Source organism: Gorilla gorilla, chromosome 11, assembly GCF_029281585.2.
Source record: "Gorilla gorilla gorilla isolate KB3781 chromosome 11, NHGRI_mGorGor1-v2.1_pri, whole genome shotgun sequence".
Lineage (NCBI taxonomy): Eukaryota > Metazoa > Chordata > Mammalia > Primates > Hominidae > Gorilla > Gorilla gorilla.
Window position 1 is genome coordinate 20413867 of NC_073235.2, and position 144179 is coordinate 20558045.

Consider the following 144179-nt stretch of genomic DNA (forward strand, 5'->3'; position numbering starts at 1 on the left):
GGGTTTTGGCTTGATGTGGCTCCACACCCTAAAGGGCAGGCTGGTTTGTTGGGTTGGACCCGTTTTGGCCCAACTGGACCTTTCTGCTTTCTCCCTGAGTGACATGTGTTACTCCCCCTACATTTCATTGGTTAAAGCAACATCAAAACTTCATCTGTTGGACACACTTTCTTTTGAGGTGAGCTGGAGCATTGCTATATTCTGGTGGCTGTGGCATATTTGGTTTGTCCAGGGCCATGACAGGGTCTTTAGGCCAGTGTTGTGCCGGGGCCTGGCCACCTGGCATGTGGCTGAGGTAAAAACAAGCATCAATTCCTTCTTGCATTTATTTACCCTGTACAATTATTGAGTACCTATCATGTGCTGGGTGTTGAGTGAGGCACTATAGATGTAGGTAGGAGCAGAGGACTGTCCCTGCCCTCCAGGACAGTCTAATTGGAGAGACAGTCAATAAATAAGTAAACAGGTAACTGAGATCATCACAGACCGTGATAAGTGCTATGGGTAAAATAAACAGGGTGATGATATTGAGGAACTGGGGACTGCCATTTTGAGTAGGGAGATTGGAGACCATTTCTCCAAAGAGAAAGATACATGAGTGGAGACTTCAAGGTTGAGAATCAGTCAGTCATGCAGAGGGCTGGGGAGAGCACCCCAGGGAGACAGAAAAATGGTTATAAAGGTTCAGAGAGGAGGTTTGTGCCTGGAGTTGGTGAGATTAAGAAGGAAGGATGATGTCAGTCTGAGAGTAAGCGGGGCCAGACCAGTGGGTATTTGGAGGTCTTGTGAAGGAGTTTGGGTTTTATTTTCAGAGCAATTAAAATCAGTGGAAGATTCTCGAGCCAAGGATCCATGGTTAGCTTGTAAAAGGACCCTCTGGTTACTGTGTGGCAACCAGATTGAGTCCCATCTTCTCAACCTTGTTGGTACCGGGCACAAGTCTCAGCCAGTGACTTGCTTTACTCCTCTAGGCAAATTGAGATGACCAGGTGATTTTCAACTCCTCACTTCCCCTGTGTGAGACGGGGGTGCTCTGAGAATCTCCAGCCCTCCCAGGAATAAGTGGAGCTTCAGGAGCTAGTGGGAGAAAGAAGACCAACGTAGAAGGCACGAGTCCTTGGCATGTGTCCCAGTCTTGCTGTCAGGCTGTGTGGCTAAAGGAGACTCACTGCAGTGCCACCCAGCCTCTACCGCTTCCTTTACAAAATGGACACGCTGGCAGGCGGGTCACTTCTTGAGCACCAGGGGTTCTTCTACTGAAAGTATTATAATGTCCATTGCATTGATGGAAACACTGAGACCCTGAGTACACCAAGGAGCAGTTTGGGGCCAGACTGCCCACCTCCTCAGCTGATGACATTCCAGACACACCAGACTCTGGGCACCCTGTCTCTCTCTTGGAGCCCACAGCCTAAGTCCTCCGGGGATAGAATGACAAAGGCTCCTTTGGCCGTTAACCCAACAATTTTGAAGGGTGTATCATTTAAGATAATTTCAGCCAAAAGTAAAACATTCCCCAACTAACAGTGGCTTAAACTATTAGGACATTATTACCTCAATAAGAATAACTCGGCCGGGCGCGGTGGCTCACGCCTGTAATCCCAGCACTTTGGGAGGCCGAGGCGGGTGGATCACGAGGTCAGGAGATCGAGACCATCCTAGCTAACACGGTGAAACCCCGTCTCCACTAAAAATACTAAAAATTAGCCAGGCATGGTGGCGGGCGCCTGTAGTCCCAGCTACTCGGGAGGCTGAGGCAGGAGAATGGCGTGAACCCAGGAGGCGGAGCTTGCAGTGAGCCGAGATCGCGCCACTGCACTCCAGCCTGGGCGACAGAGCGAGACTCCGTCTCAAAAAAAAAAAAAAAAAAAAAAAAAAAAGAATAACTCGGCAGGCAGGGTTGTTAATACAGCAGCTCAGTGACAGCTGTGGGTCTGTTTCTCTGTGATTCTCTTCAATTCCTCCTCACGGTCACAAAATGGCTGCTGAAACTCCAACCATAGCAAACTTTCATTAATTCATTCAACCAATATTTAATAAGTGCTACTGTGTGTCAAACACTTTTCTAGGTCCTGGGGACACATTAGTGAATAAAACTGACAAAAATCCCTGCCCTCAGGGGCTTCTGTTCTGGGGATTGGGTGAGCCAATGAACAAAATAAATAAGAAAACTACATGGTATATGATATAGTTTGAATATCTATCTCCACCCAAATCTCATGTTGAATTGTAATCCCCAGTATGCGAGGTGGTGTTTGGTGGGAGGTGTTTGGATCATGGAGGCAGACCCCTCATGAATGGCTTGGGCCACCCCCTTGGTGATGAATGAGCTCTCACTCTGAGTTTGCACAAGATCTGGTTGTTGAAAAGTGTGTGGCACCTCCCTGCTCTCTGTCTTGCTCCCACTCCAGCCGTGGGATGCACCTGCTCCCCATTTGCCTTCTGCCATGTTTGGAAGCTTTCTGAGGCCACTGTACTTCCTGTACAGCCTGCAGAACCATGAGCCAATTAAGCCTCTTTTCCTATGAACTACCCAGCCTCAGGTATTTCTTGACAGCAGTGCGAGAAGGACCTAACACAGTATGTTAGTGGTGTATGCTATGAAGAGTAATAAAAAAGGGAAAAGGAGGAGGAGAAGAATGGTAAGGATTTGTTTTAATGTGGCAAGGAAAGGTCTCACTGCAAAGCTGACACCTGAGCAAAGACCTGGACTATGTGAAAGAGAAGCCAGTGAAGACCTGGAGGGAAAGCCTAGGAGACAGCAAGTGCAAAGGCCCTGAGGCAAGAGTGCTTGGCATGTTCTAGAAAAGCAAAGGGGCCAGGGTGGCTGGGGGGTGTGATGGAGGAGGAATGTTGTAGAAAGTGAAATGAAGGGGGCCACAGGTCCTTGAAAGGAATGACAGCTTGCCAAAGCACCAGGGGAAAGAAGCCCTCCCCTAAAGCCACCCTTTTGTTTAACAGAGAGGATTTCCCAACAGTCTAGCCCACCCCAAAACTTTTCCTTGAATTTCACTGACATTTCACCAGGTCACGTGGCCACCCCTAACTACCCACTGACATGATGCATTCCCAGGGTCTGGGCACACCTCCCCCAAGCATATGCTCAACTCAGCGGCAGTCTGTCAGCAAGAACAAAGGCAGAGTGACTGCTGGATACACAAGCAAGAGTGTCAGCCACTCAGAAAGTTCTCGTTCAAGCAGTTTGCCCCTTGACATCAGTGGCAGAGCTTGGCTTCAGACCCCTGGCTCCTCTGACAGGTTATTAATCACAGTCAGGGCATGGGGAAGGAGTAGGGTCTGCCTGGGCCATGGGGGCTTCTCTGAAGCTGCTTCGATCTCAGGTCTCTGGTACATAAAAAGGTCTTTCCAATTAGAAAAAGAAGGTTTCTCCAATCAAAAAAGAAAATAGTACACAACTTTTAACTATGGAAATGTTCACTCATATTCAAAGTGGGGAGAATGGTGCGATAACCCTTATGTATCTGTCTCCCGTAATATCTTCAGCTTTATCAATACATGGACCCAAACAGGCCAATCCTGTTTCATCTATACCACCATCCACTCCCCCACCAAGGGTTGAAGTGCTAATAGGGACCCCAGTTCCTTTGAAGGCCTCTCTGTTCTGAAGACCCAGCTGGGGAAAGGGGCATGGAGAATTGCAAAAGTCACCCAGCCCTACCCAAAGCCATTCTAAACCCGGAGCAGCCATGCCTCTGCAGTGTCACTTGCCCATAGCCGGCTGAAGGACACCAAAGCTTCTCCTGAATCATCCTAGCGTCAGCTCAGAAGCTACGGATGTTCACAAAATCATCTATAATTGGAGCACTTGGCCCATTAGGAATTTGGATGGACCAGAGTACAAGTCCTCAGCACTGCTCAGAAAAAGTAAACACGAGCAATGCAAGATTTGACTTCTGTGCAGTTAATTTAAACTCCGCTCTGAATATAAATCAGCTACCTTAGTTCCGATCCACTCAGTCCTATCCCAAGGCCCACGCTGAATGATAAACACTGGCTGCTGCTGGAAAGGGAGAAATCGTGAAAGGCAGAATGAACTGTTTCCTTCAGCCCAAGTGAAGTTCCTGGACAAGCGAAGGACACTGCTCCTTTTGAAGAAAGCCTTCTTGGTGACATTCGGAAGACCTTCCTCTGGGTGGAAGGGTCTGCTTATTGGAGGTGGAAAGCTAGCTAGCCTTAAGATTTTGAGGACCTGGCAGTGCCTCCGGGTGGAAGGGAAAACCACCCAAAGAGTCCCCATAAAAGTTTCTAGGGAATGACGCCATTATAAGCCTCGTCTTAAAGGCCTGGGATCTTGTGTTTAAAGGCTATAATTAGAACAAGTAGGAGGGCGCAGAGTAAGCTATTCTGGCTTCGGGCTGCCTGATGTGGCTCCCTTGAATATCAGAGGTGGTGGCTAAGCCGATGGAGCACAGGGGGAAGGGAGGAGTGAGTGGGATGCAGCTCCACCTCCCTCCTAACTGCTAAAGGAATGTAGAGGTCGCAGTTGGGTCTGTCCAAGAGGGGCCCTAGAGGAATACACCCATTCCAACTTCTCCCACTGAGCAAAAGCTGTCTCGAAGGCCATCAGGACAGAAGTGCCATGTTCCTGAGTGAAGATGGAGTTAATGCCTATGAGAAAGATCAGTCATGGCTGGTGAGAGCCCAAACCTTTCCTCCAATAGACTCTCCTGGACCCCAAGACTCCCATATCAGAGCTTCACTTCTGAGTCTAGACTTTAAAAATGCTGATATGCAGATCTATAACCTAGATGAATAGGCCCAGGTTCCGTTGTTCATTCAGTAAACATTATGACCTCCAGTTCCAGGTCACACAGTATGCTAGGTGCTAGTGGTACAAAGCTGAAAAAATATGGACACTTCTCTCAAGTGTCAGCATATAATTTTCAAAAAGTTAGAAACATAAATTTTCTTACCAATATAGGGTGAATGTGTGCCAAAGATTTTACTCAACTTTTGCATTAAATAATGAGAGACCAGTAATATGGTAAAATTGGTTCCAAGAGCACTTCATGACTTAGAATGATATAGTCCATCAGGAAAAAGTATGAAAGAGAGAGAGAGGAGGAGGGAAGGAAGGAAGGAAAGAAGGAAGGAAGGAAGGAAGGAAGGAAGGAAGGAAGGAAAGAAAGAAAGAAAGAAGGAAGATTGTTAGGCTAGATCAAAACTGGTTAATGTCCTACAGGGCAATAACAGCATAATATTTGAGGTTATCTTTTTTTTTTTTTGCCAGACAGAAATCTGCAGCTAAACATGTCATTTCCCAGTGCCTAGGTGCTAATCAAATAGCATATACCATAGTCAAGCACAAGTACATTCTCCCTGAGAATTAAAAACGGTTTGTTAAACAATGCCCTAGTAAAACATTGAAGGACCTACTGTACTTCCTGTCTAGTTACAAGATTTCAAAACTTTTTTCTTGACACAAGAAATGTAGAATAACATGACAATCAACCCTCCAGATGAGACTAGGATTCAGGTCAATGGATAGAGACAGAGGAGAAAATATGGGCCTTTGAGCCGGGAAACCTGGGTATGAGTCCTGTCACCCAGGTGTTGTGTGGCTTTGGGCAACTCATATTACCTCCTAAGCCATAGATTCTTTCTCTGCTCATTGAGAATGTTGAACTGCGTAGGCTCTGGTCCCCGCTTTGGCCCTAATATTTTCTGAATTACAATGGATTATGAAACAAGGCCATCAGGCAAGTCCTTCTGTCTGTAGTGGCAGAGCAGAGGAAAAGTGCCATGGTAGGTCTTCAGATAACTGAAGAAGAGAGGGAAGGGGAGGAAGAGGGTGCACAAGAGCATCAAATGCAAAGACAGCGTACCAAAGACAGACAAAAGGATTTCCATCCAAGCTCTACCCTTCTCCCAGCCTCTTCTCCCAATCAGTAGTCTGGGATGTTGCAAAGAGTCAGGACAGGCTAGGTCATGCTGCAGTAACAAATTGATACTGAAATCTCAACTGCCGAACACAACCAAAGTTTATTTCTTCCTTGTGGAATTCTAGTGGGCAGCTGTCCCATGTGATGACTAAGAAATTCGTACTTTTTCTACCCTATATATATACTATCTTTGTGTGTAGCTTCCTGAGTCACTGTAGCAGAGCAAGAGAGAGCACAGAGCACCCACACCTGCTTTTAACTACATGTAACTTGTACTCATGGGGCATTGGCTAAAACTAGTCACACGGTTCCAACTAAATCAAGGGGGCTGAGAAGTAAATCTTCCATGGATCTAGGAAGAAGAGAAGAAGCAGATATTTGAGCCCTGATCTGGAAAGAATCTAGCTCCTATAAAGGCTGAGGATCTTTTGAGAACTCCAAGACACCATCTTCCAGTCTCTGACTCTGGAACATCTGCTGGAATAAGGAAAAGTTCAGCCAGACACCTGGATACTCTGTGCAGCCAATCCGCAACCAGAGGCCTCCAAGCCTGGGGCCATGTCTACACAGCTCATGGAGAGGAGGCCTGGTTCATCTGAGTTATTACACCATGTAGACAGCCACTTTGAGTCCTCAGGAAGCCAAAGCAGGGCTCTTAATTTCCCAGTGATCTGTGGCCTGAGGTTTCTGCATAGATCATTGCCAAAGTCCAGTTCCTCGTGTTATAGAAGAAAGAATGTTCTTCTCAAAAGGAAAATCGTTTTTATTTGCTCCTGTGTATCATCCTCTGATTGTCCCTTGTTTATAACCTTGATTGTTTCAGAATCTAGATTCTTGTCTCTAGCAAGATTACAAGTTCCTCGAGTAGGAACAATGTTGTTAGTTGTTCTAACAACAACAAATGCTGAGGATGGTGCTATTCATTGACTCATGCATGTATGATCAGAGCACCACAGGGCTGATGTCTGGATATAGATTAGTGACCAGGATGATTATGTATCACGGGTGCTAGTCAAGGATGCTGGTCAGAGATGTAAGAAGGGGCTTTCCTAAACAGGCTGGACCCATGAGAGTCTCTGACCCTTCCCTAACCACCAGCCTTCACTATTAACTATTTCTCTTTCAGTCTCTTTCTCTTTCAACTTGTTCCACATAATATTTGAGGTTTCATACAGATACACAGAAAATTGAACATTAAAAAACTGACAGAATGAGAATATCAGATTATCATTCTAAAAGGAACTCCCGGTCAGCATCACAAAAATTATTAACATTGCACTTGTGGCAGAGCATCTAGGACTGTCCCTAGTTCCTGGTGCCTCTGGTGGCCTCGCCTTTGCTCAGGGCACCAAACAGAACATGTGGGAGGTGGGATCCAGTGGAAGTGGCACAGGATGCCCAGGTGTACAGGGCACATGATGAAGGTGCCACCACAATGTTCCTGGGCATGGAAACCAAAGCCACTCTCAGGGAATAGAAGAATATGTGCCCTTCTGAATGGAAGTAGATTTAAAAGGCACCCTCCTTCTTCCAAGCTCTGTCACCATATTCAGTGGCACATCACATCATGATGGGATTTGTAGCTTGAAGCCAGCGATGCCACCAAATTGCCGTGTGACCTTAGTAAGTTATATCACCTCACTGAATCCCAGCTTTTTCATCTGTAAAATGGGGATAAGACCAGTTGTCTTGCAGGGTTTTGTAAAGAATTCCTGTCACTCTCTGAGTGACATGCCTGATTTTCCTCCTCAGTCTGGAAACTGCAAAGTGTTATTGAACTGAACCTGGGTCTGCTCACCCAGCACAGCAAAGCCAAACACTGACACTGAGATTTGCAGGGAGAGAAAGAAAGCATTTATTGCAGGGCACCAAGCAAGGGAAATTCAACAGCTAACACTTAAGACCTGAGCCTCTTGATGGGTTACAAAAAAGGGCTTTCAAGGGCAGGGATACATTTCAGAAAGCAGAAGTTACAGGCAAAATCATAAATCAATACATGTAAGTTATTGGTTTGGCCCAAAAAGGTGAGCTATCTTTCTTTCTTTTCTTTCTTTCTTTCTTTCTTTCTTTCTTCTTTCCTTCTTTCTGTTCTTTCTTTCTTTCTTTCTTTCTTTCTTTCTTTCTTTCTTTCTTTCTTTCTTTCTTTCTTTCTTTCTTTCTTTTCTGAGATGGAGTCTCTCTCTGTCACCCAGGCTTGACTGCAGTGGCACAATCTTGGCTCACTGCAACCTCTGCCTCCCAGGTTCAAGTGATTCTCCCGCCTCAGCCTCCTGAGTAGCTGGGACTACAGGCCCTCACTGCCACGCCTGGCTAATTTTTGTATTTTTAATAGAGACAGGGTTTCACCATGTTGGCCAGGGTGGTCTCGAACTCCTGACCTCAGGTGATCCGCCCACCTCAGCCTCCCAAAGTGCTGGGATTACAGGCGTGAGCCAGCACACCCGGCCCGGAATATCTTCAAGTAGGGCTTATAGGTCATGAGTAAATTCAGAGATTCATTGAATTGCAGTTGGTTAAGGGAGCAAGAGTTTATCTGAAAGCTTGGGGTCAGTAGAAAGGAATGTTAAGGCTTGGCCTTAACATAGGTTAGTTAGGATAAAGAAACCCATAAATTATCATGTGCTATGCCAGAGTCAGGTCATGCAAGCAAGCTGCAATAAACTGGACCAGAGTGACCAGCTTAGCAAGATTGATGGCCTGTAGGCTTGACTCTCTCTGTGTCTCTCAGGAAGAAATTTAGAACAAAAAACAGTGGTCAGAGTTCAGTCCTCAGCTCCCCCTTATCTGATGTCTGTGTGACAGCAGTTGGCAATTTTCATCTAGTGGGAGTCCTGGTTTCTGAAAGAAAACTCAAGAACATATGCTAAGGTGTTATCTTTTCGTTTCTATGGGGAAGCAAATATCTCATGACTCAGGCTTACTTGGGTGGCTATTGTTTAAGCTACTACCACTCTCTTCTTTCTTATTGTGTTGTTCATTTTCTTCTCAAGGCTAGCTAGATGCCTGGAATTTCCCTTGAAGGGACTCAATATGTTTTCTTTATTTCCGTGCATGAGGGGTAGGGTGGGGAGAATGGCAGGTGCCTAAGAGGGGTCCCTGCTTCTTCTTAAAAGGATTGTAGCTATGCATTGCCCACAGGACTGGGCTGTCCCATGAGCAGAGTGAAAGTCATTTCCCCATACTGGTCAGGGAGCTTTCTAAGGGAAGTGGTGACATTTTGAGATTTCCAAACAATAAGTAGCTACTGTTATATTTATCATTGTTGCAATCATCTTGTTTCCATCTGAGGGAAAAGCCAGGAGGAAGCTGAATAGGGGAAGTTCTGGGGCTCTTGGAACATTTGTTGTGCATGCAACAATTCCCAACCGGTAGTGTTTGTCCCTGCCTCCCTAAGTCCCAGGACATGTCTGATGCATTCCCATGAGACTTACAGGAGATGATTAATCTGTGATTGCTGATGTAGGGCTCAGGAATTTGGGTCTTGACTCTCCCTTCTGGGAACTGAGACACTCCCTCAGAGATCTAGAAATAGTGACGACATGATTTATCATCAAAACAGGGTCACTCTTGAGAGTAAAAGAGGACACTATTAATCATCACACTGGAACAACAGGCACAATGACAGGCATAAACTGGGACTGTCTTTTCTACAAAGCATGTGAACTCTACTTCTTAGGGCCACCTCTTCAGCCGTCTCTCAGCTCCCGTTCAGCTCATCTCCCATTTTCTTCAACACAAGTTTGCTAAAGTCTGGGGAGGAGCTGAACAGTGGTCAGAGGGGCAGGACTCAATAAGGCCATCCCTAAGGCCCTTATGGGCACAATCAGGAAGCCCTCAGATCCTGCACCTGCTGGGGAAAGTGTATTCCCAGCCTTTGCAGAACCCCTAGTCTGATAGGAGAGCCACGGGCCTTAACCTTGGTGAGTGCCTAGTCCGACGGGAGCAATGCAGACCCTTCTCTTGGGGAGCTCACATGGTACTGTGAGCGTGCCTGGACATTCTCACATCCTCAATCCCTTAAGCCTTTTTTCTGGGGAATAACCACTGCCATCAGTTTCTTGTGTCTCTTGTGTGAGCAGGCAATGCAAATTAGACATTTATTTTTTGTATCATCTGCTGCAGTGTGATCAGCTGCTGGCCCAGAGCACCTGCACTGGTATCCACTGAGATGTGACTGGTCCCACAAAGTGCTGGCACCCTCTGTCGTTGACCTCAGACATTGCAAAGGCTTTCAGAATCAAGATTCTGCCCTCGGTGGCCTTTTATTCTAAGTCCAAGCCTCTCCTAGTGCTTCAGTCTAGTCCCCTGGTGCATTCATAGCTCCTTGGTGCCCCAGAACTCCCAGTGCCTTTGCCACATCATATTGAGATATGCCCTCAGGTCCACCTGCCTCTCCTATGTGGCTCCCTTTTGCTGCTTAACCAGGTGAGCCATGACATTGAGCTGAAGGCTCATCTCTCCCTAGTAGTTTCCTGGAAAAGCAGCACAAGAGTCCCTGGCTGGTCCAATTTCCCACATTCCTGTCTTGGTACACCGCAAGGGGAGTGCACCTCTGAACACTCACTCTGCTCAACCACTCCCTCCTTCCAGCACCTCCTGACTGGCTGCTCCTTTAGCACTAGGAAGGGCCACCCCTTAGTCGATCACTTTATGTCATTTTATTGTCAATAACTCTGTGGTCTGCCCTCCAAACTTTGGTTCTTGAAATATGAAAATCTAGCTTTGGGAGTTGTGAGATGCACCCACTTTCTACTTCTGGAAATGTTGAGCTTTCAAGAGTGTATGCTCATTCTGAACCTTATAAGGTCCAGAAATCAAAACGGAAAAAGACTTCCCTGTTCTAAGCCAATTCAACCTTCCCCCACCCTGATGTGACAGCAAGCACTTTGCACAAGCCCAAGGCTTCCGGACTAGACTTGATGGCCCAGGGTCAGGGAAAGAAAATGGAAAAAAAGAGAGAGAATTAGAAAGACAGAAATTACATGGGGTGATACTTCAAAAACATTACTGGGTTATAATAAGGCTCCGTTGTATGAGTGGGTCATAATTTATTTAACTGGCTTCCTATTAAGAAACATTCAATGTTTTTCTAGTGTTTTCCTTACAAATTCTGCCTCCATGAACATCCTTGACCACATCTATAAGAATACCTATGAAATAAATGCTTAGAAGAGGACTCACTGAACCAAAAGACAGCTATATTCACAGATATGGCCAAATTGTTCTTCAAAGGAGGAGATGATTTACATTCCCATCAATTTTGCATGAGAATGCCTATTCTCCTGATACTTTTGCCAGTAATATTTTTTCAAGCTTTTAAAATTTTTTCCAATCTGACAGATTAAAAAAAATGAAACACTAACTTGCATTATCGCTTGTTTATAACCCACTTCCGATACTTAGACTCCCTGTTTATGTGCTTTGTCCGTTCTCCTTGTAGTATTTTCATTTGTTTGTGGACTCTTTACATATTAAGAACATCAGCCCTTTGTGAAATGTGTTTTAACCGTTTTTTTGTCTTACCCTCTTTTTTTTTTAGATAGAGTCTCGCTCTGTCACCCAGGCTGGAGTGCAGTGGTGTGATCTCGGCTCACTGCAACCTCCACCTCCTGGGTTCAAGCAATTTTCTGTCTCAGCCTCCCTAGTAGCTGGGATGACAGGCGCCTGCCACCACACCCAGCTAATTTTTGTATTTTTAGTAGAGACGGGGTTTCACCATCTTGGCCAGGCTGGTCTTGAACTCCTGACCTCGTGATCCACCCGCCTCGGCCTCCCAAAGTGCTGGGATTACAGGCGTGAGCCACCGCGCCTGGCGTCTTATCCTCTTAAATTAAAACTTTGTTTACCGTATGTTCTCCCCATACAGCTATCTCTCATGTAGTCAAACTGATAACTTCTATGTTTTGGTGTTGCTTGGAAAATTCTTCCCCATTCCAGAATGCAAAAAATAAACTAAAACATACCACCTTTCCTTCAGGTATTTGCCACTTTTTATTTTAATGCTATATATCTGATTCATCAGCATTTACTTTTTTGGTAAGGAATTCCTAACCAGTTGTCCCAACATAATTTATTAAATAATCTATCTTTTCTGGTTTAAAGCCTACCTTATTCTACACCTTGAATTTTAATGTTTATTTTCATATTTGTGGACTCTCTCTTCTCTTCCATTGCTGTTACTTAGTCATAGGTAGATAAGAGAAAACTCAGTTACGGTACCTTTATAGTACTTTATAATATCTGGTAAGATAGTTCCCCCTCCATAACTTTTCATTTTCATTTTCAGGGCTATTCTTGCCTTCATAAATTTCAGAAAAAAATTGTATCTAATTTTCTCCTCTCAAAAAAATTCTGTTAGTGTTTTTATTGAACTTGCATTCAATTTATAGATTCATTTAGGGACAATTGATGTTGTTATAACATTGAATATCATTATCGAAGACATTCATTCATGTCTTTTAAAAATATACTTCAGTAGAATTTACAAGTTGTTTTTTTTCACATGGAGTCTTAAGATTTTGTTCGTTTGTTTTTAGAGGCAGAGTCCCACTCTGTCACCTAGGCTGGAGGGCAGTGGTGCAATCACAGCTCACCGTAGACTCAAACTCCTGGAATCAAGTGATGCCCCCACCTTAGCTTCCCAAGTAGCTGGGATTACTGGTGCAAGCCATCATGCCCAGCTAATTTTAAAAAATTATTTGCTAGAAATGGGCTCTCACTATGTTGCTCAAGCTGGCCTTGAACTACTGACCGCAAACGATCCTCCCACCTTGGCCGCCCAAAGTGCTGAGATTACAGGCATGAGCCACCATGTTGGACTGAGTCTTAACATTTTTTGGTTACATTTATTTCCAGGTATTTCATCTCTTTGCAGTCTTAATGAGGTATTTTCTTATGTGTATTATCTATCCTAATTGATAGTTGTTTCTATAAAGAAAGCTACAGTTGCATATTAATTTTGCTACCAGCCATCTTACAGGATTTTCTTTATGTTTTTGTTATTATTTCAGTTGATTCTTTCGAGCTTTCCAGGTAAGTAATTACAAATCTGCAAATAAAGGTAATTTCTATAAAATTGTTAATCATTTTACATATATCACTAAAATCATCCCCTTCTCTGCCCCTAAATGCACCTGAAATAGCCATTGAGATGGCTTTCTCAACATCCCTTCACTCTTCCCTCAAATGACCCTTCAGCGTCCCCACCTTGCCTGCATTGTCCATGTGCTTTGGGAAAAGCTGCTTTCCCTTGCTTCTGGCAGGGAGGCATGTGGCTCACACCTACAGTAACCATGACAATCCCTCTACCACCCCTGGCCACAGATAAACACTCAGAGTTGGACACGTGGTCCAAGTTGGAGTGTGATGGGGGCTTCTGGATACGAGCCCATCACTCTTCTAGGCAGTGAGGAGGCATTAGCAACCTTCAACTCCCAAAAGAACCCAAATCAGGATATAGCTGGCAGCAGAAAGATTGAACAATTGGTGGCATCATTGAGCTACTGAACTAAACCAACCCTGTAGGCCATCCTCACTTTGAACTTACAACTAATGCACCAATGGCTCCCCTATTGTGTAAGCCAATTTAAGATAGGTGTTCTGATACTTGCAACTGAACACACTGTAGTCCACACACCACTATCAAAAGTTAGTCAAGCTCAGTGACCTTAAAGATTGCCTGGGTCTTAGGTCAGAATCCCTAGAAAGGGCCTCAGACTTCTCAATTTCTCCAAATGGATCATAGACCTTAATTGAAAGTCTAAAGCTATAAAACTTCTAGAAGAAACCGTAGAAGAAAATCTTTGTGACCTTGGGTTAGTCAAAGAATTTAAAAATAGAACCCCAAAAGCACGACACATAAAAAAATAAATAAATAAATTGAATTTCAAAAATAAGAACATGCTCATCAAAAGCCTCTCGTAAGAGAGTGAAAATACAAATCATAAACTGAAAGAAAATATTTGGACATCACATAGCTGATAAAGGACTTGTGTCTGTGGTATATAAACAACTCTCAAAACTAAGTAATAAAAAAGCGAAAACTCAATGTAGAATGAGAAAAATATGTGAACACTTTGCCAAATTGCAAATACTGCAATGTCTTGATTAGCTTTAAAATGAGTCTTAAAGTCAGTAAATGTAAGTCCTCCAACTTGGTCCTTCAAGTTTATTTTGGCTACTCTAGGCCCTTGACTTTTCCATATAAATTTAAGAATTTGCTTATCAGTTTTGTTTGAGATTGCAATGAATCTACAAATCAGTTTGAGGAGAAATAACATCTTAACTATGTTGAGTTTTCTGATCCATGATGATGGTATACCTCTCTGCTTACTTAGGTCTTATTTAATTTCTTTCAAAAATGTTTTACTGATTTTTACCTATAGGCTTTCTACATCTCTTCTCAGACTTATCCCTAAGTATTTCATACTTATGATACTACTGCGCATTGTATAATTTTAAATAATTTTAGTGATTGCTTATTACTAGCATATAGAAAATTGAGTTTTCTATATTCTCTTGTATTCTGTGCCCCTGCTAAACTTACTCTTTAGTTCTAGAAACATTTGTGTAGATTCCATTGAACTTTCTATGTAGATGATTATGTTGCTTGTGAATAAAGACAGCATCATTTTTTTCTTTCCAACTGAGATTCTTTTGTTTATTTATTTATTTTTGCCTTATAATAGGAGAAAAGCATTCAGTCTTTCATCATTAAATATAATACTTAATTTAAGAACTTTTATAATACCTTTTATCAGGTTAAAAAATTCCTTTCTGTTACAGATTTGTTGAGAGCCTTTATCAGTAATTGATGTTGGATTATGTCGCATGTTTTTTGTTGCATCTGAGACAACCATATAGTTTTTCCTTTAAATTTTTTTCTCTTTTAACAATCTCAAGAGAATGAAAAAACAAATCAAGGGCCAGACACAGTGGTGCATGGCTGTAATACCAGCCCTTTGGGATGCTGAGGCTGATGGATCACTTGAGACCAAGAGTTCAAGACCAGCGTGGGCAACATGACAAAACCCTGTCTCTACTAAAAATTAGCTGGATGTGGTGATGTGCCCCTGTAATGCCAGCTACTCAGGAGGCTGAGATGGGAGAATCACAAGACTCCGTCTCACAAAAGAAAAAAAAAAAAAAGCAAGCCAAGTCTGAGAGAAAAATCTTTGCAAACTGTATATCTGATAAGGGACTTGTAGTAATAAAATACAAGTAACTATACATAAATAAATAAATATTATTAGTCATTAAGAAAATGCAAACTAAAGCTATAAAGAAATAACATGCATACCTAACAGAATGGCTCAGATTTTTAAAAGTCACCATGAGACATGTGTTGGCAAAAATGTGTAGGAACTGGAGCTTTCATACACTACCAATTGGAATGTAAAATGGTACAATTATTTGGAAAAACAGTTTGGCAATTTTTTGAAAAGTTGACCATAAACCTACCATATGATATTCACTCCTAGGTATTTACCCAAGAGAAAAGCAAATAATGTTCATACAAAGGCTTGTACACATGTTCTTTCAAAACAGCTTTATTTGTAATAGCCAAAAACTGAAAACAACCCAAATTCCATTAACAGGTGAATAGAAAAACAATTTGTGGTATATCCATAGAATGAAATACTACTAAGTAATAAAAAGAAAGGGCTATTGATACAAGCAACGAGATGAATATGTCTCAAAATAATTATGCTGAGTGAAAGAAGCCTGACAAACTGACTACATACTATATGATTACATTTATATAAACCCTAGAAAATACAAACTAATCTGTAATAATAGAAAGCAGATGAGTGGTTACTTGGGGATGGGGTCAGGATGGAGACACTACAAAGGGGCCCAGGGAAACTTTTCCGGGTAATGGGTATCTTGATTGTGGTGATTATATCACAGGTGTATACATATGTCAAAACATCTCAAACTGTATACTTTAAATATATGCAGTCAATTGTATGTCAATCATACCTCAATGAAGTTGCCTTAAACCTTTATTTAGTATTTTTAAGGTAATATAAGCACATGATACAAAAATTCAAGCAGTATAGAAAATTATTTGATTGAAAACTTCAGGAGGGAGTTCTCCAAGAAAAGTGGAATTATTAGAGTACTGAATATGTCTGATGATTTGAAAACTAATATTTGTTAATTAAACATTTTATGGGACATTTGGAAAAACTTAAGGATGAATTCATAGAAAATGAAAACAATGTGGAAAACAGCCAAGTATTAATTTAAAAAAACAAAAATCATACCAGAAAGGAAAGACAATTGTGGTAGATGACTTGGCTCAGCTGTGTGTGTGTGTGTGTATATATATATAGTCATGAAGATTTAAGCACTACCTATAAATTTACAAATCATTTGCTAAGTGTTGGGAGAGCAGGAGTGGGAGAAATAAGAGATGGCAGTAGAAGAAAGCTATGCCTCATCTTCCATAACAAGAAGTCATGCTTGTAATGGAAGATTCTGTTCTAAAACAGGTAAATCAAAAATAGCAGCATAAACCTACATAAAAGAAAGAGGTAATGAACCAAAAGAAACAGAAGAGTTTGGAAATGACTGCCTCTGGGGAGGGAGAGTAAGGCAGCAGATGCCTCCTTTTTAGATATCAGTATCTTATCAATTTTTCTGTTGTAATCTACATGCATATACAGGCTGAAAATCCCTAATCCCAAAACTCCAAATCCAAAATGCTCCAAAATCCAAAACTTTTGAAAACTGACATAACGCAAGTGGAAAATTCCACACCTGACCTCATGTGTCAGGTTACAGTGAAAATGCAGGCACACAACACACAGTTTAAGTGGCATTCCCAAGGGAAGAAAGACCTCTCAGCCCCCTTCAGCTGCGATGTAACTTTTCCATGCCTGCCTAAATTCCCTGACACAAGCACATCAACAAAGGAAAATAAAATGGCACTGCAGGCCGGACGCACCAAAGCAGGTTCCCACAAAGCCCCACGCGGGGCCAAGACCTGTGTGCATTACTCTTGTGTTTTTTTCATTCATCTCTGCTCTGTGGTGTAAAGATAATTGTGGTGTTGAAAACCACACAGATACCCCTATGGGTAACCCTGTGATAAGAATAAGAGGAAGTATTTATATTTATCTGTAACACAGAAAATCAAGCTGTTGGAGAACTTGGACGGCAGTGTAAGTGTGAAATGTCTTACAGAAGAGTATGACGTTGGGATGGCCACCATATGTGACCCGAAGAAACAGAAGGATAAACTGCTGAAGCTCTACAGTGATCAACAGAAGTTAATGAAACATTGAAAAACACTGCATAAAGCTAAAAAGGAAGATCTTGATCATGTATTGAACGACTGGATTCATCAGCATCACAGTGAACACGTGCCTCTGAAAGGTATGCTGATCATAAAAGAGCAAAGATCTATCACAATGAACTGCAAATTGAAGGGAGCTGTGAATATTCAACAGGCTGGTTTCAGAAATCTAAGAAAAGACATGGCATTAATTTTAAAGTTTGTGGTGACAAAGCATCTGCTGATCACAAAGCAGGAGAGAAATTCATTGATGAGTTTGCCAAGGTTAAGGTCATCCCTGATGAAACTCTGATGTCAGAAGAAATCTATTATATATTGCTGATAAAACACCAATGTGTCGGCATTACTGCCCCAGAAAGACTGACTACAGCTGATGAGACAATCCCTGTAGGAATTAAGGATGCCAAGGGCAGAACTGTGCTGGAATGTGCAAATGCAGCAGGCTTGCATAAGTGTAAAGTAGCTGTCATAGAAAAATCTTGTGTACTCACTGTTTTCAAGGGGTGACTTTCTTACCATTTCATTACTATGTTAACAAAAAGGCATGCATCACTAGGGACATCTTTTCCAATTGTTTTCACAACATTTTGTACCAGCGGCTGGTGCTCACTGCAGGAAAACTGGATTGGATGATGACTGCAAGATTTTGTTATACCTTGACAACTGTTCTGCTTGTCCGCTAGTTGAAATTCTCATCAAAAATAATGTTCATGTAATATACTTTCCCCCAAATGTGACTTCATTAATTCAGCCATGTGACCAGGATATCCTTGGGAAAATAAAGAGTAAATATAAAAACACATTCTTGAACAGCATCCCAGCAGCAGCGAACAGAAGTGTGGGTGTGGAAGGTTTTCAAAAGAAGTTTAGCATGAAAGATGCCATATATGCTGTTGCCAATGCTTGGAACACAGTGACTAAAGACATAGTTGTGCCTGCCTGGCACAACCTCTGGCCTGTGACTGTGTTCAGCGATGATGATGAACAAGGCAGTGACTTTGAAGGAGTCTGTAAGTCAAGCGAGAATGAAATGATGTTTGATCTCGTATGTGCAGATATATACCTTCAGAGTCTGTCAGTAAGCTGGAAGAAGTGGATATCAAAGAAGTGTTTGACATCAACAAAGAGTCTCCAGTTGTTCATTCATTGACCTATGGTGAAGTGCCAAAATGGTTCTGAATCAAGGGGATCGTGATAATATTGATGATGAAGATGATGTTAATACTGCAGAAAAAGTGCCTATAGATGATGTGGTGAAAATATGTGATGGGCTTACTGAAAGGCTAGGGCAGTGTAACAGAACAAAAATCATGTCTGTGGCAGAGCAGGAGCATCACCATCTTGGACAAGCACTTCCATTTTAAAGTTCACCTTGATCAAAAACTGCCTAAATCCAAAGGGCATCAGCCTGATGGCTAAGGTCAGCATGATCATAAACCACAAATGACATCTCCAACCAGAAACATTCCAAAACCATAAAGTAAACCCCTTCCCAACCAGAGACATGCCAGCCCCAAGATAACCTCACCTCTGGCCAGAGAGATGTCAGCCCAAGATAACCTCCCCTCTGACCGAAGACATTCCAACCCTGCCATAAACTTCTCCCCCACATGGAAACATTCCAAGCCTGTAATAAGCTCTCTCACCCTAAAACCAATAAATGCTATTAGTCTGTAAGAGAGAGTGCTCCTGACCGAAATCAGCCAGAGGCCCCTCGCAGGTTTACTCTCCAAAATAAGCCTATCTTTGACTGTTGAGCCACTTTTCATGTTTCTTTCCTCTTTAACTCTTACAGTCTGTTTATAAAATCGAAGACAGACTTCTAAGACAAAAACCATTGCTAATGAGGCAGATGACTCTGGAGGAAACATTTTAAAAAGCCATCTAGCAGAATGCCTCTTCATCCCTCAAGGACCCACTTCCTGGCCGCTCAACTGTTTCTGATATTTTCCTCACCTAAAGAGTAAAATACACTGTACAGTAATCTTTCCATTGAAGCACAGCATTGTAAATGGAGACTGAAAACCTGCCATTGTTTGTTGTGGCTGTTGTTTTACAGCTGATCCAGGTATCTGGTGATGCTGTTGTGCTGCCTAGTTACCATGAACACATTATTTTTTCACTCTATTAATGATGTAAGTTTTTTTACTCTTAAATACTTATGTGTGAGTAGTGTTGGAAAAGGATTGCTTATCCACAGCATACAAATTCAGTCAGGATGATGGTGATGCCAAACAACCACAGGTTGTCCACATGGGTGGCTGAGATAGTGGCAGCTGTGCTTTCTGATGTGCACAAACTTCATTTCATGAACAAAATTATTAAAACGATTGTATACAATTATCTTAATGCTATGTGTATACAGAGTATACAAAATATAAATGAATTTCTTGTTTAGACTTGGGTCCCCTCCCCAAGATATCTCATTACCTATATACAAATATTCCAAAATCCAAAACTATCTGAAACTGTCTGAAATCTGAGACACTTTTGGTCTCAACCGTTTCAGGCAAGGGATACCCAACTTGTATTATGCTATTCTAGGAAGCAGTATTGTGCAGTGGTTATGAGCCTGAGCGCCTGAGCTCAAATCCCTACTCTGTTCCTTAAAGCTATAAGACCGTGGACAAGTTACCTAACTTCTCTGCACCCAGATTTCCTCATCTGCAAAATGGAGATAACAATGGTACCAATTTTGTAGTGTTATCATGAGGATTAAATACTTTCTTAAATTTATTTTTTTAGAGACAGGGTCTCACTCTGTTGCCCAGACTGGAGTGCAGTGGCATGATAATAGCTCACTGTAGTCTTGAGACTCCTGGGCTTGAGAAATCCTCCTGCCTCAGCCTCCTGAGTAGCTGGGATTACAGGTGGGCACCATTGTGCCCCAATAGTGTTTTAAAAAGAGTTTTGTAGAGACAGCCTCTCACTTTGTTGTCCAGGTTGGTCTCAAACTCCTGGCTTCAAGTGATCCTCCCTCCTTGACTTCCCAAAATGCTGGGATAACAGGCATGAGCCACCATACCTGGCCTAAATACATTAAAATTCATAAAAAGCTCAGGACAGGGCAAGGGTGATATAAATATAAGAATTACAATTCTTATAATAAAGTGATAATAAAATTGATCTAAGAAAAGACATTCTTCCCACCTTTATCTCAAAGGCAGCTACTGCTGAAATTCTGGTGTACTATTCTATTTTTTAAAAAAATTATAAATAACCCATCATATAGGTGTACATAAGTATATACTTTTTAACTTGCATCACCAGAATCATATTATCTATTTGTTCCACTCCTCTGTTTTCTCCATAATAATAACTCTTGAAATTCTTTCCAAACTTACTTAATCAGATCTACCATATTCTTGTTAATGTCTTCATAACATTCCAGAATGTATTGATTGTGTTCCCTACTGAAGATCATTCAAGTTAATTCCAGGTTTTTGCTATGGCAAATAATACTGCAATGTATTCTGATCACAGTGAATTCTGTGAGTATCTCCTTAGGGCAATTCAGGCTGGGGAAGTGCTGAGTGCACAGCCTCTTGCAGAGGAAGAACAAGGACCTCAAGCCAGGGAAACAATGTATATATTTAAAAAAAGAATACGTCAAAGATATGTGCTGCATAATTCACAAGTTTCCTATGGGCTCACCAGCTCCTTAGCACTTTGTGTTTGTTACAGTTGGTGGCATCAGTTATATTGCTTCAGAGAAAACTCGTCCCATATACAAACCACTTAAAAACATTTGGCACCTCTTCAGTGCCCGGGTAACTCCAGCATTCAGTATGATACAGTGAACACACTGGACTCTGCAGCCAGTTGGGGCTGGTTGTGTGACCTTGGACAGGTGGCTTTTAATGGCTCCTGTGTCTCAGTTTCTGCATTCGTAGAAAGGATGAAAAAAATGATATTTACATTAAAGAGGATTGTTGTGGAGAAAGAACCTCTTTAAATGCCTAACTAAGCCTGGCCTGGAGTAGGCACTAAAATGTTAACTGTTCACCTCTCCTTCCTGGGGAAGTGATTCTATCCCATTTGCCATTTTGGAAGTGAGTCTATAGAAATACAGTCACTTCAGCTCCCTCCACCCAGCTCTTAAAAACTGCATCAGGACTTTGCTTCTGTTCTTATTTGTAACCAGTTTGCACAATCACCATTAGTTAACTTCTTTCTGTGATCAGAAATGACACAGGAAGATAGATAATAATAGACTGGGAATTTTGTAGACTAATAATATCACTCTTTGCATTTATGTTTTAGATCATTTTACTGCAGTCAGCTCTTAGAATTGTGAACCCCCAGATGCAAGTCTCATCTAGAAGAAAGGACAAAGAATCAGTCCAAAGGATGGAAAGAATCAAGCTGTGTTGCTTATTGCACATCTTTCAATCAAAAATGGTTAAAATGTGGAGAGAGGCAGAGATTACCTTTGAATGGCTAGAAATGCCCTTAGGTGTACACAATTTCCCAGCAGGGGCAGGGAAGTGAGGAGGTACAGCCTCCACCAAAGCCCTTAGCCCTAAGGGTCTCTTCTCTGCCAAAATTTAACCAATTTATAGTCTAAGTTCCCTATTAAAATGTGCAGTTCTTGGGAAGATGAATACCCAGGGTTAGTAGCAGCTGCTGGCAGCTAGGGGCTGAGGTTAAGAACCTTGAAGAATGAATCTCAGGTGCACTTGGCCATAAACTTCCTCAGAGCATTCACAGCATAACTTTTTGTGCTGGACAAAAACAAATCACAGGTTCCACAGAGCCTTTCTGGAGCGCTATTCTTTGAGATCTCATCTAACAGAGTCAACAAGAGAATAAAAGGGCCTTTGGCCTGCCCTTTCCTCCTCTTTCCTTCCACTTATTTCTAGGGGACATACACAAACCCTGGTGCAGCTGGAATGCTGCCTGGGAGCTGCTCCTTGGCACCTGGCTATTTCCCAATCATGCCTTGACTTCAGTCTTCGTTGAAATGGAGTTGAGGAGATGGTAATGTGTAGTTCCTGCTCTTGAGGAGCTCACAGTTTAGGAAGGAGGCTAATAAACACAAGCACTGCTGAGTTACTGTGCTATGCATGAATCTCCATGCAGAATATACCTTGAAAAGGCAGGTAGGGAGTGTGGGGGTCAGCTCCACTTGGCAGTAGGTTTTATGGAGAGGGATACCTTTAGACTGAGTGACAGGCATTCACCAGATGAGATGCAGAAATGGGAAAGTGTCTTCAAGCTGAAGGAGCAGCCATGGTAACCTGTAGTAATTTCAGGATGACAGGAGAAATATGGGTTGGGTGGAGAAGAGGGTGGTGCTGACAAGCACAAAGGCCATTATTTGCCAAGCTAAGGAATTTGGACCTTTTTATTCCCCAAAACTCTAATCACCTGGGCCTCCTGAGGGCCTGAATTGCTGATCACATCTCTTTGCTCTCTGTGTCAGTCTGCAGTATACTCTAAGCAACAGAAATGGATAAATGGCTGATTTAAGCTGAGAAGGAAATTCCTGGAAGACTGTTGGGATCTCATAGATTTACTGGTAAGACCACACCAAATGAGGCTCCGGACAAGGTCAGGGACAAGGATAACAGTTCACAGCCGAAATCATGCCACAGAACCCATCCAGTGAGGACCCATCTGCTGCTGTGGCTACCTCTGCTGCCTATGCAGGAGGAGTGGGTAGGACCTGAGCCATTTTCTAGTTGCTGCCCCTTCCCTGGTGTGCAGCAATCCGTCTTCTTTAAAGGAATGTGGTGGCATGTCTGGTTGGCCACATGCCCATGCCTGTCTGCAAGTGAGGCTGAAAACTCAAGCAATTCAACCCTTCGGCCTCTTTAGTAGAATAGGGTTTCTGCTTCCCATTAACTCTCCAAAGGCAGGGAAGACTCCAAACATTGAAACGGTGCTCAAAAACAGGTTAGTCATAAAGAAACAAGCATAAAACTGCCTTATCCAGGGTCTTTGGCACATTCTTGACTTGACACCAAGTCATGAGCTGCCTCTGAGTCCTTTCTTTTTTTTTTATTTTATTATTATACTTTAAGTTTTAGGGTACATGTGCACAACGTGCAGGTTTGTTACATATGTACACATGTGCCATGTTGGTGTGCTGCACCCATTAACTTGTCATTTAGCATTAGGTATATCTCCTAATGCTATCCCTCCCCCCTCCCCCCACCCCACAACAGCCCCTGGTGTGTGATGTTCCCCTTCCTGTGTCCATGTGTTCTCATTGTTCAATTCCCACCTATGAGTGAGAACATGCGCTGTTTGGTTTTTTGTCCTTGCGATAGTTTGCTTAGAATGATGGTTTCCAGCTTCATCCATGTCCCTACAAAGGACATGAACTCATCCTTCTTTATGGCTGCATAGTATTCCACGGTGTATATGTGCCACATTTTCTTAATCCAGTCTATCATTGTTGGACGTTTGGCTTGGTTCCAAGTCTTTGCTATTGTGAATAATGCCGCGATAAACATACGTGTGCATGTGTCTTTATAGCAACATGATTTATAATCCTTTGGGTATATACCCAGTAATGGGATTGCTGGATCAAATGGTATTTCTAGTTCTAGATCCCTAAGGAATCGCCACACTGACTTCCACAGTGGTTGAACTAGTTTACAGTCCCACCAACAGTGTAAAAGTGTTCCTATTTCTCCACATCCTCTCCAGCACCTGTTGTTTCCTGACTTTTTAATGATCGCCGTTCTAACTGGTGTGAGATGGTATCTCATTGTCTGAGTCCTTTCTTAAGGGATCTTTGAGAGGGAGACCCTCTACTCATCACCATGAATGGCCCAAGCAATTCATGAGGGATCTCCCCCCATGAACCAAACACCTCCCACCAGACCCCATCTCCAGCACTGGGAACTACAATTCAACATGTGATATCCAAACTGTATCAGAGACAATGTGACACCAGAAATACATTTGGACCTGCATAGCCAGCTGTCCACCATGATGCAGCAATCATCAATCATCTAGCTACTCATCTGTCAGTTACACCAACCTGCTACTCACCACTCTCCTTCCTCTCAAAGCCCTCTAGGTGCTCTCTGGATCTCCATGAGATTGTAAATGGATCATTCTTCACCCTACACTTCCAATTCACATAACCATTTACCCCTCCTCATGTCAGAGCCTCACTGCTAGCAGTGTTCAGAAATGAAAGTCAGAAACAGAAGAGAAACCTAAGCAATTCTTCCTGACCCAGGTCCTCTTTCACAAGGACCTACTTCCATCTTTTAGGTTCAGATTACTCCATTTATCTTTGGGGTTCCCAGGGGGTCATATGACACTGAACAGCTAGTGAATGAACCCTGATTCTCTCCAAAGGCAGTGTCCCTCTGAACCCAGACTTCTTGGAGACAGTGGGCAGGAACAGGTTTGAGGTTGGAGAAAAGGCAAAATACACACCCATCCTCCAGATTTACTGGGTGTAAAGTTCTGCTATTTAGCAAGGAATGGTACTAGGCCATTTTGGCCAATCTGACTTACATTTTGTTTGTGTGTGATAAAACATGCCAAACATAGTATTTATCATTTTAACCATTTATAAGTGTACATATGTTTTGGCTCTTTCTTGCTCCTTCTCTGGCCTTGTGATGTGCCTCCTCCCCCTTTGCCTTCTACCATGAGTAAAATCTCCCTGTGGCCTCCCCAGAAACTGAACAGGCACTGGCATCATGCTTGCACAGCCTGCTGAAACTGGAAGATATGAAATTAGCCGGGAATGACACATTTGATTCTTCCTGTGCAAAGAATAGGTTCTGGACCTGAAGAGAAAGACAGTGTGCCCGATTTCATAATAATTAGGTGGAGATACAAGACTAATGTTGAATACAATAGTGGACAGCAAAGAAAAAGTTTCAGCATGCAGGGATTTTATATTAAGGGGAGAAGAGATAGATAAATAAACAGAGCAAATTTGGACACAGAGACAGACATGCACAAAGGGAAGAGAGTGTGAAGACATGCTGGGAGAAGGTGACCATGTGACTGGAGTGTGCATCTACAAGCCAAGGACTGCCAGTCAATCACCAGAAGCTAGAAAAGTCAAGGAAAGATTCTCTTTTAAAGCCTTCAAAGAGAGCATGACTCTGCCAATACCTTGATTTTTGACTTATAGTCTCCAGAGCTGTGAAAGAATAAATTTGTGTTGTTTTAAGCAAACAACAACAACAACAAAACAAAACAAAATAAAACAAGTGTAAGTTTTGGTATGCTGTGTTTTCATTTTCATTCATCTTTAAATATTTTCTAATTTCCCTTGTGATGTTTTTCTTTGACCCACTGGCTGTTTAAGCGTGTGCTGTTTATTTTCACATGTTCGTGAATTTTCCAATTTTTCTTCTGCTATCGATTTCTGACTTCATCTTGTTATGGGTGGAGAAGATACTTTGTATGATACCAATCTTTTAAAATCTGTCGAGACTTGTTTTGTGGCCTAACAGGGTGTATCCTGGAGAAGGTTACTTGTGCCCTTGAGAAGAATGTGTATTGTATTGTTGAATGTAGTTTCTGTACATGTCTGTTGGGTCTAGTTGGCTTATTGTGTCTTTCAAGTCCCCTGTTTCCTTACTTATCTTCCGTCTGACTAATCTATCCATTATTGAAAATGTGGTATCGAAGTATCAATTTCCCCCTTCAATTCTATCAGTTTTGGCTTCGTATATTTCGAGAGTCCTTTATTAGGTTGATTTGTGTTGCTATAACAAAATACCTGAGACTGGTGATTTATAAACAGTAGAAATTAATTTTTTCACAGTTCTGGAGCCTGAGAAGCCCAAGATCAAGGTGCCAGCAAGTTTGGTTTTGTGGTGAGGGCTGCTCTCTGCTTCCAAGATGGCACCTTGTTGCTGTATCCTCCTGAGGGGCGAAATGCTGTGTGCTCACATGGCAGATGGTGGAAGGGCAAGAAAGTGGTACACTGCATGAAGAGAACATTTTTTATGGACTTTAATCACATTCACAAGCGGAGGAGCCCTTATGACCTAATCACATTCCCCATTAATTTCAACACCTGAATTTTGGAGGGGATACATTCAAACCATAGCAGTCTGTAAATCTTTATAATGGTTATATCTTCTTTCTGTATTGAGTCTTTTATTAACATATAATGTTCTTTTCTGTCTCTTGTGACCTTTTAGGGTTAAAGTCTATATTTTTCTAATATTAGTATAGCCACATCACCTCTCTTTTTGGTTACTATTTACATGGAATAATTTTTTCTATCCTTTCACTTTCAACCTACTTGTGTCTTTGAATCTAAAGTGAGTCTCATAGTTGGATCATGGTAGGTTTTTTAAAAATCCATTTTTCTCTCTTTTGATTGGAGGATTTAATTCATTTATATTTAAAGTAATTACTGATAAGAAGGGACTTACTTCTGCCATTTTGCTATTTGTTTTCCATATGACCTCTAGTTTTACATTCCTCATTTCCTCCATTACTGCCTTCTTTGTGTTTAGTTGATTTTTTTTGTAGTGAAACTTTTTGATTCCTGTGATGATTAGTTTTGAATGTCGACTTGACTGAATTAAGGAATACCTAGAGAACTAGTAAAGTATACTTTCTGGTGTGTCTATAAAGCCATTTCCAGAGGATATTTGTGTTCAAGTTGGTGGAATGAGTGAAAAAGATCCTCCCCAATGTGGGCAGGTACCATTCAAATGGCTTGGGGCCCGGATGAAACAAAAAGGCAGAAGAAGGGAGCATTCTTCTCTGTCTTCTGGGCTATAATGCTCCTCTTTTCCTGCCTCTGGACATCAGAACTCTAGGCTTTCTGGCCTTAGGACCCCAGGACTTACACCAGCAGCCCTTTGAGTTCTCAGGGCTTTGCCCTAAGACCAAGAGTCACATCATCAGCTTTCCTGGTTCTGAGGCTTTCAGACTTGGACTGGGCCAATCTCTGGAATATCAAGGGAGCATATGGGACTTCCTCAGCCTCCATAATTGTATGAGCAAATTCTCCTAATAAATCTCCTCTCTTGTATATCTCCTGTTGGTTATGCCTCTCTGGAGAAACATGATGAATATGATTCCCTTGTCATTTTCTTTGGAAGGGACACATTCAAACCATAGCAGTCTGTAAATCTTTATAATTGTTATATCTTCTTGCTGTATTAAACCTCTTATTAATATATTATGCTCTCTGCCTCTTATAACCTTTTTGGGTTTAAAGTCTATTTTTACTTTAAAATGCATATTCTTTTTAATGAATTCAATCATTATTTTCTATTGTGTGAATTCAATAGATGTTTTCTTTGTTCTCACTTCAGGGATTACACTGAATACACTAAAGTTGTAAAGTCTAATTTGAATTTATACCAACTTAAGTTCAGTAACATATAAAAACTTTGCTTTTATAGTGCCCAGTCTTCTCTTTCTGTTATTAATGTCACAGATTAAGTCTTTATAAATTGTGTGCCCAATAATGTAGATTAATAATTCATTTTTATGCATTTGTCTTTCAATCACAGAGAAAATTTAAAATGTAGTTATGGACCAAAATTACAGTAATACTAACTTTTATAATAGCCCCTGTATTTACCTTTACTGGAGATCCTTATTTCTTCATGTGGCTTCTACTTACTGTCTAGTTTTCTTTCATTTCACCCTGAAGGTACTCACTTAAGGATTTCTTGCAGGGAAGGTCTAGTGGTAACAAACTCATCTTTTGTTTATCTGAGAATATTGTAATTTCGCACTTATTTTTAAGAACAGTTTTGCTGAATATTGAATTCTCAGTTGATAGGTTTTTTTTTCTTTAAGCACTTTGAATATATCAACTCACTGACTTCTGGCCTTCTAGATTGCTGATGAGAAATCAGCTGAAAACTTTTTTTTAGAGATGGGTTTTGTTATGTTGCCTAGGCTGTACTTGAACTCCTGGGCTCAAGTCATTTTCCTGCTTCAGCCTCTTGAATAGCTGGGACTACAGGTGCACACCACCATGCCTGGCCTGCTGAAATCTCATTGAGAACCCTTCTATGTAATTAGTCACTTCTCTCTTGCTGCTTTTAAGATTCTCTCCTTGTCTTTTGATTATAATGTGCATCACTGTGTGTCTTTTTGAGTCTACCCTACTTCTTTGTTTATCAAGCTTCTTGGATTTGTAAATTGATGTCTTTCATCAAATTTGGAGCATTATCAGGCATTAATTCTTCAAATATTATTTCTGCCCTTTCCTCTCTTTTCTCCTTCTGAGATTACCACAATATGTAAGTTCTTCTGTTTGATGATGCCCCACAGATCCCTTAGGCTATGTTCACTTTTCCTTGTTTTTTTTTCTTTCTGTTCCTCACTCAGTAATCTCAATGGTTGTATCTTCAAGTTTGCTGGTTCTTTCTTCAGCTTGATCAAACCTGCTTTTGAACCCCTCTAATGTATTTTTTTTTTCATTTCAGTGATTATATTTTTCAGCTCCAGAATTTCTTTTTGGCCCTCTTTTATACTTTCTACCTCTTCATTGATATTCTCATTTTATCTATGCATTGTTTTCCTGTCTTTGTTCATGTCTTCCTTCAGTTTTTTGAGCATCTTTAAGACAGTCATTTTAAAGTCTTTATCTAGTAAGTCCAATATTTGGGCTCCTTCAAGTATGTTTTCCATTTATTTATTTTGCTCCTTTGAATGAATCATACTTTCTATGTCTTGTTATTTTGTTGTTGTTGAGAGATGGACATTTGAATCTTACAACATGGTAACTCTGGAAATTGGGTTTTCTCCCTTCCTCAAAGTTTGTGTTGCTTTTGTTTTTTTTTTTTTTTTTTTGCATTTTGGTGGGATGTTTCTGTCTTGAGAATCAGTTTAAATAAAAACTTAAGGTCTTTTAGGTTTTTTCTGAGTCTACCTGTTTCCCTGGGAATGCACAATGGCTTTATAAATTTCTTCACATGCATGTTTTTGGTGTCCAAAACAACAGGTACTGCTTTTTTAAGTATCCTGGAATCTGTTCAATTTTTGGTGTCCAAAACAACAGGCACTGTTTTTTCAAGTCTCCTGGAAGCTGTTCAGTTGATGGGGTTTAAAACAATGACAAACAGCCCCCACGCCTGCCCCATCAGTGATCAGAAACAGCAATCCATAGTCAGAACACAGAACCCTAATATTTGGAGGACAAGGTCCTTATTGCCCACTCTAGCTCCAGTAAGCCATACAAGAAACATAGGTTGCTGTCCCTACAGCTGCCTGCTGCCAGCTGGGGATTTGAGATGGGTAGTCATAACTGTACTGATGGCTGAAATAAATAAAAAAAATAGCTAAAATTTGCCAGCCAAACTGTTCCCTGGAAGATGCAAACATTAAAATAAACTCCAGAGTTCCAAAATAGTCACTTCAGACTGTTTCTAACAGTATAATTGTTGTCTAGGTGGAGAGACAGATTCTTGCTGCTTCTTACTCCACCATTTTCCGTGTCATCACTCCTGACATATATTAAAAGGATCCCTCTGGCTGCTGTATTGGATATGGACTGTATAGTAGCAAGGACAGAAGTATGCATACCAATTAGAAAGTTACTGAATTAATCCAGGTGGGCGATCATGGTTACTTGTACCAGAGTGGTATCAGGGAGTTGGTGAGAAATTTCAAATTGTGAATATATTTGGAAAGTAAAGCCAATGGATTTCCTAACACATTGAATGTTGGGAGAAAGAGAGTGAGAGAGATAAAGGAGATCAAGGTTGACATCAAAATTTCTGAGTAAAACAACTGGAGGGATGAAATTCCCATTAACTAAGATTGAGGAAAAATCAGGAGTTTTGTTTTGGTATATAGTTTGAAATGCCTATGCAACATATGTGTAAAAATTGAAATCTGAAGTTCAAGAGAGAAGTTTAATCCAGAAGTAGAAATTTGAAAATCATGGAATTTAAAACCATGAGACTAGATAACATCACCTAGAAAGTATGTATGAATGGAAAAGATGACAAAGGCTAGAACCCTGGGGCACTGCAACATTAAGAGGTAAGTAAAAGAGAAGGGATGAGCAGAATGAACCAAGAGTGACCAGTAAGATAGGAACACTATCAAGAAACTGTTATGTCTTTTTTTTTTTTTTTCTGAGACAGAGTTTCACTCTTGTTGCCCAAGCTGCAGTGCAATGGCATGATCTTGGCTCACTGCAACCTCCACCTCTGGGGTTCAAGTGATTCTCCTGACTCAGCCTCCTGTGTAGCTGGGATTACAGGCATGCACCACCACTCCTGGCTGATTTTGTATTTTTAGTAGAGATGGGGTTTCTCTATGTTGGTCAGGCTGGTCTCGAACACCCAACCTCAGGTGATCTGCCAACCTCAGCTTCCCAAAGTGCTGGCATTACAGGCGTGAGCCACTGTGCCCAGCCGAGAAACTGTTATGTCTTAAAGGAAAATGTAGAGATTATTTCCTGGAGGAGAGAGTGAGCAACCCTAAGAAATGCTTCTGACAAGTAAAATGAAAACTTGACTTTGACCATAGGATGTCACCATGCAGAGTTCATTGGTCATATTAACATGAGTAGTTTGGTTGAGTGATGGAAATGAAAACTCCACTGGAGTTGATCTAAAAGAGCATGGGAGGAGAGAAATTGAAGACAGTGGGTATAGACGATTCTTTTGAGAAAGTTTACTTGAATAGAGAGCAAGAAATTAGGTAGTAAGTTGTAGGAAAGTGTGTCAAGAGTAGGAGTTTTAGAATGTGAGAAATAGTATCTATGTTCAGCAATTGGAAATACTTCAGTAGAGACTAGAATCAATATTGTAGAGGAGATTGAAGGAAGAATTGCTACTGAGAAGAAGTTCATGAATAGAAGAGAGGGGATGGAAGTAGTGCACAGGTTGAAGTACTGGCTCCTGATAGGAACTTAGAAAGTTCATCTGTGTCAGAGAGAGGCAGGCAGAAGCCTTAGTGCAGATACTGGTGATGGTGGAGGTGCAGAGAATTTTCTTTCTGGTTGTTTGGATTTCCTCAGTGAAAGTGAGGTGAGAGCAAAGACAAGATTAAAGAGAAGACAGGTATGAAAGATTTACTTGGGAGAGTGAGTTGAATAAAGACTATTGTGCTATTGCCAGACAGGATTAAGGTTTATTTGCAGTTCACGTCACAAAATTAAAGTAAGACCATCAACATGGCCACATCGTTTTCTCCAGTTACACTCAGCTGCACTGAGAGTTGGATCTAACCATGGTTGTGGGTTTTGTCAAATGAGGACAATGAAGCAAAAAAGGGATAAGGGAGTTAAGGATGTGTGCAAGTGGGTGAGTAACCATAAATTTAAGCTGGTTAAGGGGAAAAGAGGACATGAAGTAGATGATGGGCAGTGGCAGAGTAGCAGAATAATAGATAAGAGGTCCTAGAGTCAAAAGATTGTTGGAGTTAGTGCTAAAGAAATGAGCTGGAAAGATAGGAGGCATGGCCAGAAAGAGGAATGAATAAACAATTAGGAAGGAGTTACAGCTACTAAAAATGACAAGATAGGGCACAACCCTTGAGTACATGACTAAGGGAGGGTGAATTGCAAGCTCATTGGTAAGGGCAAGGTTCTGTTTTCTTTTCTTACTAGCACAGAGCTTGGAACATAGTAGGCACTCATTATATATCCGTAGAATGAATGAATAAGGAATGACTACCACCTCCCCAGCAGCTCTAATTGAATTCCTGGCTCCTCTATTCCACCCATTTGCTCTCAATCCAGGATTAGAGAGGCAAAATGGTTTCAGGTCAATGCAAATTAGCACTGGTGATCCTTGGTACAACTGTGAAACCTGTAAAGTTTTTATTAGTGGCTCTTGCTTTTCTTTCCATGCATTTATAGCACTCTCCTGTGCAGAGCTTCTAGGGCCTGGGTGCTCCCACTCTCTCCTGTGCCCCTATTTCCTCCAATCCCCCAAACCTGCTCTGGAAAAGAATAATATTGCTCATTTACACTTCAGTGTATGTCTCTGTTTCCTCTCCTAGAGGGGGTGTATGTTTACATCTCATTTCTGATTGAGGGAATATAAGGTTTGGTCCCCTGTGAAAACATTGCAGGTGTCAGGAAGGCAGGGCATGGTGTCTGGGGTCAGGAGAACTTGTGTTCCTGAAATCAGACCAGGAAAGCTGCTGCTTTTCCAGCCTCTGCCCTTTATGGTCCCTGAATTGGGAGTGCTGAGTCAGTGGAAGAGTCTCATAAGAGACCAGTTTGCTTCTCTTTTCTTTCCTCTGTACTCACAGTGGAGTTTGCAGTCCGGATTCTGCAATCCCAGTGTTCCCAGAGCCAAGCTGGGTCTGACTACGTTTTCTCAAGGCCCAATAACGAGAAGCAGACAAACTGGGAAAGAAGGGAATTTATTGCTGTAACCGGATTCAGGGAGAAGGCCAGAGATAATTCCACCAGACGAACCCAAAGTGTTACCATTTTCTTAGTGCTCATATAGTTGGGGTTATGTGCCTACATGCAGTATCACATTCACTTAAGTCTATTGGTAACTAATTTTGTTTCAGCTATAAGGTCAGAGGCAAAAAATGCTTGCTAAGTCCAACGAAAAGGGCCCCAGTACCTTCAAGGCCTGTCTACTGTGGTACCGGAGTGATTATTTCTATGTTATCTCCTTTACAGCTTGGTCCAGAGAGCTGCCTTAGGCTCTCCAATGAATCTATTCAAACACCTGCCTCTGTTACCTTTATTCATCTAAAATTTTGTCAACCTGAGACGAAGTGCTGGCACTAGGAATGTAAGACTGTCTCTATTATTTTGTTTGCTCTAGGTTAGGGACAAGACTATGCAAGGCTCCTACTGACCATGTTTCATTTCCAGCTTTGATGTCTGGGCATTATTTCCCTAGGCTTAACTATTTGCTCAATGTTAAGGCAGCTCTGTGGAAATTTGTCTGTGTAACTAGGGTGCTATGCAGGCCTGTCTGTGTGACGGTCATGCCTGCCTGTCTGTGTGGTTGTCAGGGAGAATTGACCTGCCACACTAGCATGTGTAAGGATCCTCATCAGGCAAGAAAGGGTGTGGGCGGCCAGTCCACACCTGTCACTGGGAGGCTGGCGCTGTCACCTCATTCCAATAGCTCTCAAAAGACAAACCTCTGTGAGTTGGGCCAAGGTTCAACAACAGTAATTCCTTTTTGTCCTTTAACTTCTGTTTTAATTAACTTTATTGAGGCATGATTTACATGCCATAAAATGCACATACTTCAAGTGTAAAGTTTAGTGACTTTTGTAACTAACACCCCAAAGAAGATACAGAAAACTTTCATCTCCTTAGAAGTTTCCTTTGTGCTCCACTGTGGTAGAGTCCCCCTTACTCCCACCCCAGGACCCAATGGCTCTGTTTGCTGACCCTTTGAATGAGTTTTGCTTGTTCTAGAAGCCTGTATAAATGGGATCATACTGTATGTCCTGTCTGAAGTCTAGCTTCTTTTGCTCAGCATAATGGGTTCTGAGATTCATTCATGTGGCATATTTCATTTTACTGCAGACTAGTATTCCATTGCATAGATAGGACACAATTCATTCGCCTGTTCACGGTCATTTGTGTTGTTAATTTCCTCTAATTTTTAAATGATCAACACTTCTTGAGCTTCATTAACTACCAGGAACTTAGGTAAGCCTGGCCACTCACAACTGGCAGGAAAAAATGAAGTCAATAGATAGAACTTTTAAATGTTTCTGTCTTATACATTCCCTTCAGTCCAGGCTCTCCATCCCTTCTGCTGGTGGGCATAGGCAGATGACTGAGCAGATGTATGGAAGGGACTCCAGAGCAGTCCCCAAGGCAAGGTTCACCTGTCTGCTGTGGATTGGTTGGTTGGTTTCGGACACATGGGTTTGTGCCTGTAATTTTTACATCATGTGTTAACTTGGTTGCCCCAGTTTTAAGCTGGAATTGGGTTGCTCAAGGGTTCTTCTTGATGATCTGCCAGGCAGCCCACTGACTGAACTAATTTGGAACCCACCAGCTGATAGGAAATCAAGCTCCATGGAGACCATCAAGAGTGGCCACACTTGCCTGGGACTCCAGCGCCACCACTCCCGTGTGATAAAGCATTGGGAGCCACTTGACCATCACTTCAGAGAATATCAGAACTTGATGTAACTACATTGGGCATTGAGCCCTCTCCGAATGCACATTTAAATACTCCAATACAATTATATGCATGCTGCTAGACAAATAAATCCAGACCCTGCATTTCTTGGACAACTTGGTCTCCAAATGCCACTTCACCTGGGAAGAAACTGCTGGACCTGTGTTCCTGGAGATAAAAGTGTCTGAGTAAGACTTCAGAAGAGACTGTACCATATTTCCTAAATTGTGTGTTTTGTATTTATAGAAGATTTAAAGGATTTTTAAGGGATTCATTGACAATGCAGGAGTTTCGTATGACACGCTCTTTTGATATAAAATGCTATTCTGCATATAGAACTTTTGTTTGCAAATGTACTTACTCATTTATTATTTTATTTGATCCACACATCCACTCTATGGGCAAATACGGCAACTCTGGGTATCCCATTTTGTAATGGGGATGCTGAAACACAGAGCTAATGAGAGGGCCAGGACTAGGGTAAGCAAATGAGGAGGGTCATTGTACGTGCAAAGTGGGATTCTGTCTTCCTTTAAAATGATGATATTTTGTTCATCACAGAATGTTTGCATTAACTTTGATTTTTTAAATATATTGCACTAAAATATTATTTATCTTGATTATTGAATCTTTTGTACTCAAGGCTAGTGAATTATTTGCTTCATCCTAATCCCTGAGTCTCAGGCCCTGCAAGGTGAATGGATTAGCTTGAATCATATAAAGTATCCATTTATTGCATACGAAAAACAGATAAATATCTGTCATTCCATATGATTCAACCTAATGGATCCTCCTAGGATGGAGTCAGAAGGCCACACTGCACATGAGTGCCTCGATTATACCACTCGGTGGTCCTAAGCCTGGTGCACATTAGAGCTCCTTCTGAAATTTTTATTAAAACCAGAGCCTCAGGTTTGGGACGGGAAACTGGCATTCCTCTACTGCAAACCTCTGGATTGGAACCCCTGGATTAAACCAGAATTAAATCAGTCTATAGATTGAGGCAGAGAGTCTGGATTCAAATTCTGGTGTAGCTCTTTTTAACCACACAATTTAAGGCAAGTTGCAAGTTATGAGTGTTGAGCAATGTATGCAAATGTTTAGCACAGTGTCTGGCATAACAGTAAATCCTGGATAAGAGTTAATGCTTGCACAAGCCATTACTCTGTGTGGAAGTTCAGAGAAGTAAGTCAACCAAGGTCACGCAGCAAGTTAATGAAAGAGTTGAATTTGGGACCCAAGTCTCTCTGGTCTCTAGCCAGAGGTGAAGTGACTACACTTGACATCCACTAAGTGCTTCCTCTAAGAACAGGGATCCTCAATAATTAGCCCATGACATTTTCTAATAAGTCCCCTCCCCACACCCATGAGAATCAAAGATGAGCTGACCAGGCAGAGGCAGAGGGAGAGCAGGGAGCTCCGCCAGGCTAAGTGAGCAGGTTCCTTTCCCTAGGGGATTGCCCTCCAGTTGGCAAATCCCCCGTGTCCTCAATTATCTGGTCCTGTCTACCCCCCCCAGACTCTAGCTGGAGCCATCACTTCCTCATTTCCAATTTTCCTCTTTAAATTTTTCTGTCCTGGCTTCTGCTGCTTGTCCTCTGGCGGAACCAGTGACTTCCTGAATGTTGAAATTGTGGGCGCCACAGGGGACCTCTGCTTTTCAGGGCACTGCTAGGAGCTCACTTTCCTGAGTTTCATTCCCTTTCACTTTCTGACATACCACGGGCCAAAGAAAGTGACTTCACCTGGCACAGCTTCACTTCCTGCCACCTGTCTTCCTCACCTCTTACATTTCAAATAGGCCAAAAGTCTACGGCTCCCCTGTTGCAGGCTGTCCCACCTCTGAGAGGCTGCGCCTGCCCTCCTTCCTCCCTGGAGGGCCTTTGCCTCATCTTGATCTGGATCAATCCCCCATTATCCTTTTAAGCCCAGCTCTGGTATCTGGTATCTCTTGATTCAGATGATAAAGCTATTTGTCATATTTCTGCCCTGTCTCCCCTGCCTCCAGGCACTTCTGTCTTCTCAGGGACATCAACCTTTGCCGCACTTCACCGCAATTTTCTGGAATGTAGCTGTAGCCGCAACCATCTTGCATGGTAGACTGTGAATATCTTTCATGAGAAAAGGCCATTTCTTCATCTCCTCGGCGCCCAGCAGGCTCACAATGTCCCTAATCATAATAACAACAACATGACCATAGTGTTTATTCCCTAATACTTCCATCCTAGCCACCTTATATGATTTAATTCATTCAAGGCTCACAAAATTCATATCTTCCTTATTTATACAAACAGAAGAGTGAGATGCTCAAAGCTCAAGTGACTTGCCTACTGCCAGAGAGCCTCTATGTGGAAGAGGTGGAATTTGAAGCCAGGCATTCTAGCTCTTAGTGTCTGTGTCTTAACCACCATGCTATACAGCATCCCTGGAGATGCCCGACAGGAGGGAGAGAAGGGAGAAGCTACTTTCCTTAAGGAGTTCAGATCTCACTGGGGCCTGGACAAGGACACCTGTAACACATGTACACATGTGCACACATGTGTACACACACAAAGAACATGGGAAAACTACAAGAAGAAATACTAAGTGCTAAAATGTGTGGTTCAGAGCAAGGCTTCTCAAACTGTAATGTGTATATAAATCACCTGGGGATCTAGTTAAACTAGATTTGGATTTGATCTGATGGGGTGGGACCAGAGACTCATTGTTAGAACAAGCGAACTTGCATTTCTAACAAGTTCTCAGGTGATACTGATACTGCTGGTCCATGGACCACACTTTGAGGGGCAAGGATGAACTCTAAAGGTTGAGGCAGGTCAGAGAAGGGAGATTTCACTGTGGGCTGGAGAGGTCCTGGGACAGTGAGCTGAGTCTGGGCCCATGGCAGGGCTTGGTTGGCCCTCTCTGGAGCCATCCAGCTTTTGGGTCTCAGGGACCTGGGAGTGAGGGGTGCTTTCAGAGGCCCGTAACTTGTGTCCCAAAGCCTCCTCGATCCCCCTTAACAAGCAGCAGCACTGTGTGGGAGATCCACATGTGAATAGCCCGTGTTTGAGAAATGTCCAATCCTGATCATGTCAGGAAACATCCTGCAAATTCTGAAATCAGAGCCAAAGGGAAGTGCTGCGAGGTTTACAACCAGCTGCAGTGGTTCGATGGGAAGGATCTTTCTCCAAGTGGTTCCTCTTGAGGGGAGCATTTCTGCTGGCTCCAGGACTTTGGCCATCTATAAAGCTTGGCAATGAGAAATAAGAAAATTCTCAAGGAGGACGAGCTCTTGAGTGAGACCCAACAAGCAGCTTTTCACCAAATTGCAATGGAGCCTTTCGAAATCAATGGTAAAGTACGATTCCCCAATAATGGAACTGACCAGAAATGTAGTCTTTCTGCTAGCGAGACACGAAAATAGACAAGTCAATAGAAAGTCTAGGTTTGGCTTATTGCTGCATTTTGCACGTAACCATCACTAATGCTGTCTGGAGTGCTTCAATTCGGAATTTCTGGAATGCTAATAACAGATGCTGTATTTTTAGCATGTAGTCAGGTTTTTCTTAGCTTCACTATTGTTTTAATCATATTTAAATATTTTCCCTTGAAAAAATGCCAATGCTTATTAAATGTCCCCTTTTTTTAATGAATGTCTTATTCTGACACACAGGTTGGGTGATACAATGAAAACACAAAACAGGGGCACGGAAAGGGGACCACAAAACTGAAGCCAAGCATGACAGTTTTCAAAACACAGCTTCTTTAAAATTCTTTAAGGGGATTTCTGTTATAACTGATGTGCTGGTCAGGAAACATATTCTGTATTTCATGTTGACTGAAATATGTTCATAGCTTCATAGTTTGTCTTAGGTTAAACTCAGGTCTGTAATATTCAGTCAACTCTGTTGTCTTTATTTTCTCACTCAGCATTCAACAGGTGATGCATTTTTAAAATCTTCTAGAATTTGTAGCATTTGAAGTCATGGGTGGGCTTGCATTCCACAAATGAGCTCTGATTTCCTAGTCTAGAACGTTCTCTTGGGATCATCTTCCAAGTTGATCAGTCATTTCCACTCCCAGGCTTTGCTGGAAGTTGTCTATGCAGGAAAATTGGTGGCTTTATCTCCTGGCCAGAGTGTCCTTCTCATCCCATACCTGTCTATCCAGGTCCCTGCCTGGAATTTTTAGCATACAAAGATGAAGCGTCTGGGGCTCTGCCTCTAGGAATTTACAGTGTAATAACAGAGAAAGGTGTGAGTGCTAATGGCTATAATAATCATTGGCTATTTAGAACTTCTCAGAATGCAACATTCTGGATACATGACTGTTTAAGAGACTGAAGATGTTCAAGCAAAGTCAGCTGATCAAGCATACTCAGCACCTATTTCCAGCAGGGCACTGCACTCAGCACTGAGGAAACAGGCTTGAATAAACATAGCCTCTGGCCTCTGGCTTCTGGCACGAGGGGACAGGGGACAGGGTGAGCCGCCCATGAACTGACAATTTCCATGTTGTGACTGAGACTTCCACAGGATGTGATGGACAGATCTAACCAGGTGTAGAGCCCTGGAGGGCAGAGCTGACACCTCTTCCAAAGTTTAAAGGATAAAGGGAGTCTGTTAGAGAAAGAAGTTAGTGCCTGGGGCGGGGTGGGCGCCACATGTTTGTATTGTATTCACAAGAAATATTCAGAGAAATATAAATAATTCCATACTGTTTGGCCAAAATTGGGACGGAAAGACCAGTGGGGACTGAGGCTGGAACCAAAAAATTTGACTTCATCCTGAGGTCAGTGGGGAAGCAGGAAGGGGCCGATGTGGGGCTGAAAGGCACTAATGTGCATGTGAGGTTGCTCTTTGTCCTACATAGGGATGGCTGGAGAGAGAAGCTGAGGACAGAGAGGAACTTGGCAGCAAGAGATGATGAGGGGCACTGGATGGAAGGCAGGAAAATAAAGGAATGCTCTGGAGAAACACTGGAAATCAGATCAATTGGACTGCAATGGCAGGACAGGGCTGGGGAGGAAGACGCAGGAGTTAATAGTGAACCCTAGATTTCTGACCTGGGTTGTGTGTGTCACCAATTAAAAATGTAACTAAGCCAGTGCAGGAGGATTGCTTGAGCCCAGGAATTTGAGACCAACCTGGGCAACATAGTGAGACCCTATCTCCACCAATAAATAAATAAATAAAAATTTTAAAGTATCTTACCAAAAAACCAAAACTACTCCAATTTGGATGAAAGAAACATTTTCTTATATGCATTCACAACATCCTGCCTTCTAATACAAAGATTGTGGAACATATGAAACTTTCTAGAAGAGTGCCATTATGCAGGTAATCACTGTGAGGCTCTGTTAACACACTGACCCCTCAGGGCCGGCTCTGCACCTTACTTATTTTTTGTCTGCTGAAGATTTATTTATTTAGGCCATATATAGTTTTATTTTCTTTTGAAAATACATTATCTTAAAATTCCCACATATGGTTCATGAAAAACAGCACTGAAAAATATTTCTAATGTCATTTTCCTCATTTATTTTTCTCTATTGTTGGTATTGAAATATAAAATGCTGTTTTTCCCTGATTATAAAGTATTAAACTAGTTTTTTTTTTTTATTACCCAAGGATACTGGACTAGGAAAGTTTTCACTACATGCTGAAGAAAATTTTAGAAGTGAGTTTGGGAAACTTTTGGAATATAACCTTCATTTTTTCTAAAATTAATCTAAAAAAAAGGATGAGGAGTGTAAATTTCACAGTGTACCCTCTAGAAGCACAGTGCAACTTGCATCCCTCTTTCCTGCCGTCACCTCCAGCCTCCCTCATTAGAACAAGCCTCCTTCATTCCATTATCTGCACTAGAATTAAGGTACTCTTTCTTTTCGTTATTTTTTATTCTAGCTTTTTAGAAGTGTGATTAACAATACAAACTGTATATATTTATGATGTACACGTGATGATTTGATATATGTATCCATGGACGAATAACCACCACAAAGACTGCTTTAGTTTCCTGAGGGGACTTGACGTAGGGTTGGCTTCTGTGGCCCTCAGGGTCCCACAGAATCCCAGGTCTCTCCTCAGAGCCATAGAAACTGCTCTTTTGCCCCATCATCCACCTCAACAATGGAACATTTGGGCTTGAAGGAGAGGATTTACCTGTTGGCAATATCTTTCTGGGATGTGTCTGTTTCTACCTTTTTGAAAATTAGCAAACTGTGTCTGGCTTTAGGCTTCCTGTCACACTCCTGGACGTCTGGTTTCTCAAGGAAGACTACTGTTACCACAGCCTAACAAGACAAGCACTTGTTAGGCTGTGCAATGTGATCTGTCGGAAACTCTCGTTTCTTTTTTTTTTTTTTTTTTTTCTTTTTTGAGATGGAGTCTCGCTCTCTCACCCATGCTGGAGTGCAGGGGAGCGATCTCGGCTCAGTGCAACCTCCATCTCCCGGGTTCAAGTGATTCTCCTGACTCAGTCTCCCTAGTAGGTGGGATTAGAGGTGCCCACCACCATGCCCGGCTAACTTTTATATTTTTAGTAGAGACGGGTTTTCACTATGTTGGCCAAGCTGGTGTCCAACTCCTGACCTCAAGTGATCCGCCCCCCTTGGCCTCCCAAAGTGCTGGAATTACAGGCGTGAGCCACCCACCTGGCCCTGTTGGGGCCTCTTACTCCAATCTCTCAACTACTTCAGGCTTCCCACCAACTTCAGTCTGAAGAACATTCTTCTTGAGAGAGAAGTTTGAAACAAAATACAGGTAGAAAAGTTAAGGTTTTTATTGTTGTTTGTTTTAATTAACACTAACTATTGTCTCTCAGTAGTGAGCCTAACCATCCTTTCTTCCCGCCCTTAACATACTCTAGAGCAACCTTCAACAAAACCCAAACCCTCAAGTCCGTTCAGGCTCAGTCTTGCAACACGACTGCTATTATTTCATGTCATTGTTCTGACTTTGCTCTTCATCATGCCAATATTTCTCAACATCTTTTAAACATCTGGCTTTATTGTAGAGTTTAGTCTTAACTTTTTATGGTGAAGTAGTTATAGAGTCAGAGAAAATTGCAAAAAATGTACAGAGGAGCTTTTCTGACTCTTGTCTCATTCTCCGCCAGTGGTAACATCTTACACTGCATTAATACAAAATTACAACCAGGAAACTGATATTGGTGCAATCCATAGAGCTTATTCATTAGTTTTACATGCACTCGTCTCTGTATACGTATATAGTTGTACCAATTCTATGCTTAAATAACCCCACATACCCCTCACTCCCCCACCAGCAGTCATCAACCCCTGGCAACCACTAATCTGCTTCCCATCTCTATAATTTTGCCATTTTGGGAATGTTACATAAAGAAATTACACAGTATGTGACTTCTTTAAGATTGATTTTTTTTTCACATAGTGTAATTCCTTTGAAACCCATCCAAGTTGTATCCATCCACAGTTGGCTCTTCTTATTAAGTAGCATTCCATGATATGAATATATCAAAGATTGTTTAACATTCACCCACTGAAGGACATTTGGGTTGTTTTCAGTTTGGGGGCTATTACAAATAAAGTTGCCATGACCATTTCTGTAAGTGCTTTTGTGTGACTTTAAGTTCTCATTTCTCCAAGGTAAATGTCCAAAAGTGTAATTGCTGGATTCTAAGTGTGTTTGGTTTTACAAGAAGTAGTCGATATATTTTCCAGTGTGACTATACCATTTTACATTCCCAGCAGCAATGTACAACTGATTCAGTTTTCTGCAACCTCGTCAACATTTGACATTATCACTATTTTTAAATGTAGCCATTCTCATAGATGTATACTGATATTTCATTGTAGATTTAATTTACATTTTCCTAATGGCCAGTAATGTTGACTATCTTCTCATGTGCTTAAATACCATATGTATAGCCTCTTCAGTGAAATGTCTCTTTGTGTCTTTTGCCCATGTTTTAATTGGATCTTTTATTTTTTATGGTTTGGTTTTAAGAGTTCTTTATATATTCTATATATAAGTCCTTTGCTAGATATGTGGTTTGCAAATATTTTCTCCGAGTCTGTAACTTGTATCGTTATGTTCATATCAGCATCTTTTACAATGCAAAAGTTTTTAATTCTGATACCAACCTAACAATTTTTCCATCTATGTATTATGCTTTCGGTGTCAAGTCTAAGAGTTCTTTAGCCCTTGGTGGTGAAGATTTTCTTCTCTATCTTATTCTAAAATTTTTGTAGTTTTACATTTTACAGTTAAGTACATGCTCTATTTTATTTTTATTTTTATACGTTAGAGACAAGATCTCACTATGTTGCCCAAGTTGGAGTGTGCAGCGGCTATTCACAGGTGTGATCATAGTGCATGGCAGCCTCAAACTCATGGGCTCATGTGATCTTCCCACTTCAGCCTCCCAGGTAGCTGGGACTACAGGCTCATACCACCATGCCTGCCCGTGATCCATTTTGAATTGATTTTCGTATAAGGTATAATGTGTAGGCTAAGGTTTTCATGTTTCATTTTGTTGACCATGGATATATAGTCATTCCAGCACCATTTGTTGAAAGGCTATCCTTTCCCTGTTGAATTGCTTTTACACCTTTGTCAAAAATAACTTGGGTAAATTTGTGTGCATCTCATTCTGCATTCTTTATTCTATTCCAGTGATCTATGTGACTATCCCTCTATCAATACCACAGTGCTTTGATTACTATAGTTATATTGTAAGCGTTATTATCAGATAGAGTTATTCCTCAAATTGTAGTCTTCTTTTCAAAACTGCTTTAGCTATTCTAGGGTTTTTGCCTTTCCATATAAATTTAAGTGTCAGCTTGTCTACGGTTACAAAAAGATCTTGCTGAAATTTTGATAGGCATTGTGTTACACCTATAGATAAATGTAGAGAGAATTGATATCTTTATTGTATGCAGACTTACAATCCATGCACATCTCTCCATTTACTTAGGTCTTTGGTTCTTTTAACTAAATTTTTAAAAAAATTTCAGCATACAGATCCTGTACATGTTTTATTAGATTTATATCTAAATATTCCATTTTCTTTGGTGTTAGAAATACCAAAATTGTTAGAAATAGATAATTGGTGCCACGAAGAAAAGTTAGCACAGAGACAAAAGATCTCTCAGCAAGGCCATCTTTACTTTCTGCAGAAAGGGTGCTCAATTACAGATGGAACAATGGCAAGACCACACCTGAACAAAAGAAAAGCAGACATATTTATCCCTTACACATTTGGGTCATCCTTACTGCTGTGTCCTGCATCTATTGGCTGGAGCAGGACCTCACAATCTTAAACTGATACCCAATTTGCTAATAGCCTACAACTTTCCTAATAGTTAAGTACAGGGAAGAACAAAGAAATTGCTTACAAAAGGTTTAAGGAAGCAATAACATTTCCAAATAAGGAAGGGGCATAGGGTGTGAGCTGGAACGTGCCTGTGAGCATGTTCAGCAGTTACATAGGATAGGGCTTAACAAAGAGTTATTAACGCAAAGCAAGAGGCTTGAAGAAAGTTATTCCTCAAAAGAAACCATCATTTCCAACACTCACAATTTATTCTTCAACAAGAAGGAAAACTTTGAAGAGGAAATTTTTACTTTCTACAATCCCTCCTCTTTTACTTTTTAGTTTTCCTCTTCAAACTTGCTTAACATGTCTTGGCTTAGTTGTTTTGATTAACTCCTGGATGTATGGTACAACATAATACCTAAGAAGAAGGAGTATACTTATTATAGTTGTTGAAGAGGTAAGAATTGAAGCTATGTTTGTTTGTTTGTTTGTTTCTGGTTGACGAAATACCAGAGTAAAAGGGATAGGCAATTGAACTAGAGCAAAAGTATTGCTCCAATTATTTGGCAGAGTGTCCAGTAATTGTCCTCCATAATACCACCATACATCCACTCAGGGCAGGTGTATGAATAAGGGCGGACTGATGGGTCAGCTCTTGGAAGTGCCTGACTTCACTGCATCCTGTTAAGTCTCCAAGGAATGCCAGATTTTTCCCCTTGTCATTGGATATATGAGGTAAAATTGGTTTTGGAAGATGGAGGCTGGATGGCCCTCGCGGGCCGATCCGCAGGGCGTTGAACTTCGGGAAACAGCAGAAAAAGAGCTTGGCACAATTCTTTATTCCAGGGGGTGGAATCTTGAAAAAGAGCTACCATGCACTCCATGTCCCCTTGATTTGAGGACCATGCTAGTGGAAAGGCAACAACGTGGGCCTCTGGCCTACCTTGCGCACAAGAGTAACAGTCACTTTTGTTTAAAGTGCAAACAGAATATTTAATCTATTTTAACCAGGCATTTACATCTTTATACCCTGTTTCAATGGCTATGGTTTGCCGTAGGTCTCCTATTTCTACTACTAAGGCCTCGCTTTTGTCATTTGGCATGAGGCGAGTCATAGTTTGATTTTGTAGGTTTGGGAAAGGGGCAGCTGTAGGAGGTAGAGGAGGGAGAACAAAGTGCACCTTAAAGAAGCCTATAGGATCCTTTCCAGTGACCTCTGCTCCTAAACCACAGAAGCGCCCTACAGTGGGGTTAGAGTTGCTGGTGGTAGGAATAGTAATGGATTTAAGCACTGGGTTAGGAAAGGAAAGGAAAGGAAAAGACAGATAGACTAAGCTTTCCTTAGCTTTAATTGGGTAGGGCTTGATCCAGGAACAATGGCCCATGATTCTGAGGATAATGGCACTTGCTTGACTCAGGTGTCATGTGTCCATCCCTTTCCGCTGTACAAACAGCAGTCTCGATGGTTAGCAGCACAAGGTACGGTCCTTCCAAGGCTGGCCCGAGTTTCCCTTCTTTCCATCCTTTGATGAGAATGTGATCCCCAGGCTGATGCTGATGTACTGGAAACTCCAAGGGCGGCATCTGTGCTAAAAGACCTTTTGTTTTAAGGGAAGAGAAGGTGGAGGATAAACCAAGTATATAATTTCTAAGAAATTGATCTTTTGTTTTAAATGTGGGTACATCAACAGTGGACTTTATAGTCCTTGGTGCCTTCTTGCTGATAAATTTTCTTTAGCACCGATTTTTATTAGTTTTTAGACCAAAGAAAGCCAAACACCATTTTATATTTGACAGTGCTTCGTATATGATTTTATACTAGAAAAGCTAAATTTTACCTTTATATTAGTGTGTCATTAATGTTAAATTTAATTTTAATAAAACCTTGTTGACATATGTATCCAATTTTAATGTCTGACCATAAGGTAAGATTTTTATAGACTGTTTTTAACCTTTTATAATTTTTTGTTAAAGAGCAGGTTAGTGCTTTAAGAAAAACCTGTTGTGCTTTTATTTTAATATCCAGTTCACAGAAAAACTGCATGACACCCCTTTAACTTTAGCCAATATGTTTACACACAGAATTTCCTTTACAATTAAAGTTTCAAAACTTGCTTAAACCTTCAAAACAAAATTTTTTTTAACCCTTTAATGTAGGTAGAAATCCACATTCTTATGCCTCCTTATAATCCTTTTACCAAAAGTTTATTTTGCTTTCCTTACATACCTTGCGTATAAACTGTTTCTTCAATAGTTTTACATTCAGGAGGCCTAATTACTTTTAAATTATACAACATTTCTTGCATAAATTCCCTTTTATAATTTGGTTTTTCACAACTTTCACAGACAATTCTTCAACATGCCTCAACTTTCTGAGTTGTTGCTAACATCGCTTTCTTTAAACAACCAGTTAATTTATTTTAGGACAAGAATTTACCATATAACATTCCATTTTACATAAATTCTCCCCTCCCCCCTTTTTTTTCTCAAAGATGATAGCCATTCTTTTCCAAAGCGAACTTCCTTCATGTCTGTGGACTGGACTGTTAAAGGCCACAAGATTAGAAGTTAGGATAATACATATGACACTGTTAATATTTAGCAAATTTTACTTTTGTTGAAAACCTTGTAAGTTTGGGATTTCAATTATCCTTTGCTATTAATAAGACCTCATTTAGTCCAAATTTAACTTAGAATTGCTATAGATGACTCCTTCCTGAATCTGTAAGTATTTTAAGGCTTGGCTGAGTGCAAACAGCTCCCACCTTTGAGCAGACCAATTATTAGGCAATTTTCCTAACTCTGCTTCTACAAGAGTTTCCTTATCACTTACTGAATACCCATTGTGTCTTTTTCTCTCAGTCACCTGGGAGGAACCATCTATCATCCTGTCACCCAGGAGGAATCATCAATCATCCTGTCCTGAAGGGAGTTCCTCCTAGGTCTGGTGGGACCTTTGTATGGTAACTAAGATTTAGATCCCGTGTTAGGAAACCTACTGAGTTAAGGGAATTTTCAGTGGCTAACGTTAAATCACTTTTTCTAACAGAATAGCCTCATACCTTAAGATTCTTGAGTCAGTGAGCTACCTTTTAGCTTTTGGGTTTTGTTGTTTGTTTGTTTGACTTAGGTTAGTTCTGACTTGATGAGGTGTGCTCACAATGAGGTTTCCTCTAAAAGTTATTTTTCTACTTTGTTCTGTTAGCAAAGCAGTTGCTGCTACAGATTGAATGCATTTGGGCCATCTGCGGGTTGCTGGGTTAAGGATTTTTTATTAGAAAGGCTACGGGTTGTCAGTGGCCTCAGTGCTTTCGGGCTATGCCCCTGTTTACACTGACAACAAAGTGGTATTGGAGTGTTATAGGGTCATGGAGAAGACCTTCAATTATCAATTACAAGTTTTAAATTTACCCTGGCTTTTAAATGACTAGGGTACAGTTTTCTCTTTACTACTTCCGTCTCTCTCTTTCTGTCTCTTTCTTTGACTCTGTCTCTCTCTCTTTTACTCCCTCTTTATCTCTCTGTCTCTTTCTCTCACTCTCTGATTCTCCATCTCTCTCTTTCTCTTTCTTTCTCTTTCTCTTTGACTCCCTCTTTGTCTCTCCGCCTCTCTCTCTTTCTCTCCCTTATTTTCCTCTCCCAGTTTCTCTCTCCTCTCTGCTGGTCTTTCCCTGCCTCTGCCAGCCACTTATGTTGCTGCTCTCCCTTCTCCTTCCCCTTCCCGTAGGGGAGCAACCAGCAGGAGTGGAGCTTAGCCTCTTTCTTACCCCTTTCTTACCTCTTTCAGGGGAGTTCTGAATATTTTTCTTACTACCGGAGGTTTGTGTGAGGTTCAACCACCTGAAATTTGCAGAAGGTTCAACCCCTCAAACCAGGGATGTCTTGCCTTGCCTGTCCTGGAAGGCTCAACCCCTCAAACCAGTGGGTGTCTTGCCTTGCCTGCCCTGGGAGGTTGACCTGGTTTTTCCCTTCCCCTCTCTGAAGGTCCCTTGCACACTTCCCACTTGTGTTGTCCTCTCTGGCCCCTCCCCCAAGGGAGAATTAGGCCCCTTTTAGTGTTGGCGTGCAGGTATAAATCCCATGGCAGGATCCGCCCTAAGCCATATGAGGTAGCTACGGAACCGCAGAGAGGACCCACTCACTCCATCCAGCAGTAGGACTTGTCACCATCCACACAAACAACACCGCAAGCAGGGTTATCTGTGATCATTCACGCACACGCACATTTAGCCCTCCAGAATTTCATGACCAGGGAAGTACTTTACCGGCTCCTGTGGCTTTGCCTTCCTTGGTCTGTGCACAAAGTCGTCGCTGTAGTATGTGAGGATCCTTTAAGCTAGGTTGCTGGCCAGTTTCTTTCTGCATTGCTGAGAGCTCGGGTTATTCCTCGCACCAGGTGGGTCTTGGTCCCTTACCCCTGAGGCCACCGCAAGAGGTGGTGTGGCGCCTCCTCATGAAAGAGGACTAGAGACGCCCCCGGAGGAGAATGTATCCCCACACGATTGCCACCAAAATTGTCAGAAATATCAAAATTGTTAGAAATAGATAATTGGTGCCGCAAAGGAAAGTCAGCACAGAGACAAAAGATCTCTCAGCAAGGCCATCTTTACTTTCTGCAGAAAGGGTGCTCAATTGCAGATGGAACAATGGCAGGAGAACACTTGAACAAAGGAAAAGCAGACATATTTATCCCTTACACATTTGGGTTGTCCTTGCTGCTTGTCTTGTATCCGTTGGCTGGAGCAGGACCTCACAATCTTAAACTGATATCCGATTTGCTAATAGCCTACAACTTTCCTAAATAGGTAAGTACAGGCAAGAGCAAAGAAGTTGGTTACAAAAGTTTTAAGGAAGCAATAAGATTTCCAAATAAGGAAGGGTCATAGGCTGTGAGCTGAAACGGGCCTGTGAGCACATTCAACAGTTACATAGGCTAGGGCTTAACAGAGAGTTATTAACACAAAGCAAGGAGGCTTGAAGAAAGTTAGTCCTCAAAAGAAACCATCATTTCCAACACACAATTTATTCTTCAACAAGAAGGAAAACTTTGAAGAGGAAACTTTTTACTTTCTACGTTTGGTGTGATTGTCAGTTCTATTATGCTTTTAATTTGGTTTCCATTTATTGTTAGTATATAGAAATGTGGTTGATTTTTGTGTGTTGATCTTGTGTCTTCCAACTTTGTGAATTTATTTATTCATTCAAAAAGTTTTCTGGAGGTGGGGGGAACGATGGTGGATGAGAGGCGGGACTAGATTTCCGCTCCAGACAGAGCAGCATGCAGAGGCTTGCATTGTGAATTTTAGCTCCATATCAACTGCAAGAACAAACCAGCAATCCTGAGAGGATCCACAGACCCTCTGAAGGAAGCGGACTGCTCCTGAAGGACCCAGTAGACACCCCAAATACTGCGAGCGCCCCAGCCATGTAAGTGGAAAAGGGAGACCCTCGTCTCCTGAACACACACCCTCACTGGAGAAGATGAAGGTCTGTTTGCAGGAGAAGTTTCTGACTTTACCTGGAGCTAATCAAGTTAGAGAGCTGAGCCAAGTGAAATACAGGGGTGGGGGAAGCAGCAGAAAGGCCCTGGGAGCTTGCTGGATCCCCAAGCAGCCCACTCCTGGCTGGCACCACAGGAATCCATCAGGAAGGTGGCCAGAGGGGCGGGGGTAAAACTCCACAGGGAGAAAGGATTCTCTAGCTGAACTTTGTAACAATTTGAACAGGGTGAGAAGCCTCCTGACCAGAACTCAGGGGAGGGTGCGAATCCAGCTTGCAGACTTCACAGGCAGGAGAAGAACTAAAGCCCTTGTCTTTGGCAGCTGGGAGGCAGAGAAAGCCTCAGGCAAGTTTTCAAGGCTGTCTCCCCCTCCCCCTGGAAACACACTTGGGGCTGTTGCTGGGGGCACAGTGGGAGTAAGACTGGCCCTTTGGTTTGTGTGGGAGCTGGGTGAGGCCTGTGACTGCCGGCTTTCCCCCACTTCCCTGACAACCTGCATGACTCAGCAGAGGCAGCCATAATCCTCCTAGGTACGCAACTCCAGTGACCTGGGAATCTCACCCCTATCCCCCACGGCAGCTGCAGCAAGACCTGCCGAAGGAGACTCTGAGATCATACATGCCTAGCCCCACCCCTGGACCTGATGGTCCTTCCCTACCTGCCCTGGTGGCAGAAGACAAAGGACATGTGATATTGGGAGTTCTAGGGCCACACCCACTGCCAGTCCCCCTCCACACTACTACAGCTGATGCTTTCTGGAAATTGCTACCTCCTGGCAGGCCAACCAGCACAAAAATAGAGCATTAAACCACCAAAGCTAAGGACCCTCACAGAGTCCACTGCACCCTCTGCTGCGTCCGCTGGAACAGGTGCTGGTATCCACAGCTAAGAGGCCCTTAGTTGGTTCACATCAGAGGACTTTGTGCAGACAACCCCCAGTATCACCAGTACCAGCCTGGAGCTGGGTAAAGTTGCTGGGTGGCTAGACCCAGAAGAGAGACAAAAATCACTGCAGTTTGACTCACAGGAAGCCACATCCACAGGAAAACAGGGAGAATACTACATCAAGGGAACACCCCGTGGGACAAAAAAATCTGAACAGCAATCTTCAGCCCCAGACTTCCCTCTGACAGAACCTACCCAAATGAGAAGGAACTAGAAAACCAACCCTGGTAATATGACGAAACAAGGCTCATCAACACCACACCCCCAACCCCCGCCCTGCCAAAAATAGAAAAAAAAAATCACACTAGTTCACCAGCAATGGATCCAAGCCAAGAATAAATCCCTGATTTACCTGAAAAAAAATTCAGGAGGTTAGTTATTAAGCTAATCAGGGAGGGACCAGGGAAAGGTGAAGCCCAATGCAAGGAAATCCAAAAAATTATATGAGAAGTGAAGGGAGAAATACTCAAGAAAATAGATAGTTTAAATAAAAAAACAATAAAAATTCAGGAAACTTTGGACACACTTTTAGAGATGTGAAATGCTCTGGAAAGTCTCAGTGATAGAATTGGATAAGTAGAAGAAAGAAATGCAGAGCTCAAAGACAAGGTCTTTGAATTAACCCAATCCAACAAAGACAAAGAAAAAAGAGTAAAAAAATATGAACAAAGCCTCCAAGAAGTCTGGAATTATGGTAAACAACCACACCTAAGAATAATTGATGTTCCTGAGGAAAAAGACAATTGTAAAAGCTTGGAAAACATACTTGGGGGAATAATCAAGGAAAACTTTCCTGGCCTTCCCAGAGACTTAGACATGGAAACACAAGAAGCACAAAGAAGACCTGGGAAATTCGTTGCAAAAAGATCTTCCCCTAGACACATTGTCATCAGGTTATCTAAAGTTAAGATGAAGGAAAGAGTCTTAAGAGCTGTGAGACAGAAGCACCAGGTAACCTATAAAGGAAAACCTATCAGATTAACAGCAGATTTCTCAGCAGAAACCCTACAAGCTAGAAGGGATTGGGGCCCTATCTTCTGCCTCCTCGAACAAAACAATTATCAGCCAAGAATTTTGTATCCAGCAAAACTAAGCATCATATATGAAGGAAAGACACGGTCATTTTCTGCCAAGCAAATGCTGAGATAATTCGCCATGGCCAAGCCACCACAACAAGAACTGCTAAAAACTTGAACTGTTTAAATCTGTTTAAATCTTGAAACAAATCCCAGAAATACATCAAAACAGAATCTCTTTAAGGCATATATCACACAGGACCTATAAAACAAAAATATAAGTTAAAAAGCAAAATCAAAAAACCAAAATGAAACAAAGTACAGGCAACAAAAAGCATGATGAATGCAATGGTACCTCACATTTCAATACTAGCATTAAATATAAATGGCCTAAATGCTCTACTTAAAAGATACAGAACTGCAGAATGGATAAGAAGTCAACAACCAACTACCTGCTAACTTCAGGAGACTCACCTAACACATAAGGACTCACATAAACTTAAAATAAAGGGGTGGAGAAAGGCATTTCATGCAAATGGACACCAAAAGTGAGCAGGGGTAGCTATTCTTATATCAGACAAAACAATCTTTAAAGTAACAGAGGTTAAAAGAGACAAAAAGGGACATTATGTAATGGTAAAAGTCCTTGTCCAACAGGAAGATATCACAATCCCAAACATTTATGCACCTAACACTGGAGCTCTCAAATTTATAAAACAATTACTAATAGACCTAAGAAATGAGATGGACAGCAACACAATAATAGTGAGGTACTTCAATACTCCACTGACAGCACAGGAGGGTCATCAAGACAGAAAGTCAAGAAAGAAACAATGGATTTAAACTATACTTTTGAGCAAATGGACTTAGCAGATATATAGAGAACATTTCATCCAACAACCAAAGAATACACATTCTATTCAACAGTGCATGGAACTTTCTCCAAGAGAGACCATATGATAGGCCATAAAATGATCCTCAATAAATTTAAGAAAATTGAAATTATATCAAGCATTCTCTCAGATCACAGTGGACTAAAACTGGAAATCAATTCCAAAAGGAACCTTCAAAACCATGCAAATACATGGAAATCAAATAACCTGCTACTGAATGAGGATTGGGTCAAAAATGAAATCAAGATGGAAATTTAAAAATTCTTTGAACTGAATGACAATAATGACACAACCTATCAAAACCTCTGGGATACAGCTAAGGTGTTGCTAAGAGGAAAGTTCATACTCCTAAAGATCTACATCAAAAAGTCTGAAAGAGCACAGACAATCTAAGGTCACACCTCAAGGAACTAGAGAAACAAGAACAAACCAAATGCAAACCCAGCAGAAGAAAGGAAGTAACCAAGATCAGAGCAGAACTAAATAAAATTGAAACAAAAAAATACAAAAGATAAATGAAACAAAAAGCTGGTTCTTTAAAATATAAACAAAATTGATAGACCATTAACAAGATAAACGAAGGAAAGAAGAGAGAAAAACCAAATAACCTCATTAAGAAACAAAACAGGATATATTACAACTGACACCATTGAAATGCAAAAGATCATTCAAGGCTACTATGAACACATTTACTCACATAAACTAGAAAACCTAGAAGAGATGGATAAATTCCTGGAAAAATACAACGTTCCTAGCTTAAATCAGGAAGAATTAGATACCCTGAACAGACCAATAGCAAGCAGCGAGATTGTTTGGTAATTTAAAAATTACCCCCCAAAAACAAACAAACAAACAGTCCAGGACCAGACAGATTCACAGCAGAATTCTATCAGACATTAAAAGAAGAATACTAAGGTACCAATCCTTTTGACACTATTCCACAAGACAGAGAAAGAAGGAACCCTCCCTAATTCATTCTATGAAGCCTTCATTACCCTAACACCAAAACCAGGAAAGGACACAACCAAAAAAGAAAACTACAGACCAATATCCTTGATGAACATAGATGTGAAAATCCTTAACAAAATACTAGTTATGGTGGATATCATAAAGATAATCCACCATGGATCAAGTGGGTTTCATAGCAGGGGTGCAGGGATGGTTTAACATTCCCAGGTCAATAAATGTGATACACCACATAAACAGAATTAAAAACAAAAATCACATGATCATTTCAATAGATGCAGAAAAAGCATTCGATAAAATCCAGCATCCCTTTATGATTAAAACCCTCAGTAAAATCAGCATACAAGGGATATAGCTTAATGTAATAAAGGCCATCTATGACAAACCCACAGACAACATAATACTGAATGGGGAAAAATGGAAAGCATTCCCTCTGAGAACGGGAAGAAGATAAGGATGCTCACTCTCACCACTCCTCTTCAACATAGTGCTGAAAGTCCTAGCCAGAGCAATCAGACAAGATTTAAAAAAAAGGGCATCCAAATCGGTAAAGAGGAAATCAAACTGTCCCTTTTTGCTGATGATATGACTGCTTACTTTGAAAACCCTAAGGGCTCCTCCAGAAAGCTCCTAGAACTAATAAAAGAATTCAGCAAAGTTTCTGGATACAAGATTAATGTACACAAATCAATAGCTCTTCCTTACACCAACAGTGACCAATCAGAGAATCAAATCAAGAACTCAATCACTTTTGCAATAGCTGCAAAAAAAAAAATACAATACTTAGGAAGATACGTAACAAAGGAGTCAAAAGACCTCTTCAAAGAAAATTATAAAACACTGCTGAAAGAATCATAGATGATACAAACAAATGGAAACACATCCCATGCTCATGGATGGGTAGAAACAATAATGTGAAAATAATCATACTGCCAAAAGCAATCTACAAATTCAATGCAATCCCCATCAAAATACCACCATCATTCTTCACAGAGTTAGAAAAAACAATTCTAAAATTCATATGGAACCAAAAAAGAGCAGGCATAGCCAAAACAAGACTAAGCAAAAAGAACAAATCTGGAGGCATCACACTATCTGATTTCAAACTATACTATAAGGCCACAGTCACCAAAACAGTGTGGTACCAGTATAAAAAATAGGCACATAGACCAATGGAAAAGAACAGAGAACCCAGAAATAAACCCAAATACTTAAAGCAAACAAAAATATAAAGTGGGGAAAGGACACCCTTTTCAACAAATGGTGCTGGAATAATTGGCTAGCCACATATAGGAGAATGAAACTTGATCCTCCTCTCTCACCTTATACAAAAATCAACTCAAGATGGATTAAGGACTTAAACCAAAGACCTGAAACTGTAAACATTATAGAAGATAACATTGGGAAAACCCTTCTAGACATTGGCTTAAGCAAAGATTTCATGACCAAGAACCCAAAAGTAAATGCAATAAAAACAAAGATAAATAGCTGGGACCTAATTAAACTAAAGAGCTTTTGCACGGCAAAAGGAACAGTCAGCAGAGTAAACAGACAACCCATAGAGTGGGAGAAAATCTTCACAAATCTATACATCTGACAAAGGATTAATGTCCAGAATCTACAACAAACTCAAACAAATCAGTAAGAAAAAAAATTCCATCAAAAAGTGGGCTAAGGATATGAAAAAACAATTCTCAAAAGAAGATGTACAAATGGCCAAGTGACATGTGAAAAAATGCTCAACATCACTAATGATCAGGGAAATGCAAATCAAAACCACAGTGTGATACTACCTTACTCCTCCAAGAATGGCCATAAAAAAAAAATCAAAAAACCATAGATGTTGGCATGGATGTGGTGATCAGGGAACACTTCTACACTGCTGGTGGGAATGTAAACTAGGACAGCTGCTACGGAAAACAGTGTGGAGATTCCTTAAAGAAGTAAAAGTAGAAATACCACTTGATTCAGCAATCCTGCTACTGGGTATCTACCAGGAGGAAAAGAAGTCACTATTTGAAAAAGATACTTGCACATGCATGTTTATAGCAGCAGCACAATTCACAATTGCAAGATCATGGAACCCCAACAAGTGGATAAAGAAACTGTGGTGTATATATGATGGAATACTACTCAGCCATAAAGAGGAATGAATTAACAGCATTTTCAGTGACCTGGATGAGATTGGAGACTATTATTCTAAGTGAAGTAACTCAGGAATGGAAAACCAAACATCATATGTTATCACTGATATGAGGGAGCTAAGCCATGAAGGCATAAGAACGATATAGTGGACTTTGGGGACTTGGAGGGAAGAGTGGGAGGGTGGTGAAAGATAAAAGACTACAAATACAGTGCAATGTATACTGCTTGGGTGATGGGTGCACCAAAATCTCACATATCACCACTAAAGAACTTCCTCATGTAACCAAATACAACCTATACCCCAATAACTTATGGAAAAATAAAATAAAATAATAATAATAATAAATAAAAATAAAACTTTTTTTGTAGATTTTGTGGAATGGTTTATGTAGATGGTCATGTACTCTACAAATAAGAATATTTTAATTTCTTTCTTTCCAAACTGTATGCCTTTTATTTCTTTTTCTTGCCTTACTGCTCTGGCTAGAACTTTCCAGTGCTATGTTGAATAAGAAGGCAAGAACATATATCCTTGCCTTGTTTCGAATCTTAAGGGAAAAGTGTCTTGTCTTTCACCATTAAGTATGATGTTAGCTTTAGATAGTTTGTAGATGCAATTTTTTAAGTTGAGGAAGTTCTCCTCTATTTCTAGTTTGCTGAGAATTTTTATTGTGAGTTTATTATTTGTTATGAGTCGTAGTTTTGAATTATAATGATGAGAGTTTTACTATGAATTGGATTTTGGCAAGTGCTTTTTCTGCACCAATTTTATGGTTTTTCTTCTTTAGCTTGCTGATCTGGTGGAATATATTGAATAATTTTAAAATATTGAACCATCCTTGCATATCTGGAATAAATCCCACTTTGTTGTGGCATATAATTTTTTAAATATATTGCTTGATATTATTTACTAACTTTTTTATGGAAGTTTTTTTTGAAATTTTTATTTCTATTTTAAGTTCCAGGGTACATGTGCAGAATGTGCAGGTTTGTTACACAGGTAAATGTATGCCATGGTAGTTTGCTGCACCCATCAACCCATCACCTAGATATTAAGCTCAGAATGCATGAGCTATTATTCCTAATGCTCTCCCCATACCCCCACCCCCTGACTGGCCCCAGTGTGTGTTGTTCCCCTCCTTGTGTCCACGTGTTCTCATTGTTCAGCTCCCACTTATAAGTGAGAACATGCAGTGTTTGGTTTTCTGTTCCCACATTAGTTTTCTGAGGATAATGGCTTCCAGCTCCATCCATGTCCCTGCAAAGGACATGATCTCATTCCTTTTCATGGCTGCACAGTATTCCCTGGAGTAAGTGTACCACATTTTCTTTATCCAGTCTATCATTGATGGATGTTTGGGTTGATTCCATGTCTTTGTTATTGTGAAGAGTGCTGCAATGAACATACATGTGCCATATATCTTTATAATAGAATGGTTTGTAATGGGATTGCTGGGTCAAATGGTATTTCTGGTTGTAGATCTTTGAGGAAACACCACACTGTCTTCCACAATGGTTGAACTAATTTACATTCCCACCAACAGTGTAAAAGTGTTCCTATTTCTCTGGAATCTCACCAGCATCTGCTATTTCTTGACTTTTTAATAATCCCCATTCTGACTGATGTGAGATGATATCTCGTTGTGGTTTTGATTTTCATTTCTCTAATGATCAGTGATGTTGAACTTTCTTTTCTTACATATGTTGGCTACATGAATGTCTTCTTTTGAGAAGTGTCTGTTCATGTCCCTTATTCACTTTTTAATGAGGTTGTTTCTTTTCTTGTAAATTTGTTCAAGTTCCTTGTAGATTCTGAATATTAGACCTTTGTCAGATGGATAGATTGCAAAAATTTTCTCTCACTCTGTAGGTTGCCTGTTCACTTTGATGATAGTGTCTTTTGCTGTGCAAAAGCTCTTTAGTTTAATTAGATCCCATTTGTCAATTTTTGCTTTTGTTGCAGTTGCTTTTGGCAATTTCCTCATGAAATCTTTGCCCATGCCTATGTCCTGAATGGTATTGCCTAGATTTTCTTCCAGGGTTTTTATAGTTTTGGGTTTTACATTTAAGTCTTTAATCCATCTTGAGTTAATTTTTGTATAAGATGTAAGAAAGGGATCCAGTTTCAGTTTTCTGCATATGGCTAGCCAGTTTTCCCAGCACCATTTATTAAATAGGAGATCCTTTCCCCATTGCTTGTTTTTGTCAGGTTTGTTGAAGATCAGATGGTTGTAGATGTGCAGTCTTATTTCTGAGTTGTCTATTCTGTTCCATTAGTCTATGTGTCTGTTTTGGTACCAGTACTATGCTGTTTTGGTTACTGTAGACTTGTAGAATAGTTTGAAGTCTGGTAGTGTGATGCCTCCAGCTCTATTCTTTTTGCTTAGGATTTTCTTGGATATACAAGCTCTTTTTTGGTTCTGTATAATTTTGAGACAGTTTCTTCTAATTCTGTGAAGAATGTCAGTGGTAGTTTAATGGGAAATGTGTTGAATCTATAAATTACTTTGGGCAGTATGGTCATTTTCATGATATTGATTCTTCCTATTTATGAGTATGAAATGTTTTTCCATTTGTTCACGTCCTCTCTGATTTCCTTGAGCAGCAGTTGTAGTTCTCCTTGAAGAGGTCCTTCACGTCCTCTATTAACTGTATTCCTAGGTATTTTATTCTCTTTGTAGCAATTGTGAATGGAAGTTCATTCACAATTTTGTTCTCTGCTTGCCTTTTACTGAAGATTTTTGTGTCAAAGTTCATGAAATAGTTTTGTTTGTTTCTTTCTTTCTTTTTACTGGACTATCTTTGATTTTCATATTAGGATCATTCTGACCTCATAAAATGAGTTAGAAAGTGTTTCTTCCTTTTCTGTAAGAGGTTGTGTAAAACTGATGCTAACTCTTCTTTAAATGTTTATTACGATATGTTGGTAAAACTATCTGGGCCTGAATATTTCTTTTCTGGGAGCTTTTAAATTAAAATTTAGATTTATTTAACGATTATAGATATTCAGATTATCTATTTCACCTTGGCTGAGTTTTGGTAGTTTGTGGCTTTTCAGGAACTAGCCTATTTCCTTTAAATTGTGAGCATAAAGTTAGTGATAGTATTTTCTTATTTTCTTTTTAATGGCTGCAGGATCTGCAGTGATAGCACCTGTTTCATTTCTGATACTGGCTATCCGTGTCTTCTTTCATTTTTATTTTTGTCAGTCTTGCTAGAGATTTGCCAATTTTATTGACTTTGTTCAAAGAGCTAGCTTTTGTTTCATTGATTTTTCTCTATCTTCCTATTTTAAATTTTATTTATTTATATTCTTATCTTTATTATTTCCTTTTCTGGTGATTAGGAATTATTTTGTTCTTTTCTAATTTCTTAAGGAAAAAACTTAGTGTGTTGATTGGAGGCCTTTTTTATTTTTGGTGTAAGCAGTTCGTGCTATAAATTTTCTTTTCAGAGCTGCTTTTTTTATCCCATAAATTTTAATATATTGTATTTTCATTTCCTTTCATTTGTATTTTTAAAATTTTTTTGATGCTCTCTTAATGACCCATGCATTATATAGAAGTCCTTTTTTAACTGTTCCAAATGTTTGGAGATTTTCCTGTTGCCTATCCATTGTAGATTTTTATTTTTATTGCATTATTGGCAAATAAGGTATTCTGTATGACCTTGGCTTTTTTTCATTTGGTTGAAATTTGTTTTATGACCTAGGATATGGTCTATTTTGGTGAATGTTCCATGTGTCCTTGAAAAGGTTGTACATTCTGCTGTTGCTACCTGGAGTATTCTGTGTGTTCATTAGATACTATCAGTCAGTCGTGTTAGTGTTTAGTTCTTCTGTAACTTTGCAGAGTTTCTATCAATTGCTGAAACTATGTGTTAAAGTCTCAACTATAATTGTGTATTGTCTATTTCTTTTTTCAGTTAAATCAGTTTTTGCTTCATGTATTTTGAAGTTCTATTGTTTGATTTCTTATTTATAGCACATTGTTGGATTACGTTTTTTAATACAGTTTGGCAATATCTGTCCTCTGATTTAGACCATTTATACTGAAAGTAATTATTGATATGTCAGTGCTTAAATTGGCCATCTTATTGTGTGTTTTCTGTTTTTTCTTTGTTTCCCATTCATGTATTTCTCTTTTCTTGCCTTCCTGTGGATTATCTGAACAATTTTTGGAATTCCATTTTGATTTATTTATAGTGTTTTTTATTGAATAGTTTTCTTAATGGTTTCTCTGCTTATTGCAATATATATATGGAACTTATCACAGCCTGGCTATTGCAATATATATACGGAGCATATCAACATTTTACCATTTTGAGTCAAGTGTAGAAATCTTACTTTCATTTATGTTCTTTAGCCTTCTCCACTTTTTAAATATAATTGTCATTTTCTATTACATTCACTGAACACCACATCAGGTGGTATAATTTTTGTGTTAAAAATCAAATGTGATTTTTAAAACTCATGAGGAGAAGGATGCTGTAGTATATATCCCTATTTTTACTTGTTCTATTATTCTCTTTCTTTTTTGAAATTCTAGTTTACTATATCATTTCCTTTCTGTTAGGGGAAGCTCCTCTAGTCATTCTTTAAAATTAGTTCTGCCAGCAAAAGATTCTCTTCATTTCTCTTCCTCTCAGAGTGTCCTTATTTCTTGTCCATTCCCACAGTGTATTTTTATTGGCAATTTAATTCCTGGTTGACAATTCTTCTTTTTCAGAACACAAAATAAGCTGTACCACTTACATCTGGTCTCCATAGTTTCTGATGAGAAATCTTCTGTCATTCAAATTGGTATTCCTGGCCAGGCACAGTGGCTCATGCCTGTAATCCCAGCATCTTGGGAGGGTGAGGCAGGTGGATCTCTTGAGGTCAGGAATTCGAGACCAGCCTGGACATCATAGTGAAACCCTGTATCTACTAAAAATATAAAAATTAGCTGGGCGTGGTGGCGTTCACCTGTAATCACAACTACTTGGGAGGCTGAGGCACAAGAATCACTTGAACCCAGGAGATGGAGGTTGAAGCAAGCAGAGATCATGCCAGTACACTCCAGCCTGGGCGACAGAGTGAGATACCACCTCAAAAAAAAAAAAAGTATTCCTTTATAAGTAATGTGCCATTTGTCTCTGGCTGCTTTCTAGATTTTTCCTTTTTCTTTAGATGTTTAATTTTCTCTGCCTTTTTATGTTTTCAATTTTTTAGTTATGATGTGTCTTGATATGGATTTCTTTGAGTTTATCATGTTTGCGATTTTGACAGTTTCTTTAATCTGTAGGTTTAGATCTTCCACAAAATTCGGGAAATTTTTAGCTGTTATTTCTTTGAATATTTTTTAAGCCTCACACTTTTTCTAGGAATTAAATGATGTGAATTGTAGGTGTTTTGTTACTGGCCCACAGGTCTCTGAGGCTCTGTTCATGTGTGTTTGTTTGTTTTCCCAGCTGATTTTCTGTTTTTCATATGTGTCATTTCTATTGTTCTATCATCGAGTTAACTGATTCTTTCCTCTGTCACATCTATTACACTATTCAGCTCATCTACCGAGTCTTTTTTCTTTAATTGGTATTTTTTTAGTTCAATAGTTTCCATTTGGTTCTTTTTTTATATGTTATACTATTTTGGTGAGCTTTTAAAAAATTTGTTTCAAGAATAGTTTTAATGGCTCACTAAGGCATTTTGTTACAGCTGCTTTAAAATTCTTGTGGAATAGTTTTAACATCTGTGTCATCTCAGTGCTGGTATCTCTTGACTGTCTCCTCTCATCTGAGTTGTGATTTTCTCTATTCTTGGTATGATGAGTGATTTTCCATTATATAATGGATGTTTTGTATAGTATGTTAGGAGATTCTGGGTCCTATTTAAAACTTCTATTTTAGTAGACAGTCACAGAGTCACACAGTTTAGGTTTATTATGTAGGTTCTGGCCTACTTGTGTGGGCTATGGTACAATGACAATTTAGTTTTCAGAGCCCTGTCCATGTTATTTTGATCCACTTTGTTTACCTGGTGCCATTAGTTCTTGCTGGTCCCCTGCTGGTCCTTCCTGCAGGGCAGAAGGCACGTTCCAGTACTGCCTGGTGCTATCAGGTAGGAAGTGAGATACATCAGGCCCAAAGGGAAGACATCACTTCTCTGGGCCTGCTCACCAGGCAGCCCAGTGCTACGGTAGAGTGGGGACACCTGCTCAATGTCCACTAGTGTTATAGCATGGGAGGAGGACACCCTACCAGCACTACCTGCTACCCCAGGAGGTGGCAGACCTGGAAAGACTAGAATTTGTGTGCAGGCTTTTTCTCTTCATTGGGATCTTTTATAGACTTGAAACATTATTTTTATTTTCCTCTGGAGCTATGTTTTCATTGTGGGTCAGATAATAGAGCTGTCAAATTTCTGAAACCTGCTTGCCTAAAATCTTTGCCCATACTCATCAAGGTTTACTCCAGGGAAGCCCATTCTTATTTACTAGCAGCTGTTTTTATCCTCTCATATCAAGCAGCTCTTCCTCTTTGGTCAAACCTGATCCAGAATAGGTGTTTTCTTTATAGTTTCTTCTACCCTCTAAGAGATGAAATGAACAGTGTAGAGGCTAAAGACTTCATCAGACCCTCCATTTTGTACAGAATGAGTTATATAGGTCTACAGGCTCAACATTCCCAGTTTCTAAAATACTTTGCCTCTGTGCCAGGTGGTAGCTCTGAATTTAAAAAGCATTCTGGGCCTGGATGGCTATCCATGAACTACTATCACAGTATTACCATACCTTATTTTTTCTCATTGTATCCTTACTCACATGCCTTCCACCATGCTCTGACCATACGGTTTTAAAATATCTGTATTTTCCATGCTTGCTCCAGCCTCTGACCTCTGTAATACCTGTGTCTCTGAAGCACAATTTACCTTTCCATTCCCATGATGTTTGTTTCATAAAATTTAGCGCTGTCTAAAAACAGTGCTGTCCATGACACTGTATTTGCCAATTTGCCGTCCACCACCTTGTGTTAAATGTGAGGCTCCCCTCGTGTGTTACTTGTCTTCATCATGATGGTTGCATGAATACATGAGGCCCTGAGTTGCATTCCTGATGTTCTTTCAACACTTCTAACTCTGCACATGTTCAGCACCCAAACCTCTGTAGCCAGTCATTCATTCATCTATTCAGTCATCATCTTCCCAGCATATTGTGTGCCAGATACCACGTTGGTGCTGGAATACAGCTCAAAGAGCTTCCAGGCCATTTGGGGAGACAGAGACAAAAACATACACAATCCAGGGTGATCAGTGCTATGGCAGAGAGAGAAACAGAGTGATGTGGGAGAGCCAAGGGGGGTTCCACCCAGCCCAGAGGAACCAGAGAAGGTGTCCTGAAGCAGGACGGGCTCTACTGAACTTCCAAAGGATGAGCAGAAATTAGTCTTGTGAAAGGGAAGGAGCAGAGCCAGTATTCAGGGGACACACATTGCCCAAAGTCAGAAGAATGCCACCAATTGTCATCTGGCCTGGCCATTGGTCAGGATCCATGTGGAGGTGTGACATGGAACTGCAGCCACAGGAGAGCTGGCCAGACGGGCTTCAGGTGCCAGGTCGGGAGCAGGGAGCCCCCACTGAAGGGCTGAGAGCAGGGAATGACTTGGGCAGGTTATGTGTTGTGGGGCTTACTCAGGCTGCTGTGTGAGCCTGGATTCTGGGGGGTAGGGTGCAGAGGAGACGGGGCACTCCATGCTAAACTGAGTATAATCGAGTACCACTAGCTAAACAACCAACCCACCAACAAAACCACTCCTCTCTGTGCTGCCAGAGCTACCCCTAGACCATTGTTCATCTGGGCATTTCTCAAGCAGGGGTTCCTGCTGTGCAGGGGTTGGAAGGAATATCAGCAGGGTAAGCACAGGAGCTGTAGGCGATAGGAAAAGATCTGAGGTTTAAGTGCATCTGTCACAATAGTTAAAACCCACCTGCCCCTATCACAAAAGCAAACATGGTTGGGCACACATTCCCTTGGGCTCCTTCATTATTGTCTGTTTCCCTTTCAGGTGTTCCCTTGGGGCCCATTTCAACTGGATCTTTCCTAGGGGCAGTGGTCAGTGCAGGCTAGTGAGGCAAGCTCAGGCCTTGAAGCTAGACCAACCTGGGGTCATATGCCTGCTGTGTCACCTGCCACCTTAACTTTTTAACTCCAGCTCTCTCCTCTGTAAAGGAGTGTAACCATGCCTACCTTGCAGGGTTGCTGCAATGGTTAGAGATGATGTTGGTAAATGCCTGGTGTGGAATAGGTGCTCATTTAATGTGAACAGTAGGAACTGCAGGGCCTTCTGCAGTCTGGGGCCCTCCCTTTAATACCCCTAAACAAGACAGAGTAACAGCTGACGAAAGACTAGAGTCAGGACTTCCAGGCAAGAAATATTACAGCCTCTTTTGTAATGTCGCAAACTGGAAACAGCTCATTAAAAGGGAAATGTTAGCATGAACTGTGGCTTTTGTCTCTAAGGAATATTAGGCAGCTAATCTCTCTCTACAAAGAAAACTAGGAAAATGTTCATGAAAATCTTTCACTGTGAAAAGCAATGTGTGGTATTTTATGTACTATGATATCATTTGTAAGATTAAAAGAAAAAAAGGCTTTCTCAGACTATATGGGTTTGTAGGATTTCTGGGCAGGAGGGATGGGAGGAAGACCACACCCCAGAGTGCTAATAGAGATTATCTCATCAGGTTAGGACCTTAGGGGGTTGAGGGATGATTATTAACCCTTGTCATGCCCTGTACATTATTTGATAAAATATATCAAGCATGTTTTACTTTTATAATTTACAAATCTTAAGGAAAAAAAAGACCTAGACATGAATTCCAGATCTGCTTCTTATAACCTAATAAGTTATTTAATTTCTCCAAGTCTCACTACTTGTTTGCCAAATGGGAACAACCCTCCTCCTCCCAGAGTTTTGAAATTTAAACACATTAATTAATAATTTATTCCACAAACAGAGATTGAGAACCCAATGGGGCCAGGCACCATGCTGGGGCTTCACCAGTGAACAAGGTTGATATGACACCTTTTCCAGCAAATGATATATGGCACAGATGTTTATTTGCCCAGCCACACAGATGAGTGACCAACAGTGGCAATTTTTGCTTTGTGGCAAGAAAGAGGATTGGGGGATGATTTGGGAGTCATGAGCTTTTGGTGTCTTTCCCAGCTGACCTCACAGGGTGCCCCCTGCTCACATGGAGTAGGGCCTGGAGCAGGCAGGGACTTCCTGTGCTGTGTTCTCTGCAGCAGCCTCCTTCCTCCTGGCTTGTGTTTCAGTTCCAAAGCCCAAGAGGAGAAATGGGGTGAACTTCTCCCTAGCTGTGGTGGTCATCTACCTGATCCTGCTCACCGCTGGCGCTGGGCTGCTGGTGGTCCAAGGTAAAGCAGGCTTGGTCTTGTGTAGTCCCTCCTGGGGGGAGAGGGGTGACCCAGCTGGGCCCCTCAGATGAAGGGCTCAGGTTGAGTGGAGAGCCTCGGGCCACTGCTCCCATCTGCTGGGAGAGAGTCTCAGCCCCTGGCAGCCACAGTGATGAGAGGAGCAAAGAAGGAGTGTATGTTGTGTGTATGTGTGCCTGAGGGAGGGAGAGAGAGAGACATTGAGAATGCTCTTGTGAGCCTATGTGTCTAAGCAGTGAAAGACATAATAGTTTCACACGGGGATGACACACACATCTGACATCTAAGACTCCCAGCCTCTGAGTGGGAAGGGCTTTGCTGATCCAAGTGTCCATTTGAACATGATTTTACTTTTGAAGTATTCCCAATCTAAAGGTTAAAGTCATGAAGTCATTCCACGAGCAGACACTGAAGTCACTCCAGAACGCTGAATGAGCAGTTGTCATAAACACGTCATGTGTGTATTAAGATCACACACGAATGCTGCTTGCACATATTTAGGTCAGACCAGCATGTTAGCTGTCACGCATCTACACCCAGAGCATGCAGGAAGGTCTTAACTGCCTGAAGGTTGGAGATTGATTGTGGATGCAGTAGGCACAGCTTTAGGCCACGCAGAAATGTTTTGTGGATGTGCAATATCATGCCTGAGTGTGGAGCGCACATGGTCAAGATGTAGAAAAGGCTGTGTGCTCACGCTAGGTCCTGACAGCACATGGAATTTGTGTTTACAAATTCAGGGCCTGTAGAAGTTATGCACACATGACACAAGAATGTCAGGGATATGCTCAAATGCCTCAGTCCCTAAAAGAATGCTGTGGGGTGGGGCCCAGTTCTGAATCTGCAGGCGCGGCTCCGGGTCCTGGAGATGTATTTCCTCAATGACACTCTGGCGGCTGAGGACAGCCCGTCCTTCTCCTTGCTGCAGTCAACGCACCCTAGAGAACACCTGGCTCAGGGTGCATCGAGGCTGCAAGTCCTGCAGGCCCAACTCACCTGGGTCCGTGTCAGCCATGAGCACTTGCTGCAGCGGGTAGACAACTTCACTCAGAACCCAGGTTTGGCCTCCTCCCCTCTGGGTTGGGACTTCTCAACAGAGGTCTGGGAGACAGCGGGATCAGGAACCAGGAAATTAAGGACCCTGTCCAAGCAAAGTGTGACCTCCAAGAGCCAGGGACTTAGAGCAACCAGCTCAATGCCAAGTCTGAACCCAGAGTCCCCACATGGATCCAGAATGTCTGGGAGGGAGGGTAAAACACAGAGCTTGGGGCGGTTCCCTGGACCACTCCCCCACAGCTGACTTACACTGACATGAGGTTGGGGAGAGAGCAACTGAAGGCACCAAACTAGTTCAGACAATGTGGGGACTTTGTGGGGAGGAGGACACCCGGACCTGCTGGGGGAAAGGTGGTGACTTGGGTGGTAGGGCTGCAGGCTGGGGAAAATTGAGCCAAGGGTGAAAACCCCAGGGGTGCCCCTTCCCTCGGTGCTCTCAGGGCCTTGCAGCTGCACCCTCTCCTCTCTCAGCCTGCCCCAAAATGGGAAGAGCCTCGCCCTCAGACAGTTTCAGCAAAACCAGCTGCTAGGTGTGGCTCAACTGTTGTAGGGTTTACCCTGTGACACAGAGCTCCAGCCCCAGCAGGGTTCCTTGCTCTGGGCCCTGTGTGAGCTGAGGCTTAGGAGGGTGATCCCATGGCTAGGTCCTGTGACCAAGGGGTACGCCCAGCACAGGACCCAGGAGGCCAATCCCTCCAGAGGCTGTGGCCTCCCCAGGGAGAAAAGACGAAGACTGAGTGGGGGTGTGAGGAGGGGCGATAGCTGTGGGCAGATGGAAGGAGTCCAGGTTCAGACACTCAGACACCGTGGGAGTGTCTCTTCCTTCCTTGAAATGTGAAGGAGCTCATTTTGACCAATACGAAGGGGTTCTACCTCCTCAGGCTGGTTTGAAGCAACCTCCTTTCCCCACCTCCAAGGCTCCCAGGGATCTACAGTTCTCGGGGTGCAGTCCGCTAGTTGCAGCTAAGCATCTGGCTCTTTCCAAGGACTCTTTCCCAAAAATCAGCCAGGTGCTTGGCTCCTGTTTTCCAAACCCCCACAGTCTGATGGGAGCCCCACACAGAAGGGCTTACCCTCCCACTGCAGAACCTGGGCACTCTCAGTTGGGGCTTGGGCCAAGGGTACCCCACAGCTCAGCTGCAGCTCACTCTCCTTCCCTTGCAGGGATGTTCGGAATCAAAGGTGAACAAGGCGCCCCAGGTAGGTTCATTTCCACTCACACCCACCCTGCTCTTTCCCCAAAACCTCCCCAAAAGGGCCCCTTGGCCTGTGCCATTCTGGGTCTGGACAGCTGACCCTAGCTTACCTTCCCCTGTCTCCACAGCCTCCTTTGTCTTCAGCTGGGTCTTCTCTCTGTTCCCGGAACTTAATTGGACTCCCAGACCCTGGGCTGTCATCCCCCTCCTTACTTAAAGAGGCTTCCTCTCTCCACTTCCCCATCCAAATCTAGCTACCTTCCCAGGCCAGACCAGGCATCATCTGGCTGCCAGAGCAGCCTCTCTTCTGGTTTCCTGTAAGCACTCCTTCCAGGTGACTCTTACCTACCACATACATAGCACTTCCCACCAGAGGTGCTGTGCTCATTTCCATGGTGTCTCACTCCTCTCTCCTACAGGGCAGTAATGATGGGAGGCAGGTGTCATGGAGGCGCAGGCTGTGCGGTCAGGCCGATCTGAGTTCTAATCCTGGGCCTGGGGCTTACTGGCGGTGTGACTCTGGGTCAGTTACTTAAGTTTTCTGGAGCCTCAGCCACTCACCTGTGTAGGAAGCAGTGGAGATAATCTGACTCGCCTTACAGAGTTGCTGTAGGACTCAAGGGAGTGCAAAAGCTGTCTGACAACGGCATGTACTCTCTGAGGACAAGGCTATGGCTTGTTTGCCTTTTCTTCCATCCTCAACCCACATGTGTTGTGTTACACACACGCTTCACTCACAGCCCTGTTCCATTTCATCAGCTGAGTGGTTGAAATTTCCCCCTGAGGATAAATATACATGCCATTTTTGGGACAGAATCCTTTGGTCCCATAATATTTCAAGGGTGGCCCAAATCACACCATTGGCCAGGGAGGGTTTTGAGGCAGCCTTGCAAAGTGATGGAAGCAGGGACTTGGGAGACTGGTGGACCTACAGAAAATCCTGGATCTGCCCCTGTAAACTGTGTGGCCTTGAGCAAGTCACCTAACGTTTCTGAGCTCTATGTCCTCCGCCGTAAGATGGAGATATGGTAGGACCTCCTAGGATAGGTGTCAGGATAAAACAATAAATGTAAACCTCTTAGTCCAGTGTCCAGCAAAGAGCAAGTACTCGATGTTCTTGTCTTCGTTATTATTATGACTATTATTTGCTATTGTTATATATGGTTGTTATTCTGTTATTCTTGAGAAAACTAAATGCTGCTGCTAGGAGAGCCTCCAGCCTGATGAATGCTGGCTCCTCTCCTTTAAGGAGGGGCAGTTTCAACAATTTCAATTGCTTTTGCTGACAGAATCAATGCTTAAACTTCTTCTCAACCCAATGGGTTCAGTACAACCTTCAAAATCTGCCTGTCACCCGCCCTAGGCACAGTGCTGCCCACCTCACCCCAGAGCACAGAACATGGCTTCTATGGCTCTCTCTCTCTCTGTATGAGTATAGATGTGCGTACATAGAGGAAAACTCCAACTCTCTCTCTCCATGTCTCTCCCTCTGTCTTTCTGAATATTGATGTATGTACATAGAGAAAAACCCCAACTATCTCTCTCCATGTCTCCCTCTCTCTCTCTCTCTCTCTGAATATAGATGTATATACATAGAGAAAATCTCCAACTCTCACTCTCCATGTCTTTCTCAGTCTCTCTCTGTCTCTGACTTCTGCCTCTCTCTCTCTCTCTCTGAATATAGATGTATATGCATAGAGAAAATCTCCAACTCTCACTCTCCATGTCTTTCTCAGTCTCTCTCTGTCTCTGACTTCTGTCTCTCTCTCTCTCTCTCTCTTCCCACTCTTTCTTTTTGTGCCCAGAAACCAGAAACAGGAAACTTCTTCCAGCAGCTGGGGCTATAGAAGTGTCGGCTCCTCCTCGGACAACACCTGCCTCTCCAGATTCCCCGCCCATCACCCTTTCCCACCCAGGGAGGCTGTGTTCTCTCCCCTTCCCCATGGCTTACTTTGCCTGGTCAAGACTTCCCAGAGGTTCTTTTGTTGAAAGGGCTCCAGAGACAAATAGGTGGGTGGGGGAGGAGGGCTGGGTGTGGAACCCAGAAGTCATGGTCTCACTGGAGGCAGCCTGCCTGTGGAACTGCCTTCCCACGCAGGCTGCCTGGAACACAGTCAGGGGAACTGCTCCTCAGCCAAGCTTCAGGGAAGGGGCTTGCGAAACCCACTTGCCTCTCTGTTTCTCTCCCCTATCCATCCTGGACTTCTTTCCTTCCTCCCAACAAATACCTATTGAAAGTTCCATGAGGATGAGAAGTCGCATAGGCACTGGGGATCCAGACATGAAGAAGACAGACAAGGCCCTGCCCTTGTTAGCCTTCCTGTGAGCTTGCCTTGTGTGTTTTCCATGATGGTCCCCACGTGGTAATCTCAGGACATCCCTGTGTAATTAGTACACTAATTCCATCTTACCGATGAGGGAGCTGAGGCTCAAAATGATGATGTAACTTGCACAAGGTCACCCAGCTAAAGGGGCAGTGCTAACACCTGCTCCTAGGGCTGTGACTCAGTGTCTCTCTTTTGCTTTCTAGGCCATGGGTTTCTTGCAGGAGGAGCTCTGCCTTCTTTCCTTCTTTCCACACAGTTGGCTCATCCCCATGCTCAGTGAACGTTTGTTGAATGAATCACCATGTAAGTGATTGCATGGCGTTGTTGCCCCATCTTGTTGGCTGACTCATTAGTGTCTCTGCTCCTCTTCCTCAGGTCTTCAAGGTCACAAGGGGGCCATGGGCATGCCTGGTGCCCCTGGCCCGCCGGGGCCACCTGCTGAGAAGGGAGCCAAGGGGGCTGCGGGACGAGATGGAGCAACAGGTACCGGTCTTTTTCTTCTGACCCTTAATCATTTTCCTCCTCCTTCTCTGGCTTCACTCTGAATTCTCTTTCCCTTCTAGGCCCCCCGGGACCCCAAGGCCCACCGGGAGTCAAGGGAGAGGCGGGTGAGTAGGTGCTGGGTATGTACCCAGAAATACACAGCAAGTTTCTCAGAGCGACTGCTGTGGGCTGCAGACGCAGCCTCCCTCCAGAGTCTGGATCTCTGAGGGGTCTGTAGGTGAACGGAGGCCTGGTGGGAGACCCCAGAGGGGCTGAGAGGCTGGGAAGCACCCTTTCTGGTGGCCAGAGTAGGGCTGGGCAGCAGCCCTCAGGGGCAGGTATGGCTAGATGGCCTTCATCCTGGATGGGGCTGGGGGGTGTGACTCCTACCCCCTCCTCTGTGTGGGAATGTAAGTCTGCCAGTGCCACTTCGGAAAGTTGGCCTCCTTGGTCCAACAAGGAATCTGGTGTCAGGCACATGCACCTCCACCTTGGACTAGCTCTGTGCCCTTGGGAATGTTTCCTGATGTTCCCAAAGAAACCGAGCCTCAGTTTCTTTTTCTGTGATTGGGAATGAGAGGGCTGCAGAGGGCTGCCAGGGGGATTAGAGACAATGACACAAAGCTCATGATCGTTGCTTGGAAAGTATTAGTTTCCATTTTTTTAGACTGTTGCCTAATTCTGCCCAGCCATCTTATTAATATAAATGGGTTCACGGGGCCCGGTCAGAGAATGGGGGGCCCAGAGCTGTCCCTCCCCAGGGACAAACCCAAACATCAGTTTTCCATTCCACTCTGCTCCCATCCACCCTTCATTTAGAAACTCCAACTTGCAAATTCCGCAAGGGGTTGAGGCTGCTGGGATGTGAAGATGCAAAGACATTAAGACCTTTGCTAGACAAAGGGCAGATGAGAGGATTTACAAGGGAGTGGGGAGTAAACACAGCAGGTCTCTAAGCCGCCAGGCTGCTAAGGCAGAAAGAAAACACCACCAGTCACAAGAAAGGAAACTTGTTAGGAGGGAGAATCCTCCAGAAATTGATTTTGGGAAGGAATTTAATAGAAGGGACCCCAAAGAGCCTATTGATCTGTGTCCAGCAGGGGGTTTTCTGAGGAGGGTTTAAGCAGGGAGGATAGGCAGACCATAAGAAGGAAGGTTTATGGTGCAGTCAGAGGTGTGCACACGCATTCACACCACACACACTCACACTCATGTCTGAGGGCACATCTGTGCACATACTTGCATTCTCACACTCACGCACCAATGTAATCACACTCATGCACACACATGCACTCACATACACACATATACTCATGCACATATATGCACTCACATACACACATATACTCATGCACACCCGTGTCTGAGCACACATCTATGTACATATTTGCATTCTTACACTTGCACAAGTACAATCACACTTGTGCACATATGCACATGCTCACACACATTTGCAGACATTCGCACCCCCCATGCACACACACTCACACTCAGCCTGTGGGGGCTTGAGCAGAGCAGGCTCACTCAGAGGGGAGTGGGTCTCCCTCCATCCTCTTTCCTCCGAGAGAGAGGGACTCAGGCTAGGTGCCTGAAACTCACCAGAGTGGAGCCACTGAGGCTGGCTTGAAGGGAAAAGCCAGAAGCCTGAGGAGCACAGTCATTTCCTTCAAGAAGGAATAGAGCTGGAGCCTCCCCTTCTCTTTAGGACTCTGACAGGTAGGCACATCACACAGCCCTGACAGAGGGCTCAGAGCAGGACTGTGCAATCACTAGCACTAAAACCAGGCAACCCCTTTTTCAGCCCAAATCATCTGGAACCCACATACATGAAACAGATCCACAAAGTAGGCTGTTGTGGTTCCATAGAGAGTGTGGAGTCCAGAGCCCATCTGCACTTTCTGCTTCGGCCCCACTGGCATCCTCAGGAAAAGCTTGTGTAATTCAGCAACTCACTTAGAGCCTCTCTATATACACCCACCTCCTCTCACCCCTCTCCTTCCCATCCTTTTCCACTTTGCCTCCTGGATCCCTCAATTTCCCCTCATAGTCTCACCATTTCTCTCCCCAACAGATCCCTCCCTGCCCCTGCCCCTGCCCCAGGAACACCCAGCACCTCCAGTCTGTACTCCATATGCTAGCCTTGGATACCTGGGCCATGTGGGTGGGAATCACCATTTCTCAATTCCAATTTTGTCTTAGAACACTAATTATGCATCTGCTGAGGACAGGTAGTCATTAGCAGCCCCATTTTACAGATGAGAAAATTCAGATGCAGAATACTTAAGTGACTTTTCCAAAGTCATCAGCCTGAGGAGTGACAGAGCTACAATTCAAACACACTTGCCTGACTCTAAAGCCTTTCCTGCACTGCCATGCAGGACATATTCCTAGGTGCTGTTCTGGACCTTTGGGAAGAGAGCTGTCTTAGCCTGTTTTGTGTCACTACTACAGAATACCTGAGACTGGGTAATTTACACAGAATAGAGGTTTACTTAGCTTATGATTCTGAAGGCTGGGAAGTTCAAGATTGGGCAGCTATCTCTGGCAGCTTCTGGTGAGGGCCTTGTGTTGAGTCAAAATGTGGTGGAGAAATGGAACTAGCTCTCTTGGTAACTAATCTAGTCTCACAAGAGCAGGAACTCACTCCATCTTGCCAGATGGGATTAATCTCTTCATAAGGGATCTGTCTTTGTGACCCAAACACCTCTCCACTAGGACCTGCTGCATTAAGGACCAGGCTTCCAATGCATGAACTTTTGAGGGACACTTTCACGCCATAGCAAGAGCAAACACTGCCTGGAACTGCCAGGGACTCTGCTGGTTGTGTTTGTGCAATCATATGTGTGTGATTGTGTGTGTGCATGTGTGTGAAAAAGAGAGAGAGAGAGAGTGAGAGTGAGAGAGAGAGAAAGATCTCCTTCTGGGAACCTTGCTCAACTAAGGGAATCTAGAATGTCAGCTGATTAAAGACATTTTAGACATTCTCAGGCCACAGCAACTGAGCTCTTTTTTCCTTCCTCACAGGCCTCCAAGGACCCCAGGGTGCTCCAGGGAAGCAAGGAGCCACTGGTAACTTGTACTTGCTCTGCTAGGGACAAATGATGCATAGCCTGAGGCACTGAGGCAGTTCCCCCCCACCCCCCATCCTCTTTCCACAGCCCCACCCCAGCCCCTGACAGTTACTGCCCACCCTACAGTCCTCTTCTCTTGAGTCCTGTCACACGTCTTCAAGACCACCCAATAAATGAGCTAGCACATCCCCCAGAGGAAATCTGGGGGTCCCATTCCCTTCTCTCCCAAATGCTTCCTGCCCCTTTGCCTCTGGTAGCCTGTCCCCAAAAGGATAGTGGGAGCCCATCTCACCAGCCATTCTCTTTGCAGGCACCCCAGGACCCCAAGGAGAGAAGGGCAGCAAAGGCGATGGGGGTCTCATTGGCCCAAAAGGGGAAACTGGAACTAAGGGAGAGAAAGGAGACCTGGGTCTCCCAGGTGAGGGCCGTATTGGGGGTGTCAGTTCTTGCCAGGAGGCCTGAGGGAACTAGGGCCTGACCTCTGTGCCATTGGGTCTATTCAGTGCCCACTGAGGGCAGGGCAGTGTTCTGTCTATGGGAATCTCTGGAGCACCACACATAGTCTCTTCTTTCCGGGTGAGCAAAGAGATGCAACATGAGAGGGAGAACAATGTCATTCCAGGCATGACTATGGCAAGCTGGGGCACAGGCAGTGCTAGGAGCTCAGAGAGGAAGCCAAGGGGATGAGGAGGGTGGGCCTGCACTGGGCCTTGGGAAGCAGGGCAGACTGACTGGTGGCAAGGGCAAGGGGATTGATTCGAGGAGGGAGACCCCAGGCAGCCAGAATCCCCCATTGACTGAGGGTTCTATCTCTAGAACAGTGTTCCTCAAGCCAAGGGCCAATATCATAAGAGCTGTTTGGGTGCTTGCTTAAAATGCAGGGAGGGCTCGAGGGTCTGTTTCAAATGCCCTGGATGGTTCTGACCTTGAAGGTCTGTGCACCACACTCGGAGAAACACTGGCTTATGGGCTCTGGACTTGACTGAGCATGCCACGCTCTCCACCTCTCAGCCTCCTGCAGTCATTGGGGAGGCTCTGCAGTGAATGGCAGAGAGTGAGGATTGCGGGGCCAGGCGGGCTTGGTTCCCATCCCTGCTCTGCACCTGCTCCCCTGTGTGACTAATGCAATACTTCACCCTTCTGAGCTTTAATGTTCTCATTTTAGAAAAGAATGGTAATTAAGTTAAAAAATAATTAAATTAGATATATTTTACAAGACAGTAATAAGGGTTAGAGACCATGTTTTCAAGCTGTCTGCAACATGATAGGCATTAAATACATGATAACTAGTAATAGGCATTAAATATGTGATAGCTAGTAATAGTAATAGTATTAGTAGTAATAATAGTAGTAGTAGTTATCCTGTAACGTAGAAAGGGAAGGACTTCAGTTTCAAGATCAGACGACCTGGGTTCTGATATGGCTCACTAACTGTGTGACCTTGGGCAAATGAATTAACCTCTCTTAGCCTCAATTTACTCTCCTAGAAAAGGGAGCTAATAATAATACAAACCTTTAATGAGGATGAATTACTGCAGGAATATAAGACATATGAGATGTGTACCACTGTACCTGGCACATGGGAATTCCTTACAAAAAAACTGGGAAGCCTTGCCCTCAAGAAGACAGCCCTTAGTAGGGATGTGTCAGCCATCCTCAAATATTCAAAGGGCATTTGTGGGAAAGAAAATGGTCTTGCCCAGGGTGGTACCCAGCAGAAGAACAAGGACCAATGGACTAAGGTTTCAGGAGGACCAATTGTGCTAAGGCAAGGGAGGAAGAATGATTCAGAACCTGGGGCTGACCCATGATGAAGTGCGTGGGCATGGGTTTTAGCGGGAAGCTGACTGCTGGGAGGGGAGGAGGGGCTGCAGAATTCTCCTAGGCTGGTCTGATGAGGGATACTGGCACCAGGAAGATGGTTGGGTGGTTGACCTCTGAGGATCCTTCCAAAGCTGGAACAACACAGTTCTCTTTATAGATGGGAAAGGGAGACCCAGACTTTCTCAAGGTGGTCCTGCCAGCCCCAGAGAAGGGGCCTCAGCCAGGTCTTTGCCCACTGAGTCTGAGTTATGCAGCTTCCCAACCACACTGTCACAAAGGCAAGCATAGAATCCACACCCAGACTCAGGCTTGGAAACGCTGTGGTTGGCGAAGGGAAAGGCAGCAGTTTGAGTTCTTTAAAAATCAGGACTCAGGCCCACCCCTCCTCTTCCCAAATTTCCTCTCCCAAGATCATGAGATCTCTCTTACCCATGGCTTGCTCAATCCACTGCTGGTGGCTGGGCTGTGCAAACCAAGGGAGACCTGACCCCAATAGTGCTGAGATTTTACCTATTCTCTTCCTGCTAGTAGACAGATAAGCCACCAACTTGAAGTCCCAGGGGATAAGCCTATTTTCCTCACTCTACTACTTAGCTACAATTGGAAAGTTCTGAAGTCAGGCAGCTGTGCTTCCTTGGCTAGAGCCAGAGTGTGGTCCTCTGACTGATGTGATACTGCCCTCTTCCCAAAGCCATTCCCTTTGCTGGGGAGTGGAAGTTATAGCAACACAGATGCAGGTCCAGACCATTCTGAAGAAACTTCATGTGGCCCAGCAATGCTGTAACTTGATGGTCCTGGTCCACAGCAAAAAAGGCACCAACAGATTCCTCCAGGGGAACAGTTCTCAGTGCCTTCTAACAGGTGCCATTGGCCCCTTCTCCAGGGTGGACACTGAACGGCCAAGAACAGCCTCCTCTGCTTTTTGCAACTCCAGCTGTTATAGGACGCCTCAGCCATAACCAAGTTCCTTAGGATTGCTTTGTCTTCCTCAAGGAGCAGCCACCCTTCAAGTATTCAGCCATCTCAAGGGGTCTGATTCATGAGCCTCACACCTCATGAATTCACAGCACTCAATGCTAAGACCCAGGGCTCTCCCTTCTTCCTCACCTCTTCAGAGCTCTCTCTCCCCTTTTCTAATTCACTGGAGAGAAGGCTGGTGTCATGCCTGAATCCTCCCCAGCTTCAGAATTATCAAAATCATAGAATGGAGCAATAAATGCCTTTTAGCAAAATTGCATCACAATAAGCCTTTTTGAAAGCCTAAAAGGTTGTGTTGAGGTGAGATATTCCTCTTTAGACTTTTGCCCCACTCTACCCACCCCCAGGGGAGTGGAGTTGAGCACGGACACCTAGCTGATGGTGGGACCTTGGCAGCCTACCAGTAGTACCCTGCATTGCGTGGCTGGCAAGGTCCAGGCAGTCCACCCCTAAACCAAAGAAGTCACAGAGCCCTACCCCAGTGAGGAGCCTCTGTCAATTGATATGCACCAGGCACCAGCAAGAGAGGAGGGAGCGACAGAGGACTCAGAAGGGGACAGGCTAGGATGAGCTCTGAATTCTGATGATAAGTGGAAAATTTGAAATCTTGGGTACCAGGAAAGCCCATGTCTGAAGTGCTGGCAGGAATATGAGCTGCTGCAGTGTTTTTCTCTCTATTGATGCCTCAGAGTTGCTATTCTCAGCATTTGGGATCTGCTTTTCGGAATACTCAGGTTTCAATTTTTGAAGTGAATTCAAATAATTGCCGAAATGCAGACACTAAAACAAGCCAGACAGTGCTGGTTGAGCCTTGGCTATTGTCCCTCCCAAGGGGACCAGGGCTTTCTGTTGACTGTCAGCCATACCAGGTCACCTCACCAAATTTTCGTGAGTTTCTTTCTTGTCTCTGGGGCAAAGCGGTGCACTCCTTGAGGGCAGTGGTCATATCTTCCACTTGCGGGCACCAAGTAGGAGCTCAAGGAGTTTAGGGTTTGGGATTTCAGTGGAATGGGAAGTGTCAGAGGAGGACATGGTGGCCTGATTGGAGTTCCTCCCACAACTGACCAAGACTTTTTGGTTTTTCAGGAAGCAAAGGGGACAGGGGCATGAAAGGAGACGCAGGGGTCATGGGGCCTCCTGGAGCCCAGGGGAGTAAAGGTGACTCCGGGAGGCCAGGCCCACCAGGTAAGAGGGCACGTGGTCACATCCACTCACCTCTAGGTATTTCCTTTTTTTTTTTTTTCTGGCTGGCTGAGCCAAAGGAAAAAAAAATTCCTAAAAGTTCTTTTTCATCTTAGGTTTGGCTGGTTTTCCTGGAGCTAAAGGAGATCAAGGTAAGAACTACAGGAATCTGGGCATCATCCCAGCTACCACTGTCCCTGGCAGAGTGAAGTTGGGGACCTGACACCACCATCTTTTGCGTCATTGTAGTATTCACCCAGAGCACCTGGGGTTTTTTAGACATCTGGCCCTGGCTAAGAGGAGCAGAGCAGCCAGTGGGGGGTGGGGGCAGGCCTCACTGATGTTTCTCTCTAGACTTTACCCCACTTTGCCACCCAGGGGGTGGAGTTGGACAGTCACACCCAGAGCTCCTAGTAAGTCCGTAAGTCCCAGGCCCTGCAGATGGAAAAGATTAGTAAGTTGCTGAGAATAATTTTCCTCCTACTAAGAGGACTAGCTCATGGCTTCTAAAGAGAGGTGTTAAAGCTGCCAAGAGGACTGTAAGGTGTTAAGAGGTACATGTCTCACTGCTGAGAACAGAAGCACCGGGGGTTGGGGTATCCGGGCCCTCTGCCAACCACCACAGCCTGGCAGTCACTACTTTCCTTTCAGGACAACCTGGACTGCAGGGTGTTCCGGGCCCTCCTGGTGCAGTGGGACACCCAGGTGCCAAGGGTGAGCCTGGCAGTGCTGGCTCCCCTGGGCGAGCAGGTGAGGTCCTGGGTCCTATGGTGGGCACAGGGAGTGATGTGTGAAAACCTGCCTAGTCCAGCCCTTATGCTCTCTGTGGTGTCTGTTGTCCAGGACTTCCAGGGAGCCCCGGGAGTCCAGGAGCCACAGGCCTGAAAGGAAGCAAAGGGGACACAGGTAACAGAGGGTGCAGTGGGTGAGTAGGTGGGCTTGCTGGGTGGCAGGATGGATGGAGAGAAAAACTGCTTCTTGTTAGGCCCACGGAGGAGGCAGAGGGTCTTCTGTGCCTTGGCCTCTGAGGTTCCTGGTTATGGAGGGCAGTAGCCCCTGCCAGGACCCCTTAAGGCCAAGGGCCTAGGGCTGTTCTTTCTCTTCTCAGAGCTCATGAAAGGCCTTGAATGCCATGACCAAACCTCCAGCATCACAGAGGAGAGCAAAGCACCTTGCCCATACCATCTCCCTGGTCTGCCTCCCAGCTGTACGTTTCTGCTGTCTCCTGCTAACCCTTCATTGGGGCCCCTAAGAGGGAGTCCAGGAGTCTGGATTCAGGCTGGAGGGTCCAGAAAACTCTTCTTCCACATTTTCCTAGGGGGGCAGCCTGGGAGCACTGACCCACACTAGCCAAAGACTAGTTTATACCATAATGCCAGCAGAGTCTAGGTTATATACCATCATGTCTATTTAGTCTAGGTCGTAAACCATTGTACCAATATAGTCTACTTTATAAGCTGTTTTGGTCCAGTCGCAGTGTGCTTGCTTGGTCTAGAAATTCCAGACCACTATCACAATGCATAAGATCAATTCCTGCCTTTCTGCCCTGACATTCAGGGTATTGCAGTGAACAGAGACTGTTGCCAGATGAGGTGGGCACACTCTGATTGGGCATTTCTGTGGAGAACTGTTGCACATTGGAAAGCCAGGAGCGGGCAGGAGGGGCAATGGGGAAGGCAGGGTTGTGATATAAAGCTGCATGTCTGCCAAGGACATCTGTAGACAGTCTGCCTCCACCCCTGTCCTCTGCCTGAGAAGGTCACGCTTGTGTCAGACAACCTGGATGCCCTTAGCCCCGTGCTGTGCTAGAGACCTACACTGGGACCTGGTCCTCCACAGCTCTAATCAATTGATTGATTCATTCATCACCACCTCCTGGCAAACCTTGGACTCTGGGCTTGAGCTTTTGGGTTTTTTTGAAAGCTGTCGGGAGCCATGGCAAGGGCAGTTTTACACCCTCTCTGTCCTTGTAATCTGTCCAGCCCCAGAACAATTGTGTTTTTTATGGACGGTGTGTTTGGGAGGATCCCTGCTACCTGATCCCATGTGGATGCCACCTGAAGGCCACCAGCTGGGTCTCACCATAGAAAAGGTTCCATCTGGGTATGGTTGTCAGATGTTCCTGACTTGTTCACTGTCCATTCTGATCTTATAATTCCATCTTCTCTGGTCCCCAGTCTCAGAGTCCATCTGACTATGAGACCTGATGCTCTCTTGCCCCTGAGCCTTCTGTGTGGTTTCATGGAGATGATTGCCTTCATCTCTCGGTTGTAAATGGTAGTCACCCTCTGCCCCCACCCCCACTGCCAGACTAACGGTTCTCGACTAACCAAGAGTATTGGAGGAAAACGTGATTTTACCCACAGGGGCATTGTGCTCACTCCCCAAGCCCCAAGCGTGTGTCTTCCACAGTCTGAGGGTAGGGAATCCTGCCCTGCCCTTTGCATCCTGGGAGGATTTGCAGAACAAAAGCAGCTCCTGCTAATGAGCATCTTCTTGACACCGAGTGGGACAGGCACTCTTTTGTAGCACAACTTTACAGTCAAACAGCCATTAAGAGATGCAGCCAGGTTCAAATCTAGGCCAGTACAAGACAAAGCTTGGGATCTTATTAGTACAGTCTATCATGAGTTCTCCCTCCCCAGCCCCACCATCAGGGTGTGCTGATGAGTGACACCTCCTCCCTTCATCCCAGTTCAGAAAGGATCAGAGCAGAAGGTAGCAGCTTGTTCCATTCCTGGGAAGAAACATGAAGCTTTCAGGCCCTATCATGGTTCTTAGTTATTTAACCAGGACCCCACACCCATTTTAGCAAAAGACTTTTGGCCCATAGCTTGGGGATCACTTTAATTTCATCCTCATCGAGACCTTGTATATCTGCTGAATACCCTTATGGAGTTCTCCAATAATTAGGCCTAGTGGTGAGTACCAGCCAGCAAGTTCTAGGGGTTACCCTTAATTCTGGCTGACCAAGTAAACATGAGGAATTGCATTTCAATTTGGGGCTTGTGATAATTCCCGTTTATCTAAAACTGTGCAGGTTGCCCACCCGAGTCCAAATGTTTGCCTTGATTTAGTAGCTGACAGTCCACATGGACATTTCAGAGGGGAATTCCAATAGGACCATAATCTGGCTAATCTAGCTGGGTCTGTAGATCATCCTGGAGTCATAGGCTAATAAACTTCCGGAGAGATTAGATTTGACAACTTCTGAAGTGGGAGAAGGAGGGGCAGGCAGAGGGTGGGAGCCCAATCTCCCCATCATGGAGCACAGTGTATACTTGTCAATGTCAGGATGTCGGTATTCCCCAAACTAAAGCCACTGCAGTGCTTGGCCAGTGTTGATATATCAAGCCAGGTTTCCAAACTGATGTATTTCCCGTTTTGTAAATAAAATTGTTAATCTCTCAAGAGAATATCTAGCCACTTTAGATGAAAACAGAAAAATTACAGTGCATTGGCTTGACCTAGGTGACAGCTAGGTTTCATTACTGAGCATTAATTATTTTAAAAAGATGAGTGGTCTGTTCATTATTATCAGTGCTTCTGGGCCAGGCACTGTGCCTGGGTCTTGACTCCCATGATCACACTGAACTTATCATTCCTACTTTACAAACAAAGAAGCAAAGGCTCAGAGAGAGTAAACCCTTTGCTCACAGTGTCACAGGGAGCATGAACTGAATTCAGAAGTGAATCCCAAAGTCTGATTCCAGAGTTGTGCTTTTCCAGAATCGGTTTTATGGAAGAACGTAGAGTGTATGATTTGAGAGAAATCAGTTACCTTCACCCTGTCCCCACCCCAGCCACACCTCCCACTCCTCCATAAATGGGTAAATCCTGGCTTGGTCACCAAGCCTTTCTACCTCCTCCACAGCCACTGACCACACTCTACCCCATTCATGTGAAATGCTTCCTCTTGTTTGCATCTCTTGAGGGAGAGGAGCCAGCTCATATTAAAGAAGACAAAGAGGAAATTCCTTCCATTCTGGTGGGAAGATAACCTCCACATTTTATTAAGCAAGGCACCATACCCTGCAGAACCTTCTCTCAGGGTCACTTTTTTACCTGCTAGAAACAGACCCTGTCCAGCCTCCATCACATAGTATTTCTAACATTTTCACTTTCAAAGATTGCAGAAGAATAATCCAATTTTAGCTCTACATGTCTTAGCTATTTTGAAATAATATTTATTTAGAAATAAGGAAGGACTCCATTTCAGCTTGTAATCATGACATTTTTCTTTTTACCATCTACACCTCATGAAATAACATTAGAAGCAGCCAAAACATTTAAACTCCAAAACACCAATCTGATTGGAAATTCTTTACCTCAATGGCCTTTATGTCTAAACTATAACAATGTGAATTTTCCATGCCCTTTTATTTTCTTCTTGGGGCAAAACCGAAGTGCAAATAACTCAAAATCCATTTTCTCATCTGTATTTGAAGATGTTTTACTTTAAAGATAAGCCAAAAAGATCATCCATAATAGCAATTGAGCCCTATGTCATGAATATAATTTCTCAGTTAATTCCATTCCTCATATCTAAGTTCTGAGATAGTCCAATAATTTATTAAATTCTACTAAGTCAAATCACTAAATTGTCATTTATAAAACTCTTCCTTATTTTTCTCTAAGTTTCTGAGAGAGCTCTGCAGAAGTCTACACATACCCCAATTTTGAGTCCCTTATCCTTCATCTCACTTCTTACCACAAGGTCGATTTGTCAGTTGTTAGCTCAATCCTAAATTTGCCAGGTTGCACCTAGCCTCCAAGTTGGCATGGTATTTAGGAAAGTTTCCCCTGACGGGGCAAGACAGCAATGGCCCCCTCTCTACAAAACATAAAAAAAATTAGCTGGGCATAGTGGCATGTACCTGTAGTCTCAGCTACTCAGGCAGCTGAAAGAGGAGGAGGAGGATCACTTGAGCCAAAGAATTTGAAGCTGCAATGAGCTATGATTGCACCACTGCACTCCAGCCTGAGCAACAGAGTGAGACCCTGTCAAAAAGAAGAAAGAAAGAGAGAGAGAGAGAGAGGAAGGAAGGAAGGAAGGGAGGGAGGGAGGGAGGGAGGGAGGGAGGGAGGGAGGGAAAGAAAGAAAGAAAGAAAGAAAGAAAGAAAGAAAGAAAGAAAGAAAGAAAGAGAGAGAGAGAGAAAGAGAGAGAGAGAAAGAGAAGAAAGAGAGAGAGAAAAAAGAAAAGAAAGGGAAACAAAGAAAGTTTTCTTAATGTATTGGAGATTTCTCCATTTCACTCAGAATCAGGAGATCTGAGCCTCAACTTGAACTTACCCCTGACTAGCTGGGTGACCACAGGCTCAGCTACTTGACGTTGCTGAGCCTGTTGCCTTTTCTGTGGCGTGCAAGCAGTATAGAAGAACACCAGGTCCCTGACAGTTTCACAGCACTCTGGGTTTGAAATAGGCAGCTTCCCTGGGAGCAGGAACAATTGAAGACTTTAGTCAGAACACCAGCTCAACACTAAACAACTGGAAGGCATATGTTTTCTAACTTAACACACATTTCTTGGGAGAATATTATTTCTGTAAAAACACTTTGCAAGTAAATATTTGGAACCCTTTCAGCTTGAGAAGCTTGTGATACTCGGGGAAAGCCAGCTTGCTTATGGTTAAGAAGAAAAATCCAGCATTTATTTGCTCTCCAGCGTAGTTTTACAACATGCAGCTCTAGAACCTATTTTTTAGCCATTTCTCCCTCTACTCTGCAGGAGCTGATCCTATCAGGATGCTGCCTTGATTTATAGTGAAGTAATTACTAGTTCCTCCATCGATTAGTCCATGGACAATCACTCAGCCAGTGTTCTCTTAGAGTCCAGCGAGGCTTGGAGAGAAATGATACAAACCTCAATTCTAATTTCCAATACCCATTAAATACATATCAGAAGGCATTTCATCAAGGTCCAACCTCTGCTATAGGAACTGTGGGTCTGGGAGGGTTCAGACGTGAAAGGGGCTGTGAGCTCCTATAGAGACAAGGAAGGCTGCTCGTAGGAGGTGGGCTGTGAGCTGGTCGCTCAAGAATGAGTGAGAGTTGTTCAGGGCAGTGTTACTCAAAATGTGGTCCTGAGACTCGCAGCATTAGCATCACCTGGGAACTTGTTAGTACTGTGGATTCTTGGATTCCCACTCCAGTCCCACTAAATCAGTGACTCTGGTGGGACCTAGCAAGTTGTTTACTAACAAGATGCACCCAGATGATTCTGATGTATTCTCTAGTTTGACTACTCCTCTTTAGGGGGGAAGAAATGGCCTCAGGGAGGCTGGAGGTGTCTTGGGAACCAAGTGCGTAGACCAAGTGAAACTCCAGATAGGAGTGAGCCTAGTACTAGTGGAACAAAGGTGCCTTCAGGGAACATTGGGAGGCTGGGCCTGGGTGACAGCCCCAACTTCCCCCATTCACTCTTATGTGACTTTGAATTACTCACCTAGCATCTCTGAGTGTGTACTTTCTCCTCTGTAAAGGAGGGAAATCACACTGCCTTGGAGGGTGGCTGAAAGATCAAACAAGGTAATGGATGTAAAGCCCCTGGCACAGTGCCTGGTGTGATGCAGGCAGCAGAAAATGCTGAGTCCCCTGGAGGTGAGGAGCTAGGAAGGGAGAGTGTGGGAAATGAAGAGGGAGAGTCAGGCTTGGGGCTATGGACCTGGTGAACAGGGGCTTCCCTATGATTCCTGTCTTTAGAGGGTGTTTGCTGCTCGGTGCTTTAGGGGACAGTTGAAGGGGTGCATCTCTTTAGGTGGTCACAATAAAGGGTGGTCACAGTGTTTTGAGGCCCCTTCTACTTACCTGCATGTGAACAGCGTATGTCAAGATTGGTGGGGAGAAGACCACAATCTATATGTCTATGATGGTGATGAAGCAGGAAACAGTCCACATCCAGACTCTTGGCCCCTTCTATCTGCATCCCAGAGGGTGCCATGTTGCAGAAATCTCTACCTTAAGAGCGTGTCCCTAGAGGTAGGGTTCAGGGACCCCAAGACACTGTGACCTCCCTGGATGTGGACTGTTTTCTACTTCATCACCATCATAGACATACAGAATGTGATCTTTCGCCCAACCCATCTTGGCGTATGCTGTTCAGATGCAGGTAAGCAGAAGGGAAACATCTGTCGCTTCTCCTGGGCAATCTCAGCTAAGCCCTTCAGGTCAATAGCAGACATTTGCTGGGTGCTAGCTGTGCAGCAATCCTGGTGCTCATGTGTGGACTCAACCTCAGTGCCTGAGGTGCTCCCCACCTGGAGGGGACACAGGACACTGTGGGTCCAGTGACATCATTTATTCAGCACTGGCTGGGCACCGGGCTCAGCACTTGATACACACGATTTCATTTCAGCCTTACAACTGCCTCAGGAGGCAAACAAGGAGACTCAGAGAAGGAAACTGAGGCTCAGAGCAGGGACACCTGGCTCAAGGTCACAAAGTTAGTATAAGACAGAAGTGGACTCAAGTCCAGGCTGTCAGACTTTGGAACCACTTTGCTTTACTGCCTTGGGAGAAAGGATATCTTGTCTTGGGCGAGGGAGGGAAGGCTTCACAGGTGGTGACATCTGACATCTTTGCAGAGTTTACAAGCTAAATGTGAGTTCTCCAGGTGAACCAAAGCGGTGAGGCATTCTATTCAGAGGGACAGGTGTGTGCACAAATGGCCCTGTGTAAGCTGGGGCCTGTCTGCCAGGGGCTGACCTCTAAGGCACCTCCAGCTCTTACAAAAACCTATGCCAACCTCAGTTCTGTCCCTTTCCCTAACACGAGGAACAGAAGTAGCTGCCCTCTCAGAATCTTCTGGTGCTTCCTGCTTCTCTTGTTGCCTGGGTCTGCAGCGGCAGCTCCCAGCCCCTTAGCTCTCCAGCCCTCCTCCCCAGGCAGCACCAGGCCTGGAGGTGGGATCTGAAATGCCCCCAGAGTCACAACTTCTCTTGCTCATTATTCCAAGAAGGGGCCCTGAAGAGGTCTGCCAGCCCCTTGCCTCTCCCTCCACTGACCAGCACACTGCAGGTGCTTGGGAAATCCAGGGATTGAAGTGAGAGGTGGGGCAGGGCTGGCAGAAATTTCCCCGAGGCAACTGCAAGGAGGTTGACTGAGCTCCATGCTTGGCTGGGGACACAGATACTTATGACTCACTGTTGGTGTTCTCCTCATTACCCTCTAGTAACTGTTATTGATAGTCAATAATGAGCTGGCATTTTCCCAAGTTTGTGTAACTGCCTTGAGGAGTCCTACTTCTCTGAAATAAAATAAATATTGGCACTTAAAATCAGGAGGACATGATCTTGCTAAATGAACAAATTATTATCTCACAGTGACCCAGCAGGGTGCTGGGGACAGTGGGCCTTCCATGAAAGTTTACTGAAAAAAAGGATGAATGGATGGAAAGAAGGAAGAAAGGGGGACCTTCAGCATTAACTACAATAGGATCATCATCAATGACTGTGGTTATTATTTTTCCATTTTCTGGACATTAGACCCTTTAGCCACATGAATCTTTAGCCACTGGGGGCCACAGTGAGAAAAACCAACAAATACTTGAAGAGCATCTACTGTGCATGAGGACCTCCAAAGCTCCTGGTGGCCACTGAGCCCCCTCCACAGTCTTTTGGCAATAAAGATAACTTTATTTACCAAATATCTCCCAGTTCTCTTCCAAGATAAATGCAACAGCAGGGAATGGGATTGGATTTAGATGCCAGGTCAGGTTACCGGTGGGCAGGGAAGGCCAGTGGTGCATCTGGGGTCTGTCTAATCCAGGCTTTCATCCAGTACTTTGCTGTTTCACCCCCAACACACCTGTTCTCATTCATCTGCAGACTGTCTCTTTTTATGATCTGCTGAAGAGGCTTTAAACAATCGTGGAGAACCAATGTATCTTTCCATCTGCATTAATCAGACAAAAGGTAGAGGTTGTCTAAGATTAAAAATGTCTAATACCTAAGTTTTATTATCTCCTCCCCCCGCCTTTTTTGTTTTGATCTTAGGACTTCAAGGACAGCAAGGAAGAAAAGGAGAATCAGGAGTTCCAGGTAAAGGGCAGGCTGCATCTTCATCCCTCGGAGTGATGACGGGGAAGGCCTGCCTTCTCAGAGGGCAGGTCTTGTTGACATTGAATGCACAGCTGTGACCTTCTCCCAAAGTGGAGGTTAAGACTCCAGGGCTCTGTCACTCAAGCCTCAGATTTCTCCGCTGCAAAACCTGGGAACCACAGGAACTCAACATCCTGAGGGGTGTAGCATATGGGGCAGGGGCTGAGGATGGCAAAGGGGCTGAGGATGGCAAAGGGGGAAAATGTCAGGAGAGCTGGGGGTGCAGGCAGAGGCTCCAGGCTGTACAGCCGCCATGGAGCTGTGCCCCTTCTGCTCCATCCACGGCTGCTGCTTCCCCACCTCAGCTGTGGCCCACTTGTCTCTTCTTGGCCCCCAAGCTTCTCCTCTCTGCCTCCTGCTGCCTGTCGCTGGGCTTTCTTATTCTTATCCTCACCTCCAGAGCCTGTGCTTCAGTTGGGTACTGAGCTGGCACCAGCTGGACGGTGTTTCTAGGCCTCTCAAGAGCCCTGCCCCTGTGAGTGCAAAAGTGAGATTTTTCAGACACTTATCTTGAGCAAGTTTTCTTCCTCATAAGCTAGATATTCTATTATGTTTTATGGTTTTGTTTTGTTTTGTTTTTTTTCAATTTTTTCAGAGACAAATTCTCTGTGTCACCCAGGCCCGAATGCAGTGGTGCCAGGATAGCTCACTGTAGCCTTGGCCTCCCGGGATCAAGTGATCCTCCCACCTTCGTCTCCCAAAGCTTGGGATTACAGGAGTAAGCCACTGTACTCGGCCTCTGTTACTATTTCAATTCACTAAAGGAGACATCGAGGCTTAGAAACATTCTAGCAAATTCTCCCAGCGTGGCTAGAACTTCCACATAACTATGTAATTACAGAAGGACCAACAGTCTGTGGAATACCAGCTATTTTAGCCTGCCTGTTCTCGACAGCATTTACCTAAGAGTTGAGAGATCAGTGCAGCCCCCAGATGGACCAAAGACAGGCTGAACATTCAGATAGCCCAGCCATGGGGGAGGTCTGGCAGTTAAGGATAACTCATTTATTAAACAGTAATGCCCTTGGGTCTCTCTTGGGAAGGCAAGGCAGGGCAACTGATCAGGGCAGTGTCTCTCCTTCCAGGCCCTGCAGGTGTGAAGGGAGAACAGGGGAGCCCAGGGCTGGCAGGTCCCAAGGGAGCCCCTGGACAAGCTGGCCAGAAGGGAGACCAGGGAGTGAAAGGTAAGGCCTCTGCATCTGATTCCTTGGTTCTTAGGACTATGCTTTACAGCCGGTTCTGTACCTTAAAATAGGAAAGGCGCTGTTTTAAGAGTTCTGGGGATTTTCAGAACCCAGGAGGGTAGAGGTTTATTTCCTTGATTGACAAGTCTTGTGCTGGGGCTTGCCCTAGGCATGGAGCACACAGCAGTGGGTTAGGCGCAGCTCTAGCATCCAAGGCAGGGGCGTGAACATGCACTTGAGCCATGCCCCACGACCCAACACCCCTAGGCAGTTTCCATGAAGGAGATGAGCCCATCCCACTCCATATCTCTGACCAGACCAAGCATCCCTCACCAATCTAACTTCAACCCCTCTTGCTGTAGCTCAGGCCCGTTTCTTCCTGCTCGGTCATTGACACCCGCAGGACGTCCCATCCCCATAATGCCAGGCCACAGGCGAGACCCACGGAGCATCTGACCACTCCCAACCCTCCACCCGCTCCCCACTCATGCAAATGCAGGCAAAGGCATCCTGCCTGGGTTTCTTTCAAACCGTGTGGGTTTTCTCCTCATGACAGGATCTTCCGGGGAGCAAGGAGTAAAGGGAGAAAAAGGTGAAAGAGGTAATCACTATTTATATTATCTTTAATGTGTGCTTTAAAGTCAATTCTGCACCTGAAAATTGTGTGTGTTGGGGGAAGAGACCTTGGTTCTCAAATAATTTTCTCATTTTGGGGAGGAGTTGAGGGTCTAGTCCCTTGAATGAGCCTGCCCACGGCACAGAGCAGCAGTTTCTCTCCCCAGCCACTCTCTCCCTTCCTTCCTTCTCTTCCTTCCTTCCCCCTTTCTCCTTCTTCCTTTCCTTTTCTCTCTCCCTCCCTCCCTTCCTCCCCTTTCCCTTCTTTCTTTCCTCTCCATCCCTCCTTCCTTTCCCTCTCTCCCTCCATTCTTTCTTTCCTTCCTTCCTTCTCTTTTCTCAGCTTTTCTTTTTTTCTCTCCACAACACATGACAAGACGTGGTGTATGCGATTTGCAAACCAGCCACAGGGGCACCTGCCCCCGTGGCCTTGTGCCTGCAGGCCCCAGGTGCACGGAGGCTGCGTGCCAGGTTGGGTTGGCACTGTAAAGTGGGATCTTCCAGGCTCTGGTGACAGTCAAGCAGGGGCATTTCTTTTTCTTAACTGCAGAACTCCAAAATGAAAAGAAAGAGCCCGCACTTACCCAAAGCCCCAAGGGGTCTTCCTTGCCTCTCCCATGTGTGTTTCTTCACCCAGGTGAAAACTCAGTCTCCGTCAGGATTGTTGGCAGTAGTAACCGAGGCCGGGCTGAAGTTTACTACAGTGGTATCTGGGGGACCATTTGCGATGACGAGTGGCACAATTCTGATGCCACTGTCTTCTGCCGCATGCTGGGTTACTCCAAAGGAAGGGCCCTGTACAAAGTGGGAGCTGGTAAGTGAGCCATCAGCCGGGGGCCTCTTCCCCAGAGGTGTGGATGTGGCTTTCGCTGGTGGGCTGTTAGCAAGTGACTCAGTGTGGTTTTCTTTAAAAGAAAAATATTGGTCCAAGCAACCAAAAAGCTCTGCAGCGCAGGGCTCCAGGTATGCATCCTTCCAGCTTGGCAACCCCAGCAGAAAGATGGCCTGCCTTCTCCAGCACTGACAGTGAAGGCTGGCCTGGCTTCGGTCAAGGTCCATCCAGCCCTGGAGTCAGAATGCCACATGGCTGAGGGTGTTTGCCGCGGATGACTCTCCAAAGGACAGCTGAGTTGATGCAACTGGAAGAACAGAGAGAAGATTCAGGGCAGGCAAACGTTCACTCCAGCTGTCTGCGAACCAGCAGCCTGGATTGACCAGCAAACAGTCTTGGCTGTGATCATCTTTAAAGAGAAGATGGGAAGGGAAGAGAAAGCAAATCAGAGCAGGGACTTACTAAAATGTGTGGAAAATGTCTTCGGATGCTGGAGACTCAGCCTATATCTTTCAGCCAAAAGTTCAAGCCTTGAGCAAAGGAGTTAAGTCCCCAGGCTGAACCCTTTTCTCTGGCCATAGGAGCTGGCCCAGCAGGACATGAGGCCAGTTTCCCTTGCTCCCAACCCCAAGTGCTCCCTGTCGTTACCCCAAACCAAAGCAAATGCCCGCTTTAGAGCAGGGCGATGGCTTGATTACAGAGGCATGTGAGGAAGGTGGACGCAGCTGGAGTGAATTAGCAGGGAGGAAACTAAACGCTAGGACACCCACCTAGGAAGATATTTCAAATAGTGTGGGGTTTAAGTATTAAATATTTGCATGAGACTTTTGTCAAAGGGTAGAGAATAGAACGGAGGTAAAGTCATTATAAAAACAACAACAACAACAACAACAACAAAAACAGGCTAAGCCAGCCATCAGCACATTGGGCCGGAATGGGCCAGAATGAGTGAGAAGTCGGCAGTCTACCTCAGATGGAAGCTCCCAGGCGCACACGTGGCTGCTTTGCTTTGACTCTAATCCTACCCTTCTTGCTCTCTCTCTTGCTTCTCTCTATCAAGGCACTGGGCAGATCTGGCTGGATAATGTTCAGTGTCGGGGCACGGAGAGCACCCTGTGGAGCTGCATCAAGAATAGCTGGGGCTATCATGACTGCAGCCATGAGGAGGACGCAGGCGTGGAGTGCAGCGTCTGACCCGGAAACCCTTTCACTTCTCTGCTCCCGAGGTGTCCTCGGGCTCATACGTGGGAAGGCAGGGGATCTCCGAGGAGTTCCCTGCGGACAACTGAGCAGCCTCTGGAGAGGGGCCATTAATAAAGCTCAACATCATTGCTGTGGCTGAGTGTCACTGTGTTCATACCTCCCGTCCCCATTGATGTGCCCACTCCATGCACCACAACATTTCATTGAATTCTCTCATGTCCGTAGCCAGGGGAAGGAGAGGTTGGAGGTGGTGAGGCAGAAGGTGAAGGTCACCTATGGTCAACCTTAGTCTTGACCATCTCTTCAGTCATTCAGACATAACATCTCTCATGGTGAGCTCTCTCTCCCCCCTTTTGTCCTCCCCTGACAGTGACCTGGTAACATTCCAGCACACACTCGAACTCTCTTCATGCCCTATTCTGTGTGCTCCACCCTGACTCCACCTGCCCCATGGGTCCTTGCTCTCTCTCAGCGCCCTGCCTGCTGGGCTAAGCCCACTCTCCATGTTGGAAACCACATAGTAAGCCTGAAATCAGTCTTAGAGTCTCATTGATCTTTCCTTCCATACATGGAATTTACAGAATGGAAATTTCCATTTACAGAATGGAAATATTTATCTGGAGTGAGAGTAATCAAACAAGTTTTCTGAAGAAAGCACAATCTGAACTGGACCTTAAAGGGTGGGGAGGATGTGACCCCTTCTTGGCATGCAGTGACTCTGTCACTCTAGGACCTGTATGTATAAAAGACTTTGTTTTCCTGAGCCTCTCCTGTGTCCCTTCTTGTGGCAACAACTGACTAACCATCTACTGAAAGAACAAAGAACACTAGGTGTCAGGTTTTTTTTTATATATATACTTTAAGTTTTAGGGTACATGTGCACAAAGTGCAGGTTTGTTACATATGTATACATGTGCCATGTTGGTGTGCTGCACCCATTAACTCATCATTTAACATTAGGTATATCTCCTAATGCTATCCCTCTCCCCTCCCCCCACCCCACAACAGCCCCTGGTGTGTGATGTTCCCCTTCCTGTGTCCATGTGTTCTCATTGTTCAATTCCCACCTATGAGTGAGGACATGCGGTGTTTGGTTTTTTGTCCTTGCAATAGTTTGCTAAGAATGATGGTTTCCAGCTTCATCCATATCCCTACAAAGGACATGAACTCATCCTTTTTTATGGCTGCATAGTATTCCATGGTGTATATGTGCCACATTTTCTTAATCCAGTCTATCGTTGTTGGACATTTGGGTTGGTTCCAAGTCTTTGCTATTGTGAATAGTGCTGCAATGAACATACATGTGCATGTGTCTTTACAGAAGCATGACTTATAATCCTTTGTGTATATACCCAGTAATGGGATGGCTGGGTCAAATGGTATTTCTAGTTCTAGATCCTTGAGGAATTGCCACACTGTCTTCCACAATGGTTGAACTAGTTTACAGTCCCACCAACAGTGTAAAAGTGTTCCTATTTCTCCACATCCTCTCCAGCACCTGTTGTTTCCTGACTTTTTAATGATTGCCATTCTAACTGGTGTGAGATGGTATCTCATTGTGGTTTTGATTTGCATTTCTCTGATGACCAGTGATGATGAGCATTTTTTCATGTGTCTTCTGGCTGCATAAATGTCTTCTTTTGAGAAGTGTCTGTTCATATCCTTTGCCCACTTTTTGATGGGATTGTTTGTTTTTTTCTTGTAAATTTGTTTGAGTTCATTGTAGATTCTGGATATTAGCCCTTTGTCAGATGGGTAGATTGCAGAAATTTTCTCCCATTCTGTAGGTTGCCAGTTCACTCTGATGGTAGTTTCTTTTGCTGTGCAGAAGCTCTTTAGTTTAATTAGATCCCATTTGTCAATTTTGGCTAATGTTGCCATTGATTTTGGTGTTTTAGACATGAAGTCCTTGCCCATTCCTATGTCCTGCATGGTAATGCCTAGGTTTTCTTCTAGGGTTTTGATGGTTTTAGGTCTAACATTTAAGTCTTTAATCCATCTTGAATTAATTTTTGTATAAGGTTTAAGGAAGGGATCCAGTTTCAGCTTTCTACATATGGCTAGCCAGTTTTCCCAGCACAGTTTATTAATAGAGAATCCTTTCCCCATTTCTTGTTTTTGTCAGGTTTGTCAAAGATCAGATAGTTGTAGATAAGTGGCATTATTTCTGAGGCTCTGTTCTGTTCCATTGGTCTATATCTCTGTTTTGGTACCAGTACCATGCTGTTTTGGTTACTGTAGCCTTGTAGTATAGTTTGAAGTCAGGTAGGGTGATGCCTCCAGCTTTGTTCTTTTGGCTTAGGATTGACTTGACAATATGGGCTCTTTTTTGGTTCCATATGAACTTTAAAGTAGTTTTTTCCAATTCTGTGGAGAAAGTCACTGGTAGCTTGATGGGGATGGCATTGAATCTATAAATTACCTTGGGCAGTATGGCCATTTTCATGATATTGATTCTTCCTATCCTTGAGCATGGAATGTTCTTCCATTTGTTTGTATCCTCTTTTATTTCATTGAGCAGTGGTTTGTAGTTCTCCTTGAAGAGGTTCTTCACATCCCTGGTAAGTTGGATTCCTAGGTATTTTATTCTCTTTGAAGCAATTGTGAATGGGAGTTCACTCATGATTTGGCTCTCGGTTTGTCTGTTATTGGTGTATAAGAATGCTTGTGATTTTTGCACATTGATTTTGTATCGTGAGACTTTGCTGACGTTGCTTATCAGCTTAAGGAGATTTTGGGCTGAGACGATGGGGTTTTCTAGATATACAATCATGTCATCTGCAAACAGGGACAATTTGACTTCCTCTTTTCCTAATTGAATACCCTTTATTTCCTTCTCCTACCTGATTGACCAGGCCAGAATTTCCAACACTATGTTGAATAGGAGTGGTGAAAGAGGGCATCCCTGTCTTGTGCCAGTTTTCAAAGGGAATGCTTCCAGTTTTTGCCCATTCAGTATGATATTGGCTGTGGGTTTGTCATAGATAGCTCTTATTATTTTGAGATACATCTCATCAATACCTAATTTATCGAGAGTTTTTAGCATGAAGGGTTGTTGAATTTTGTCAAAGGCCTTTTCTGCATCTATTGAGATAATCATGTGGTTTTTGTCATTGGTTCTGTTTATATGCTGGATTACGTTAATTGATTTGCGTATGTTGAACCAGCCTTGCATCCCAGGGATGAAGCCCACTTGATCATGGTGGATAAGCTTTCTGATGTGCTGCTGGATTCGGTTTGCCAGTATTTTACTGAGGATTTTTGCATCGATGTTCATCAGGGATATTGGTCTAAAATTCTCTTTTTTTGTTGTGTCTCTGCCAGGCTTTGGTATCAGGATGATGCTGGCCTCATAAAATGAGTTAGGGAGGATTCCCTCTTTTTCTATTGATTGGAATAGTTTCAGAAGGAATGGTACCAGTTCCTCCTTGTACCTCTGGTAGAATTCGGCTGTGAATCCATCTGGTCCTGGACTGTTTTTGGTTGGTAAGCTATTAATTATTGCCTCAATTTCAGAGCCTGTTATTGGACTATTCAGAGATTCAAATTCTTCCTGGTTTAGTCTTGGGTGGGTGTATGTGTCCAGGAATTTATCCATTTCTTCTAGATTTTCTAGTTTATTTGCATAGAGGAGTTTATAGTATTCTCTGATGGTAGTTTGTATTTCTGTGGGATTGGTGGTGATATCCCCTTTATCATTTTTTATTGCATCTATTTGATTCTTCTCTCTTTTCTTCTTTATTAGTCTTACTAGCAGTCTATCAATTTTGTTAATCTTTTCAAAAAACCAGCTCCTGGATTCATTGATTTTTTGAAGGGCTTTTTGTGTCTCTATTTCCTTCAGTTCTGCTCTGATCTTAGTTATTTCTTGCCTTCTGCTAGCTTTTGAATGTGTTTGCTCTTGTTTCTTTAGTTCTTTGAATTGTGATGTTAGGTTGTCAGTTTTAGATCTTTCCTGCTTTCTCTTGTGGGCATTTAGTGCTATAAATTTCCCTCTACACACTGCTTTGAAAGTGTCCCAGAGATTCTGGTATGTTGTGTCTTTGTTCTTATTGGTTTCAAAGAATATCTTTATTTCTGCCTTCATTTTGTTATGTACCCAGTAGTCATTCAGGAGCAGGTTGTTCAGTTTCCATGTAGTTGAGGGGTTTTGAGTGAGTTTCTTAATCCTGAGTTCTAGTTTGATTGCACTGTGGTCTGAGAGACAGTTTGTTATAATTTATGTTCTTTTACATTTGCTGAGGAGTGCTTTACTTCCAACTATGTGGTCAATTTTGGAATAGGTGTGGTGTGGTGCTGAAAAGAATGTATATTCTGTTGATTTGGGGTGGAGAGTTCTATAGATGTGTATTAGGTCTGCTTGGTGCAGAGCTGAGTTCAATTCCTGGATATCCTTGTTGACTTTCTGTCTCATTGATCTGTCTAATATTGAGAGTGGGCTGTTAAAGTCTCCCATTATTATTGTGTGGGAGTCGAAGTCTCTTTGTAGGTCTCTGAGGGCTTGCTTTATGAATCTGGGTGCTTCTGTATTGGGTGCATATATATTTAGGATAGCTAGCTCTTCTTGTTGAATTGATCCCTTTACCATTATGTAATGGCCTTCTTTGTCTCTTTTGATCTTTGTTGGTTTAAAGTCTGTTTTATCAGAGACTAGGACTGCAACCCCTGCTATTTTGTTTTCCATTTGCTTTGTAGATCTTCCTCCATCCCTTTATTTTGAGCCTATGTGTGTCTCTGCAAGTGAGATGGGTTTCCTGAATACAGCACACTGATGGGTCTTGACTGTTTATCCAATTTGCCAGTCTGTGTCTTTTAATTGGAGCATTTAGCCCATTTACATTTAAGGTTAGTATTGTTATGTGTGAATTTGATCCTGTCATTATGATGTTAGCTGGTTATTTTGCTCGTTAGTCGATGCAGTTTCTTCCTAGTCTTGATGGTCTTTATAATTTGGCATGTTTTTGCAGTGGCTGGTACTCGTTATTCCTCTGCATGTTTAGTGCTTCCTTCAGGAGCTCTTTTAGGGCAGGCCTGGTGGTGACAAAATCTCTCAGCATTTGCTTGTCTGTAAAGTATTTTATTTCTCCTTCACTTATGAAGCTTAGTTTGGCTGGATATGAAATTCTGGGTTGAAAATTCTTTTCTTTAATAATGTTGAATATAGGCCCCCCAGTCTCTTCTGGCTTGTAGAGTTTCTGCCCAGAGATCAGCTGTTAGTCTGATGGGCTTCCCTTCGTGGGTAACCCGATCTTTCTCTCTGGCTGCCCTTAACATTTTTTCCTTCATTTCAACTTTGGTGAATCTGACAATTATGTGTCTTGGAGTTGCTCTTCTAGAGGAGTATCTTTGTGGCGTTCTCTGTATTTCCTGAATTTGAATGTTGGCCTGCCTTGCTAGATTGAGGAAGTTGTCCTGGATAATATCCTGCAGAGTGTTTTCCAACTTGGTTCCATTCTCCCCTTCACTTTCAGGTACACCAATCGGATGTAGATTTGGTCTTTTCACATAGTCCCATATTTCTTGGAGGCCTTGTTCATTTCTTTTTATTCTTTTTTCTCTAAACTTCTCTTCTCACTTCATCTCATTCATTTGATCTTCCATCACTGATACCCTTTCTTCCAGTTGATTGAATCGGCTACTGAGGCTTGTGCATTCATCATGCAGTTCTCGTGCCATGGTTTTCAGCTCCATCAGGTCCTTTAAGGACTTCTCTCATTGATTATTCTAGTTAGCCATTCGTCTAATCTTTTCTCACGGTTTTTAACTTCTTTGCCATGGGTTCGAACTTCCTCCTTTATCTCGGAGTAGTTTGATTGTCTGAAGCCTTCTTCTCTCAATTCATCAAAGTCATTCTCTGTCCAGCTTTGTTCCATTGCTGGTGAGAAGCTGTGTTCCTTTGGAGGAGGAGAGGTGCTCTGATTTTTAGAGTTTCCAGTTTTTCTGCTCTGTTTTTTTCCATCTTTGTGGTTTTATCTACCTTTGGTCTTTGATGATGGTGACGTAAAGATGGGGTTTTGGTGTAGATGTCCTTTCTGTTTGTTAGTTTTCCTTCTAACTGTCAGGACCCTCAGCTGCAGGTCTGTTGGAATTTGCCAGAGGTCCACTCCAGACCCTGTTTGCCTGGGTATCAGCAGTAGAGACTGCAGAACAGCAGATATTGGTGAACAGCAAATGTTGCTGCCTGATCTTTCCTCCGGAAGTTTTGTCTCAGAGGAGTACCCAGCTGTGTGAGGTGTCAGTCTGCCCCTAATGGGGGTGCCTCCCAGTTAGGCTAGTCAGGGGTCAGGGACCAACTTGAGGAGGCAGTCTGTCTGTTCTCAGATCTCAAGCTGCATGCTGGGAGAACCACTACTCTCTTCAAAGCTGTCAGACAGGGACATTTAAGTCTGCAGAGGTTTCTGCTGCCTTTTGTTTGGATATGCCCTGCCCCCAGAGGTGGAGTCTACAGAGGCAGGCAGGCCTCCTTGAGCTGGGGTGGGCTCCACCCAGTTCGAGCTTCCCAGCTGCTTTGTTTACCTACTCAAGCCTTGGCAATGGCAGGTGCCCCTTCCCCAGCCTCACTGCCGCCTTGCAGTTTGATCTCAGCTAGACTGCTGTGCTAGCAATGAGTGAGGCTCCATGGGCGTAGGATCCTCTGAGCCATGTGCAGGATATAATCTCCTGGTGTGCCATTTGCTAAGACCATTGGAAAAGCGCAGTGTTAAGGTGGGAGTGACCCGATTTTCCAGGTGCCATCTGTCACCCCTTTCCTTGGCTAGGAAAGGGAACTCCCTGACCCCTTGCACTTCCTGGGTGAGGTGATGCCTTGCCCTGCTTCAGCTCACGCTCAGTGTGCTGCTGCACCTACAGTCCCACACCCACTGTCTGACAATGACAATCCCCAGTGAGATGAACCCTGTACCTCAGTTGGAAATGCAGAAATCATTCGTCTTCTGCATCACTCATGCTGGGAGCTGTAGACTGGAGCTGTTCCTATTTGGCCATTTTGGCTCCATGCCTCAGGTGTCAGGTTTTGACTGAGGTCTGAGGGGAATCAGTGGGCAAGTGGCAGGTAACTGGAAGAACACTCGAGGAATCATAGGGAGTTTCGACATGGCTTTATTCTCTCTCTGGACACAAGCCAGCTGTGGGCACAAGTGAGCTGTGGGCACAAGTGAGCCATGGGCACAAGCAAGCCACGAGTGCAAGCTGTATGTACAGCGTCTGCAAGGTGGTTATACCTTTTACAGACAACAGTGGCTCCAAGCCTCACATGAGCACGTGTCAGTGGTTACATAATGTGTCTCACATGGCATGGTTACATAATGTTTGGAGTGGTGCACCTGCACTCCAAACCCACTGAGTCATGCTGCACCGGCAGGCTGCCTTGGCCTATTCCTGACTAAAGTGCAGGCATTTCCCTTACACTAGGGCATCACATAATATAAATAATATTATTCCCATTTTACAAATGAGCAAACCCAGCCTCAGAGTGGGGAAGCAATGCAGTATGCTGGCTGTGCTTTGCCCAGTTTATATTCACGGCACTAACAATGTAACTGCAGCTCCTTTCCCCAGAAGCAAGGTCTGCTTCCCACACCTTGACTCTGGGCTTGTCTCAAGACTTGCTTTGGCTAACAGAAAGTGGCAGAAGTGCTGGGAAGCAGTTCCAAGCCTGGGCCTCAAGGGACCTTGCACTCGCTTGCTGTCTCTTGGAATCCAGGCTATGTTATGAAAACAAGACTGGCTGGCCCATTAGCGGGGGAGTGAGCAGGTGGAGGGGGCCCAGTTGCCCCAGCTGAGGTCATTGTTCATCAGCCGGCTTACAGCTAACCACAGCTGCATTAGTAAGGCCAGCCGAGCTGGTCAAGCCCAGCCCACAGCAGAAGAACTACCTGCCCAACCAACCCACAAACTCTTGAGAAATCACAAATGGCTGTGGCTTACCACCACTAGGTTTGGGGGTGGCTTGTTATGCAGCAACTGATAAAAATTAGTTTACAGAGGACACACAGCTAGGAAGGACAGAGCTGGGATTCAAACCCAGATCTGTCTGGCACCAATAAGATCGAGAGAAAGGAGGGTTGCTGCTGCTGGCATCTCTGCCAGGTGACTCCTCCCATAAGCTCTCAGGCTGTGCTAAGCTGAAGAGATTTCTCTTTCAGATCCACAGGGGCTGCCGCATACACATGACTGCTGTGTGGCAGGACACTGGTTTTGTGGCTGATGAGCAACTGGGTAAAATCAGCACTACAGCGTCATCTGGGGCCACTGAATGTGAGGCATGGCCTCCACGTGACTCTGTGGCAGGAGACGTGGCTGCACTGTCCACTTGAAATGTGTTTTCCCTCCTACGCTCCATTCCTGGCTGCAGCCTGCAGCTCTGGGCAGATTGGCTGGGCAGGACAGAGATGGTGGGCCTCTCAAAAAAAAACCCTGTGCACAAGCTCTCCTGCCACTCCCCCACCTAGCAGGGCACCCCGCAGGGCACTTCCCAGCAGCAGATCATAGTGGTGTGGCTGAGAACAAAAGTTCTGGACTCCAGTGGCCCAGGTTAGGGTCCCGGTGCTGCTGTGCAGTGGCTCTGTCACCTGCACAAGAAAGGCATCAAGCCTCTCCAGGCCCAGTTTCTGTCCCTGTAAAATAAATAGTAACAGTTTCTTCCTTGTAGAGTTCTTGTGAGGATTCATTGAAATAATAAGCAAAAAGACAGCATTTAAAATGGTGTGTGGCACACAGTAGGCACTCAGCCTTTGTTGTAGTCATCCTTTAAGACCCTTCCCAGCTCACCCCACCCAACACTGGCCCCACTGAGCCCTCTGCACATGGCGGATGGGTCTTCTCAGGCCCTCCCATCAGCACCAGGCTTGGGAGGTCTAGGATAGTGAGTCTGTGGCTCCTCCAGAAGCCAATAGTGATGAAGTGAGGAGTGCAAGAGAAATTTTGGGGGTAGCATCTGTGAAAGGGAAAACGTGGAGGGAGCAGGATGAGCAGAAGAACCTCAGACCGTAATGCAGACATGCCCCCGACTTAGCCACATTGACAAGGAGACCCAGAGCAAGGATGGCCTCTCAGAGGGGTCCTGGGTGGGCAGGAGTTGCAGATCCTAGTGCCCTGCCCTGCCCTGCTTTGTCCTTGGCCGGGTGCTGCCCTAAATGCACAGCCTTGACTAGGGAGTGGAAGGGAGTCCTGAAGGTGCCACCGAAAGGCTGGAGGCTCCCATGCTCTCTGTAGCCCGATGGCAGGTTCTCTCTAGAGGCCAGAGATTCAGAAGCACTAGAGAGATTCAGAGAATCCCTGGCTGCTAGGTGGTTTGCTGAAAAGAGAGTGGGAGTTGAGACCAGATTCAGATCCCAGCACTAATGACCAGCTGTGTGGCTTTGAGGATGCCACAAAGCCTCTCTGAATTTCTGTTTCTCATCTGTAAGGTGGGAATAATGATAATGAAAATACTGCCATCTGGAGTGACTGCTGTGCTCTTGGCACATACTGGGGACTGAATAACGGTAGCTTGATTAAAATAGCTTCTGATACCAAGCCTCATTCTTACCACGTCTCCACCCAACATATCTTCCCTTCTTCCTTCCACTGCTCCAGAATTCTCCCCACTCTTTAAGTCCCAGTTCAAATTGTGCCTCCTTTAGAAAATCTTTTTGATTGCTCTCACTTCAGATAAGTATTTCGTTTCTCTTTATCCATATAGCCCACCCATCTAAAGAATGAAAGTTCAGTGACAATCTAAGACTTACTTACTATGTGGTTTGTAGCATGCTAGATGCTAGATGCATTGTATTTTTGCACGGAATACCCATGATCATTTATATTCCTCTCAGCAACATTGAGTGAAAAATTCCATTATTATCTCCATTTCACAAATGTAAAAACTGAGACTGAGAGAAATAAAATGATTTTCCTTTGGTCTTTAAAACTCATCTTCTGGTCTTTCAGTTTTAAATACATTTTTGCTTGCACCACGCTAGATTCAAGAGGCATTCAGAAAACATGCATTGTTGCAAAATGAATCAGACAGTATATAGGAATCTTTATTATTAAAATTGTACACAAATAGCACTCACCTGATGGGGTTGTTGTAAGTCTGTGGGATTAGCCAGGTGATAAAGCCGACTTCAAGGAATTTGTTTAAACACTCTTCAGTTCCCCTTTGTGGCAGGGTAATCAGAAGTGAATAAGGCCAAGTCCTAGGAATATAAAGCAAAAACTCACAAAAAGAGACTATAGGCTAGTAAACATATTTTTAAATGTTTATCCTCACTTATAATAAAAGAAATGCAAAAAAAAAGAGAACACTTATTTGCATGTTAAATTGGCAACTAAAAAAAAATCCTTGATGTTGATGAGACAGGAAGAAAACAGGCCCCAGTATCCACTGGAACTAGAAATAGAGATGGATTTTCAGTGAGGGAAAGGGGCAATATGGCAAGATGGAACCCAAGCTTTTTGAAACAAACAAAAAAAACTAATTGAAATGCCCACTGTATTGGTCAGCTATTGCTGTATAACGAATCAAACTCAGATGGTAGGTTACAACAATTATTTATGCTCACCCACACATCTTTGGATCAGCTGGGGATTGGCTATCTAAGCTGGACTCGACTAAGCAGCTCTGCCTCAAGCCACAGGACCAGCTGGATTTGGCTCCTTGCTGTGGCTCAGGCTCAGGTCTGCTCCATCTGTCTTCTCTCTGGAGCTCTTCTGGTGAAAGTAGTGGATACAAAGGCAAGCAGGAAGACATTGATTTCTCCTAAGGCCTGGGCTCAGAAGTGGCACATTTCCCTGGTCAAAGCAAGTCACATGGTCAAGCCCAGAATCAGAGCAGGGAAGTTCACTCCACCTAGAGTTGAAGGATGGTAAAACCACACGGAAAAGGGAGTGGACAGGAGGGGTACAGAACGAGGCTAATGAGACAATCTGCCAACCACAGAAGTACATGTGAGCTCCTCGGAGTATTGTGAAGAGCACTGTGGAGTCACACAAATGTGCCTTTAACTTATGTAAATTCTACTACCTGTGTTCAGAAACATGTAAAGAAAGCAGCCATTTAAACAGTAGTCTAAAGTGCTATTTCATATGTATCTTCTTTATTATAGGCTACACATTATACCTTTACACATATACTGTAGTATACATGGTGTGTATATGAAACAAAGAACACTGTACTTTATGGATGACTTAAGAGGTTTTCCAAGGAATTTCACTTTATTTGACTATATGCGTGAGCTGAGATTTGCTTCTATTCTAGAGAAGAATTAGAAATAGCCAATGACCAACAGTAGAGGTTTGGTTAACTAAATGATAGTACATTAAATGTAATTACAGACTCGTAACTATTATAAACCATATTACAGAGGATGCTTAGGAATATGGGGAAGTATTCATGATATATTTAAGGAAAAAAGTTGTAAAACAATATGTACAGAAGGACTACAATGAAATAAGAACAGTTTCCTCCTTCTCCTTCACCGTCTCCACTCCAGATTCAATCCAGCACCAAAGACCTGTGAGTCTCCCTCGATGTTTCTTGGGTCTGTCCTCTTATCTCCCACCCCCAGCCACTCCACACCTACCCCTTCCATGCCCAAGCCACACCATTTGTGACCTAGAAGACTGCAATAGCCTCTGAACTGGTCTCTCTCCCTTCAATCATGCTCCCTTCTATCCATTAGACCAAAAGAGCCAGAAGGACCTCAGATCTAGTCACTTCCCTTGTTTAAAACCCTTCCAAGACCACCTGCTGCCATTACAAGGAAGTTGCCTCTCCCAGCCACAGTGTAAGAGGTCCTCGGTCATCTGGCCCTAATGACCTCTCAGCTTTCAGATCACCACTTTCCACCTACCCAGAATTTACTCTCCAGCCTGAGGTCAACCTTAGTGTAAGTACTCAGAGTGCCTGTGGTGGTCATTCATCTCTCCCTCCACCCTTTTTGTCCTGAGGCTCAAACACCTGGATTCTGCTAACATGATGGTACTCAGCGAGGTCTGGAACTGCTGTTTCTCTCTGCTCTGAGCCAGGGGCCGTATCTACCTTGCTACAACCCCATTGTTGAGTGCGGTGCATGGCACACAGCGTGTGTATATATATTTAATAAATGAACTGTTTAAAAAATGTACACGCTGAGGGGAAAATTACAAAGAAATGGAGGAAAACACACCAAAATGTTTCTCTTTGGTAAAAGGATTATGATTGATTTTAATTTTATTTTTTATGCTTTTCCATGGCTTGAGAGTTGTCTACCATGAGTGTAAGTTTATAAACAGAGAAAAATTGCCAGTTGAAGCAAACAATAAAAGTGCAATACGCATCATCGAAGAACCCAGAAACCTCCTCCTCCTGAGTTCAGGCTTTCGGTCTTGGTCGTCGTGGGTCTGCTGTGTGTCACTGGTGGGCTGGCCCATTCTAGGACAGGAGATACAGTGTCCAGAGAACATGGATGCTGGGCGGGCTGAGAAGAGAAATGGGACTGAAGATTGGGGGAGAGAGAGATGGGGTGCAGGAGAGAACTTGATGTTTTAGAGCAAAATATAACACATCCTGTTTGTATGCTGATGGGAATGACCCAGTAGAGAGGGAGAAATCAATAATTCAAGAGAGAGGGCATAATTTCAGGAGCAGAGTTGTTATGAGGATGAGGGGGCAAAGGATCCTGAGCAATCGGTGGGAACAGGAATAGTTTTTCCAGTACAGCAGTAAGGAAGGCAAAGCTATGAATAAAGATGCAGTCACCAGTGGATCTGGTGGTGGGAAGATGAGGGATGAAGGAATTCTCATCTGAAAATTGCTTCCATTTTCTTAGAGGGCATGAGCCAAGGTCAGCAGCTGAGTGGATGGGGAGGAACAGGTGCTGGCGGGTTGTCAAGGGAAAAGGATCCAACTCTAGAGTGGTGAGGGGGTGCTGCCGCCTTTCCTGGAAGTGTCGGGGATTGTCAGGAGGCTATCGTTTGAGGGCTCACCCTGTGCCAGGCACACGCTTTCTCATGTAATCTGTAGAGCAACCTGCAAGGTAGATACTACAAGGACCATCTACAGATGAGGAGCTGTGTGTTCACAGTTACACAGCTGGTAGAAGGCCGAGGCAGGATTTGAACCCAGGTGTGTGTAGAGATGAGTGGTCCTCCACTCATCCTGCTGAAGACACCTGTGCAGCACCTTCACGTGCTCCCTCTCCTTCCTTCCCAGCTGGGCACCAAGTCTTGCCGTGGCTAGCCTCCTGGTTAAGTCCCATTTCCTGAGAATGGCAAATTTGGGAGCTCTAATACATTGATGGCTACGGATAGTTTAATGTCCTAACCTAGGGGTTCTTCACTGCTTCATCCTGTGCCGCACCTCTGTTTTCCTTTGTACCGGTCACAACCGTGTCCCCACCCTCACTATCTCACGCTTGCATCTTCCCCACGGCAACTTAGCAGATATTGACACATGCCTACTATCCATGAGGCACTGTGCTGAACACCGCTGATAGGAAGATCAGAGACCCAGTTCCTGCACCAAGGCTAGGGTCCACAGAAAACCACGAGGAAATGTGATTTCAAAACAGTGATGAGCTAGGGTGGCCCAGGACGGTGAGGGCCAGCAGGGCCTCTGATGTGAACTCCTAGCAGGCCCAGGGCCAGATTGGGATTCCTTCCTGCACCCCGCTCCCTAACTCCATATAGTACAACCTTAATGAACACGGACAAAATTGCTTTGTCTCCTCAAAATAGCATTAAAGATAAAACACGAAATTTGCAGGTCTGTTCAAATGCATGTTAAAACGGTGTTTTCCTGGATTTTCTGATTGCAGTGCTTGGATCAGCTGATGAGAGCTTTTCTCCACATCTCCACACCTTTTGGCGGGGCTTGGGAAGAACGTAGCAGGTGCTCCATGGCACACACAAGGTGCTTGGTACACACGGATGCTTGGCCCCCGAGGAACCTGGCAAACCCTGGGCGGATGACTGGCTGTTGCAGGTAGTGGCAGGGCTGGAAACTGAGGAACAGCCTGGGGAAGGCTGGGCTCCACAAACATGACCTGGGGCTGCTCCACCCCTCTGTCCCTTCTGAGTAGAAGGGGGCTTAGTCCAGTGGCGGCCGGCCGCGCTGCAGGAGGTTGCTTTCTCTCTCCCGGCACGCGGGGTCGCTGCAGGCCGTGCTCAGCCCTCCAGGAGCCGGTCGGTCTCCGCGCTCGCGGGCGGCTCTGGGACCGGGAGGGGCTGCGGCTCCCCGCTAAGGCTCCTGCGGCCGGCGCCTCCTGGACCCAGCCCACCCACCTCGGAAGACATACGCCTCTCTTCAGCTGTACCGGCCCCAGGCTCCGCCAAACTCCCTCCTCGCCCTCTCCTTCCGACCCCCCAGTAATAACAAATCCACTGTTGACCCTGGACAGATGGTGTTCAAAAAGCTACGTGCAGGGGGCCAGTACACTTAGGTCGCAGGGAAACTCCCACGTATTAAGCACCGACTGTGAACTGGTACACTGTGGGGTTCTATATAGACATTAATTCCCCAGAACAATCCCACGACACGCTATACTGCCCATTTTAGTAAGAAGAAAACAAGCTCAGAGAGGTTAGGTTATTTGCCCAGGGCCACACAGCGAGAAGGTAAGCAACAGAACTGGTGGTCCAAACCCAAGGTTGACCCAGAAGGCCATGTATTCCCCTATACCTGCCACCATCTTCCCATGCCAACCCCCACAGGGTAAAGAGTTTGGGCAGAAGGAGGTGGCTACTCCAGCAGGTTTGCTGGAGGGACTTCTGAAGAGCTTGGGGAGACTAGGAGTTCTGTAGTGGGAAAGCATCAAAGTAGTCAAGGGGCCTGAGTTCTAGTCCCTAGTCTGCCAAATAGTGGGTTATGACGTCAAGCCAAGTCTTTCTCCTCCAGGTCCTGTTTCCTCATTTGGACTAGGAAGAGCGGGACTGGGTCGTTTAAACACCACCACCATCTTCTACAGTTTGTGCATGGAAGACTCCTGGATCAGGGCTGGTTAGTGAGAAGAGAAGAGAGCCAGGAGGAGGCCTTCACGCAACTCATCTTGGGGCTGTGCCATCTGTGAAGTGAGGTTGCTGGATACCAGAGGCCCAGAGCCCCTGAAGAGTGGCCCCGGCCACAGGCCCACCTGGGTGGCAGGGCAGCACAGGCCCACACCAGTGGGCACTCACCCATGGACTCGGTGAGTGCCACCTACTGTCTCATGCCCTCTGGCATTTGATAGCCCCCCTTCCCTCTGCTGGAAGCTGCCTCTCTCCTCCAGCTCTTTTCCTGGGGAGAGTTTCTGGTTTAATTATGTTTCAACAAACTTACCTGGGCAGCTCATTCTAAGTGCCAGGCCTGCAGCAGGTGCTGGGCATGTGACCTGGGCCAGCCGGACCCTCAAGGTGCTCAGCCCAGTGGGGGGACAGAACCATCAACAGACAACTAGATGATCTAATATGAGATGCAGGGACACAGAAGAGGATGGGAACCCGCCTGGGCTGGTGAAGGGCAGAGAGCCTTCCCCTGGGAGCCCCACCTGAATTGGAAAATGAATACAAGGCAACAAGGGGAGATGCAGACACTGAAGGGGGAGGGAGCTGCATGAGCCAAGGTGGGGCTGGACATTCAGGGAACACGACCAGTGAGGAGGCCAGCCCAGCAGCCGAGCCACGATAGCATGGGGCAGGGACAGGCCAAGGGGCATGGGATGGGAGGGCCTGCAATGCACAGAACAGAGGGCAGGGTCCTAGCTGATTCCAGGTTCCCAGCTGGGGTGCTCAGGAGTGTCACCAAAACAGAGAATGCAGGAGACAGGCAGGTCAGGGAGAGATAGGCTTGGGTTTCCCTGTGGAACCTGAGAAGAGCTGTCCAACTGGCATGGGCAGCAGGGACTCTTTGGGGCTACCTGGGCCTGCTGAGGTGGCCCTTTCATGGCACCCCAAGTGTGGAAAGTTCTCAGAGACAATAAAGGCGACTCTGTGATGCTGATTGTGGCTCCTGCTGTCATTGATAAAAGAGGCTGCAATTAAAAATCAGCCTCCTCCCCAGGTGGGCTGCATTTACAGATGCTCCTAGCTCTGCACCCGATGGCACTTTATCTCCTGGATGAATGGACTTGACTCTTGGAGAAGCTGACAGTCCAAGGCCAAATCCCCATGAGGCAAGGAGACCAAGGTGTCACTGCTTATAGCAGTATGCCCAGAGAGCCCTCTTCACTCCCATCCATAGAGGGTTAGCTTACAGAGCTGAGGCGTATGGCAGACCAGAGGGAAAATTACCCTGTAAAGCCTGCAGGCCTCTCAGGCCTACCTGTAGCAGGAAACCACAGTGATGCACTTACTTAACAAAAGTGTATTGAGCAGCTTCTTTGGGCCAGGCACTGTGCCAGGTACTGGGGATCCAGGGATGAAAGTCCAGATCAAGGCCCCTCAGGACTTCACGGTCTAGTGGACATCAGGCAATTTCAGCAGGGCATGACACACACAGTCACAGGATGGTGACATAAATGCCTAGAGGAAGGGCATTTGAGAAAACTTGAAGAAGAAGAGGAAGCAGGGCACGCTGTGCTCCCCTATCATACTTTCTGGTGCAATCATACGAATTTTTTAATTGAGCATCTACTATCTACCAGGTCCCTGAGATGAAGCATCTCTAATCTGTGCCACCACTTAGAAGGCATTTTATAGTGGGAGAAACCACTCTCAGAAAGGATAACTGGCTTTTTCTAGCCCACACTGCTGGTGAGGAGAGGAAAAGAGGTTCAAATCCAGGGGTATCTGACTCCCAAGGCCCAAACTCTCCATCCTACAGTGCCGTGCACTCCAGCCCTCCATAGGCTCCACTCTACGGGAACCGCTATAGTAAAGTAGAGAAATGGAAGAATACATAACCAAGGCTTGAGCCAAGGCCTAGAACAAAATGTAGAAAAATCAGAATGCTAGTGTGGGAGGATTATTACATGGCATGACAGCCAGGCACGGTGGCTCACGCCTATAATCCCAGCACTTTGGGAGGCCAAGGCGGTGGATCACCTGAGGTCAGGGGTTCGAGGCCAGTCTGGCCAACATGGTGAAACCCCGTCTCTACTAAAAATACAAAAATTAGCCGGACATGGTGGCTCACGCCTGTAATCCCAGCTACTTGGGAGGCTGAGGCAGCAGAATCGCTTGAACCCAGGAGGAGGAGGTTGCAGTAAGCTGAGATCACACCACTGCACTCCAGCCTGGGCAGCAGATGAGACTTAGTCTCCAAATAAATACATAAATACATAAATAACGTCATGACTTTAGTTGAAGTCCTTCATTTAGAGACAATGGAGGCCTGCGGTGGCAATAAGATTGGCCCCAGGACACAGCTGGTCGACTGCTGATCTGGATTAGAACTCAGGTCTCCTGGCTCCCAATTCAGGGCTTCATTCACTCAAGAAGCTGTGCCACTCTTGGAACACACACACACACACACACACACACACAGAGTTGCTCAAATCAGTGAACGATTCTGTCTTTGGGCAGCACAAATCTTTAATGTTTTGAGATCACAATGAAATGGGAATTACTCAGAACAAACTTCTGCTATGGGAGTGTCTTGGGCCAGATGAAGGGGGCTGGTGGTAGGGAACATCTCAGACACTTTGTAGGAGATCTTCCCAAGGGCATCAATGAACAAGATGCAGTGACAAAATGACTTCACAAAATAGAGAAACAATGTGGTCAGAGGGATTGTCAGAGAGACTCCCTGTCCTGGCCCCTGTTCGCTGAGCAATTCAATGACATTTGTCCTGTGTGGGCCAGTTACTCAATTGTTGTCTTAGTATGTAATTTTATTTAAAATGTTTGATAAAATAGCAACATATTTAGCTGATTAAAAAGTTCAAACAGTTTTTAAATTTTTTTGTTTTGTTTTTCATTTTTTAAATTAATTTTTAATTTTATTTGAAGTTCCAGGGTACATGTGCAGGATGTGCAGATATGTTACACAGGTAAACGTGTGCCATGGTGGTTTGCTGCAGCTATCAACCCATCACTTAGGTATTAAGACCAGCAGGCGTTAGCTATTTCTCCCAGTGCTCGTGCTCTCCCTCCCAACACCCCGCCTCCCGCCATGCCCCAGTGTGTGTTGTTCCCCTCCCAAAACAGTTCTTGAAAACATAAAATACACTACCAGCTTTAGCCTTCCTTTCTACACCGATCCCCGCTCAGTTCTCCTCCCAGATATACTTTAAACTCCACAGTCAAAAGTCAGACTCATGGTTTACACCAAAGGGGCATGCCTTTTTTTTTTTTTTTTACATATTTTTTCTTAGGAATCTGCTCCTACATTTCTTATCTCACTTGATGAAGCAACCATTCACACAGTGTGTCAAGCCAGAAGTGGTTATTAGTTCACATGTATTCTCCCCTCAGAATAATTTACTATAATCCATATACAGTATATAGGGTTTTTATTAACACAAACGGCATGATACTGAACACACTGTTCTCTGCTGAGCCGATTTTTATCCTTCCTTATGGCTATGGCATATTCCACAGTACAGATGCTGCGTAACGCACTCACCTGGTCCTCAGTGGGTGGTGTTAGTTGTTTGCAGTCAGCGCTATCACAAACAGTGCTGCCAGGAGACCCTGCCCAGTGCCTTTTGGTGAATCTCTGCAGAGGCAGCTGCAGTGGAATTGCTGGATTAAGTAGTATATGCACTTGAAATGCTGACATATTCCTAAATTGTCTTCCAATAAGGTTGCGCACATTGACTCCCACCAGCAATAAGAGGGTGGCTATTTCCCCACACCTTTGGTAATAATTTTCATTTTAATATTTGCCAATCTGAGATGTGACTAACGAAGTGAAGGTTCGTTGTTGTTTTGAATTACATTTCTTTAATTATGAGTTGAGATGAGAATTTTTCCTCCAAGCTTTCATGTTTAAGAACTTCCTGTTCACATCTGCTCATCTACCGTCTTTTTTTCAATGATTCTCTCAATGTAAATTAAGGAAATTAGTCTTTTGTCTGTCATATGCATTTCAAATACCTTTACAGTTTATCCTGAAGCTTTTTTTTCCCCTCTCTGTACTAAAGCTTTTAAATTTTCGTGTGGTCAAATTTATCAGTCTTTTCCTTTGTGGCATTAGGTTAAGCTGTTATTTAAATATTTTATAGCTCATTTCACTTTTCACCCAAATAAAGTGTAAGCTGCTTATAATGTTGCCTGCAGATTCTAACACAATGCCTTGTGTTTGGCAGGTATGCCTTGAAGTATTTACTGATAAGATAGATAGATGATAGACCAGATAGATAGATGATAGACTAGACAGACAGATAGATAGATAGATAGATAGATAGATAGATAGATAGATAGATAGATAGATAGATAGACAGATAGATATGAATAGATAGATGGATACAGGAAATATTTTACAGTGTTAACCCTTGCTTTGCCCCATTTAAAAAACTGGTTTTAAAATACCAAATGCATTGTGTATTTTTTGAAACATCTTCTGCTCTTGATTTTCTCAACCTTTCTGGAGTCTCAAGCTGCTTGTCTCCCAGCCTCTCCCTGAGCCTTCCTCCCTGGCTCCTTTCTCACAGCTTGCCCCCTAAAAGTTGACACTGCCCTCGTCTTTCTTCTCTGTCTACATGTTCCCTAGCAGGGATGACACCAAGGGGTGGCTGGGGCTGGTTACCACCCAACTTCATCTGCTTCCTCCCAAAGAGCACCCCCAAAGCAGACAAGGAAGAAAGAGAGGGGAGAAGAGGAGAAAAAAAAGCAGCAAAGTGTGTGTTTTCTCATTCTTAAGTAAAGCTTGAATGAACACATATTTCAAAGACTTTGCTATTTCTATTAGGGTCATCTGAGCAAGAGCAGGTGCTATATGTGTGCATGCAGCCTTGAGCCAAGTGCCCCTCCAGCATTACTACTGCTGCTCTGTCCCGCCTGGGTGTCACCTTGCTGCCTGGGCCACCTTGCCCACTGCCACAGCACTGCCACAGCTCTGCCACCCTCCAGATGCCCCATAAATGCCTTCCACCCACACAACGGGATATACTGTTAAAAGTAAGTCTCACCCTGACTGAAACCCCTCGTTCTCATTCCTCGTCTCTGTTGGCAGTTTCTTGTGTATCATTCCAAATATATTCTATACATACAAAAGCATGTGTGCTTATCTTTCCACAAGTGTCACCTTAGTACTCATCCTGCTCTGCACGGCACTTTTCACTTAGCAAAGTATCTGGGAGATGGATCCCTGTGACCACAACCTCAATATCACGTTCACATCCTCAGCAGCCTGGTATTCCACTGAATGGCAGTATTGGAACCAATTTAACTAGCTGGCTATTAAAGAGTAGTTAGGCTTCTCAAGTTCTTTGAGGCTACAAATAATGCTTCCATTAATATCTTTGTGTATCATTATCCCTAGAATATTGACTCCATAAGGCAGTGTGGCAGGCAGAATAATTGATCCCCAAAGATGTCCACATCCTAGTCCCCAGACCTGGGAATGTGTTACCCTACGTGGCAAAGGGGAGTTTGGAAATGTGATTCAATTAAAGATTTTGAGGAGGGAAGATGATCTGGGGTTATCTGGGTGGGCCCAATAGCAAATCCCAGGGTCCGAGGAAGAGGAATGCAGGAGGATCAAAGTCAGAGCAAGAGTGAGGGGGCCATGAACCCAGGAGCGCTGGCAGCCTCTAAAGCTGGAAACAGAAGGAAACATTCTTCCCAAGAGCCTCCAGAAGGAACGCAGCCCTGCTGACACCTCCACAGTAGACCGCTGACCTCTAGAACTGTAAATAATACATCTGTGTTAAGTTACTCTGTCTGTAGCAATTTGTTACCACTGCAACAAGGAACTAATACAAAGGTGGTTTTGCTGCCTGCACATTGCATTCCCAATGTCACGACCAGTGCCTGGCACGTAGTAGGAGCTTACTACAGATTTGTTGAGTGACTAGAGGTGCATGTGTATTACAACTGTAAAATAACTCCTGCCAGTGGCACTGCCCTCTGAAAGGGGAGACACATTTAAATATTGGTAAATATTTTTAAAATATTGGTAAATATTGCTGGATTCTCATCCAAAGAGGCTGCGCTGATTTACATTCCCGTTAGCAGTACATGACTGCACCTTCCTCCCCATGCCCTGGCCCGCACTGTATATCATCATCATTATTTTGCCGATATAATTGTGAAAAATGGCATCTCATTGTGTTGATGTGCGTTTTTTAATGACGAGTGAGTCTGAGCTTCTTTTCATGTGCTTAGTGATCATTTGTACTTCCCCATTTGTAAACTGCCTAAACGCGTTCATTCCCTCTTTTTAAAAAATGGAGTTACTGTTCTTTTTCACTAATTTGTAAGAATCCTTCATGTTGCATGGATATGAATATGTAAATATATTCCCTTGGTTTGTCCTTTTGCTTCGTTCATGGTATTTTTTCACCTTGGAGAAAATTTTAATTTGACAAAGGCGTGAATGAGGTGCTCATCCTAGTTTAGCAGAGAGGAGAGAGGAGATCATTCAGTCGCACCTGACAGGAGCAAAGACTCCGAGATAAGAAAGAACAAGGAAGATTAATATGACCGGAGCAGTTAGGGGAGAGAAGGATTGATGAGGTGTGTCTTGTCAGGCCGGGGGAGCCGGAGAGCGACAGTGGAGATAGCTAAGAGCTGGATGGGGGATTTGGATCCTCTACTCCGTACAGGCAAGTGAACAGTCTTTATTTTTAAACATGATAAAAATTCCTATAAAGTGTAGGTACTACATTAGGTATTTAAAATACTTTATCCTGGCTAGGCGTGGTGGCTCATGCCTGTAATCCCAGCACTTTGGGAGGCCAAGGCGGGCAGATGGCTTGAGGTCAGGAGTTTAAGACCATCCTGGCCAACATGGTGAAACACCATCTCTACTAAAAATACAAAAATTAGCTGGGTGTGGTGGCATGTTCCTGTAATCCCAGCCACTTGGGAGGCTGAGGCAGGAGAATTGCTTGAACCCGGGGAGGCAGAGGTTGCAGTGAGCCAAGATCGTGCTACTACACTCCCCAGCCAGAGTGACAGAGCAAGACTCCGTCTCAAAAAAAATAAAAATTAAATAAAAATTAAATAAATAAATAATAAAATAAAATAAAACAAAACACTTTATCCTATTGTGTCTTCACAGTCCTGGGAGGTAGTACTATTATACCCATTTAAAAACTGAAGAGATGAAGGTTCAGAGAGGTTAGGTACCTTGCCTAAGGTCATCCAGCCAGTAAAAAACAGAAGCATCTCTGCTTGACCTACAAGTCAAGCTTTCATCACTGTACTCATGACAGTCCTATGAGGCTTAAGCATGCCATTCACAGAGGAGGAAACTGGGTCTCAGAGCAGTTAGTTAATTTGTTCAAGGTCACACAGCTTATAAGGGGAGAAATTAGATTTGGACTCAGACCTGCTGACCCCAAAGCCCTTGCTGTTCTCATTCCCTCTTTTTATCCATTCTCTGAGCACAGAAGTCACCAAAGAACCTGATTAAACTGATCCGGTGTGACTTTGGGAACATCCCCAATTAATGCCAATGTCCCACCAGGTTGGGAACCCCTGCTCTAGCACAGGAAGGCAAGGCCCAAGGAGAAATGCCAGCCTGTTGAGTTATTCTCTGCAAGTAATGGCCTCTCTGGGAGAGCTGGGCCATCACCACCCAAGCTGAGCCCATTTGCCCAGCTTCAGCCCAGCAGGCCCGCAGCAGTGAGGCTGAATGCTGGACAGCCCAGAGAAATTCCTAAGCAATTCAGTTTTTTGTTAACCTTAGATTAAAAATCTCATTCAGCACTTTCTTTAGAAGTATTCCCTAAGGCCCAGGCAAGGAGGCCCTGCCCTGGCCCTTTGCCTCAGGAGTCCCCACTTTGGGGTACTTTCCTTGAAATTCTCTGAGTTCCCCTTGGGTACCTGGGCCCAGTCAGGGCTAGGAGTTCTGTTCAGGAAGGGCATCCCAGGTCCAGGCCAGGTCCTGTGTACATCTGGGATTCTAGAAGCACCCCCAGTGACATTTCCTTAAGGTCCCTCTAGTACCTGAAAATCTCCAGGGCTGGCAGAGCCATCTATGCTGGACATCTCTAGCCACCCAGACCCAAACCAGCAAGGCCTCTGTCCATATTTCTCCCCTTCCAGGTGCTCGCAGGCCCTCTTCTCTGCACGTAAGATCTGTAAGACAACTGATGGAGCTCCAGGACACATGCCTGGAGGGTTGTCCCAGCCTAGCCCATGGTTCCAGAAGGGTGCTCTGCTGAGCGGATTGTGACTGCTGACCAGGATAGTATTTATTTCACTGGATGGCAAGAACATGGGCCTCCAGAATGGGGCTGACTTGCTGACTCGGGGTAAGCCTCACTCAAAATGGGCAGAGGAGGAATTTAGGGCTCTGAGCTACCCACTATCTCCTTCAGACCCTTGAGTGCAAGCAACATTTGTGTGCCCATGTATTGGCCTCACCGTGCATGTTTCCACCACAATGCTCTCTCAAGTCTATGGCACCTAAGAATGGTGAGGAAGGGGGCAGGCATCCTTTACCCCATGCACTTTCCATCACTGGACCCAGGATGGTGCCCCCCCCTCCTCCACAGATTCCAAGACTGGCAGCCTCCAGGGGTGGCCACGCCCATCTCTGAGGGCTTTGGAGAGAATGCCAATGGATCCGTCCAATGGATGCATGCTCTTGTAGTGATGGGTGTAGTGACATCATATTCCCTCCGCTCATCTTAAGACACACCAAAGTGGGGATGGACCAGTCTTCTTGCTCCCCTCATCTCCTTGCCTATCCTCCACCCTTGTGATGGTGTGTGGAAGGCAGGGGCATGAGCCACGATGACAGCGATCACATTCGGGAGATGCAGCGATCACAGCCTAACAAGTTCAAGAGAAGATGTGGGTGGAGGATGTGCTGTTTTATGTTTATGCTACAAAACATTCCAAGTGGTAAATTTAACACGACTGGAAGATGAATTATTGTTCTTGCATTATTAGGGCAAGTTCTTGCACATTAGGGCAAGGCTTGTGGTCATCAGCAACAAAGCACAACAACAATTCGGAGAGAGTCACTGAAGTCAGCACTGGTGGGTAGCACATGGGTGAGGAAGGATGTAACCAGCATTAAGTAAACAACATGAAGGAACCGCAGAGGTAAAAAGACTAATATGGTTTCAATCCATACAGGTTACAAAAAGCTGTGGCATTGTGAGCTACAATGATGCTGCCACCTCTTTCTCACAGTGGGAAATATGAAATAAGCCAGGTATGTGCATTTGACAGGAAGATGGCTCCTGGACCTGACCAGGAGGACACAGTGCCTATTCATTCCAAATGATCTTCACTGCCACTGATTGGACAATAAGCACACGCTTAATTTCCTTTTCTCTGGTCATTATTCTAAATCTTCATCAGTAAATCATTATACTCCACGTGGATTTCATAATACAGTTTTAATCAAATGTTTTCCTGGGGCTCCAGGCACCCTAAGGACCATTCTGTTCTTCCGGCTTCTTGAAGCTGTAAAAATGCACATATTTACTAATGTATGTAATTCATTCAATGCTTCTTATGTTCCGTGAACCATGTTAAGCATGGTGTTAGCATTGTTTCATTTCATCTTCACATCACCCTCTGTGAGGCCTGTTCCAGCACCATCTTCATTTTCTACCTGGGGGATCTGAGGCTCAGAGAGCTAAACCAGCTTGCCTGAAGTCACACAGCAGAGTAGGTGACCAAAGCAGGATCTGACCAGTGCCTGTGTGGTTGCTGTCACATTCCCCTGCCCTTGGTCTCTGTTACATTTCAACAGGGCTAGGGTGTCTGCAACTGGGCAGACCCACTTCCTCCAGTCACAACAAACACACCCTTAGAGCAGCAGAAGGTAAGGTGTTTGATGAGCTTCTATTTTCGTCTTTGAGTGCCCAGCTCCCTAGGCCCTCCGCTCCCACCTCTGCACTCTCCAGGCTTCCCTCTGCCATGGTTGTTTTCTCTCACCTTAACCGTACAAGCCAAAGGATGCTGTAGGGAAGCTTTGCCCATCTGGCCAAGCCTCACTGGCCCTGAAAGGCTCACCTGGGCCAAAGAGAGGTGTTAGGGGTGGAGAATGACATTGAAGGATGGGAAGCAGGCTAGGAGGGGATGGGTGGAGGCAGTGACGGGTGTCAAGCATTGGAGAGAGAAATGGATTTTTATTGGGGATCTCCAAGGTGCCAGGCACTGGGCCATGTAAGTATCACAACTGTGTGAAGATCTTATGATGATCAAGTGATTCAGAGGAACCTGAGGCCCCAGGAGCCAAAGCAAGTGGCCCAGGCATGATGGTGTAAGTGGCAGGGCCATGCCTGACTCCGAAGCTCAGAATGTCTCATTCCTCCTACACCTCCCAGCAGGCAGGGTCTAAGGAGAGCTGGGAGGAGGAGTGGAGATGTAGGGCCACCAGGAGAGATGACCAGACCAACACCATACATAGTGAGCGCCCTCACAGCAGGGATGCCGTTGGGCTGGGTTTGGCCAGCAGCTCAGTTTGACCCAGGTGGCATTTGTGGAGCATCTGCTGTATGCCAGGGCTCATGGTGGGATGGGGTCAGAAATGAGTAAGATAAGACAGTTTTGGCCAGGTGTGGTGGCTTGCACCTGCAACCTCAGTGTTTTGGGAGGCCAAAGCAGGAGGATTGATGGAGGCCAGGAGTTCAAGACCTGCCTATGTGATATAGCAAGACCCTGACGCTACAAAAAATAATAGTAATAATAATAAAAGTTTTTTAACTAGCTGAGCAAAGTGGCATGTACCTGTACTCCCAGCTGCTCAGGAGGCTGGGGTGGGAGGATCACTTGAGCCCAGGGGTTTATGGTTCCTGTGAGCTATGATCCCACCAATGCATTCCAGCCTTGGTGACAGAGCAAGACCCTGTCTCTCTCTCTCTCTAAAAAACAATCAAACAAAGAGGCAGCCAGTCCCAGGGAGGGAATAGTGGGGAAGAGCAAGCCATGAAAGTCAGGTGGCAGGTGGTGGGGGCATGAGGAGCAGGAGTGGGACAGGAAGGGATGATTCACTCTCCTGGGCTGTGGGCTTTGGGCTTTGGAGAGAAGAGGCTGCTCGCAGGGTTTTGCAGAAATGCCAGGAGATTTGGACAGGGATAAGCCAGCACGCAAAGGCTTGGGGATGGGAGCCAGGTCTTGTGGTACCAGGTGAGTATAAGAAGCCTGAGTGTAAAATGTAGTGGTGGGTGGGACATGTCACAAGGCCTGCCTGAGCCTGCAAATGCCCCTCCTCACTTCATCCATTCCTCCAAGTTCCAGTCACACCCCAGCTGCCTATGGACTTGTTCCTTCCCTTCCATTAGCCCCATCCTCCCCTTGAGGCCCTCATTCCCCAGGATCGCCCACCACCTGCAGTCCCAGCTGCTCCATGAAGCTCTCCCACGGCTTTAGTTGTTCCCAGACATTGTCTCTTGAAAGGGACTCCAAGTTCCTAGAGGGAGATCCTCTGTCTTCTCACTCTCTGGAAACTCTGCAGCCACATCTGGCAACTGGCAGATGAGCAGCCTGCTCACCAGGCCACAGACAGAAGACTCTGCATGCGGGTGTAGCTGGTCAGCCTCTTCCAGGCTGGCTGGGGGGCTGCATCTGCATGTGGGAGGGAACTGGCCAGAGTGGGACACCAGCTAGTGGATGTTTAATGAGAACCAGCTCCTCTAAGGAGGACCTAAAGGCTGGGATGCAAGGCCAAAGGCCCCATGGCAGGCAGGAAACCAGGGTGCTCAAGAGGAGCAACCCCAGAGAGCCCACAGCTGCGGATTCTTTAACCTTCATACCCAGGACTTGGCAGACTTTTGCAGCTCAGGGAGGACTGGGAGACAGGCAGACAGATGGGAGGGTGGGTGTACTGCTGGGCAGGCCAGAGAACCCATGGTGAGGGTGACTGTTTCCAGGCTGGGTGGCCTGGATGGTCAGACAGGCTGGCTGCCCCATTGTGGGTCAGCGATCAAGACTGCCAGCCGTATCTTTCAGCCAGCGTTTTTGTGTCTGACAGTGCAGGGACGGTGTGCAGAGCTGAACATGAAGACACTATGGCCCACCCCAAAAGGGCTCACACTCTGCTCTCGTGGAAGCACAATGGCCCTTCTTCTCCCTGGCTGGCTGGCTGGCTCCTGGCTTCTCCTGGACGAAGAGGGTAATGAAATGTGAAATGGAAAGCCCTATCTTCTACCTCAAAATTAGCTGTAGGCTGCAAGTGAACAAGCAGGGAGGGGGAGAAATCTCATGCTTAACAGGCAATTAGGCACCTAATAGATGGGTTTTGTTGATGACATAGACCAGAACCCAAGGTAAGACCTGTGATGGGTATGTCCTCAGGCACTTTATAGATCCCACATCTGGCCAGCCCTTGTCCAGCAAGTTGGCTGGCCTCTGATGAGCCCTAAATGCTCACACAATCGAGACAATAATCATCTCAACCCATGATAAGCCACTATACATATACATATTTCTATAGGGTGCCAGTCTTCTCCCTAATTTTCTAGTTTTTAAAAATTCTTTATCATATGCTTGTATTTTACAGGCAGTAAATGAAAGCTTATTGGTCCTACAAACTCCACTCATTCATTCACTCTCAATTACAGAGAGTTTGCTTGGTGAATAAAAGTGACTAGCCTCTTTGGGAAGGTTTAAAAGTCAGTACATGTCATTCCTGTCCTCTGTAGACTCCTTGAAGCTGGGAGCTGTCATGTCTCACTTAACTCGTGGCACTGAGCCCAGTGCCTGGCGTATAGTAGATGGTCAGTAGGTATGGAAGGAATGCATGAATGAATGGATAGATGGATGGATGAACAGATGTTTTTGAAGGACCGTGGTATCCTCAAGACATCCTGGTTTGAAAGCTACAGAGCTCTACTCCATATAACGGTGATGAGAATGATGTGGGTAAAATGTGTCTCAGCCACTTTGTGCCCTAACTGTTGAGGTCCTCCTCTGCATCCTCAGAGACTTGTTAAACACGCAGATTACTGGGGCTCACCCTACAGAGTCTGACTCACTAGATCTGACGTTGGGCCTGTGAACCTGCATTTTAGCAAGCAACCCCAGCAGATTCCAATGTTGATGGACATTGGAACACACATTAAAAAACACCACAATTAGCTCAACGCAAATCTCAGTTGTCCAGTGGATATTTTGGCTAATTTTTCGCTATATGAGAGGGAAAGTTTTCCCTGCAGACTGCTCTGTGTTCAAACCTGATCACTACCGCTTCTTGGTCAGGTATCTTTGAACAAAACCAGTGAAAATGGTGGTTTTCATCAGCCCAACTTTCCTTTCATCTCCTGCAACAATGCCCCTCCTACTCATTGCTCACAACCCCACCCCCACACACTGCCTTGAAAAACTGCTCTTCAGATTCCAGCTGCACCACTGGCTTGCCAGCCGTGGTGCCACTGTGAGGGGTCCAGAGGGTGGGCACGTAATCCTACCTGGATAAATCGAAGGACATCAGAGCTGCCAAGCGGAGGGTGAGAGCGTGCAGGGAGTGAGACAGCCAGGAGAGGTGGGCAGAGAGCAAGGTGGGGCCAAAGGCTCTGAGGTCCACAGCACCAGGGTTCACACAACACTTTGCTGCCTTTCTGTGAACCTGAAGATGCGCAGGCACTTCTGGGTAGGCGATGAGCTGCACTGTGAGAAGCTCGCTCTCCAGCGCTCCTCTGCACCTGCCACCCTCAGCTCTCGGCCTGAGCTCACCATGCCCTCAGCCTGCTGCACTGCCAGGCCAGGGTCCTGCCCACACAAGTTGGTATGGTAGGGGCAATAGTGGGTGGTGGCTCTTACGTGAGCTAAGTTTGGGGACCTGAGGCCTCTTTGTCCTCACTGGGTGGGTCAAGGTCTGGGACCTGTCTTGGGCTGCGGGTGCCTCACTCTTAACTTGCCAGGCCTCTCCCCTGCAGGATGAGCATTGTGCCAGTCTGAGGTGGCCAGGGCCTTTGATCAATCTTTGTGTGCCAGGGTCTAAGCAGGGTGGGACACATAAGTGTCCAGAAGGAGAAAGGTGGGCCAGGGGCTAATGGTATCACCGTGTAAAGTTTTTGACATATGAGCTCTATAAATGTATGAATATGGACAAAAAACAAAACAAAACAAAAGCTCCCCCAGGACCCTTTCCCTAAATATCCTTCCTTGCCTAAGCTACATTGAATTGGGCTCCTGTCCCTTGAATCTGAAAGAATTCTCACCTCACTGATGCCCAGCAGCTTCACTGGTAAAATGGGGATAATACCTATGAGGCTCTCTTTTGTGAAAATTCCTATTTGAGAGCTCCTTATGCATGATAGATGCTCAACAGCTATGAATTTCTTCTGTTTCATTTTAATATCACCTACTTCTTCCCTGGGATCCAGCTGGACCTCTGGCACTTGGTGAGCTCTCTGTATTGAGCTGGCAGTTCAGTTGGGTATGTGAACTTTGTCTCATGCTCAGCAGAAGCTCAGCAAGTGAATGGACTGGGTGCACGCGGGCACACAGAGTGTGTCCTCTGGAAGCTTGTAAGGAGTGGTAATTTTCTAAACTGCAGTCTCAATCTATCTGCCTATAGAATAAGATTTGCATAGTGGCGTGGGGGAGAACTCAGCAGCTTGTGATTTACAGATGTAAATTGCTTTTTAATTTGGAAGAAAAAACTGCTTGGTCGTGAGCAGGGCTTCTCTTTAGACATACAGCCCTGGCTTGTGAGTTATTCTTCCAGCTACAGGGCATTGGTTAAAGACTCTGGTGCTCCCTATAATTCTGGGAGGGCTGTAATTGCTGCACTAGCTCCTAAATTTCCCTCTGGCCAGAGAGCTGCAATCCAGTCTCTTTTAGCAAATCTGCTCAAGATTTATTATTTTCTTTTAGACTTACTTCAACCTTAAATTTTCCCCTTTCATAAAGTTCCTGATGCTCTCATGCATTTGTGTCCTGGGAACCACCCCAACCCTGTCCTTCACAGACACAAACTCCTGCCTCTGCTTCCTAGAGGAAGAGGTGATAGTGCCCTCAGTTAAACAACCACCACCCAACAATCACTGGTTCAATGCCCGCAACACTCCAAGCCTGTGCTAAGCATTATATATGTATAGATATATCTACATGCACACATATATGTGTATATATAATACACTGCATAGTATATTGTCCACATACATGTATATAAACACACATATATACATATAAATGCATATATAAAATATGCTATACATGTATATGTAAAATATGCCATGCACATACATGTATGTGTGTATGTGTATAATTTATGCATGTATATATAATTTTGTAAGTGGAAGTAGACATTATCTCCCATTTTACAGATGGGGAAACTAAGGCTCAGAAACATTAAGTTTATTTGATCATACACCTGCTAAGTGATTGAGCTAAGATTTAAGTATAGATAGTTCATCCAAGTTCAAAAACTGTGCTTTTAACCACCTGGCTGGCCTGTCTCCCTTTTGAGTAAAGCAGAGCCTGCCTGAACCCAGCCTTGTGACAGCTCACTAGAGACCCTTCAGACTGACTCAGATCTTCTCATGAACATGCTTCTGGGCCACCTCGTCAAATCCAACCCGAGTCCTCCCCCTGCAGCCATGTAGCCCACATGCTTCTCTCTCATGAACCAGACAACACTGAGAGACTGCGAAGAGCTTTGCAGATGGGCAGACACCTTCATCAACCAGGTCCATGTGGCACGGCTCTTCTTCATGAGCCCTCACTGGCCAGCTGCTTCCCTCCTCACACATGCACAACTGGACCATTTAACAACTGCGTTCGGAGTTTTCTCCCAGGAATTAATGCCAAGGTCAAGGGCCTTTTGTTTTCGATTTGGAAATTGACTTTGTTTTGTTTTTTCGGATTTTGAACATCCAGACAGCTTTTATTGGTTGTGAGCCTTCTCCTCCCTTTTTCCTTTCTGAGTCTTCAGTGATTCCACACAGTGGATTCCCTGGGCTCATGTCAGTGAGTTCTTTCTGGATTCAAAGTACAATTTGTGGGAGCCCAGGACTTGAATGAAGTCAATGCTGGTGATGCTCCTAGCAGGAATGGCCGGCAGGGGGCTTCCTTCCTCTCTCTAATCTACCTGCCTCACAGTTCATTCTCTCCCCGTCTTGAAAATCCCTCAGGAGGAAAACGATGGAAGAGGAGTGGGTGGCTGGGCAGGTGTGCTTTCCCTCTGTGCCCTGTTACACACCTGTCTGCCCTGTGGACTTGGGGAGCACCTGGTCACCGAAGGCAGAGAACCCCAGTAGCCCCAAATTGTGGCCACATTTGTATTTTCCTGGCTCCAAACAAAATGAGAGTAAAAAGAAGGATTAATTTTCTCTTGTCCTTGACTTTTTTCTTCCAAACCTCAGCTCATTCCAAATGGTAGCTTTTCCTGATGCTGCTCTTACCGCCCCAGAGCACGCTTCAGCATTTGTCCTTGGCTGTGTATCTGCCTTTTGTGTGTCTCCTTCCAACATCCCACACAGACTCAGCTCCCTGTGCACCCGCGGCCCTGCCTTCCCCACTGCTTCCCTTGGGCTCAGGCGGGATGTGTAGTCAGGACGGCTGGTGGCATTTAACTTTTGCCCCCATTGCGAGTAATGGAGCAGCCCTTCTGGGAGTCATCAGCTCTTCCTTGCTCCTCCACACAGGGGTACTTCAATTAACACGTCTATTCCCAAGCTTACATAGTGTTGCGAGTTATTTTTTTAGACAGGCTCTTTGCTTTAATAAAGAGCCTCTGTGTTTCAGCCTCATGAATATGTTTAAATTTCAAAGGACCTGGATCACAGAGATCTGCACCAGAGCCTCAGGCTGAGTAAACATTTCCCCTGCACATACTCATCTATAAGACATAAGGCTTTACTTAAATACATAAATGCTGATGGGGAAGTGCAGGGACGGTGGCAGGAGCTTGCTCATTGTTCCTCCTTCTGTTCCCCATGGGTCCTAGCCCAGGGCTGGGAACTCACAATTGAGTAACCTGTGTGGTGACTGATTAAACTTTTCCCTTGCCTCAAGTGGAATGTGTTTGTCTCTTTTCTGCCTACAGCCCAGTTCTTACTGGCTGCACTGGCTGCTGAGTTAGCATGCTGTTTTCAGCTACTCAATGAACAAAATACTTTACATGACTCTCATAAACACGGTGAGAAAGGAGAAAGGCAGGAGGAAGGGATTCTCAGGAGAAGGCCACTTGTCTATGGCTCCCTTCCTCTCCATTAACAGATCTCATCAATTTGATTCTCCCAAGACAACCAGTCTCTGTGGCCAGTGTGTGGCCTGTATGAGGCCATGGGTATCAGGTGAGTCATGGCCAAGGAAACCAACACAGAACTCTCTCCTACAGGCCCCGTGTCAAGGATAGTAAGGCAGCAGGTCCTCCTGTAGGGAGCTGCCACCCTCCTCTCCCCCTGTTCTCATGTGCCTGGCCAAGAGAGTTGAATGAGTAGACTGAGTTTGCCCTGCTCCAGCAGCTGGGAGAATAGGAGGGGCCAAGAAAATGTCCTCCAGATGCCATACATGGTCACCCTCACTGCCGCTGCAGTGAGGGGACTGCTCCACCACTCACCACCAGTTCTGAAACTGCTGCTTCTTGTGAGATGCAGTAACAGGCCAAAAACTCAGGGGAGAACAAAGAAAAATACCAGCTCATCTGTAGTGGATGCTGTAACGTGTCACCCAGACTCTGCTACAGTAATGAAGGCTCCTCCCTCCCTCAGCTTCTGAGAGGCTCTTGGCAGACGGCACTCAATTGTCAGGCCTCTTTGGGAGTTGCCTTGGCATATCCAAGGCAGGCAACATCAAATGCCTCGTTGATGCTGGGATATAAAAGCCCAGCCTTCTCACCTCAGTTCAAGACAACTCTGAAGAGTCCTAACAGCCTGGTGGCTCTTCATAGAGGGTGGCTTTGTGGAGGCAACCTGCCACACTCCAACATCTCCCTCTTCTCAACCCTGCTTTCTTCCCTTTTCCTCCAGGGATGGTCCCAAGAGAACTCCCTGATGTAGGGAGTGTCCTGGGCAGGACACTCTCCCACTTGCTCTCCTTCCTGGGGATCCCACCTGCAACAATGCTCAAGGTGTCCAGACTGAGGATGACCTATCAAAGTGCACACCGAGCCACAGAAGCCTGCTCTCTTAATCTTTCAATGTCCGACACAATTCAGCTGTGATATCATTGGGCCCTGGTTGTTGTTTAAAAGGTAGTTTACTTTCTCTCTCTTCTGTCATAATAGGTCTTTTGAAGCGTTCCACTTCTTCTGAAGTCAATTGCGGAAACTTTTATTTGCAGGAAAATCATCCATTTCTTCTAGATTTTAAAATTATTTCCAAAAGTTACATATACTCTTCTCTTGTAAGTATTTTAATTTCTCTTGTATCTGTGGCTGTGTCTGCTTTCAAATCCTTATCTCTGAGACTGAACAGAAAAACAGAGCACTTATTGGTAATCAAGAGCAGGACACACCCAAAAAGGCTTTCAAAAGCTAAAATGTGGATTTCCCAACTACACAGCATAACAAGTGAAGGAAAGAAAAATGTGGCTACTGTTGAGACCTGAATTGAGTCAAATGGAAGTAATATATGCCAACACACAGAGCAAAACTATAAGACGATGAAAATGATGAAGACAAAAACAAGAGTTGGGGAATGGATGCATGAACCTAACATTCAAGTATTGCGGCTTCAGAAGGAAAAAAAGGGGCTATATAGCAAAAAGATAAGAATTCAGTAACAGGAGAAAAATTCTGAATGGAGAAGAATGAATTCTCTGGAAATGTGAAATATTAATCTTAAATAATCTGGAAATTGAAGGGAGATATTTCAAGGGAAATTCTTACAATAGCCTAAAACTAATAGCACGAAACTATTTCAGCAACACTATTTCAGCAGGGGCAGTGGGATGGGAAAGAGGTTAGAGACATTCCAAATGTCCATCTCAGGACTGAGAGAAGGAGGGATGAAGGGGAGGATAACAGAGGAAGGTGTTCTAGTGGTCTCATCCCATGTGGGGAGGAAGGGGAGAAAGCTGTGGAAATGTCATACCTGGTGAAATAGTTGGTATCTTGTTTCAAAGAACAATGGAGAAATATATGTTTGATTATGAGTACAAGGAAATAGAAACCATTAATAAAATTTAACAGTTTTGCTAGACACTACACATTAAAAGATGAGTAACAATTTGACCAAACCAATGGGAAATAAGGCGAAAAAAGCAATTTAAAATAAAGTACAAATATAAAACAATAGGAAACAGAAAAGACAGGCAAGTACATTATTAAACATATAAATTATTAAATATGTGAACAAACTGAATCATCTCATCAAAAGATACAGCTTGTTCAGAGAGGGTTAAAAACCAAAAGCAGGCTGAACATAGTGGTTCACACTTGTAATCAGCATTTTGGGAGGCTGAGGTGGGAACATTCCTTGTAGCCAGACATACAAAACCAGCCTGGGTAACACAGTGAGACCCCATCTCTACAAAAATAAAATAATTAGCTCGGTGCAGTGGCACACACCTGTATCCCCAGCTACTCAGGATACTGAGGCAGGAAGATCACTTGAGTCCAGGAGTTTGAGGCTGCAGTGAGCTATGATGCAGTTTCATTGCACTCCAACTTGGGTAAGAAAGTGAGACCCAGTTTCAAAAAAAGAAAAAAGAAAAGAAAAAACCTACAACATTTATACCCTTAAGGGTATAGATACACTTAAATTGGTAACAACGGATTCAAATTATAGGGATAAAAGGAGGAATACCAGGCAAATTGTAAACAAATAAAAAGCAAGATTGGCAATATTTAATATTAAATAAGATAGAATTCAAGATTATACACTAAACAGGACAAAAAAAGTGACATTGCATAACAACGAATTGTACAATTTATGAAAATATTTCAAAAACTGTATGTACAAAACAACATATAAACTAAACATATGAAGCTAAAGCTTTTAGAAATATAAGAATAGTACCAGTACCATGCTGTTTTGGTTACTGTAGCCTTTACAGTATAGTTTGAAGTCAGGTAGTGTGATGCCTCCAGCTTTGTTCTTTTGGCTTAGGATTGACTTGGCAATACGGGCTCCTTTTTGGTTCTGTATGAACTTTAAAGTAGTTTTTTCCAATTCTGTGAAGAAAGTCATTGGTAGCTTGATGGGGATGGCATTGAATCTGTAAATTACCTTGGGCAGTATGGCCATTTTCACGATATTGATTCTTCCTAACCATGAGCATGGAATGTTCTTCCATTTGTTTGTATCCTCTTTTACTTCATTGAGCAGTGGTTTGTAGTTCTCCTTGAAGAGGTCCTTCACATCCTTTGTAAGTTGGATTCCTAGGTGTTTTATTCTCTTTGAAGCAATTGTGAATGGGAGTTCACTCATGATTTGGCTCTGTGTTTGTATGTTATTGATGTATAAGAATGCTTGTGATTTTTGCACATTGATTTTGTATCCTGAGAATTTGCTGAAGTTGCCTATCAGCTTAAGGAGATTTTGGGCTGAGACGATGGGGTTTTCTAGATATACAATCATGTCATCTGCAAACAGGGACAAGTACCAAAACAGAGATAAAGACCAATGGAACAGAACAGAGCCCTCAGAAGTAACACCACACAACTACAACCATCTGATCTTTGACAAACCTGACAAAAACAAGAAATGGGGAAAGGATTCTCTATTTAATAAATGGTGCTGGGAAAACTGGCTAGGCATATGTAGAAAGCTGAAACTGGATACCTTCCTTACACCTTATACAAAAATTAATTCAAGATGGATTAAAGACTTAAATGTTAGACCTAAAACCATAAAAACCCTAGAAGAAAACCCAGGCAATACCATTCAGGACATAGGCATGGGCAAGGACTTCATGACTAAAACACCAAAAGCAATGGCACAAAAGCCAAAATTGACAAATGGGATCTAATTAAACTAAAGCACTTCAGCACGGCAAAGGAAACTACCATCAGAGTGAACAGGCAACCTACAGAATGGGAGAAAATTTTTGCAATCTACCCATATGACAAAGGGCTACTATCCAGAATCTACAAAGAAATCAAACAAATTTACAAGAAAAAAACAAACAACCCCATCAAAAAGTGGGCGAAGGATATGAATAGACACTTCTCAAAAGAAGACATTTATGCAGCCAACAGACACATGAAAAAATGCTCATCATTACTGGTTATCAGAGGAATGCAAATCAAAACCATAATAAGACACCATCTCATGCCATTAGAATGGCAATCGTTAAAAAGTCAGGAAAAAACAGATGCTGGAGAGGATGTGGAGAAATAGGAACACTTTTACACTGTTGCTGGGAGTTTAAATTAGTTCAACCATTGTGGAAGACAGTGTGGCGATTCCTCAAGGATCTAGAACTAGAATTACCATTTGACCCAGCAATCCCATTACTGGGGTTATACCCAAAGGATTATACATCATGCTACTATAAAGACACATGCACATGTATGTTTATTGCGGCAGTATTCACAATAGCAAAGACTTCGAACCAACACAAATGTACATCAATGATAGACTGGATTAAGAAAATGTGGCACATAAACACCATGGAATACCCTGCCACCATAAAAAATGATGAGTTCATGTCCTTTGCAGGGACATGGATGAAGCTGGAAACCATCATTCTCAGCAAACTATCACAAGGACAGAAAAGCGAACACTGCATGTTCTCACTCATAGGTGGGAATTGAACAATGAGATCAGTTGGACACAAGGTGGGGAACATCACACACTGGGGCCTGTCAGGGGGTGGGGGGTTGGGGGAGGGATAGCATTAGGAGAAATACCTAATGTAAATGATGAGTTGATGGGTGCAGCAAACCAACATGGCACATGTATACCTATGTATCAAACCTGCACGTTGTGCACATGTGCCCTAGAACTTAAAGTATAATAAAAAAAGAAAAGAAAATTAACAGATAAATTATAAGTCACAAAGAATCTCTAAGCAAACATACCTAAGAGAAAAATCAGAATAAGCCAGACAGGGAAGACTAGAATAAATAATCCTTCAATGTAACTCATTATTTCCAAGACAACACAGAAAGGCAATTTGGAAATTTGTTAGAGAAATTTAACAAGGAGAATAAAGTACTTAAAAAATCAAATAGAACCCTTGGAACTGGTAAAGACTTTTGCTAAACTGAAAAATTCATTAGAGACTCTCAATAGTGGAATAGGTAAAATAGAGGAAATAACCAGTGAACTCAAAGATAGGCTATTTGAAAATACAGTTGGAGGAGAAAAAAGAAAAAAAAGAATAAAAAAATGAAGATCACCTACAAGATACAGAAAATTACCTCAAAAGAACAAATTTAAGAATTACTGTTGTTCAAGATGGAGTATAGCAAGAGCAAGGGGAAGAAAGCTTATTTAAACCAAAACAGAAACAAAAAAAAAAAACCAGAAAACTTCAAAACTTGAGAAAGGGAGAAATATCCAGCTATATGAAAGTCAGAGAAAACCAAACAGATTCAAACCAAATAATACTCAAGGTGTATTATTTAAGATCTTAAAAGTACAAAGAGAAAATAAGTCAATAACGTAGGAAGGATCTCCAATTCATTTGGCAACAGATTTCTCAATGGAAATCATACAGGGCAGGAATGGGATGACATTTTCAAAGTGAAATAAAAAAACAAAACAATGAAAAAACTGCCATCCAAGAATACTGTGTCCAGCAAAGCTATCCTTCAAATATGAAGGAGAGAGAAAGCTTTTCCAGATGAAAAGCTGAGAAAATTCACCACCACCAGACCTGTATTACAAGACTTGCAAAAGGAAATCTACAATCTGAAAGAAAATCTTGTCAGACACCAGATGTGTCTTACAAGGATTGCAAAAGGAAGTCTAAAATCTGAAGAAAAAAAAAACACTAACATGCAAAAATAAAACATGTAAAAGTATAAAACTCACTGGTAAAATTAAGTACACAGACAAACCTAGAATACTCTAATACTGCAATCGTGGTGTGCAATTCACTCACAACTCTACTATGAAGATTTTTTTTTTAAGTGAAAGCCAGTTTATTAAGAAAGTAAAGGAATGAAAAGGTGTTGTCTACTCCATAGGCAGAGCAGCCCTACTATGAAGATTAAAAGACAAAGCTGTCAAAAATAATAATAGATATAGCAACCTGTTAAGAGACAACACAAAGTCAAAATGTAGGCGGGGGTGGAATTAAAGTGTCAAGTTTTAAAATTGTTTCTTTGTTTCTATTCTTTTAATTGTCATCTAAAATAAGTTGTCATCACTCTAAAATAACTTGTTATATCTATAAGATGTGTTGTGTAAGCCTCATGGTAACAATGATGCAAAAACCAATAAGAGATTCACTAGAAACAAAAGCAATGAATTAAAACATCCTACCAGAGAAAATCACTTAATCACAAAAAAAGGCAGTAAGAAAGGAAAAAGGAAGAGAGGACTTACAAAACAACCAGAAAGCAAGAAACAACATTAGCGTAGTAAATCCTTACTCATTAAAAAAAGAATCAATGAAAATTGACACAATTTTTCAATTAAAAGGCATAGAGTGGCTGAGTGGCTAAAGAAACAAGAACTAACTCAGTGCTGCCTACAAGAAACCTACTTCACCTATAAAGACATATATAGGCTGAAGGTGAAGGGGTGAAATAAGATATTCCAGGCAGTTGAAAACCAGAAAAAGAGCAGGAATACCTACACTTTTTAGATAAAATAGACTACAAATGGGATTACATCAAGTTAAAAACTTCTGCATAGCAAAGGAAATAATCATCGTAATGAAGACACAACCCACAGAAATAGGAGTAAATATTTGCAAACTAGCTGTGTGACAAGAGACTTTTTTCTCTCCTCCCGTGACAGATTATGACAAGAGGTTAATAACCAGAATACATAAGGAGCTCAAACAACTCAACAGCACAAACAAGCAAATAATTTGATTTAAAAACAGACAAAAAGATCTGAATAGATATTTATCAAAAAAAGCATACAAATAATAGGTATATGGAAAAAATGTTCAACATCATTAATCATAAGATAAATGTAAATCAAAATCACAATGAAATATCATCTCACCCCAACTTAAATGGCTTTTATCCAAAAGAAAGGGAATAACAGATGTAGGTGCGGATGTGGAAAAAGAACACTTATATACTGTTTATGGGAATACAAATTAGTATAGCAACCATAGAAAACTATTTGGATGTTCCTCAAAAACCTAAAAACGGAACTACCATATGATCTAGAAATTCCACTGCGGGTATATATCCAAAAGAAGTGAAATAAATATATCAAAGAGGTATCTACACTCCCATGTTAACTGCAGTACTAGTCACAATAGCCAAAATATGGCATCAACCTAAGTGCCCATCAAGGGATGAATTGATAAAGAAAATGTGGCGTACATGCACAATGGAATATTATTCAGCTGTAAAAAGAATAAATCTTGCCTTTTGCAGCAACGTGGATGGAGCTGTAGTTCACTATGTTAAGTGAAATAAGCACAGAAAGACAAATATCACATGTTCTCACTCATTTATGGAAGCTAAAAATGCATGTCTCATGAAGATAGAGTGTAGATTGGTGGTTACCAGAGGCAGCAAGGGTAGGAGAGAAGGGGAGGGTGAAGAGAGATTGATTAATTGATGCAAACATATAGTTTGATGGAAATTTGATAGAAGCAATAAAACCTAGTGTGATGGTTAATATTGAGTGTCAACTTGACTGGATTAAAGAATGTAAAGTATGGTTCCTGGACGTGTCTGTGAGGGTGTTATCAAAGGAGATTAACATTTGAGTCAGTGGACTCGGAAAGGCAGACCCACCCTTAATCTGGGTGGGCACAATCTAAACATCTGCCAGTATGGCCAGAATAAAAGCAGGCAGAAGAAGGTGAAAAGACTGGACTGGCTTACTCTCCCAGCCTACATCTTTCACCTGTTAGGGATCTTTCCTACCATCGAACATCAGACTCCAGGTTCTTCAGCTTTGGAACTCGGGCTGGCTTCCTTGCTCCTCAGCTTGCAGACAGCCTATTGTGGGACCTTGTGATCTTGTGTGAGCCAATGCTACTTAATAAACCGCGCTATATATAACCTATTAGTTCTGCCCCTCTAGAGAACCCTAACACATCTAGAGTTTGATAGATCAGTAGCGTGACTATAGTTTAATCTATTGTATATTTCAAAATAACTAAAAGATAAAAATTTGAATGTTTCTAGCATAAATAAAAGGCAAATGTCTATGATGATGGATATTCCAAATATGATCTTTACAAATTATATTAATGTGTTAAATTATCAGATTGCCAAAATATATGTACATCTATTATGTATCAATTTTTAAAATATAAAGAGTTAGAAAAATGATTAGAGAGCTACCATAAATAAGTAGGGGCCCACTGGAATCACAGTTGGTTGTTTTGTTTTGCTTTGTTTTGTTTTTGAGACAGAGTCTCCCTCTGTTGCCCAGGCTGGAGTGCAATGGCATGATCTTGGCTCACTGCAACCTCCACCTCCTGGGTTCAAGTGATTCTCGTGCCTCAACCTCCCAAGTAGCTGAGATTACAGGCATGCACCACCATGCCTAGCTATTTTTTTTTTTTTTTTTGTATTTTTAGTACAGATGGGGTTTCATCATGTTGCCCAGTCTGGTCTCAAACTCCTGAGCTCAGGCAATCCACCCACCTCGGCCTCCAAAAGTGGTAGGATTACAGGTGTGAGCCACCACGCCCAGCCTGGTTAGGTTTTATTTAATATTTAAAGACCAGATAAATCCAATGTCAGGTAAACTAATTTAGGTCTTATGAAAACATGGAAAGGTGGCTTGACTTATTTTATAAAGTCAGTATAACTGTAATGCCAAAAACCAAAAAGGAGACTATTTTAATAAGGAATAGGCTAATTTCACTTGTTTATAAATGTAAACACTCTAACTAAACTATTACTGAGTGGATCCAATGATATTTAAAAGAAAAATACTCCATAAAGCAGAGTTTACTGAAGAAAGCAGACTAACTCAGTATCTAGAATTCGATCAGCATAATTGAATGTATCAACACACTAAAGAAAAAATATATAATCCCATCAATGAATGCTGAAAGAACATTTGCTATGTCTATAGCCATTCCTAATTAAAACTTAAATAAAACAGTAAAAGATTACTTAAATATAAATATAATATAAAAGATGAATATAAACAATTAAATATTAATTAGGCAAATTGATAAAAGTTGGACAAACAATTAATAGAAAAATAAGCAAACAAGTGGAGAAGACAATCCATAGGAAAGTAGAATTAAGTGCCTAAAAAAAATACAATATACCTAAATTCTGAAGGAGCCAGAGAAATGTAAATTAAACTAACAATATAACAAAAAAAAGCAAATATTATTCTAAATGCCAAATTCCTGAAATTATTTAACTTAGAAATCAGAAACCAGACAGGAATGCTTGTTGTCATAATGGTTATTCAATTATTTTGTTCTGGTAAACACTGTGAGCTGAAAAAAATGGAATACACATTAGAAAAGAAAAGATAAAATATTCTCTCTTTTTTTTTTTTGCTAAGACTATTACATTTCTAGAAACTCAATAGACTCTAGAAAAAAATATTCTTAGACTGTATAAGAGAATTTGGTAAAACCTTACAGGTTGCAGGATGTAAGGTGAATACACAAAAATCAATAGATTTCTTCTGTTCTAACAAGGAGTATGACAAAAGAAAATGAGAAAAAGCATTCTACACACAAATTAGGAAATGCTTAGGAATGAGGTTAGCAAGAAAGGCATGAGTCCTATGTGAAGCAAATCATAACATGTTATTTTAAAATATAAAATAAGATCTGAACAAATAGAAACAGATTTTCATTTTCAAGAGAAACTTAGTATCATGTCAATTTGATTTTCCCAGATTTGATATCTATAAATTTAATGCAATTCAAATTTGAAGCCTAATATTATGTAAATTGGATAAAATGATATTATGCTTTATATTTTTAAAACTCTGGAACTAGACAAGATATTTTTAAGAAGAAAGAGTGAGCTCTTGCCTTAACAAATATTACAACACACTACAAAGTCCCTATAAACATATTAATGTGTTATTTGGAAAAATACAAATGAAGAGGTCTGTGGAACACAAAAGAAAATTCAGAAATAAATTATAAAATAAATGATCAGTAAAACGCAGTAAAGCTGGTATTTCAATCTGTGAAAAATAAATTTTTGTTACTCTAGTTACAAAAATAAATTTCAGGTGGCTTAAAAATTTAAAATGTGAAAAAAATAAAAATTATTTTAAAAAATCCAAGAATCTACACATTTAATGTAGGAACAAACACCTTCCAAACAGAGACTGGAAAACCGGAGGCTTTAAAAGCACAGCACAGCAGAGCAATTACAAATTTATGAACACAAGAGATATCATAGATTAAGTCAATAGACATAAAATAGATTTTGGGAAATACTTGCTATGTAGTGGATAAAGAGAGTTAAATCCATGTGCAGAGCGTTTGTGAAAAGTGATAAGAATTGGACAATTAGAGGAAAAATAAGCAAAGAAATTGAGAAGACAATTCATAGAAGAGCAGATTTAAATGATCAACAAACATAAAATATACCTAAATTCTGATAAAGTCAGGGATGTGTAAATTAAACTTACAATGATAATTCACTTTATGCCTATTAAGTATGCAAAAATTAAAAGACTGGGACTATTTACTGCATGCTTGAATGTGGAAATCTTAATTATTATGACCATTTTGGGAAAATGATCTGGCAACATCTATTAATATTAAGATATTAAAATTAAGAGCAATCTCATTTCTCAGAATTTACACCATAGAAATAAAAGCACCAACATATAAGAATATATATGCAAGAATATTTATTTATTGTAGCAGAAAAATGTAAATGCCTATCAATTCAATATAGTTGAATAAATTATGGCACATTAATTCATATTATAGCCTATTATAATAGCCTATTTAAAAACAATTTATATTTATTAATTTGTACTTATAATTGATTATGGAAATATTATGTAGATATATACAATCGTTTGACTATAAACAGTAGAGAGAATGTCAATATCTTAATAGCACTTATGTCTTGATTTAGTTTCCTAATTAATTTTACTCACTCAACTCTTGTGTAGTTGTCAGTCATAAAAGATCATTATATTGGGCCAGGCATGGTGGCACATGTCTATAATACCAACACTTTTTGAGGCTGAGAAGGAGGGATCACTTGAGGCCAGGAGTTCAAGAGCAGCCTGGGTAACATAGCAAGACCCTGACTCTACAAAGAATGTTTTTTGTTAGTTAGTTAGTTCGTTCGTTCGTTCGTTCGTTCGTTTGTTCGTTTTAATTAGCTGGGTGTGGTGGCTTGTGCAAGTAATCCTAGGGATTCAGGAAGCTTAGGCAGGACATCCCTTGAGCCCAAGAGTGTGAGGTTCTGGTGAGCTAGGATCACACTGCTGCACTTGAACCTGTGCAACAGAGCAAGATCTTGTCTCTAAAAACAATAATAATAATAATAATTGTATTGCTTCCATTTAATTATTTATTTAAGTGTTCTATCCTAAAATTGTGTGTGTGTTTACAGTGCTTTCATTATGAGTGCCCCCTCTGATCCTGTGCATTTATTTTTAAAAAAACTTTTGATCCTGAAATAATTATAGAAGGATATGAAAACATAGATCTCATACACTCTTCACACAGTTTATCCCAATGGTAACATCTTCCATAATTATGGTACCATGTCAAATCTAGGAAACTGACAGATACAATTCACGCATCCTTATTCAGAATTTCACCCATTGTACTTGCACTCATTTGTGTATTCAGTTCTAGGCAATTTTATGATGTTTAGATTTGTGTGATCCACCCTAACCTAGTTAAGATACAGAGCACTTCCATCACAAGGATTCTTCATGCCATCCTTTTATAGCCAAAGCCACCTCCTTCCTTAACCCCGGCAACCACTAATGTGTTCTCTATCGCTATAATTTTATAATTTCAATGATGTTATATAAATGGAATTACACAATGTAATCTTTTGAGATTGGCTTTCTTTACTTAATACAATTCCCTTGAGATCAATCCAACATGTGTGCACAACAACTTGTTCCTTTTTATGGATTTGTTGTTTTGTTGTTTGTTTGGTTGGTTGGTTTTTTTTACTTTATATCTGGGTATTTTATACAGAGATGTAACAGTGCCTAGTAACATTCCATCAAAATATGTAAATCAAAAATACGAAAAACGGATGGAGAATTTGATGAAAATCACAGTCTTAACCCAGAAAAAAAGATAGCAGATTTTTATATAAATATATTCTTTTTAAAAAATTGAAAATAATTGTACATATTTATTGGGTACATGTGATATTTTGACACATGCATATAACTATAATGACAAATCAGGGAAATTAGGATATCTATGACCTCAACCATTGATCACTTCTTTGTGTTGGGAACATTTCAAATCTTCCTTTCTGTTTTAAAATATACAATAAATTATTGTTAATTATAGCCACCCTACTATGTAATTGAACATTAAAACTTATTCCTTCGATCTAACTGTATTTTATTTTAGTGCTGTGTCTTGAATCTATTCATTTATTTTGTAAAAATAAATTTTATAGCACGTATTTGAAGTTTACAACGTGATGTTATGGGATACATATAAAACATGGTTACTGTAATAAAGAAGATTAACGTATCTATCATTTCACAGTTACTTTTTTTGTGTCTGAGAAGAGTACCCAAAATCTACTTTTTTAACAAAAATCCTGAATATAATACAATTTTATTAACTTTAGTCCTCATGTAATACACTACATCTCTGGACTTGTTCATCTTACATATTTGCAATTTTGTGTCTTTTGACCTACACTTCCCCATTTCCTCTCCCCTCACCACTTCTGGTAACCACTATTTCATTTTCTGCCTCTGTGTATTAGAGCTCATGTGTGTGTGTGTGCGTGTGTGCATATATATATATATTTCACATATAAGTAAAATCATGCAATATTTTTCCTTCTGTGCCTGGCTTATTTCACTTAGCACAATATCCTCCAGGTCTATCCATGCTGTGGTAAATGGCAAAAACCTCTTCTTTTCAAGTCTGAATAATATTCCATTGGGTGTGTGTGCGTGTATGTGTGTGTGTCTGTGAAAACACCACTTTTTTTAATCTATTTGTCCATTGATGGACATTAAATTGGTTCTATAGCTTTCCTGGCTATTGTGAATACTGCTGCAATGAAAATGGGAGTTCAGATATCTTTACAAGGTGATGATTTTATCTCCTTTAGGTATGTATCCAGGAGTGGCATTGCTACGTCATGTAGTACTATTTTTAATTTCTTTAAGAATCTCCTTTCTGTTTTCCATACTAGCTGGAAATGTGTCAGTCTTCTGTATCAGTCTTCTCTCCCACCAACAATGAACTAAGGTCCTCTTTTCTCCACACCCTCATCTGTCATCTCTTGTCTTTTGATAGTAGGTATCTTTACGGGTGTGAGGTGATAACTCACAGTGGTTTTAGTTTGCATTTTCCTTATGATTAGTGATATTGAGCACCTTTGTATATACCTATTGGCCATTCTTACGTCTTATTTGGAGAAATGTCTGTTCAAGTCTTTTGCTCACTTTTCAATTGGTTTATCTGCTTTTCTGCTATTGAGTTGCAGGAGTTCTTTATAAATTTTAGATCTTAACCTCTTAACAGATATGTGGTTTGCAATTATTTTTTCGCAGTCCATAGGTTGCTTTTTTGTCAATTGTTTACTTTGCTGTACAGAGGCTTTTTAGTTTAATGCTGTTCTATTTATTTATTTCTGTTTTTGTAGCCTGTGCTTTTGGCGTGATATCCAAAAAAAATATTGCCAAGACCAATGTGAAATAGCTTTTCCCTTAGGTTCTCTTCTAGTTTTATGGTTTCATATCTTACATTTAAATCTTTTATTCATTTCAAGTTAATTTTTGTTTACAGAGTAAGGGTCCAGTTTCATTTGTTTGCGTGAAATTGTGGAAAGTTCTGTAGCGCTGTCTATTGAAGAGACTATTCTTTTCCCATTGTGTTATTTTGACGTCTTTGTCAAAATATAGTTGTCCATATATGTGTGAATTTATTTCTGGGCTCTCTAAAATGTTCTATTGGTTTATATATCTATTTTTATACTGGTACCATACTGTTTTGATTACTATAACTTTGTAACAAAATTTTAAATTAGAAATTGAGTTGTCTCTAATTTTTTTTTCTGTCCAGGATTGCTTGGGCTATTCAGGGTGTGTGTGTGTGTGTGTGTGTGTGTGTGTGTGTGTGTGTGTGTGTGTGTGTCTGTGTGTGTGTGTGTTTCCCTATGGATTTTAGAATCGTTTTTTCTATTTCTGTGAAGAATGCTATTGGTATTTTGATAGCAGTTGTGTTAAATCTGTATATTCCTATGGGTTGTATGAATAGTTTAACAATATTATTTCTTCCAATTCATGAATATAGGATATCTTTCCAATGATTTGTGTCTTGTTCAGTTTCTTTCATTGGTGTTTTATTGTTTTTAGTGTAACAATCTTTCACTTCCTTGGTTAAATTTATTCCTAGGTATTTTTGTCTGATGCTATCATAAACGGAATTGTTTTCTTAATGTTTTTTCAGCTAGATCATTATTTGTGTATAGAAGTGCTGATTTTTGATGTTGACTTTCTATCCTGCAAACTTGTTGAAATTTATTTATTAGTTCTAACAGGATTTTTGTAGAGTTCTTGAGGTTTTATGTATATAGGATCACATCACCTGCAAATAGAGGTAATTCTACTTTTCCCTTTTTATTTTTTACTTTTTAAATTTAAATTATTCTATTTTATTTTTCCATAAGTTTTTGGGGTACAGGTGGTATTTGGTTACATGAGTAAGTTCTTTAGTGGTGATTTGTGAGATTTTGGTGCACCATATTTGGTATACTCGAGCAGTATACACTGCACCATATTTGTAGACTTTTATCTCTCACCCCTCTCCCACTCTTCCCAAGTCCCCAAAGTACACTGTATTATGCTTATGCCTTTGCACCCTCATAGCTTAGCTCCCACATATCAGTGAGAAGATACTATCTTTGGTTTTCCATTCCTAAGTTATTTCGCTTAGAATAGTAGTTTCCAATCTCATCCAGGTCATTGTAAATGCTGTTAATTCATTCCCTTTTATGGCTGAGTAGTATTCCATTGTATATATATTTCCCTTGAAAACCCTAAGGACCTCCAGAAAGCTCCTAGAACTGACAAATAATTCAGCAAAATTTCCAGGTACATGATTAAAGTACACAAATCAGTAGCTCTTCTATACACCAACAGTGACCAAGCATATATATATATATATATATATATATATATATATATACACACTATATGTTATATATATATATATATATATATATAAAACAGTTTCTTTATTCACTTGTTAAGTGATGAGCATTTGGGTTGGTTCCACGATTTTTGCAATTGTGAATTATGCTGCTAAACATGCGTGTGCAAGTATCTTTTTCGAATAATGACTTCTTTTCCTCTGGGTAGATACCCAGTACTAGGATTGCTGGAACAAATGGTAGTTCTACTTTTAGTTCTTTAAGGAATCTCCACACTGTTTTCCATAGTGGCTGTACTAGCTTACATTCCAACCATCAGTGTAGAAGTGTTCCCCAATAGTTGCATCCACACCAACAGCTAATGTTATTTTTTATTTTTATTTTTTAATTATGGCCATTCTTGGAATAACGTGGTATTGCATTGTGGTTTTGATTTGCATTTTCCTGGTCATCAGAGACGTTGAGCATTTTTTCATGTTTGTTGGCTATTTGTATATCTTCTTTTGAGAACTGTCTATTCATGTCCTTGGCCCACTTTTTGGTGGGATTTTTTTTCCCTTACTGATTTGTTTGAGTTCATTGTAGATTCTGGATATTAGTTCTTTGTCAGATGTATAGATTGTGAAGATTTTCTCCCACTCTGTGGGTTGTCTGTTTACTTTGCTGACTGTTCCTCTTGCCATGCAAAAGCTCTTAAGTTTAATTAGGTCCCAGCTATTTATCTTTGTTTTTATTGCATTTGCTTTAGGGTTCTTGGTCATGAAATCCTTGTCTAAGCCAATGTCTAGAAGGGTTTTTCCAATGTTATCTTCTAGAATTTTTATAGTTTCAGGTCTTAGGTTTAAGTCCTTAATCCATCTTCAGTTGATTTTTGTATAAGATGAGAGATGAGGATCCAGTTTCATTCCCCTACATGTGGCTAGCCAATTATCCCAGCACCATTTGTTGAAAAAGGTGTTCTTCCCCACTTTATGTTTTTGTTTGCTTTGCAAAGATCGTGGGCTGTAAGTATTTGGGTTTATTTCTGGGTTCTCTATTCCACTCCGCTGGTCTATGTGCCTATTTTTATACCAGTACCATACTGTTGTGGTGGCTATGGCCTTATAGTTTAGTTTGAAATCAGGTAGTGTGATGCCTCCAGATTTTTTTCTTTTTGCTTAGTCTTGCTTTGGATAAGTGGGCTCTTTTTTGGTTCTGTATTAATGTTATAATTGTTTGTTATAACTCTGAAGAATGATTGTGGCATTTTGATGGGGATTGCACTGAATTTGTAGATTTTGCTGTGTGGTCATTTTCACAATATTGATTCTACCCATCCATGAGCATAAGAGGTGTTTCCATTTGTTTGTGTCATCTATGATTTCTTTCAGCGTGTTTTGTAGTTTTCTTCAGGAGGTTTTTCAACTCCTTTCTTAGGTGTATTCCTAAGTTTGTTTGTTTGTTTGTTTGTTTGTTTGTTTGCAGCTATTGTAAAAGTGGTTGAGTTATTGATTTGATTCTCTGCTTGGTCTCTGTTGGTATATAGAAGAGCTACTGATTTGTGTACTTTAATCATGTACCTGGAAATTTTGCTGAATTATTTATCAGTTCTAGGAGCTTTCTGGAGGAGTCCTTAGGGTTTTCAAGGGAAATGATCATATCATCAGCAAACTGGGACAATTTGACTTCCTCTTTACCAATTTGGATATCCTTTATTTCTTTCTCCTGTCTGATTGCTCTGACTAGGACTTCCAGTACTATGTTGAAGAGGAGTGGTGAGAGTGAGCATCCTTGTCTTGTTCCCATTTTCAGAGGGAATGCTTTCAACATTTCCCATTCAGTATCGTGTTAGCTGTGGGTTTGTCATAGATGGCTTTTATTATGTTAAGATATGCCCCTTGTATGCCAATTTTGCTGAGGGTTTTGTTCATAAAGGGATGCTGGATTTTGTTGAATGCTTTTTCTGCATCTATTGAGATGATCATGTGATTTTTGTTTTTAATTCTTCTTATGTGGTGTATCACATTTATTGACTTGCACATGTTAAACCATCCCTGCATCCCTGGTATGAAACCCACTTGATCCATGGTGGTTTACCTTATATGTTGTTGGATTTGGTTAGCAAGTATTTTGTTAAGGATTTTAGCATCTATGTTCATCAAGGGTATCAGTCTGTAGTTTTCTTTTTTGTTTGTGTCCTTTCCTGGTTTGGTATTAGGCTGATGCTTGCTTCATAGAATGAATTAGGGAGGGTTCCTTCTTTCTGTTTCTTGTGGAATAGTGTCAAAAAGATTGGTACCAATTCTTTGAATGTCTGGTAGAAGTCTGCTGTGAATCTGTCTGGCCCTGGACTTTTTTTGTTGGTAATTTTTAAATTACCATTTTAATCTCACTGCATGTTATTTGTCTATTCAGGGTATCTAATTCTTCCCGATTTAAGCTAGGAGGGTTGTATTTTTCCAGGAATTTATTCATCTCTTCTAGGTTTTCTAGTTTATGTGCATAAAGGCATTCACAGTAGCCTTGAATAATCTTTCATATTTCAGTAGTGTCAGTTGTAACATCTCCTGTTTCGTTTCTTAGTGAGGTTATTTGGATTTTCTCTCTTCTTTTCTTGGTTAATCTTGCTAACAGCCTATCAGTTTTATTTATCCTTTGAATTGTTTTTTTAGTTTCAATTTCATTTAGTTCTCCTCTGATTTTGGTTATTTCCTTTCTTCTGCTGGGTTTGAGATTGGTTTGTTCCTGTTCCTCTAGTTCCTTGAGGTGTTACCATAGATTGTTTCTGCTCTTTCAGATTTTTTGATGTAGGTGTTTAAGGGTATGAACTTTCCTCTTAGTGCCGCCTTAGCTGTATCCCACGGGTTTGGATAGGTTGTGTCATCCTTGTCATTCAGTTCAAATAAATTTTTTAATTTCCATCTTGATTTCATTTTTTACCCAATGCTCATTCAGGAGCAGGTTATTTAATTTCCATGTATTTGTGTGGTGTTGAAGGTTCCTTTTGGAGTTAATTTCTAGTTTTATTACACCGTGGTCTGACAGAAAGCTTGATATAATTTCAGTTTTCTTAAATTTATTGTGGCTTGCTTTATGGCCTATTATATAGTCTATCTCAGAGAAAGTTCCATCCACTGTTGAATAGAATCTGTATTCTGCAGTTGTTGGATGAAATGTTCTGTATAAATCTGTTAAGTCCATTTGTTTCAAGTATAGTTTAAATCCATTGTTTCTTTGTTGACTTTCTGTCTTGATGACCTTCTGTCTTGATGACCTCTTTAGTGCTGTCAGTGGAGTATTTGAAGTATCCCACTATTACTGTGTTGCTGTCTATCTCATTTCTTAGGTCTATTAGTAATTGTTTTATAAATTTGGGAGCTCCAGGGTTAGGTGCCCACATGTTTAGGATTGTGATTTTTTTTGTTGTTGGACAAGGCCTTTTACCATTATATAATATCCCTCTTTTCTCTTTTAACCGCTGTTGCTTTAAAATTGGTTTTGTCTGATATAAGGATAGCTACCCCTGCTGGCTTTTGGTGTCCATTTGCATGAAATGCCTTTTTCCACCCCTTCACTTTAAGTTTACCTGAGCCCTTATGTGTTAGGTGAGTCTCCTGAAGGCAGCAGATGATTGGTGAGTGCTTATCCATTCTGTGGTTCTGTATCTTTTAAGTGGAGCATTTAGGCCATTTATATTCAATGTTAGTATTGAAATGTGAAGTACCCTTGCATTCATCATGCTCTTTATTGCCTGTGTACCTTGTTTTTTTTTAAGTTTCTTGTTTTTGCTTTTTAACTTGTATTTTTGTTTTATAGGTCCTGTGTGATTTATGCTTTAAAGAGATTCTGTTTTGATGTGTTTTCAGGATTTGTTTCAAGATTTTGATCTCCTTTTAGCAGTTCTTGTAGTGGTGGCTTGGTAATTGTGAATTCTCTCAGCATTTGTTTGTCTGAAAATGACTGTATCTTTCTTTTGTATATGATGCTTATTTTCACTCGATACAAAATTCTTGGCTGATAATTGTTTTGTGTGAGGAGGCTGAAGATAGGGCCCCAATCCCTTCTCACTTACAGGGTTAATGCTGAGACGTCTGCTGTTAATCTGACAGGTTTTCCTTTATATGTTACCTGATGCTCTTACAATTTTTTCCTTCATCTTAACTTTGGATAACCTGATGACAATGTACCTAGGTGAAGATCTTGTTGCAATGAATTTCCCAGGTGTTTTTTGTGCTTCTTGTATTTGAATGTCAGGTCTCTAGCAAGGCCAGGGAAGTTTTGAAGTTTTCCTTGATTATTCCCCCAAATACGTTTTCCAAGATTTTAGAATTGCCTTCTTCCTCAGGAACACCGATTATTCTTAGGTTTGGTCGTTTAACATAATCCCAGACTACTTGGAGGGTATGGTCATATTTTCTTAGTCTTTGTTGGAGTGGGTTAATTCAAAGACCTTGTCTTCGAGCTCTTTATTTCTTTCTTCTATTTGTTCAATTCTATTGCTGAGACTTTCCAGAGCATTTCACATTTCTTAAAGTGTTTCCAAAGTTTCCCAAATTTTTTATTGCTTTTTCTTTAAGCTATCTATTTCCTTGACTATTTTTCCCTTCACTTCTTGTCTCTTTTTTTTATTTCCTTGCATTGGGTTTTGCCTTTCTCTGGTCCCTCCCTGATTAGCTTAATAACTAACTTCCTGAATTCTTTCTCAGGTAAATCAGGGATTTCTTCTTGGTTTGGATCCATTGCTGGTGAAGTAGTGTGATTTTTTGGGGGTATTGACGAGCTTGTTTTGTCATATTACCAGGGTTGGTATTCTGGTTCCTTCTCGTTTGGGTAGGCTCTGTCAGAAGGAAGGTCTATGGCTGAAGGCTGTTGTCCAGATTTTTTTTGTCCCACGGGGTGTTCCCTTGATGTAGTACTCTCCCTTTTTTTCTGTGGATGTGGCCTCCTGTGAGCCGAACGGCAGTGATTGTTGTCTCTTTTCTCTCTTCTGGGTCTAACCACCCAGCAAGTCTACCCAGCTCTGGGCTGCTACTGGGGGTTGTCTGCACAAAGTCCTGTGATGTGAACTGTTTATGGGTCTCTCAGCTGTGGATACCAGCACCTCTTCCAGTGGAGTTGGCAGAGGGTGCAATGGACTCCATGAGTGTCCTTAGCCTTGGTGGTTTAATGCTCTATTTTTGTGCTGGTTGGCCTCCTGCCAGGAGGTGGCGCTTTTCATAAAGGATCAGCTGTAGCCGTGTGGAGAGGGACTGGTGGTGGGCATGGCTCTAGAACTGCCAAGATTATATGCCCTTTGTCTTCCAGTACCAAGGTGGGAAGGGAAGGACTATCAGGTGGTGGTGGTGCTAGGTGTGTCTGAGCTCAGACCCTCCTTGGGCGGGTCTTGCTGGAGTTGCTGTGGAGGATGGGGGTGGGATTCCCAGGTTACTGGAGTTGTGTACCTAGGAGGATTATGGCTGTCTCTGCTGAGTCATGCAGGTTGTCAGGGAAGTGGGGGAAAGCTGAAAGTCACAGGCCTCACCCAGCTCCCACACAAACCGAAGGGCCAGTCTCACTCCCACGGTGCACTCCCCCGCCCGCCCGCCGCCCCGCCAACAGCCCCAAGTCTGTTTCCAGGAAGAGCCTCCCAGCTGTGAAAGAAAAGAGCTTTAGTTCTTTCCCAACCTGCGAAGTCTGCAAGCTGGATTTGCACCCTCCCCCGAGTTCTGGTCAGGAGGCTTCTCACCCTGTTCACCCTGTTCAAGTTGTTACAAAGTTCAGCTAGAGAATTCCTTCTCCTTGTGGAGTTTTACCCCCTGCTACTCTGGCCACTCTCCTGATGGATCCCTGTGGTTCCAGGCAGGAATGGGCTGCTTGGGGTCCCAGCAAACTCCCAGGGCCTTTCTGTTTCTTCCTCTACCCCTGTATTTCACTTGACTCAGCTCTCTAACTTGACTCAGCTCCAGGTAAAGTTGGAAACTTCTGCAAACAGACCTTCAGCTTCTCCAGTGGGGGTGCGTGTTTGAGAGAGGAGGGTCTCCCTTTCCCACTTCCACAGTTGGGGCACTCGCAGTATTTGGCATGTCTCTTGGGTCCTGCAGGAGCAGTCTGCTTCCTTCACAGAGACTGTGGATCCTCTCAGGATTGCTGGTTTGTTCTTGCAGTTGATCTGGAGCTAAAATTCACAACCCAAGCCTCCACATGCTGCTCTGTCTGGAGCTGCAATCTAATCCTGCTTCCCATCTGCCTTGATCCTGCAAAAAAGGAATATTACTTTTTCCTTTTCAATTTGGATGCCTTTTATTTCTTTTTCTTGTCTGATTGCTCTCGCTAGTACTGTCAGTACTATATTGAACAGAAGTGGCAAGAGTGGGTATCCCTGTCCTGTACCAGATCTTGGTGGAAAAGTTTTCAGTTTTTCACTGTTGATTATGATGTTAGCTGTGAGTTTTTCATAAATGGCTTTTATTATGTCAAGAAACTTTCCTTCTACACGTAAACAGTCAAGAGTTGTTATCAAGAAATGATGTTGAACCTTGTCAAATGCTTTCTCTGTGTCAATTGAGATGATTATGTGGTTCTTATCTTTCATTCTGTTAAAGGGATGTGTCACACTGATTGATTTGCATATGTTAAATCAGCTTTGCATGCCAGGGATAAATCCAACTTGGTCATGATGTGTAATCTTTTTGATGTGTTGTTCAATTTGGTTTGCTAATATTTTATTGAAGATTTTTGTATCAATGCTCCATGATAGCCTGTTATGTGGCCACTTAACAGGGTGCATTAGAACTATAGTAGTGGTCCAGGAGTCATTTTCACAAGTTATTTTTTGGTAAAAGAAGATAAAGATAAATGTGTAAGATATGATCCAAATAATAGAAAATGCTGACAAAAAAACCAATACTATATATGTGAGTGATGTATGTGTCTCTATTTATATTTGCATATGAGCATAAAAAGGACACATAACACATACCAATTTATTAACCTAGGTTACCCGCAGAAGGGCTGGGGCTGAGTATAGGGGCCGTTGTAAGCAGAGGGTTGAAGAGGAGAGGGGAAAGCCAAGCAAAATGGGGACTGTTCTAAAAATATGTATAAAATGGTGATATATAGGGGCGGGTATGATGGCTCACGCCTGTAATCCCAGCACTTCGGGAGGCCAAGGTGGGTGGATCACCAGAGGTCAGGAGTTTGATACCAGCCTGACCAACATGGTAAAACCCCGTCTCTACTAAAATACAAAAATTAGCCGGCCGTGGTGGCATGTGCCTGTAATCCCAGCTACTTGGGAGGCTGAGGCAGGAGAATCACTTGCACCCAGGAGGCACAGGTTGCAGTGAGCCGAGATCACGTCATTGCACTCAGGCCTGGGCAACAAGAGTGAAGCTCCATCTCAAAAAAAAAAAAAAAAAAAAGAATATAT

At 43.1% G+C, this 144179-nt stretch overlaps 1 protein-coding gene across 1 annotated transcript; it reads left to right on the forward strand.

Moving 5' to 3' along the window:
• The first annotated feature begins 37375 nt into the window (after nucleotides 1-37375).
• Nucleotides 37376-89609, forward strand: MARCO (macrophage receptor with collagenous structure). The gene is made up of 17 exons (XM_004031668.5): nucleotides 37376-37579; nucleotides 64306-64407; nucleotides 65259-65483; nucleotides 66646-66681; nucleotides 69380-69487; nucleotides 69568-69612; nucleotides 72512-72556; nucleotides 72869-72976; nucleotides 76447-76545; nucleotides 76659-76694; nucleotides 77194-77292; nucleotides 77386-77448; nucleotides 85537-85581; nucleotides 86727-86825; nucleotides 87382-87426; nucleotides 88078-88254; nucleotides 89333-89609. The coding sequence occupies exons 1-17, from the start codon at nucleotides 37483-37485 to the stop codon at nucleotides 89464-89466; spliced, it is 1563 nt and encodes a 520-aa protein (XP_004031716.3). The 5' UTR covers nucleotides 37376-37482; the 3' UTR covers nucleotides 89467-89609.
• Nucleotides 89610-144179: the final 54570 nt, after the last annotated feature.

Coding starts and splice junctions, on each gene's coding strand:
- MARCO (XM_004031668.5), top strand. CDS start 37,483: ATGAGAAATAAGAAAATTCTCAAGGAGGACGAGCTCTTGAGTGAGACC. Junction 37,580..64,305: donor GGAGCCTTTCGAAATCAATG/GTAAAGTACGAT, acceptor CTTGTGTTTCAG/TTCCAAAGCCCAAGAGGAGA. Junction 65,484..66,645: donor CAACTTCACTCAGAACCCAG/GTTTGGCCTCCT, acceptor CTTCCCTTGCAG/GGATGTTCGGAATCAAAGGT.